The following is a 121,548-nucleotide window of genomic DNA, read 5'->3' as shown; positions in this document are numbered from 1 at the left end:
TTTTAGAAAGTATTTCCTGGTCCATGTACGGTATTAATATTTCCACCATTTGTTTTTTTAAGGTGGCAGATAATGTTGTGTTGTTAATTTTGTAACGTATTTCAGCTATTTTTTCATGTAAGAGATTCTTAAAATGTTCTCTAATTTGAGGGTCAAGTTTGTAATCTGGCTTGTGTAAATTTTGTAGTGAAGTGGTTTTTATTGACTTTTCTTGTGTTTTATTGGTAGTTTGGGGTCTACTTATGCTACTGTGAAATTTATCGAATTGTTTTGTGTTGCAATTACTAAGTAATTTGTTGTAAGTTTGGTGCGGCTGATTATTTTCAGATGTTACTTGGATTTTCATTAGAGGTGAGTATTTATTGTAATTAGGTAGGCCTGATTTGTGAGTTTGTAATGGGTCACATGGGTGTACTGAGTTTTCAGGTAATCTAGGGAAAAAATTTTCATCCAAGTTAGTTCTGGTTATTTGAGCATATGATGGATTTTTGTTGTACTTTATGGATTTATAAGTAATGGGATACAAAATACTAGCTGTATTGAAGTCTTCCTTAAATAGACTCATGCGGGTTTTTATTTTTCTCTGTCTGATATACTCAGGGCATTGTTTAGAGTTACTGCAGTGATCTGCAAAGCAGTGAATACATTTTATGGGATTTTCACATTGATCGGAATGATACATATCTCCACAGTTGCGACAAAGGCGCTGTCTCTCACACGGTGCACTTGCTACATGCCCATATGCAAAGCAGCGGTAGCATTGTTTTACTGGAATTATATATGTTTCTACTTTAAGCCTTAGATAATTCATATAAACTACCTCTGGTAGTTCATCTGTATCAAATGTTACTTTAACAAATTGACTATTGATCAGATCTTTACCTACTTTCTTTTTAATTCTTTGTACCGATAAGATGTCACGTTCAGTTACCAAATCTGTCAAAATGTCATTTTCGGTTATATCCGAGTCTATGTTTAAAACTCCTATGGAGGTTATTTTGTTTGAGGGTACAAAAACATTGTATTCAGGAAGATAAGGTGAGTTAACCAATTCATTGGCAGAAGTATAATTCTTACAGATAACTGATAAATTTTTACCTGAGCGGTTACTATATTCTATGTCATTATGATGGGTTATTAGAATTTTACCTACTTGAAATGGATTTATCTTTTTTTTATCTTTACGTTGAACTATAACTTCAAATGGTCCTTTATGTTCAGGTTTGTAAACACGTTGGATGTGTATTCGTTTAGTGTCTGGTGAGGGGGTTTTGTCATTATTAGAGGAATGTGTTTTTTCATTATTAAGTGCTAATGCTGTACGCTTTCGGTTTTGTGTTGGGGTTTGGTCTAAATGTTTAGGGTTGATTATGTCTGTTTCCATATTTGTATTTTGATTTAATTCTGCATTTAATGTTAATGATTCTGAATTGTCATCATTTGTACAATAATTATGTTCTATTATGGAGTTAATGGCTATTTCTGTTTCCCTAATGAGGGCAGTATCCTGTCCAGCCATGGCTAGACCTGTTGCTGTGCAATCAGGTCCAGCCTTATGGAAACGGTATGGGTTTGTATTAAATTGGATAAATGTTACTGTATGTCTAATAAAATGTATTTGTTTTACTTACGGGTTTTTTTTACACTATCTAACTTTACCGGGTTAGTTTTACATAATTACAAATTAGTTACAAATTACAGTGTAAGTTATAAAATTGCGTGTTGATACCGGTTAAAATACACTTTGATTATTCAACCACAGATGTCTATTCAACCGTGGGGATTCACAGCACCTAATCTAATAGCACCTAATCTCACAGCACCTAAAATTCAACCGTCTAATAGCACCGATTCTCATAGCACCTAATATTATAGTACCTAATCTCACAGCACCTAAGGAAATGCCCGAGAGTCGCACGGCACCTAAAGATCGTGCTGGAGTTTTATAGCACCTAATATCACACCACCTAAAAGGGAGTGGTGGGGAGGTGGGGATCGCCGGAGGGGTAGGCCTCCACCACTGTCCGTGGCCAGTGGGCGACCGTCCGTTGAGTCGCGTGGTTAGGGGAGAGCTCTGAGTTGGTTATTGACACGTGCTGTGCGGGTTGCATTAGCGCGCTCGCCGGAAGAATTGAAGGCGGTGGACGTTTCGTTTAGGAATTTATATTATGACATATTATGTTATTTTTACCGGATCCCGGCGACCTCTCTCACACACACTAAACATCTCACTTAAAACGTCTACCACGTTAAAATATACCCCTTTATTACATCTGAAAAAGTTTGACGGCTTAGGTAGTATTAATCTATATATTATAGCGAAAGTGAGATATTTTAGATATGTTTATTGATTGTGATAATAAAAAAAATAAAGTAAAACACAGTTTTCTTTTAAATTTAAGCTTTCTCCAATTTAACCCCTCCTAATTCAAAAATAATTACAGTTAAAAATATAATATATCATTTGTTGTATGTCTCTTAAAGAACGACATACTGATAATTCAGAGTTCTAAGTTAATAATTAAAGGCGTAACAAGTTTTTTTGGGAAACTCATTAGACTTTTATTTATTTATAAATCACGCAATGCTTATTACTAATAGTCTTTACTTATGAGTGAGGGTGCAGAACAAGCGAGGTACACAGTAACTGTGCCGGAACCTTAATACTCGTACATTATGGCTTAATGAAACACACATACCAACTTGCCCCGTGTGCCAAAATCACAAAATAAAATATCGACAGTTTTATTTTCACACAAACCACAACAGGAAAATGTTTAAATTAGGCTTGTATGATTCTGCTAAATATATTAATTTAAGGAAAGGCAATTAAATTATCCATTTACCCAAAACAAACATTTAATTAAACTTATATGTGTAAATTCACTAACAGATAATTTGAGGGAAATTAATATTTCTCAAAGCGAAGCGGCCGAATACCTTCCATAATCCTATCACCATCGTCTTTGTTATCGGTGTTATATTTTCACTGTTTACATCATGTTCACTGACACAGTCTTCCGACGAATTTCTGTCCCTCAGTCAAAATATTATTAGTCTCTCTACAGCCTCCCCCAGCAATCATTCATTGGTTCAAGCGTTATCTATAACTATTTTTGTATTCTCTACAACTTTCATCCAACAATCAGGCGTAGTCTTTTCCAAAGATTCTTTACAAATTTTGTGATAGAATTAATAGTGAACGACTTATTATTTTTGCGATATGTAAATTAATTTAAGCCCATATTAGTTCAATCGCGTGGAGCTTGACTGTCACTAGAAATTCAACTTTTTCATGTCTGAACTAAAGTGACTCCTTTCTAGTAAACCATCCTGTAATTTCTGCCTTATATCTTTTGCTCATAGGTGCTTTAAATATTTATTTTGAATTATACAGTGTATTATACATAGCAATAACTACATCTTTCATTAATATAATCCACCCATAGGGGTAGAAATGGACTTGGAATTCTTAGAAGACCTTCCCTATGTCCTATGTACATAAAATGTGGCACACACATGCCTCATAACTTTCACAGAAAATCAATAGCGTCTTTATGAAGATTAACTACCATAGCGACTGAAATATAAAATTTCAAACCCTAGAAAAAGTATATTATTATTTTTCATCTTCCCGCTATCCGAAAAAGTTTAAATTTCACACACACACACACACACACACAGAGTTCTCGTCATATAAATTGATTATACAACGTATGTTAAAGAAGATAAAGCTAGATTACTCGTTTTCATGGAAGTTGTACCCGCTATAAAAAACTACGTTTTGCTTTGTAAACTTCCCTTCCTTACTTGTAAACTTCCTTTGTAAACTCGGGGAGCCCATTGTCTTGATAATGTTTTTTAGTCTGCCTAGATCAGGTTATTTCATGCAACATCTTTATTTTTCTTTCTCGGATCGTAATGGGCTTATTTTAAATAGTCAAAAGAATACTTTGTCTGAAACATCTAAAACCTTGCTAAATCCTAAAGTACAAGTGACACATTTTATTTTAATTTTTCCAGAATCCTCTATTGATGATCTGACAAACCTTTTGTTTTTACATGATTGGAATGTCGTACTTAGTAATGGAAGAGTATTCTCTACCTAAAAACTCGTTCATGCATATTTCTCCATTTCAGTTCATAAATAAACATTTTACTCTACAGTGAAAAAACAACGTTCCACAGTTAGTGAGATTAAAGGTCGAAATCAAAATTATTGGTATAGTGGGGAACTGGACCAAATTAAAGAAATTTTTGTTTTTGGAGAAATCGACAAAACTTTCTACTAGTGACAGGCTTCGTGTTAACTATTTAAATCTCTAGAAATGTTATAAAAAGTCCGTAGAAGATGCGAACTCACAATGTCGCAAAAATATAAAATAGCAGTAACCAATATAAGGCCTGGGGAGAGGTTTTTAACGCCAATATAAGGCGTTTTCGGTGCAGATAAACGAAAATACAAACATTTAGAATCTCAATCGACATTATCAATAAATATCACTCCAGGTAACTTAAACCATTTGTTTTATCAATTCGGTTAACACCAAATAAAGGGTAATATCAAAAAGCCTCATGTTAATAGAATGAACTTAATAAGAAATTACCATATTTTTAAAGAAAAACATTTATCTTTGTAGAAGTCTCAATTGATGAGGTCATTAAAGCTGTCAAAAGAGTTAAAAACTCAGAACGCAAAGACATTTATAACAAATCTAACAATATATTTTAACGAATTTACCATACGTTTTTGAACCCATTATGTATATCTGCCCGATTCTTAAGAAAGGGTCTAGGAGTTTCCCTGAGAGCTATTGCCCAGTATAAATTTTACCTGTCCTGTAATAATAGAAACTGTTTTACATGATGAACCTTTTGCGTATCTGGAAAATAACATCAATCTAAATCTATTACAATAGAAGAGGTAAATACACCATTGATGCAATTTATTCACTAATTAAGGAGGTCCTAAACACTTTTGAGATTAAAGCCTTTGCTCAGGTAACATATTTTGACTTGAGCAGGGCCTTAAAACTTAACTATTACGGTATTAATGGGAATCCGGCTTTAAAGAGTTCTTTAAAGACTATTTATCTAACCGCAGGCGAAAAGTTTGTTTCTATTAATGGAAATCGGTCCAACAATTTGGTGATCGGGATTGTTGTACCTAAGGGTCAGTCCTGGGCCCTATTATGTTTTTATTATATATAAATTAATTTCCTACCGTTGTTAGGTTAAAATCTTATATGCTAACGACACAACTCTTTAGAATATCCATTCAAACTTTGACAAACTACAAGTTCTTGTCATTGAATCAGTTAAGAAAGCCTCAGTGTTGTTTAGATCAAATGGATCTTTACTAAATGAAGTCAAAACTCAAAACATTTTGTTTACTTTACGACAAACCCCTACTATTGACACACCAAATTATTTCTTTTCTTGTGCTAAATTTCTAGGAATATTTTGGTAGAGTAATGTTTTTACTTAGACGTATTATAAATTGTGTTACTGAAAAATATTTTAAATCTGCATACTATGCCTATTTTTAATCAATAACAAGGTATGGCCTAATATTATTGGGTAATAGCGCTAAAATTAATGAAATCATTATCCTGAAAAACAAAGCTATCAGAATAATAACAAAATCACAACCACTAGAACACTGTGATCCACTTTTTATTAAGCTTTGGTGGAAACGTTTATAAATTTATATATTTTTGACTCAGTATTTTATATTACAAAAAACATGTCATCATTAATTTTGACTAGCAACTTGCATAATTATAATAGCAGAAATAAATATAATATTGTTATTGAGCATTGCAGATTAAACAAAAAACAAAATAGTTATAATTCTCAGAAGACAAATTTGCAATATTTGCTGTATTTTTCACGGGGCACTCCTGCTGCGTGCCTCGTAACTGTGCAGTGTGCCTGATTCAAAGGTCTACACATGTGGTCTTTCCTTGTGCCTTGTGCCAGTGCACTGAGTGCTGAGACACACTGCATGGTTGCCAGGTTAATATCCAATGCCCGTTATGTAGGCAAGTGAGCCAGGCAATAATTAGAGTTTATTTCTGATAATTATAATTTTTTATATAGACTACAATAAAAAACCGAGATTGAAAGCCTATTTTTGTTCTATATTATAAAATTTTATTTCTTTCCTATGAAATACATCCTGTATAAATAGATTACAATGAAATGGATATGTTATTAATAGTATCATATGGAACATTTTAAGAGGTATTGAGATTGCGTCCTAAACAATTAATAACTTTGATCCTCAAAAATCAGGAAGATTAATTTTAACAACAATCAGTCTACAAGTAGACTGCGGCAAACTTCTTACGACGCAGTGGGAGGACTGAGAGTAGTCGATCTCACTCAGTATATACCAGCAACAAAAGTGTTAATATACGTTTTGATGTTGTTGCCTTGCACTGTATGTCATATTATATGGGTCTTCTGAAGCCTTACTGTATACTTGTTCTCAGTTTTTTCAAGTAATGTTCTAATAGTCCTCATCCTCTTTTTAAGATTCACGACTTGTTTAACATGGTCTCATACATTCATTTTTAATCTATGAATGTTCAGCTTTGACAATGTAATTTAAACATTAATTTAAATTTGTTATGCAATCATTACTAAGAGAGATATTCGCGCCAATACACAAAAATCCAGAGATAGCAGGCTGATTAATAATTTTTATAAAGACTCATAACAAGTTGTTATTTTCTTTGAACAGCCAAAACAAGACACGCTCTTATAAGTGCGTTACTGGCGCAATCTTTAATAAGATATATATCCCACTAATATTATAAATGCGAAAGTTTGAATGTTTGGATATTTGGATGTTTGGATGTTTGTATGTTTAGATGTTAAGATGTTTGTCCTCGAATCACGCTGAAACTGCTATATGGATTATGCTGAAATTTGGAACAGGTATAGTTTTTGGTCTGAGTTAACACTTAGAGTAGCTGTTAACACTTTCAGCTGAAGTTTATCAAAGAGGCAGAAACACGTGTTTACATTTTTAGATTTGAGTAAATATTGAATTATTTTAAAGTGCTTAATCAGTAGTGTAATGTAGATTGCAAATACGAAGTTATTTAATTTTAAATTTAGATTGCGCCAATGATCAATAATCCATCTAATACAATACAAATGCTATTTATACGCTGTTATAACAACTACCTTATTGTATAAAGCTGTGAATGTTTGCACATAACGTAGGGGAGACCGGGGGAATCGCGCCACACTGTGCAATGCCGCCACCCCTTGTATCTCACCAGTGGTTGTGTGTGGAGGGGGCCTGTGAGTGTTGAACTCTAGCGGGAAACACTGCAATCAGTAGTACAGACGCTTATGGCCGTGCGGTGTGTTGGTGTAACGTAATAATAACAAATACGGTTTTTAGTGAGAGTCATCTAATTTTGAGTCTTTTGAAACTAAGAGGTAAGTGACTGTTATCCTTAAGTTAGATAAATCAGTTATATCTAGTTGAAAAGAGAAACTATTTGGCCATGTTTTCACGTTGTTAGTTGGGAAGTTAGACTATCTACCTTCCCTTAAACAAGCAATCTACGCCATTTTTGTCTTACTGGGGTTATGCCGCCACATCACTCCGGGGTTGTGGCCGCCATCCTTGTGTGGGTGGCGGCATAACCCCGTAAAATCAAAAATTTCTTATATTGGCCCTACAACTTATTTGTTTTCTTTCTAGATTGCCACGTATCCGGAAAAGAATAACTGAAAAGGCTAAATGGACCGAAGAAAACGTTTAAAACAAGCTGTCCGGCTGGTTTCAGAGGGAAAATCAGTAAAAAGTGTAGCTGTACAGTTTGCCATTCCAAGGTCAACGTTACGGGACAGACTAAAATCAGAAAAAACGTGCGAGCCTTGTATGGGAAGAAAACCCTGTGTTTAACAAAGAGCAGGAAAAATGAGTTAACAGCCAGAGTAATCGATTTAGCTAACATGTTCTACGGGATAACCATAACAGACTTGCGACGGTTGGCGTTTTCTGTGGCAGAAGAGCTAAAAATTAGCCACAACTTTAATAAGGAAACCCAGATGGCTGGTGAGGATTGGGTTGCAGGATTTCGGAAAAGAAATCCTCAGATCAGTTTGCGGAAACCATCTGCTACAAGTCTTAGCCGAGTAATAGGGTTCAACAAACCGGAAGTAGACTTATTTTTTAAGAACCTCGAAAATCTAATGGACAAACACAAATTTCCAGCCAGTCGAGTCTTCAACATGGACGAAACTGGGATTTCCATCCGTTCAGAAGCCTGGCCACACATTCTAGCACCAAAGGGCCAGAAACAAGTTGGTGGAGTAACTAGTTGGGAAAGAGGACGAAACGTCACCGTAGTCCTGTGCCTTCAGTGCATCTGGCCAGTATGTACCACCTATGTTTATTTTTCCACGGAAAAGAATGACGCCTCTTCTTGAACGTGGTGGACCACCGGGTTCGATTTATGGTTGCTCTCACAACGGCTGGTCTAATGAGGATCTGTTTTTGGACTGGTTGCAACATTTTAAATCCGTTTGCAAGCCAACTGAAGACGAACCGGTTCTCTTGGTTCTGGACAACCATGGGAGCCATATTTCCTTGGACAGCTACACATTCTGCCGCAAGAATCACATTCACATTCTGTCGATACCTCCTCACACATCACACAAGATCCAGCCACTAGATGTGTCCTTTTATGCTCCCGCTGAAAAGCGCTTTCAATAAGGAGTGTGACAAGTTTATGAGGGCTAATGTTTATCAGAAAATCACACCCTACGACATTGCTCACATTTTCAACCAAGCTTATATGAATGTGGCGACCATAGAAAAAGCCATATCAGGCTTTGAAAGCACAGGTATTCATCCAGTAAATCGAGACAAGTTTAAAAGAAGAAGATTTCGTGTCTGAACGGCGTTTAAGAGCACCTGTCATTGAGGACCCAGATGGCGAGGAAAAATCTTGAAGAAGAATCTCAAACCAAGCTTAACAACAATCTATCTCAGACTCCTGTGAACAACGAATCTAATATAGACCAAAACCAAGTCTCTGAAGAGCCAACAGTTGCTATCAATAAGCAGGATGGTTACATAGGGCTGCCAGGACCATCGGAAATGTCAAAGAAAATCACTTTAGAATCAACCTCTAACTGCAGTGGAAATATTACAGCAGTTATAAATAAGTTTTTCACCACTTCCCGGCTTTTTGCAGCTGACCAGATAAAGGGAAATTCTAGGCGAAAGGCCAGTCATCAATCTTGACATCAACTCCAATGAAAGCAACTCTAGAAGAAGCTTTAGAAAAAAGGAAACAGAAAGATTTGAAAAAAATTTAATTCTGCCAAAAGGGCAGCAGCAAAACTATTGACAAGCAAGTTAGACATAGGTCTTTCGCCTAAAAAGAGACCACGTATTAAGAAAGAAGGGACAAGAAAACCTGGAAGGAAAACTAACGCAAAACGTTGGCACCTGTAGACGTCAAATAGACTTTGACTCTTCTTCAGAGGAAGATGTTCAGTTAAACAAAATTGTGTGACGATAATGAAGACGACAATACTTTTGATTTGTTTGGCGATGACGTTGAATACTGTTTAGTGTGTGGAGAGTAATGGTCCTTACTTCTGAAATGTGGTACCGATGTGTAATATGTGGGAAATGGGCACACTCAGAGTGCAGTGGTTACGATTCCCCAGAAAACTACTCATGTGATTTTTGCTCAGATTAGAACGATAGAGAATAATTTGGCGTAATAGCTATTTAATAGGCCTAAACATATTTTTTAATGAATAGTATGACATAGACTAACTAATAGTGATTTACTACATGTGTTAATTTGTTAAGAATAGCAAAACTAATGCAGAGACTAAGTAGTAGCCATTTACTACACGTGTGATGTTTTTTTTAAACTTCTTAATTAATTTTCTTCATTCAATTAAATATAATTTACTACTGTACGTTGTGCTTTATTACATCCTATTCTATTGCTCATAGATGATTTGATGTGCTTTGGTGGTGTGGTGGCATAACCCCAGTGGTGTGGCGGAATAACCCCAGGTATCGGGGTAATTCCGCCACTGTGCAAGCTTTTGGAAAAAACCATTTTATTTAGTTTCTATTAAAGATTTCCAATTTTAAAAATCACTAAAAGATAGATTATTTACTGTAGTATGCTATGGTTATTACAATTTACATTAATCCTAACAAAATTTTGCATGAAAATTCAATTTCCCTTAAGGTGGCGCGATTCCCCCGGTCTACCCTAATCTAATCTGGTTAGTTCCTTTAACATTGTGTATGGCCTTTTTACTGTAGTTATTGAAAAGCAAATGGAGATAATATTGCCCTAATACTTGAAGCATATACCCCTAATACATATTTAGCGATCGGTAAAAATATCAAAATCACTTAATCATCAAAATTTAACCTAAGTTAGATTCCGAAACCAACATATGAGACCATTGTTTTGGTTAGCGCAACAGCATAAATCAATTGTGGAACTATAAATAGATTAGACCTGGGGTGAATTTAAACGACCAGAACAGACCCATATTGACCGCAGCAATTTTTGAGTTGTACGATACACTTTCGTCATTGGGATAAAAAGGCTAACTCTTATTGTTACTGAAGCCATCGAAGAACGTCAATAAATTAACATGGAATGTGGGAGGGAAATACTAATCTTATAAAAACTGTTTCGCTTTACGACTTCAGGATCCCAAATCTCTGTTCTTTAAACTTAAATCTAAATTGGATCAGGAGATTGGAATAGCTTTGAGTGACTATCGATTATCTCTAGACTGTTTATTATGTTATAGAAAAAGAATACATAGATCTATTGTACAGTTTTTCAACAGAAAATTGCGTGCGAAGCCGCGGGTAACTGCTAGTATATATATATATATATATATATATATATATATATATATATATATATATATAAAACTGCTAGTATATATATATATATTTAAGTATATATATATATATATATATATATATATATTTAAGTATATATATATATATATTTAAGTATATATATAAAAAAAATTTGCTGTCTATGTATCTACTGATCAAGCACCGTTCTGAAATTTAATTTGTATTAAAATGTTTCTGCCTGTTTGAACTGAGTGTCAACAACTTTTAAATACTCAGTTAAAATTCGATTATGAAACAATATTAGAATAGTTTTCAAATTGTAAAATATTTCAGGCAACTATTTTTATCCACCTCTTCTTATAAAATTTCTTAACATTTCAACGGATTACTAAAATTTTGTCGAAATAAGAATATGTTGTGATTCATTTTTATGTGTAATATGTAGGTCTTATTTGTAATCGAACTATTGATATTATTTCATATAAGCCCATAAGCAAGATTGAAAGAATTTAGACATCTTCACCTTTTTAAAATGTATACTCATGCCATTGATAGACAACAATATGCACTTTTTAATAGAATATTAAAATAATATTCTTAAATCAATTTTTCAGGTTCAAGTTAAAGTTCAATCTTCTTTATTATCTAAAAATACATAATATAAATAAAATTTACCTCCCAGTGCACCTCAAGCCGCGCGTGCGGGAGTTCAGTTGAATCATAATTACAATTATCTTAGTGTTCATTGTCCAATTCATATTTCCATAACATTGTCTTCACTTAAACTAAATTCATAAACTAGCCAAAAGCAGTGTAAATCTAATAAATGGTATACCACGAGATTATTATAATATTACTTAGAATAAAGCAGCATTAACAATATGTACAAAAAAATGTAATTATAAGCATTACAAATTTATAAGCAATAATAAAAAAAAATCGTATGGGCTCCTTAAATTCACCCATTTGTTTCTTAAAAGTAATATCATATTTTTCAAATTGAGCCTTAACGGTATCCTCCATTTTGACAAAACTTCTTCTTGCAATTTGGCCAAAATGTCCTTAGTAATTGTTTATTTTTGCTATTTACTCTTACCTGAGCAGCAGTTCTTACACTTCCATGATTCACGACGTACTTGTCCCATGCGATTCCATGTGCTTTCTAAAATATCAGCACAAACGAAGTGTAGATTTGTTTTACATTGAGAACAAACAGGCACTCACATCAGGCAGAAGATCGTCGCAAACGGCACAATCACTCATCTTGATAACACGGAGAACAGCATTGTGTTAAATATTAAAAACTAATATAATCCATTTTTGTACAGTTTGATTTTTTTACTATAAAAAGCTCAGGTTAGTTTCGTTATTTTATGGAATGAATTATAGAAATTGCAGTTTGACTTATAAGTTTATATAGCAATTATGAAATAAATATATATTTTTAATGCAATGTAAAGAACCGCCTATTTATTAACGCTTTATGAAGAATCGAAAGGCTTTATTGAAATGGTTGTTGTGCGTCCGTTGAACTCTTATTATAAAGGCCCTAGTGACTTCTAACTTGGTACATATGCTCTTATTGGTCTAAATAAGAACTCTATTGATTTTAAGATAAAGAAGAATCGTCTGTGCGCTTTACACTCTGTCGAGTCTTTCAATGCTTCTAACATCGTTCGGGTTATTTTAAGTAATCTCGTATTTGGTTCACAAAAACATCATATATGCATAGTACTTGTGTTCATTATAACACTTATCTAGCAGTTTGGCATGAAATAGCTAGATTTTTGGCTGAAAGTATAAAACTCGTGAGTCAAATTTCACTGTTATAGAACATTGGGAGGTTAAAAAGCTAAACTATAGTTCTTATAATGGTTGAAATTCCCTATGGATGTTACATTTTAATCCAAATAAATTTGCTTTTTATGCAAGTCATGATACTTACTTATTTACTTTGTCTGACGTAGGGAAATTGCTGAATAAGTGATGAATGATTTAAGGCTTTGCCTATTTTTATATAGATTTGAATGCAAATTATTACCGGTTTTCAGTGCACGGAATATACGATTTGAACACATTTAATTCCAATGACGATAAAAACTTATATAAAAATTTTAAACACAATGAAATTAGATGAACAAATAATTTACATTATTGGATTATGTGCAAGATTTGCGGTTTGGCCTAAACATTCATTCAAATTCAAGGTAAATAATTTTTGGTGCCATTATTAGTTGTAATCAACAACCGCCGCACGCCATGCGCACGGACCCTTCTCTTGTGCGAGGAGACAATTGTCTATCTCGTGTCGCCTCGCCTTGTGCTGTCGACTGCTCGCCCTGCTGTAGAGGACAGTAATGGACGAGCTCCTCCCGTTTGTTTTCAATGGGGTGATCGTGACAGGCGGAGAGAAAAAGTGGGGATGGAGGGGCCCCTCCTGCCAACTAGAGATAGCCCGCGTATTAGAATAGTGGAATAAGCAGTCCGCGCGTTCTCGCTCTGTACTCCTCTGAATTTAATAGAGCCTGGTGGTGTAATATGTATATGTATGTATATGTATAAATGTAATATATATATTACATTTTCAAAGCTGGATGCTGCAGGATGCAGCGCAATTAAATTTATTTCATTGAACCGTGATTTTACAACGTAATTAATGGCAGGCAATTACTCTTGTCTACATACAAATAAACCAATACAACGGAGTATCGAAATACCAAAAAAGACGTAAGGAAGTATAATGTAACAAAGTAACTTCGTTACATTCAGTGGCGTAGCTATAAAACATTCGAGGGTGGATTAAACATCCAGGAGGATTAAAAAGAGCCCTACTTAGCATAGTAGTTAAAGAATTTATCTTCAGGGTCTCCAAACACAAAATCAACAATTATGTTGAGTTTTTTAATTGCATCTTTCGTATTAAAATGTAAACCAATAAAATTGTTTCGTAACATTATATTTGGTTCATTGCATTTTCCAACTGCCTTAATCAAATAAATATAATTTGTAGGTTACATTACTATTAGTTAGAAATTATTCGATAATTTCCATGTACTATAGATCAGATCAGCATTATAATCGCGTACGCCAGACGACACAAAATGACACTTATCAGGCTTGGTCGAAGTTGCATGCACAATTTCAAGTCTAGCTTATTTCTCACGTGCTATGTTAGGTATTTAAGTCAGGTAGTTGTCATTGATTTTGTCATATTTCTATAATTATGTTTTTGGTTAAGTAATTATTAATTTATTTACTACCAATTAAGGACTCCACATTATAATATGTTGCTTTTGTCCTATTAATTTGAATATATTCCAATATCACAAAAAGATAACTGGATATGGTTATAATTTATATTTATGGCATTTTATGTATACTGAATTAGCTTTAGACTTTGAAAATTATATAATGTGTTTTTAATTCAAATTTAAGTGTTTTATTAAAGCTTAGTTTAAATGGGTAGATTTATCGTATTTGAATTTATTTGTTAATTTCATTTGCTTGAGTGTTGTTTTCTTTTGTTTTTCTAAGAAAGTTGGAGCCTCTACACAGGCAGTTCCTTGCCTTTTGAGGTCCTATTTTGTTTTCTTGAATTTTGTTTATTGATGTACCCTAGCTGTATTAAAATAAAAAAAGACATGTTCATATTTCTTTAATAAAAAGTAACATTGTTTTATTTTTATTCTCATGTCAATTGTGTCTACAACTAAGGAGCAATGTTTGTGTTTGTGCTTAAGATATAAATGATGTTTATATAATTTTACTATTGTACATATTTTCAAGAAAATAAATAATTTTTCTATTCTATTCTAGATTATGACATTTTATTCGTTGTGCACCATCTCACATTTTGTAAAGTATCTTTAGAGTTATAAAGAAAGTTCAATATTAATATAATTAATTCGATATAATTTCTATGTTTTGCAGATATGTTCGGATATAAAACGACTCATTAATTCGGATATAAAACGACTCATTAATTCGGATATAAAACGACTCATTAATTTGTAAGATAATAGAAATCAGAACCGTTCCGAACTGAGGTCGCTATCAGCCGCATGTACAGGGTTTGTCAGGAATGTTCGGGATTTATCGGTACTGCTCGGCTCTGCCCCCACTCTTTCTCTCCGCCTGTCACGATCACCCCATTGAAAACAAACGGGAGGAGCTCGTCAGTAATGGCGGGTCGATGGGAGCGGGGTGAGGGGCAAGGTTGGATTCTCCTCCATCCCCTCTGTCCCCACCAAGGCCCCTTTGGAACAAAGCGAGAGGTGCTGTGACACTGAAACTTGAAACAGTCTCACGGCACCTAAACGAACCGTGGATCGTTGCACAGTACCTAAACTTATAGCGCCTAATATCACAGCACCTAAATGACGACTTTTTTTCTGTAGGTGGTATGAGATTAGGTGCTAAAAGATTAGGTGCTATGAAGCCGCACCTATTCAACGAGGTACACTACGCGACTGAATTCAAGGTTAAGGTTAACAGAACGACAGCAATATTTTTTTGTTATGACTGGCGAATTAATAACAGTAACGCTTTACGTTTTTCAGTGATTCGTGATGATTGTTCAAGTCAGCTGATGAACAAGTCAAAGTCGACAAAAATAAACTGCAAAATATGTTGACCACTGAAGTTTAATGCTACGTACATTTTGTTGTATAATATATTCCGTGAACAAATGTGTTAACATAAGAAGTACGGTACGTATTAGCACTGAAATCTAAGCTTTCATACAAAAAATCTTCTACTTCAGGAAGTTAAATATAATAATAATCTTAAAATCCGGATAAGTACTCAAGTAATATTTGCTATTCATCCAAGAAAATCGTGACTGCACACATCTTCATCACTACATGTACAATACAACTTAATTAGGCGAGTCTCGTACGATTTTATTATCCAAAAATTCTGTATAAAAACTAATGTTTTTGACGTGACAACGTCTTAAATTAGGTTGCGGCTCGGAGTCACTCATGAAAAAGTGTAACGCCCGGTAACGTTACGATGCCCGTCCAGTGGGTCCGCCGCACGGGATAAAGCAGATAACTGTGGGTCCGCCGCACGGGATAAAGCAGATAACTATGTTTATTCGTGAAAATGTGGAGTGCTTAGATTCGTCATTTACAACAACTACAACAATAAAGGTAAATAATTGTACACTGATATTTCATTATCGTAAACTATGATTGATTGATTAATTGTTAGATTGACACAAAAGTTGAGAAACTGAGTTTATAGGTTATGTCATACTATTGACAAATGTTGATAGTGTTAAGTAAATTATTAGTTTAAATCACTCTGCAATCAATCGTAATTCAGTCGATTGAGAAGAAACAGCGCGTATTGCTAGTCAAACATTTAAAATAACAAATTATAACCTCTAACCTGTCATAACAGTGCGACCAAACAAACGAACTAAACCGACCAATCACCACGCGCGGAGTTAGAATTTAACTGTGTTTAGCAAGAATTTCAAATTCCAATTTTAGTAAATGTTTTATTCAACTTTACCATTTACAATAACAAATTTTAATTAATTTCAAATTATGTACAATGTTTTAGTAAACAAAATATATTTCTATAGTTAAAATTTGTACAATTCTTATTTTCATTCAATTCCTTGTTCCTATTGTGCAATTTAATAATATTCATATCAATAAATATTCTACCGAGAAAAAGACGTTGTCACGTAAAATCTTCGCCCGTAAAACCGACTTTACAGGCAACCATAATGTTTTTTTTTTTAAAACCTGAGTTCAAAATGATACTGTTTAATAATGCGCATTATTTTTTCAGAAGGGGCTGATCTCCTTTTTAGCATTATTCTGCCCGTCCTTCTAGGTACTGGACTGTTAGAGGATCGTATCAAACCAAGAAATATGGTGAGCCGGTACAGTACAAAGTTGAAACTGCTTAAGAGCAACGGCCACAGACAGAATCTGAACCTGCGCTATTTCCAACTCAGGAGTAGGGTTCGAAGCTGTAGACCGTGGGACCACCGGCTATTCCATATTGATGTAGAAATTGTAATACAAGATAACAGAAGGCATGCGTGACCTAACATACACTTAAGTACATGATGAAAGACTTTTTATTACAATCACGGTACACTCGAAAACAAATAAGACAACAGATAAGAACAGAGGAGGGATGTAAATAATAGGAAAGGCACTGGTACCCATAATATTGAGCACTTGTAATCATCCAACTTACGCAAATATGATAGGATGGCCACCACTTCAAGAGTTATTTAATTAATCTAACTTTTAATAAATTAGACAGGCAAATAGACAGGACATAAAAATTAGGCTAAATCTCATAAAAATGTAATATTCATTCTGTAAGACTACAATTCAGTTTTTGCTTAAAATATTCTGTTTAATACTTAATCAAAATAAATATTCAGTGTTCTAACCCTAGTTCTTTAAGAAAATAACAGGTTATTTTGATGTAAAAATTTATGTTTTCTGGATACTCCATTATCTCCAGTTATAATAATCTGAATTATATAAAGAAGATATGGTTAATACATAAAATAGCTACGCTTTTTAATATAATTTTTATATCTTAATGCATTTACTGTTTTAAATATTTCAAACACCACATTTACAATAAAGTTACATTATTTAAAAGTGTAAAACTGTTGTAAATATAATAATAATGTGTTGTATCATTACTTATCGCTATTTTCATTGTGTCCTACTTTGATAACGGCTCGAACTCATACAGAAAATTTAACACAACAGTTGATAATATTTTACAGTAGTTTCTGTAGTAAAAGCGTACTGGCAAACGGAAGGATGTTTTTTTACTAAACAATATAGAACAACAAAATCATCGTCGCTTCCAAGTAAGCACAAGGTAGAATACGCAACGCCTCGTGCTGTAACAGGTTTCGCTGAGGTTGCATTCAACATTTCATGTTTATGGCTCATTTCTTTCTCGATATTTCCTACATCCTGTCAGGTAGACAATCATACAAAAATTAAATTCATACAAACTGACACATCATAGAACTTATTCTTGTAAATGAGGTTTCCCGCAAAATGTAAAATCTAATTATAAAATCTTGCTCGACATATTTTGCACATGGTATATTCAAATTTTTTTCAATAACAGTTCTAAGAGGTTAATTAAATTTGTTTACTGAAACAATATTAGTAAAGAGGATTTTCTTGACTAGGTGATCGAAATTTTGTCTGCACTTGTGACATCAGATCGTATGTGATTGATTGCTTTAAGCACATCTACTTAAAATTAATTTTTCGTCTGATAGAAGCAACTTTTTTTTTCATTTACTAGCTCTGATATGCAATTCTTGAGGATCTACGTCAACTGCTTCATGAACATCACGCATTGTTCAGGTGGTTTGACAAACTGCTTTAGAGGGCATGCCAAATGATAACTACAAAGTTGCGATCAGAGCGGATAATAAACGACCAGCTGGGACACACAAACGCCATTTAAAGCTCCAACAGTCCTCTTCCGTAGACTAATGGTTATAGTCCCGGCTCTCTAACCGAGAGATCATGGGTTCAAATAACGGGGAGGGCCATTCATGTACTTTAATAAAAAAAAAAATAGTGTACTTCGAAGCCGGTACAGCTGACGCTGATATTTTAATGAGATTTAAAAAATGCTCCAACAATAGATAAGATATATAAATAAAAACGTGTTAGGTATATTTATAACTCAAGAACGACTAAACCGATTTTTATGATTTTGTGTTTTTGGATATGTCTTGATCGGGAATAGGATAATACGTATTAATACCATGATATTTTTTTTTTTTTTTTTTTACTTTAATTTATTTACAATCTGTTTATATACAACAAACAATAAGTAAATTTGATGATAAATCTTAAGGACATGGTTAATCAAAGTTCATTAACCTTAATTAACATAAACATTTAAGAGATTGTTCATCTTTAAAATCGATCAGCTAAGTTTAAGAAATCATGTCTTTTTAGCCGAAATTGATGGTCACTGTTGTCCAGCAGATTAATAGCCAAGTAGTTAGGATGAGAGTTTAATTTGTTTTGATACTTGATGCAGAACTTTGGAATTTCTTCAGTAACAAAAGGGATATTCGTGTCTCTGTGAATGACTTCATTACGAACATACCATGGGGCCTGTAATATCTTTCGGAGAACTTTAGATTGGAAACGCTGTATAATTTCAATATTTGATGTAGAAGCAACTCCCCACAGTTGAATTCCGTACGTCCAGATGGGCTTTAGAACAGTCTTGTACAACAACAGTTTGCTTTCTATTGATAAATGGGATTTGTTCCCAAAAAGCCAATTTAGTTTTGAGAATTTTGAATTTAATTGGAGCCTTTTGTTCCATATGTGTGGTTTCCAAGTCAGCTTCCTATCGAGATGTACACCCAGATACTTAGCTTCATTTCTTTGAGGAATTTGAATGTTGTTTAAAAACACTGGTGGACAGGTGTCATGTTTAATAATAAAAGATTCCAAACATATGAGATAATAATGATACGTTATGACAAAACGCAAGTGACAGTTCACGTAATGACCACAATAATATTTCGTAATTATTTAAATGTTCTCAATTTAACTGCTGATATAAAAAGATACTTATATAAATGTGTTTTGGTTAGTCCTCATCTTTCTAATCAACAAATTTTAAACTTCATTCTATCATTGCTACAAAATACCATGACTATAATAATATTAATAATTATTCTAAAACTATTTACAAGCTGACTTAGAAGCTATATAACAGTACATTTTTAAATGGACAGAGTTGATTGGTGGGAAAGGGCGGTATCTTCAGGATTTGTTCCCTCTGGAAAAGTGTGTAGCTGCGGCTCAGCCCCTAATAATAATAATAATGTAGACATGGAAACCGAAATCGCTATCCATTCAATTTTAGAGCATAGATGTGCTGATTCATTTTTGTAGCGCAGATTCATCAGAGTTAAAACGTAACAAAGACAATTGGTTGCAGACGACCATGAAAAATCTCCACCGCAATCTCAAGAACCGTAATCCATATGATTAGGCGTTGTAAAGCTGGGAATAAGGGCCCTTTTGAAATTATAATTCAAAGTAAAGTAAAAACTAAAACCATCCCTTTTATGGTAGGTAAAATGTTAAACCATCACCATAATGGTATAAGCCATATTAATCGAGCAGGACAAATCTGTTACTCGTATAGAATGATTTTAAACCAAGAAAGTAATTGATTGACCTTCACATCAATCAAATTTCAGTTTGTTTGTACCATTAATTAGAGTAATTTCTGTCGGTGTTGTTTACGTTGAACGCGAAGTATCAGAAAAGGAAATCATAAAAACAATCTCTGGTAGGTACTTTCCAATCATTAGTAGACAAAGAATAAAAATATGAATAAATAGTGTTTTAACTGACACTCAATACGTTAAAATATCATTTGATTCAGACAGTTTACCCAAATAAATATTGCTAAATTATGATAGGATGAAAGTAGAGCCATACATCATTCCAGTAACGCAATGCTATCGGTGCTTTGTTTACAGCCATGTTACTAATTCGCCCTGCAATAACACTAGAATATGCTGAGAGTGGAGCTCATCAAAAATTCATTAAACATCAAAATCAAGTAAAGTATTAGTGTAGTGGAGGATTACCTCACTGCTAGTCAATTATTCCCCATTAAACCTAAGAAACATTTCTCAACTAAGAAAAGGACATACGCAAGTGTGGGAATAGTGAATAGGATTTTTTCCGAATATACCCACACCATATTTATACATCTTACAGTCTTAACAATCAGTTAATTGAAAGGCAAGACCGAGATTTGCCCTTAAAAGGCTCAGAAAAGCGAGATAGCTCTATTAACTTAAGTTACTCCAGTTTTCATTGAGTAGGTACTAAACTTAGGGTAACAAGCCCTAGAGTACAGAATCCTAGAAATTTACATAAAACACTCCCTAAAGAAAACTTTACTATCCCAGGAAAGCGCACAAGTAACCCTAGGGTACCAAAAGAGAGCATCATTAGTGAGGAGGACAAAATAGCTCAAATCAATGATATTAACTATCCTACACTAATATTTTCGAATATATTTTCTTTCGTAATAATTAAATTTTTATTTGCCAATGTAGCAAATGCTACCGTAGTTTTCTTGGATATCCTTTTCTTTAGAATGCATTCATTATATCATTAACGTATTTTCCAAGTCAGTTGTGTTACTATAAGTATTAGAACTCTATGAGCTAAACTTTTAAGTATATTCTTCTCGATATACACTTGATGACAATTTTCGTAGTTTACATATTGCCTAGTATTTGTTTTTTTGACGTTAATTTTGTTTTTTAAATATTCATTTTCAAAAATACTTCCATATACAAAAACTGTATTCATGTTGGAGACGTTTTATATACAAAATTTAGTTTGCTGAATTCGTTTTAACTGTGCTAAAAACTTGGTTGTTATTCATACTATGTATCCAAATAAAAAAAAATTTCGTCAATGAAACATTTTCAAAATATAGGCTTGTAACTTTGACTGTTAACTACGGAGCCACACGGTTATGGCTGTACCTGTATATGTGTATGACCATATTATGTACAATTTTTTATGTTTATTATTTATATTAATTTCAATTGCTTTACAAGTATAACTTTATTTTATAAATCATATTTCACATTTTGTTAAACCATATTGAATAACATGCTTCATAGTTACAATACTGGTTTCAAGATATATTATTAACGACGAAGTTACTTCTTAGAAGCCTAGTATAAGTTTTATGTGTATTGTGAGCACAAGCTCATTTTATTTACAGGCATTAATTGTACAATCAGGGCGAATTACAAAGTTTAAATAACCACCATTCGTAACATAAGAATATAAAGAATACATTTATTCAAAAGTCCATTTGACTCTGAAAGAAAGGATTAAATAACATCAACTACTGCGACTTCTTACCTCTTAAGCCGCGTTTACACCGGAGTTAATAACAAAAAGTTGGTAACTTTTAGTTATTAACAAGGTTACAGTAACTAAAGTTAATAACTAAAAGTTACAGTGTCACCAGTTTGAGTGTAACATTTGTTATTAACTTTATGAACGCCCCGCCCCGCCACAGCCTCAGTCTTGGAGATGTCGAGTGTAGAGGACGTGGTTCTTGCTGCAGCTGCATGCGTCATTCTGTCAAAACAGAGGAAACCAAAACGATATTGGATAAAGCCATCCATTAAGGGCAAGATCAGTGTACAGTGGCAGTGATATGTTGAATGACCTGCAAGAGGATGACATTGACCCCCTATCAGGTGAATTGCGGTGTGATGGAAGCATCAAGAACTTTTTGTGCATGGCCAGTAGTGACTTTGAACATTTAATAGTTATGTTAGGACATGTAATTGGCAAGCAAGACACAAATTATAGAAAAGCAATCCCAGTACAAGAAAATCTAGCAGTGACCTTACGTGTCTTGGATAAATAGCAAAGCGTCAAAAGCGTACCACTTGCTCCCGATAGCCCCGGAACCACTTTTCCCTTTTTTAGACTCTCTTTGAAACCTCCGATCTTGACAGTTTCATTGCAAGGGCTATTTCAGTCCAAGCACTGTTCTTCAAATTCTTATCTTTAAATTCTCTGCAAGTAGGGTCCCACAAAACAGTTTGTTCGCGGTACAGTTCTATAAGTTTGAAAACTCGTTCCCTCTGCCATTCGCTTCACTTAACAAGTTTTCCATTTTGAGAACAAAACAGTGCAACAGTAAAAACAAATAAAAAAACACTTAAAACGTCTGGTACACCAAAAACACTTCAACAAGTCGGTGTGCGCACAATCACTCCTGTCTCGCAACTGAGAAACTCACAACTAGTCCGGTAGTGTGCGCGCGGTCAAGTTACCAACAAAAGTTACAACGCCCGTGGCGACTGTAACATGTGTTATTAACAAAAGTTACACCCTTCCTTTGATCTTTACCGACACTCGGTGGATAACAAAAATCGTGTTATTAACATGGGTTTTGGCGTGTTATTAACAAATGTTACAGTGAATTTTTGAACTCTTTTAAAATGTTATTAACTTTTTGTTGGTAACACGTGTTATTAACTCCGGTGTAAACGCGGCTTTATATCGTTCAGTTTGGTACGATAGTACTAAAAGCTATAAAGTCACAGTTGTGATTCACAATCACTGTTGGACTATCAGCTGTCGCGATTTCTTGCCTGTTGAATTTATTTCTCATTTTAACTATTTAGTATTAAGGTTATGTCGAATAACCACAAGCAATTGGTTTATAACTTACTTACGAACACATTATTCAAAAATAAGCTTAACAATAGATCTTTTCGTAAAGTATAAACAACAAAATATTTATAATAATGATACGTATTTAAATAAATTATAATAAGATTGTTATTGTACCATTTGAACTACGTATATACTATAATACAAAATGCATTTTTTTGAAATATATAAATTAAATAATTTATATAACTATACATATTAAAGGAAGTATTAAAGACATACTACATCAATTGAATTATATATTGACTAAAGGAATGCATATTTATGTAAAATATTAAAGACTATATATAATGAACATGTTCTTTTTACATGGAGTCAAACTATGGGATTAGTGATGCGCGATTGCGAGAGGTTAATACAATCGAAATGTTCCTTCTCGAGAGGTTCTGCTTAACGATTGTTTCGATTGCTTAGCGAGAGGTCTTTACAATCGAAAGGTTTCTCTCGATTGTTGCATTCGTTAAGCCAATTTGTTATTGTAGAATCTTGGAGCATTGGAAAAACTAGTTATTGTAGTATCACTAGATAAAGGAATACGACATTTTCCAATATATAATTTTTTTATTTTGTGCAAGGCCTTTCTGAATCAAAGATTCCATCATCAGGCACTTCAAAAAATTATATATTGGAAAATGTCGTATTCCTTTATCTAGTGATACTACAACAATTTGTTATTGTTTACTTTTCACGAGCCCGTCTCAACCTATTGTTCATACTTACGTTCCATATATTGGTTTGCACCACTCTCCTCTCCATTAATTCCAGTAGTTTACTTTATAGTGTCTAGTGAAAATGTAAATTATAATTCTTCAAGCATTAAGATTGAGTATATTATCTTAAATTATAATAAATAGCTTTTCTTGGTTATTATTTTAAAATATTAAATGTTTTTATTTTGTACCATGTTATTTTTTGAATGTTTTACTGTTCATACGTCATTATTGTAACGTGAATAAGCGTTTAATGTAGTATAATGTTAAATGTAGCTGCTAATATAATAATTCATTAAAACAACTGGGAAGTCAAGTCAGTCAAAAAAAGTAACTAAATTAATTTATATTTCAGTTAAATCCTTCTGTCGATCGGCAAACATATCTACCTTAGAATTTCGATTGCCTAGTAAAAGAATAGATCGTACACGTAAACGAAACAACCTAGAAACCTCTCGGTTGGAACCTCTCGTCAAGCGTGTATGGTGTATCGCAAAAACAAAGTTATGGATCATGGAATCAAACATTTCGTTTTCAACATTTCGTCAAACACTTCGATTGCCCGGTACGAGAAGAGATGTCGTGTCGCAATGAAACAATCGCTAGGAATATCTCGGCAAAAACCTCTCGGTAAGGACCTCTCGTTAAGGGAATCACAATCGAAATGTCTCGAGAGGTCCAAACAATCGAAACGTTTCGATTGTAACATCTCGTAATCGCGCATCACTATATGGGATGTTTGCTACTAAAATTTACATTTAAAATTATTTGTAGTTTAAAATTCTCCGTAGAATAGATATAGTAACGTGCGAAAAAAGCAGCAGTTAGTTGAATCGCGATTCATCACTATTTTACTTACCAACCATAGAGTAAAAAGAAAGTCGCGATAAAACAGAAAATTGTTTGTTTGAGTTTAGAGATTGATTGTGATTCAAGAAATGTTTAAGGTTAGTTAGCTTATTTGTAAATGAATTGAATTGATTGCATTCATGAATAGAATTGTGCAGACTGGACCAAACTGTGACCGTCCATGAACTCCATGATTAATCGAAGTCTTTTTTAGTAGGTTGTTAATAATTAGTTCATAATGAAGATAATTATAAAAGTACTGCAGGGTCAGGAGCATACATTAGAAGTAAGTATTTTATGAAGTGTTTTTGTAAGGTAAATAATTCTGGTAATAATTTTCCAATGCTGTTTAACCCTTTAAGTGGCGGTCATTTGTGGTCTCAGTGGCAGGCCGTTTTCGGGTAAATTGCTGTGATCGTTAAACTTATTTTTAGAAAATATTGTCTAAGTGATAACCTAGCAACATTATATATTTTTGTTTTCCTTATGAACTATAGAATAAGAATAAATATGATATTTGGTTCCTTATTTTTATTTTCAAATGAATATTATTGTAGATTTGTAAAGATTTTCTTTTAGAAAAAATAATTTTTAAGTTTACTGTCCATCACTTTGAAACTACTGGAGCTACAAAATAATGTTATATTCACAGAATATACACAATTTTATTCTAAACAAATTACTTCCTATGCATTTTTTTCTATTTACAAGAACAAAAAAGTTAGATGGGAAAAACTAAATCTATGTACAAACTGTTTTTTTTATATTTTTTTTTACTCCGAGTCACTAGAAGGGGCTTGTCTTTTCCTCCCAGTAGTGTAGGGCCTATAATAGTGGCTTAGTTTGTCATAGCATAGTATATTTCGTAAATATAAAACAGGAATTGTCTTATCGCACCCCTCCCCATCCTCAGACAGAGGTCAAAGTCGAGCGATCTAGTGGATAACGTGACTACAGAATCTTGCCGCCCGTTCAGCTGGTGTGCCGTATTCTTGTACTTTCGTGGCGAAGTGTCGCGATACGCGATAAACAATAATATACTGACAATAACAGTACGCAAAGTCGCCAAACAAAACAGTGACGAGACGAGTAGACAGCTGTTCTCTCGTCTGCCGCCAGGTCAAACAAAAACTGTTGGATTCATTTAAGCCAGCAAACATTAGTAACATGAATACACACTATACTATATGGATACATATAGGAAATTTCATGGAGAATACGATAGTTCAAACTAGGCCTAAAAATAATGAATGGTTGCGGAGCAACAGCCTTAAATGTGAAGCAACGGCTGTGACGGCGCTTGCCACTTCGCGGCGGCGTGAATCATACATCTCAGACGGCGCTTGCCACTTATAGAGTTAAAGAAACTGCTGTTTACAGTTTAGAAAAACACTTCTCTCAATTCGTGTGCTTATTACCTAGTGCTTTTTGTTGAACTGCAGACTCATGTGAAAAATAAACTTTTTTTAGAATACGTCTCAAAATCCTCTAAAGAAGGTTTAAAAATGATTATTGTATCATTTATTATAACAGAAAATCCAATAGGTACTTATGCATTATACCTACAGTAGCCTACTTGAGTTACTTTGTATGTGCATTTGTTTTAAAAATTGGGTAGGGTACAATAAGCGGACCTGGTTTTCTTATATCGAAATTGGCAAACAATATTATTTAATCATAGCCATTGATATAATCAATCAATACTGATTAATTATTTTGAGCAATTAACTCAAATCTATATCAACAGCTGTAAACACTTTCAAATAATACACGTTAGGTAATATTTAAATTTTACACAAGTAACATTTGATTATTACAAAATGGCAGTTAATTTTAGAAAACTACCCAAAATTGCTTTGAAAGATGATAATACTTGTTTTTCGTGGCTTCAACATGTTGGAATCATACCAAAAAACCCATTATGTGAAATTTGTGGGAAAGAAACAACTGTAACTGAGAGAGTAGCAAATATGATCGTCTTCAGTTTTCCTAATTTCGGTTTCATAATAATTTGTTCGATCACTGTAAATATTAAATTCATATTTTAATTTAAAACATCGGCTATGATTTTTATTGAGGACTATTGATAGTCTAGGATTTGAGATGCAAATATTAGGTATTGATGATTATATTCTTCTATATAACAAACCGGATCCGCTTATCGTATCCTACCCTAAAAATTAAAGAAACACACATTAACCCTTTCCGCTTGGATGGGCAGCAGTGCTGACCAAATGTGGCTTCGCATAGGCTCGTATTATTTTAGCGCGTACTGTCCACTCAGATCGGATGGGCAGCGGTGCTGTGGTGCTGTCCACTATGGCGCCTGCGTGCACACAGCAGCTATGTTATTGTTGCGTCCCCACCAGCTCGGATTTATTTTCACCGCGTCATTGATACTGTGCCTTTTAAAAAGTAAAATGGATTTAAAGGTCCAAAGGTAAATAATAATGTAGTCGAAAAGTATTACAATGGAAATGTTATATTTCTATAAACTAACATGAGTTACAATAATGTGACAGTAAATAATTATAACATGATAAAAAATAATATTTAACTGCTTATTATTGTTCCAAATACAAATTTAACTGCAGGCTAGTTGTCATCTTGTTGTTGAAATATCTGAGATGAATGGTACTTTTCAAAACAAACACCGATGTGAAGACCGGGCTCATTTTCACAAGTTTTGCAATAAAACTTCACTCTTTTCCTGGTGCCGCCTTGTGCTCTGCTGCTACACACGACGCAATTCTTCATTTTTCTACCTTCAGGAGGATATGGTAGATGAAGTTTCTTATTTAGTCGGGAAATGTCTTGCAATTGGGATGGTCTTCCTTTTTTATTTTTGTTCCTTACATCGCTAAAAACTCTAATACCAGTAATTAATAATAATACCAGTAAAACCAGGTATTAATACTGATATATTTACACTTTTATTTACAGTTATATTTACACTGATATCTACAAAACTTCATTTACACTAATATTTAATAAAATTGCACAATACTAAGAATAATAAACAATCCGTTCTAATAATGCGTGTATGTTAACTCACTAGTGACAATGTGGTTAAAAGCGCGCTAAAACGAAAGCCTAGAATGCAATATTGACCAGATGATCATTTTCCAAGTTTTGTAATGAAACAGCTGATTGATCTTAATGCGTTGTATTATAAAAAAATACGTCAGAATAACAAAAAAAGTTTATAACTTTTGGTCAACGCTGCTGTCCATCCGAGCGCTAGTAGGATTATTCAACGGACAGCACAGCTGACCATCCGATCTCTGAGGACGGCGACTCTTAAAATATATGTACGCGCTAGAGGAAATGGCGGTGGCCAACACTGCTGCCCATCCGATCTCTGTGGACATTCTAACATTACTGCTCCGAGCGGAAAGGGTTAACCTTTTTAGTACCTTTACAAGACCCGGGTAAAATTAAGCTTGGGTGCCAGGAGATTCATACTTTAGAGGCTACAGTATGATAAGCATCCAACACTCGAATTATCGATAATATCGAATCATGATTAGAACAATAATAAATGCTGTTAGACATGTTACCCTGTTAAGTTATTGTAAGTATTATGCTCAATCTTTGTATGAACAAAGTTATATTATTTTCTATAATCAAAATGTGTTCTTTGACTTATAAAAATATAGCTTCACTCCTAATAAAATCTTAAAAGTCATTAACATAAATTTAGTTCAACATTATTTTTCCAAATAAATTCAAACAATCATGTATAGTATATGAGTAACTTAGTGGCTGCTAGAGACGGGAAATAACCTATTACAAAATAAGGTGTTGAGGTATTACGTTCCAGTAACCTGTTGCCGTGGTAACATGTTAGTTTACAAAAATCTAACTCACTATACAGAAATAAAACTAAACAGAATCCAGCTGCTTTGAACAGCTGCCACTATTGCATAGCGCGTCAGACATCTTTGGCACTTTGGCAGCCAGTAAAATATAAAGAAACGCTTTGTATAAAAGTGAATAAATTAAAAGTAAATGCAGTATTTGCCAATTACAATATGACTAGGCTATTAAAATTAGAATGAAGATGGGGTACTTTGGTGTTATCCAGAGGTCACTATTTTTGGAAGAGTTATTAGAAATAAAAAACTTCTTTTTACTTGCTGCTTTATTACAACAATCGGTTTTCTGCCTTCCAAAAGGAAGCGGTGTTGGCGAGAAGGAGGCAACCCTATCCCTATCTATTATTTGTTATAATTTAAAATATAAGTCGCAAATTATAGTGATAACATAACTATTTTATTCCTCATAAGTACTTTCACTAAGATGGCCGATCTACAACTTCAGTATTCCTCCATGTTAGCGTGAAATAATTGGGGTTATTTAAATTGTTTGAACTATTCAATAAAATATCATGGAATGTTGCACAGTTTCACTCTCCAACTTAAGGGCCTTAAAGCAGTACTCTATACTGGCAGCTGAAAGTGGGGTGATATTGGACCGTACAAAAATTCCTTTTGGAATTTACGTTTTCTAAATCAACCAACAAAAATGTTTGCTACTATAATGGACATATGTTAAAAAAGTTTTAGTTTGCGATGCTCGGTTTTACTTTTAACAAAAATTTGATCTTATAGTGTAGGATGGTATCTGAATGACTCGTTCACCTCTTGATTTAGTGAGTCAGGGTGTTAAAATGCCTTTTTATACTGTATACTAAATTCCTATCATCAGTAAAAAGGAACTTTGGTGGTTTCATTTAAAAGTCCAGAATCTGACTTTTTTGAACATCTTTTAATGAATAGCCTATTTTGGAGTTGGTTGAGAAAAGTTATTTATATACGTATGAAACAAGTATTTTGCAACAAAGGGTGGTCACTGGTAAGAAGAAAAAAACTAACGAGAATAATCACCTGAATTAAGTGTAAGCTGAAAGGAAATAATAACAATGAATGATTAAAACACAACAACTTATTTTAGTGTGGTTTTTTAACATCCTACAGCATAGAATAAGTTAGTAGTAGAGGTAAGAATTTTGTTCTCTAAATCTCCCAAAATCAACCCCAATCCAATGGTACTCTATTTTACTGTAAATTATTCTAATATTGAATAGGAGATAGAAATCCAGTGATCACCACTTACTTCAGGAGTGTTGTTTTATGTAATTTCAAAAGAATGTGCCTATATGGTGTTCCAATTATTTAGCAGGAAATTGCATGTAAAGCCAAGGGTAATAGCTAGTAATTTATTTTTAAACTGTTTTTAGTTTATGACAATATTAAAATTTGTATACGCCTCACTATCCCGCTTAAACTGGTTAAGGAGACCCCTGGCAAAACTTCCAGGAAGCCTTCACGACCCAGGCTCAAGAAGCCTAGGGCTGAGGCAATTTTGATCAAACCCTTAGGGGGGCGATCTTTCGCCGATGTCCTAGGACAGATTAAAACCCAGGCGAAACCGGAAGAGACGGAGACTACAATGAAGTCCATCCGACGAACCCAGAACGGGGATGTTCTCCTCGAACTGGGAAAGTCGAAGGACAAGGACGGTTTTGCTGCTTCCCTCAAAACCACTCTTCGTGACAAAGGCTCAATTCGAACCCTTCAACCGACATGTTCAGTGGAGATTCGAGACCTAGGCGCTCTATCTACAGAGGACGAGGTGATCAGAGCGTTAAAGAAGGCGCTTCCAGAACTACCGGGAGAAACGGGAGGTCTCAAGGTCTGGTTGACAAAACCAAATCGGAGCCAGCAGCGTATGGCAATTGCTGAATTGGGCGAGAAGCACGCTAATAAGCTGCTTAGCCTCCAGCACCTGAGAGTCGGATGGGTGAGTTGCAGGCTCAAACAAAGGGTAATCGTGCAAAGATGCTACCGGTGCCTAGCGTTCGGTCACTCTTCCCGTACCTGCAGAGGGCCCGACCGAAGTTTCAACTGCCTCCGGTGCGGAGACCAAGGCCACAAGAAGAAAGACTGCACCTCGAGCCTCTCCTGTTTCCTCTGCAAGGAGACAGGTTCTGCTGGGAATGCTCTTGGTCACTTACCTGGTTCTGGTCAGTGCGGTGTTTTTAGATCCGCACTCGAACAGGCAAAAGGCAGAGGCCAATAATCCGTATCCTACAGGCCAATCTTCAAAGATCCTGGGGGGCTGATATCTTCTAAATCACCTCGCCCGAGAACTCGGTGCCGACGCGCTCCTGGTCAGCGAGCAGTATCTGGACAGGGACCCAAGTATTTGGATCCCAGACAGTCTCGGTACTGCTGCTTTCTGGGCCCGGAACTCACAAGAAGTCACGGACGTGGACGAGGATTCGTCTGGATAAGGTGTAGGGATGTAACTTTCTTCAGTTGCTACCTCACCCCAAACGAGGCCATCCAAGACTTCCGCGACAAGATTGATCGTTTGGAGGAGAGCGTGCTCGGCACCACTGGGCACGTTGTCGTTGGCGGTGATTACAACGCGAGGGCCGTCGAGTGGGGAATGCACTCTACCAACTCCCGGGGGAAATACATCTTGGACTTCATCGCCAGGGCCGTGCTCGTCATCCTCAACCAGGGCGACACGCCTACTTTCAGGCGACCCGGGCAGAGTGGCACGATTCCTGACGTAACCTTCGGGTCTGAGTCTCTTCTTTCGAGGGTCTCTCTGGAGGGTGGTGGAAGATTACACGGGTAGTGACCACCAGTACATTGTTTTTGATCTGCATGATGTAAACCGTAGAGTTTCCGCATCACGGGAAGGGCCACGCCGGTGGAACACCAATAAACTGGACGTGGTCAAGTTCACCGAGGTCATCTCTCGGGGAGGCAGGCGAATCCTGGCGAGGCTGGCGCCGAGGCTTTAGTAACATCCACGATGGAACTTTTTGTCTCGGCCTGTGACCGGTCTATGCCGCGAAGGAAACTCCGCCGCGACAAGCAACCCGTCTACTGGTGGACTGAAGAGATTGCGGAACTCAGAAGAACATGCCTTAGAACAAAACGTGCCGCCACTAGAGCGAGAATTCCTGCAGATAGGGTTCGTAAGTCGGATGTCTACAAAGCTGCGAGAAAGTCTCTCCGCCGAGCCATCAACAGGAGCAAGGCGAATAGCTGGAGGAAACTTCGGGATGACGTCGATTCCGATCCTTGGGGTTTGGGTTACAAAGTTATGACCCAGAAACTGGGCGCCCGCTCTCCACCCTCCATCATGGAGGGCGCCACCATGGAGAGGATCGTCACTGCCCTGTTTCCTGTACATCCACAGCGACCACTGGTTGACTTCGAACGGGTGGAGAGCGTTCCGCTTTTTACTATTGAGGAGTTGGAAACCTCTGTTCTCACCCTGAAGAGCAACAAGGCTCCCGGCCCGGACGGGATTCCCAGCTAGGCTCTGAAGAAGATTTTCACCATCAATCCCGGGTTGTTGCTGAGAATGTACAATGCCTGCTTGGTTGAAGGAGTGTTTCCATCTCCCTGGAAAACCGCCAGGCTGGTGCTTATTAGCAAGGGAAAAGGTGATCCTGAGCTACCGTCGTACTACAGACCTCTCTGCATGCTGGACATGGCTGGAAAACTTTTTGAAAAGTTGATCCGTTCCCGCCTGATTTCTGCCGTGGTAGCCGTCGGGGACATTTGCCCTCGTCAGTACGGCTTCAGAAAGGGACGATCAACAATCGACGCGATTACGGAAGTACAGAAAACAGTTGAGAGAGCCGAGGGCCACAACCATTTCTCCCGCAAAGTAGTGCTTCTTGTTACGCTTGATTTCAAGAATGCCTTCAACTCGGCGAGATGGGTCGATATGTTGGATGCATTTCGTGACACCTTCCGTATTCCAACTTATCTGTTACGGCTCATCGAGGACTACCTCCGTTCTAGGCGTCTGATATACGACACTCGAGACGGAGCGCGGACGGTGGAAGTCACCTCTGGTGCCGCGCAGGGTTCAATACTCGGCCCGGATCTCTGGAATATCGCTTATGGCAGCCTCCTGAGATCCAAGATGCCAGAGGAAACCGTCTTAGTTGGGTACGCCGATGACGTTGCGGCTCTCATCGCCGCACGCAACGTTGAGCTGGCCCAGCTAAAGTTGAACCAGGTCATGCGAGTGGTCAACGCCTGGATGTCCGATCACGGTCTTTCGCTTGCTCTGAGCAAGACGGAGATCGTGATTCTCACAAAGAAGAGAACTGACACCGTCGTCCCGCTGCGAGTGGGAAGGGAAGTGGTCCAGTCAACGCGTGCCGCCAAGTACCTCGGAGTCATGGTGGACAACAAGTTAAGCTGGAGAGACCAGATCTTCCGTTCGGCGGACAAGGCTGCTTAGGTGGTCTCTTATCTTAGTAAGCTGATGGCCAATGTCGGGGGTCCTCGGTCCAGCAAAAGACGGTTATTGATGTCCGCAGTCCAGTCCGTGCTCCTTTATGGGGCAGAGGTGTGGGCAGACGGTCTTACCAAGGAATTTTATAGGTTGCGACTCGCCCGGGTTCAGCGTCAAGCTGCGCTCCGGGTGTGTTCCGCCTATCGGACAGTATCCGAGCCTGCCGTCTTGGTGGTTGCCGGAGTCATCCCTGTCAAGCTCTTGGCAGGGGAGAGGAAGGCGATTTATCAGAGACAAGGCGAGATCGGCAAGGACGCAGCAAGATCCGAAGAGCGTGCCCGAACCTTCCAGCAGTGGCAACACAGCTGGGAGCACGAAACCCGAGGACGATGGACTGCGCGACTCATCGAGCAGGTTCAACCATGGGTCGAAAGGCGGCATGGCGAAGTGGACTACTACCTCATGCAGTTCCTGACAGGTCACGGCTATTTCAAGTCGTACCTGAACCGGATGGGCAAGACCGGTTCACCGGATTGCATCTACTGCCCGGGTGTTCCCGACGACGCGGAACACACCTTCTTCCGCTGTCCGCGTTGGGAAAGGCCCCGCCTAGAGGCCACAAGAAAACTCGGGGTTTTTTCGGTGGATACTGTCTGCAAAAAGATTATGGAGGATGAGGGGAACTGGGATTGTTTGTCACAGTTCGTCCGGGGCATCCTCCTGGAAAAGAAATCTGATCTGGACCGCGAAGTGGCTGGATAAGGATAAGGCCCCACGGGCTTAAGACAAATTTAGGCCTAGCTTGAAGTAATGTGATAAACAATCCCAGGTTAGAATCCTAAAGCGTAGAGGAGGTTTTTTAGTGGGTAAACCCGTTTTTAGGGGAGTCCCACACTACAGGCTGGCCACCTGCGTGCGTAATTGCATTTTTCCTGCCTCTCCCTCAAAAAAAAAAAAAAAAATTATACGCTTTTTTACGTTCCACCCATATCACCATGAAACAGATTAGTGGGATTCTACTGTCCTCCCTCCACTAGTGAGTGTTACTAAATTCAACAGTAGCTGGACATTGGAAGTGACTCTCTCTCTCTCCCTCCTACATATACATCTGATCAACAAACAAACAACATTTCTAATAACTTACTAAACTTCCACTATGTATAAGTTAACACACAAACTTGTATATTTTAGGTGACTGGACAGACCTCTGTGTTGGCAGTGAAAGAACAACTGAATAAGGTACTCAATATTCCAGTGAACCAGCAGAAATTATTGCTGACAGGTCGACCTCTCACAGGTAATTTAACACTTTTATCCAGAAATATTCCGTAAATTTTTTGAATATGTTATTTAATTACAAATTTTTCACGATGCATTAGGTAAAGGTAGGCACATGTGGCTGTGCTGCAGTACTGCACTCATGTGGAGCCCAGGTGTTTGCGATATTTTATGGCATAATTACGTTATCATAGTCACTGATTAAACATTTTTTTTGTCATTGTCTTGGGATTTTATTCACTATTTAAAAATTTGCTAAGAAATACATTAAAGCATTCATGACGATCGTGATTTTATTGATTTTTAATGTTGTATGAATTTTGCACTATATAATGTCAAAAAACCGTAATAATGTTTTTTGCATAAACAGTATTAACCCTTTGCGCTCGAAAGGCTAGCAGTGCTGACTACACCATGGTTCCAGACAGCTCGCATTAGTTTTGCCGTAGTTTGACTTTGCAACTTGTATGGCCAGTACAGATGGCCGCACTACTTTCATTGACAGCTTTGCGACCATATTTGTTGTTTACTTCCCCAGATCGGAATTATTTTTCAATATCCTCTGTGTTACATTCTTATAAATCAAAGAGAATATTGGAAAAAACTGCTATGTTTATTGGCCAGTGGTGCTGCCAAACGAGCTATGGACGTATTATATCTTGGCCAGTACAGCTGGACATACAAGCTGAGATAACATTTACGACATAAATTAATCCGTGCTTCCAAAAAAATAGCGGCGGCGGCCTGTAGAGCTGGCTGGCCATACGAACTCCAAGGACAAATTATAAATACTTCTTTCGAGTGCATAGAGTTAACTTAAAATTGGGATTTTTACTTCAAAATTTGAATCAAACAACTGATTTTGTGCTGTACATTCTAAAATACTATTGCAATAACACAAAATATAATTGTAACGTGCCAGTGAAAATTGTCCTCTATGTAATGAAAACCTCACTAAAGCGTTTCCTTCTGTGTAGAAATCCAGATTGGAATATTATCATTCTAATGATTATTATTATTATAATGATTTTTGTTATTATTCTAAGTCTTTTATGATCTACTAAGAAATTTATTAGGAAATTGTTTACACAAATTAATCATATTTCATTTATAATCATTTTTGTAATTTGAGCATAAGAAATCTCCCAACGAGTTGTCACCCCTAAACAAGAGAAACTCTTTAACCATTTTCCTAAAGTTTTGTTTAATGAATATTGTTTGTTACTTCAAGTGGAAAGTTATTTGACATTTAATAGTGTTTATGATGAAGATATTGAAGGGCTAAATTATAATAATTATAAGTTAACATAGTAATTGTAACAGTGTTTAGAGACTTAACAAAAATGTTATGTTCATAGATGATAAATCCCTGTGTGACTACCCGTCAATAAAGGACGGCACCAAGTTGAATCTTATAGTGAAACAGGAGACTAGTCCTGCAGCAAAGTCAGCGTTCTCCAAGTCATTCGAAAAGGTGGGAGAACATGACCTCAGTATTCTGAGGGAGGCGGCATACAAGTTCCTGAGGGACTTCTACTCGGAGAGCGAGACTCAGCGGATTGTTGATGAGTTCGGCAAGGTGAGGCTTGTCAATGATAACAGGCTTGATTACAGCACTGGGCGTTGTATTACTTCAATTTGGATACCGGGCATTTGGGAGGTGTTTTCCTTAATTTGTGCTACATGTATATCTTCTTGCAGTTTCTGATCAATGTAGACGTTATAAGCGGGTGAATCTGCCTGTGTAGTTAAAACTAAGGATCTGTCTTGAGCGATTGGATCGAGAAATATTTTAGGGAAGGAAGTAGGCTAATTTTGTTATAAATTCAATGTAAAATTGGGAATTAAATTTTTGTGTGAAAAATGCACATTATTTTATACATAATTCTATTCAGTTCAATAAGTATGATTCCTTAGGTGTAAATTTTTCAATTTCCTCCATGAAATGTCCCACTATTTCTCATAGTCCAACCAGTGTTGACTGATTCTTCCACTTCGTTGTTGTTGTTTGGGACTTGCCACCCAAATACTATTTAGTTTAGTGTACAAGTGATAGTTACTTGATACGAGATTAGGAGTGTGAGGAATGTGGCGTCCCAATTGTTCCACAAGCCGCATTGAAATGAGTATTATCATGCAGGAAGCACATTCATTCCAATCAGCTTACTTACCTCACTGTTTTTTTTTTTTAATTTTTTTTTTCTATAATGGCTTGACACAACATATACCTCTTTAATTTTCCAAGGATCTTCTCTCTTTATGTAGGGGAATGTGGAAGGTGTTTACTTTACTATTCTATCAAAATATAAACTATAGAATGAGTCTCCTTTTATTTCATTTTAAGAGGAAATAATATTTTTTGTACTTACACGTGCACTATTGTTAGAATATAATATATAAAAATAATTCACAAACTGAAGTAAATACAAGTGTTTGCTCTCAAAAAGTGTTTTGAATTTTAAAAATATACACAATCTATATATTTAAAATATATTAGTATGTATCATATGTTGGTTTTATAACATTTTTACTTTACCTGTACTGTTTATGTGAATATGCATGTTCTGTTCTTGCCTGTTTGTATATGCTATGTACTATGATTGTGTTGATATTCTTTTATTTAACACACTTGTGTCAACCATGAGCTTATGATTTTTTTTATATTACAGGTATAAAATGTAATTTGTAACACTTGTAAAATTTAAAAAAAACCAAAATGCATTTTATGTTGAAAACATATGACATTTGGTGATTTTATATTAAACTTTCAAGATTTTCAGCCTGTTTTATTCATTTTCTTGTAGGTCATTAATGGTTCATGTCAGGTTGGTTGAATATAATATTACTTATAGCCGTCGTGGGTCGCTAGTAGCCTACAGTGTTTCCCTCGCATTTTGTGCTCCACTCTGTCTAATCTGTGTTTCCTGCATATTCCTAAGTAATTCCCTTAACTCCGCATTGTGTTTCTCCTTCCAGTCGTCTTGTACACAGGACATGATAACATCTTACGATTTGTTGTAATTTTTCCTTGTAAAAAAACTAAAGAACATTAAAAGCTGTTTGACAGGACCGTGTAGTTCTTAAACATGTTTACTAAGTTCTCAACGCTAGAAAGACAATGTACAAATATGAATTGTTTGTGGACCACTGATGCTCCATGACATGGTCTGTTTATTAAAAATGTGTTCATTCAATCTTAGTTAATAAGGTAGCTCTTTACACTTCGAATTAATCCCAGCTCAAACAAAATTTTGTTCTAAATTTCACTACGTTTATTTATTTAATGTATCAAGTCTATTTAAATGCAATATGAAATTTGATTGAAGAATATAATTTTTAAAATAAGTTCAATTAATTAATTGTTTCACCGAGTTCTATTACTCTGGAGAAATAAATTTCACTAAAACGTTTCCACTCACAATTTTATTTAAAATAAAATGTAGATGCCTCAAATATATATAAAGTCTTCTGATTTTAATTTCAAAATATATTACATTTGTAATAAGTGCTATCGTAAAATCTATAACTTAAGACCCTGCATGTATCCTGATGGTACCTTCACACAGCTGAAATTCACTTAATGGCACATGTGTGTATATCTCACTATTTGTTAATTAATTATAATTAACACAGTAGAGCGGCCACACGTGTGAGAGCGAAGTCTTCTCTTCCTCATGGGACAGAGGGAAAAGAACTAACTATTTTTGTCCGATACGCCATTCCTTCCCCACCTGCTCAGCCAATGAGACGCAAGATTACCTTATATGGAGCCCATGACGGAATTTAACTAATGTTGGCCATGGACCATTCCATGCCATCTGTGAAGACGGCATTGATCATGAAATAGCCCATGTCGTGAACTTGCTAACTTAATTTTTTTTAGTTTAACACAGTATTATTAACTCAAAAATAAAGAAATATTCAACGCAAAACTCTTACATTATAAAACATTTTGTACTTTGTTGAATTTTGCAATCATAGTTCTGGTAAAATTGAGCTTAATATTAGCATTCCAATACTCCCAGTCTTTTTTCTCTACATGGCAGTAAAACTGACTCAAATTATGACTTCGCTCTTTAAAAAAATTGTTTTTTTTACATCCAGAGTATTCCTTGTTCCTTGCTGACTAACGGAGAATTTACGTAAATTAGACAAATTTTAATTGTATAGAAATTTTAGGCCGTATTTTTTGCCTTTATTTTGTTTTAGCCGGACAAATAGATAGTTGGTTAACATGCAAGCAACATTCAACAATACAGAATATATTATAATTAGTTAACAGGCCACAGACGCTATATTATACTAAACATGCAGAGAGCAGGCGGTCATGCATAACTTAACCTAATAAATATATAAAACTTAACAATAAATAAATGTAATAAATACTAGTCAACTGATAAAACATGCAATAAAAACATAATAAATAGTAGAATGTTTGTATAGATTACAGATTTAAATTGTATAGATATACTAGAAATCCCATATTTGCCCAATATTGTCAGGACTTTCTTGGAGGAGAAGTACAGTTAAACTTGTCAATGATATTTGATTCATGTGCTAAAATTTTGCTAATTTTTAATAAAGGAATTTGACCATTGACTGTCAACAGGAGTTCCTGCGATCTGTGTCCACCCTCAGTCTGGACGATTACGAACGTATCGCCACGTCTTGTCTGGAGGAGGAGAGAAATAGTTAAGTAATTGGTGTGATTAATGTACAGTGACGACCTTAGATAGTTAATCTTGTATGTATATTTTGTACTTTAAAGGCTATCTTAACGATGCAAACACACTGTGTCTAACTAACTACAAGAGGGTCAGATGTTAAAGTGTAGTAAGGAGAGAATCTAACGAAATGTGGAGAATTATTAGGTTATGTGAAGTTTTTGAAAAGATTTATATTTTTTCCTGCCTACTGGTTATATAAATCTGTTAGAACTGTATCGAAACAGTCAGAAAAAATGCTGTATTTAATTGTAAATTTTTCACAAGAAATGTTTTAGACATCAATTCAACTTACAAGTATTTCAGATTAATCAACTAAATTTACAATTATTTCAGATTGATCAATTAGGCTAGTCAATAAAAAAAATATATATGAGCTGTCATTGATTTTGAATACTAGTATTGAAAACTTTTGTTATGAACCCATACTGCCTACAACCTTTCTCAAATGAATAAGTCTGTGGACATTTGTCAATAAAAAGTATACCTTTTCTCAAATTTGTCCAATAAAACTAATGATTTTGGCACATATTAGATTTTTAATTACATGATTAAGTAAAAATCTGTGTATTTAAGTGTTATAATACTTATGAGTAAAGATTTATTTCTTAATATTAATGGAGCATCTCTTTCCTATAATTCATACTGATAAAGCTCACTAGACAAAACAAAGTATCTATAAAGAAGATGAACAGTCTTGATCCTTATGATGTTGCACAATACTACTTGTCTGCCTTACAGAATTTGCTTTCATTATTAACCCTTTAAGGAGTATGGACGTCATATGGAGTCTTCTTTTGATAGGCTAAAATGAGTAATGGATGAAATCCAAAAAATTACCAAAAGGAATAAAAAATTAAAATTTCTTAATAGATTTGTATTTACATTTGGAAGCTTAATAAAAAAGGACTACGTGTTCCACAAGTCAATATTTCAGTACTTTTTCAAAATAAAATGTCTTATTTCCTCACTACGGCAATCAGTTGTGTCTGCCATTTGGACAACAGTAACAAACTATATGATTGCTCAACAAATATGTCACTCTCACAAGATAAATATGGCCACAATATGCAGTATACAAGGAATGGCTAGAATAATGTGGCGTTATAATCTGACAGCAAAGCGATGCGCGCACGACGCAACCTTGAATCAGTGGCTTCTCCCAGGTGGCTACTGAGATCTGGTGGTAAAATCAGATTACAAGTGAATGTGAGCACAAACATGAAGTTAAGTATTTTGCCGATAGGTGGAACCACTTTATAGACAAATATACTTAAAGGCAATCAGTAATAGCAATGCATTTACGATAATACAAGAATACAGAGGCTAAACGTCATATGACGTCCATACTCCTTTGGGCCACTATAGGAATATATGTCATATGACGTCCTTACTCATTATGTAGAGTTTACACGCACTCCTTAAAGGGTTAAAGAAATCAACCCTCTCTGGCTTTTGATATCAAACGAGATGAGACATAGGATAACAGACACCAATAGATCCCTACAACAAATACTGTCCTGGATCATAAAGGACATGCTAGAACTTAAGGCCAACGTCAACGTTGAGATGTAAGCTCCTAAAGAGTACTTTGTGGAGAAAACACAAATCCACCAGATGATGATTATCTACTGTCAAGAGTCAAGTTCTTGCCTTACAACTTTCTCAAGGTTGGCATTGGCCCCAGGAAACTTGAAGGCCGTCGAAGAAAGAAACCTCCTCTGCATTTTATCAACAGCACATAGGTGTACCCCCTATCACTATTCCGGATGACAGAGACATTCAAGATGACATCTCACAAGTGACTTGTACAACATTAGACAGGTGCTTTCTTTTCTATGAAAGTGTCTCCCAATTCACTTAATAATCCTGAAATTGGGTGTACTGTAAAATCAACATTAACCGCCTTGATTTAAGCGATACACTTAAGTTCAAATCAAATCAAATCAAAATCTTTATTGTCTTTAGGCATATAGCAATCGACATGGTCATCATTTTATGTTACAAATCATAACTTGTCATAGTTAATGTTTATACTACTTAGGTAGGACTAACTAGTGTAAATTGATAATATAAAACATCATTTTTGCTATACCTAATTCTTGAATTAAAATAACATTGATAAATATCAAATAAAATCTTAAACTAAATAATAAACTAAAATAAATAGTCAATAAATAAAATAAATAAATCTTACATATATAACAAACTTACAAAACATTAATTTCAGAATTTGGCATGTTTAAAAATTCATCGATACTATAGAAGGGATGAGCAGCCAGCCATCTATGTAACTTACATTTAAAGAGACTAAAAGATAAATCTTTGGTTGAGAGTGGTAACTTATTATATAGTCTAATACACATTATAGTATGGCTAGATCTAATTTTTTCCAATCTTGTGAAGGGTACATCAAGACGATTACCATGCCTTGTAAATCTTTCATGGATTTCATTCCTTACATTATATGATAAAATATCTTTATGAATATATAACAACAAATAAAATATATAGAGATTAAAAACAGTTAAAATACCTAAATTAATAAAAAGTGGTTTACAATTAGTCAGGTAGTGAGACTTGGTAATTATTCGAACAGCCTTCTTCTGTATCAAAAGGATATCTTTAAGGTTACTGGAATTGCCCCAGAAAATCAAACCATAGCTTATTATGGACTGAAATAGACCATAGTAAACAGTAACAATATAATGTTTAGGAACACAACTCATAAGACGTCTTAATAGATAAATCACACGAGATAGCCTAGTTGATATTTGTTCAATGTGTTTTGCCCATGACAGCTTACAATCAATGTACACACCTAAAAACTTGACACAATTATCAAACTCAAAATCATCTTTAACAGGCCTAAGACTAAACAGAACTGATTTAGTTTTGTCATTATTTAAAAGTAAATTATTAGCTGAAAACCAATTTGAAGCTAGTTCTAAGGTATTATTGACTTGTAATTGTAAATCAATGAAGTTTTTATCAATAGAAAGAAAATTGGTGTCATCAGCATACATACAAGTTTTAGACTGTTGAATATTAATAGGTAAATCATTTATTGCTATTAAGAACAAAAGAGGGCCCAATATAGACCCCTGTGGAACACCACATCTAAGCTCCCTAGCTGAAGACCACCGGCCATCAAGATAAACAGCTTGACTCCTCCTAGACAGATAAGATCTAAAAAATTGTTTTGCAGATCCACTGATGCCATACTGTTCCATCTTTTCAAGCAACAAGCTATGATCAACACAGTCAAAAGCACGGCTTAGGTCAATAAAAGTGGCCCAGGCATACTCTTTGGACTCAAAAGCGTTGAGAATCTCCCTTACTACAGTATCAATGGCAGATATTGTTGATCTACCTTGCCTAAAGCCAAACTGTTGATCAGACAAAAATCCATTCGATTCCAAGTACAGGCTTACCTGCTTATAGACAATGTGCTCAATTACTTTACCAAAGACTGGAATAAGCGAGATGGGACGGAAACTTGCTGGACTTGTTGTAGGCCCTTTTTTAAATACCTGTATTACTTTAGAAATTTTCAGACTATCAGGAAATACACCCTGCTCAAGGCATAAATTAATACTAATGGTAAGTGGTTGGTAACAATAGTCTGACGTGCCACATGCTGCTCGTCATTAGCAGTAGGAAAGACTGTCTCTGGACTGTCGATTTGGGTATGTTTAACTGAAGACTTCGTCGGACAATCAATTTTCGATTTATGATGCAAGATTGTCGGATTTCTTCGATTTTGTCATCACTTGTTTTTGGCTAGCCAGTTGCATGACATTTCAACACACTTCCTGTGTCACTGAAACTGTTTAAACCAGTGGCAGATTGCATCATCATCTAGCGAATTTTGACCTCAATACGTAACTCGAAACCGGCTCTGCACACTAACAATTAATTTCAATTCTATGTACAACAGAACACACTGTGCCTACTGTTGCGCTGTAACCATTGTACTCACGATAGGCAACAAGTGTGTCAATCACAAAAATGCATTACCACCAAGCAGCTGTTCTGCACATGCCAAGGTCAACACTACACAGAAAACTTAACTCAGTTATTTCCGGTTCAATTTGATGTTCAAATCATTAGTTATCTTGAATAGTTTTTAAGTAACGACCATTAAAAACCTAACATTCTTTTTTGGAGACCTGTAATTATCAAAACAAAATTGTATTACTGTAATACCAAAAATATTACTTTAAAACAACTTGATAATCTGATCAATTGCCAATTCTTTGGTTATGACTATCTACAGTTCTACCGTCTTCTTTATATCAGTAGGTTGGAAAGCCAGATGGATATTGAGGAGTTCTCTTGTAAGGAACAAAGAAATTAAGTTTCCTTGACAAGAGATGTTATAATCAGAAGACAACATATGGCAATCCACAGTCTAAGTGTTTGTATAGTGTTTCCTAGTTGATCAAAAGAGAGATTTGGTCAATGTGGTAGTTGATACATTTGTGTAAATCTTTATTGAATTATTTGTTAATGTAACAAAACCATAAATAAATGTTCATCCTAATTGTTACATTATTTGTAAAATTTCTTTCAGTAAAGATACCCTGATTATTTTCAGCATTACAGAATAATCTATATATTATATTGGTAAGTGAATTCTGTGCATTTTGAGCAGCAATTGTAGGTATCTAGAAGAATTGAATCTAGAATTGTAGGTAAAAATTTGATATACCTCTAAATGTGCCTTTTGTGGATTTGAAATTCTTTGGACAATAGAACCTTCCCCTAAGGGTTTCCAAAGTTAAAATGTAAACCTTACGAGAGTATTTTTTTATTACTTTAAAACACCTTGATATCTGATCGATTGCCAATTCTTTATTTATGAATACCTACAGCTCTACCGTCTTCTTTGTATCAATAGATTGGAAGTCCAGATGGATATTGAAGAGTTCTCTTGTAAGGAACAAAGAAATTAAGCTATATTGACAAGAGATGTTATAATCAGAAGGCATTTGGCAATTCAGAGTCTAAGTGGTTGTGTTTCCTAGTTGATCAAAAGAGATTTGGTCAATGTAATACATTTGTGAAGACCGATGATTTAAAATTTCCACTTTAAAATTGTGTTAGTGCTTAACCACAGACGGCGAGATTAAAGCAGCAATTAAATATTAATTATCACCACAGTTAACTGACTACTCAGATTTCTGTACCGTATACAATTAATTGCTTGTAGAATGTTATGACAAACATTTAAACAAAAATGGAAACAGATTTTGGTAATATGTTTTAAGGCTATATGAAGTTTAGTGTAGTCTACAATAATATTGCGGAAATAATGGTGACCACTATAATTTCAAGCCAATTTGAACTAAACTCAGTAGTGAATACTAATCAAACAAAATTTGGAATAGTTCACTATCCAGTCTCAACCACAAAAACAAACTTTTTAGAATAGCGGGTGTTCATACTTTTGCAAAATTGTTATCTTGGTCGTATTATAAAAAAATTTACAACTTATTTTAGAAACACTAAGTAATTTAAAATAGTTTTGATTCTTATTTATTTTTTATTATCTCTTAGGGTTTTAAGATGTACAAAGTTTGGAATAGCAATGGTTATATCTCAGTTATTATGTATCTCAAAGGTCCAAGAAAAACAGATGTAAGTTATAGAATGTTGTGGTCATTTACAACAGTGCTTGTATCTTCATGTATCGTTAGGTTTAAAAATAACAGTCATACAAAACCTTTTGAAGTATTCAGTAAAATCAAATCGTTGTAGTCAATGTTTATAGAAACAAATTTATACATGTACAATGATTCAAGTTGATGGATTTGCTAAACTTTAAAAGTGTTTCAATATATTAACATGCCAATTGATGAGAGCCGTTTTAACATCAGTGTTGTACAAATTAACCTAAACAATATTGCTCTGCTAGTGTATATTTTCATATGACAGCCATATATGAATATGCCGAATCTTTCTTCCAACTAAGCCGGAAGGGATATTAAAAAGTGATGGTTTATAACAATAAAACATGACAGCTATTTCAACAAATAATGTAATAAAATGGTTATATTATTCAGGTTGAGCTGTTTTGTTGAGTGTTATCTGGTTGTTGTCCAATGAAGCTTTTCTGGAACATAAATATATTATTAGTTACATTGAAATAATACATTCAGTGTAACTTATTTCAGTTATGAACAGTGTATTAAAATTTAAAGTCAGTAGTGTAATTTCAAGCAATTGTTTGTTGAAACGAACTCAAATTGCTTCTTTTCATTCTAAAAGTTTCAGGAATTATAATTCTGTACTTTACTCTGAAATTACTGTCAATTTAAACACTGCTAATTATGAGTCAGCCTACTAATTGTACTTGTACAGGATGTTTTAAAACTCATTACTTTCAGAATTGTTCCTCTGATCACAAGAAACATAAATCATCATATAACCAAAGGGCTATTTCAATTCATTATCCATCTTGTCTATATGTGTGATATTTACAATAAGAATAATTATTTTAAAACAGCTTTACCAAATTAAACCAAATGACATGTCCTTTTTAAGGTCCATTTGTCTTAAACTCAATTTCCATTTCAAAATGGTGCCTATTGAAAGATTTTAACATTAGATATCCATAAAACCATAAATAAAACATTACACAGTACCTTTTGTATTAATCTTATGATTGCTTTACTTTTTGAAGTTGTACGAAAATAATTTGGCCCTTACCTTTTTTCTGCACCTTCTATTGTCTATTGTCTAAAAGATAATTATGTAAATTTCAGGATTAAATTTAATTCTCGTATTTGTTGTATTTTTCAGTGTTGTCTGTTAAACATTTGTTGTCTTTTTAAATGGTAATTTTTTTATTATAACTAATTGGTTATCTTACCAATTGTTTTTTTAATAAAAATTTGTAGGCAGCTATGACCATAGTAGTGTCCATATATCAAATTCTGGATGCCTGTATAATAACCTTTAAAGATAGAATGGCTAAACTTTTGGACTTAATTGAACCCTAGAAGTATTAATTTTTATATCATAAACTTTGTAAATAAGCTTATGACTGCTTCTGCTTAAACTTTCAGCTCATCCGGATGCGATTATGTTTGGACAATTTCTTTCCTAATTTACTGCCTTCAACTTTTATTTATTGAAGTCATTCAATCTTTCGGATCATTGTGGACTTCATCTCAGGATTAGTTCTCATTACTTAACCTCGAACCTTGAGAAGCGTACTGCAGTGATATTATAAGCACACACCTAGAACTATTAAATATAGACTTAAATTACTCTTGCATCATTAGGCTTAATGATGTGTTAAATAAGACTGGCATAACATTTTATTTTGGAACTAGCATTTTATGATGAGGAAGCTTTTAGAATATTCATGCAAATATTCTCCAATAATTTTAATGAGTGTTGTCACCTAAAAATGAAAGTTGTAAAAAATTGTAATGTAGAATTTTCTGTGTGCGTTGTTAAAAACTGGTACACACCTTACATAAGTAAAATTAGTATGCTCTTAGACTTGAATTATAAAAAGCTAAATCAAAACCTAATCTTGTATAAACTCATAAGCTAAAAAGGTTTTAGAAAGGCAAATTTACTTGGCAAAATAAAAATGAAGATGATGTAGAGCCACATGGACGGTTATAAACTCTGTAACATGTTGTATAGCGGATAAAAGTGCAAATGTCAGTGTGCCTAGTACAAGAAATTAATTTAACGAGTTCTTTGTAAATATTAATAATACCTTTAAAAAGATATTTTATGTAAAAATGCAACTAGTTCCTTAGAAATCTTAAATTTGTCGTGTATAAAAATTACCTCATCCTTTAAATGGAGGTATTATATTATAAGACACACACACACACACACATATTTCCAGCAGGAGAAATTTCAATAGGTTTATATCTTTTAGATTTGTACAATGAAATTTCTTTTAGGTAAAATGTGTTTTACCTAAAAGAAAATGTATTTTAAATGTATACAATGTATTTTAAATGCATTTTTGAGTTATAAATTTTAAACTATGTATACAGGGTGTTCAGAAAAGTGTGTCACCAAGACCACTTTAAAGGTGTGCTTGCACAATCCGGGAGTAATACATATTTTGTCAGTTGAAAGGCATTACCTGTTTTGACATGTTTGTTGCTCCTTGCTTGTCCAAGCACACCTTTAAAATGGTCTTTCTCGCTTGTCCGCTAACGGATTTCATGGAAAAAGTACTGTTGGAATTGTTATACAAATTGCAAAATAGTTGGTATCTTGTAAATCTTTAACGACAATACTGGTTTTTTGTTGTTATTACACTTTAACAATTTTCAAGACATAAAAGATACCTTGTAAAAAATTGTATACCTTACTTGTTGAGAATGGATGATAAATAATGGATAAATACATCATTACTACTCTCGTGCAATCTGTATCTGTATACATCTTATTGGCTAAAGTAGATTGCATGATAGCAGTTAACATTCATTGATTCCATTATGTGTTGATAAAAATGTCAAAGAGTGATTGGTCACAGAACCTTTTAGTAAACTGGATATAAACAAACATGGGTAGTTTTTGAGTATTTTTCCAACACAAATAAAAAATTGGGATTGGCGAAGGGAGAGCCTGAGTGACAAAATGTTCATGACTAACAACACATGTTATGTTACATGTAATACTAATTAATTTTAAAATTTCTATGAAGTATAGTTAAATAACAATATTTAAAATTACCTGATACCAAAGATAATTCTCTCGATGCCACGGAATGGTGCTTCTACTAGGAGACACAGAAAAACTGAGATAGTGAAAGTGAAGAAAATATCTCCGACGAACATCCACACCTGAATAACAAGGTATTTTCAAAATTAGATCTTCGACTTCCACACAAAAATGATCTGGTAAGAATAAATAATTACAAACTGACATTTTTTAAAGGCACAGTTCTTTGTTTTAGGGCCATTTTTACTTACAAGGATCAAATACACTTATATTTATGCACTTAGAGTGGAGCTAATATCCATAAAGACAATTGATTTAAAATCCACATGTGATTAAAATTTCATTCTTTTGTTTTTATTATTTTTTTTATGGTAATTGTATTTTGAAAAAAGAAGAAACTATTAACAGTAATGTAAAGCTACACTGCCTGTAATGAAATGAATATTGTGGTGAAGAATTTCTAAAAGGGTAATAATAAAGTGAAAAATCACTTTTCTACTTAACATCAGTTAACCTAGCCAGTAACCCTGTGGTGCTAAGACAAGGAGAAGAAAGTTGTGCATGATCCGAAGTAGAAATAAATGAACAGGTACCTCAAAATATCATGCCTACTATGTCTACTTCTGGCAAATGTAAAGCCAATAATGATCAAGTATTTTGGAAGTAAACAATTCTATCATAGACTGTTTTGTTAAAAATTGTTTCAATCAAAATAAATATGGTGACTTTGGTGACCAATTCAAAAAAACATCCAGAAAAAATCGTTATTTTGTCGGAAACTTTTTAATGGAGACATGGCGTATAGGTACTGCTTAATATATTCACATAGCTGTGGATTTTCATTCTGTGGTCTGTATAAATTGTTCTGCAAAAGTTCAATTCATAGAAGACAGATTTTATTATTGGAAACATGGTTCCCAGCGGGTTAGCGAACATGAGAACTTATCTGTACACCTTGACAGAGTAACTGCTGAAATGGGGACACTAGAGAAACAATTTAAAATTCAAGCTGGAGAAGAGGTAAAATATTGGAGGTATGTACTTCAAAGAGTGGTTGCCGTTATCAAGAAACTAATATTGCAGGGTCTTGCCTTTAGAAGATATGTTGAAGAGTTTAGTTTCGATTACAATAGAAATTGTATGATGTGCCTAGAACTTTTAGCGGAATTTGACCCATTTTTAAAATTTCACATTTATAAGTTCGAAACTCCTGGGTTAGGTAAGTCAACTTACCTTTCATCAACCACTTGTGAAGAGTTAATTGAACTGATGGGTAAAAGTTTTCTACCAACAATTGTAAAAGAATCCAAATACTTTTCAATCATTGTGCTTACGATGTGTTAACAAAATGGATATCTTGAAGCTGGAGTGACAAAGGACATTACCTACGCAAATTCGTATACTGAACAAAGCTTCCCAGAAATTCTTAGGACTAGAACATTAAGGGTTCAAGTTTGCACCATGACAATGCCTCCTCTCACATTGCTGCAAAAACTTTGGGGTTTTTGGCCAAAAAATGGCATTAAAAACAATGGAGTACCTCCCTTATTCAATTGATCTCACTACGTGCCATGTCTGGTTATTCGTCAATCTGAAGAAACATTCGCACAGTTGTCGCTTTTCTTCAAAAGCCAAAATTTATTGTAAAAATTTTGACTCCATTCCGAAAACTGAATGGATGGCTGCTTTCAAGGAGTATAAATTCTGATTTCCAAAGTATATTGACACCGGAGAGTATTACTGTGAACACTCCTAATGTTCGGTAGTCTAGTATTAAACCCCCAGAGTGACCCTTGTACATGTGCCCATGTAGTATGTTAGATTAATTGGATTTGTAGACTCACACCAGTGTAGTAGGAGAGGGCTCGAGGCGTCCGCAGCGTGCTGGCCTCGTACAGCTGCGGCACTGTGTGGACCAGGTAGGCACAATACGTGAGTCGGCTGACAGGTACAATAGGGGGCCATGTCAACAGTTTATGGAGCCATTCTGTAATGTTTTCACTCAAGCTTAATTCTGTTGTACCATATTAAACATTTTCAGTTTATTATTGACAAATAATAGTGTTATATTTTGGGGGGAAATATAACCAGCAGTTATGTTGTATTTAGAATACTATAATATTAACTATCCAGTGTATTGCGTGTTTGATTTTTTTTACATAAATTAGGGTTTCTCTGATCACTCAATATAAGATCAGTTTTTCACTGCAATCAGTGTTGCTTCACAGCAAGCAGGAGAGTCAAGCAAACATTTTCAGTTTATTATTGACAAATAGTGATATATTTTGGGGGGAAATATAACCAACATTTATGTTATATTTAGAATACTATAATATTAATTATCCTGTTTATTGCGTGTTTGAGTTTTGGCACAATTTCTTTTTATGTAAATTAGGGTTTCTCTGATCACTCAATATAACATCAGTTTTTCACTGCAATCAATGTTGCTTCACAGCAACCCAGAGAGTCAAGTGGCTTGCTGAGTGTATTCCTGATTGATTGATATATAAATCATTGGTAAACAGCACAAATAAGAACTGAGCCTTGGGGCACTACTGGTTGAGGGTGAAATCTAAAAGTGCATGCTGTATTATTTATGGTTCTATGGATTTCCACAATCTGGCTGCAAACTTCAGGATAGCTTTTTAACTAATCCTTTGATTTGGCCAGAAAAACTCAGCACTGATATTTTCTTCAATAACAGATCATCGCCTAAGCAATGAAATGCTTTGCTGTAGACTAAAAGGATGGTGAGACAAATTTGTTATCTTCCATTTGGTCAGTAACATATTCTACTATGCTTGTTATGGCAGTGATGGTGGATCTCCATTTCAGGAATCCATGTTGGTTTTTTGTTAGCAGTTTGCTCTTGCAAGTGTTGTACCATTTTAAGGGAAATTCAATAATTTTTGAAAAAGGAAAGATCAAGAGATTGGTTGATAATTTTCCAGTTTGGATTTAGATCCATATATAAATATATGTATATAATCATGAATCGAACAAATTAAATAATGAAAAGAACAGATTAACACAAAGAAGAAAATAGATATCTTACCAATTCTGCCACGGACCAGCAAGAAGATATTGAGTGCTATGGCAGTTCCCCAGATAGCTCTATGGAGGGCCCCATACAGTGCTGCTCCCAGTACATAGTATGGAGCTCCTGGTACATAGAACACATATCCAGCATACTGTATCGCCAGACACATGAACACACAGAGTACATGGCCTACATACACCCAACCCTAAGAGGAAAACAGTATGTATAAGATAAATTAAAAGAAACTTCTTAAAAAGTAAAGAAAATTAGTCATTTAGGTAAACAGGTGATATATAGCTGAGAGTGAAACTGTTTTACTATATTACCACAAGGCTGGGGAGAAAGAGACTTCTAAATAAAAATACTTGTACTTCTAGTAGTACAAATATTTTTAGATACATTTGATTTTTTAGTATAGAGGTACTGAGTTAAAATTTAACTCCATATTTTAAACCTGTATCAAATAAAATAATGTAAAAATACATGTTATAATTTTAACGACTCAAGTTTCTTAGATAACAATCTTCTTAATCATTATTATTGGTTTTAATTGTCTGGTTTATCACCTAATTAAAAAAAGAAGGATTGAAAAAGTTGAACTATTGATGGTGTTTTTTTCAATAAATTGCTATTTTTCTATAAATGATGTACCTGAGTATATAAGTACATAGATAATTAATATGATCATTACTTAGTATTTTCTAAATAAAATTGTTTATTTTAAGTTTATGTGTATTATATTTTTACAGAGATCTTACCACGATAAAGTTAAAATTATTTATTTATGTCAATAAATTTTATTATGATTGCTAATTAATAAAAAAAAATCCTGGAGTGTGATTTCAAATTTTAAGGTGACAGTTAATTTTGTGTTTAATATTTTTACATTAAAACAATCTTTTCATGTGTTTTTGTATCCTTTTTGTATATAAAAAAGTAATATTTCTTTAGAAAAGAGAGCCTGAACCCCTTTTAAGAGCCTTATTCAGGCCATCTTCAAGGGCCACCAGCCTGTGCAAAAATTTTATCAAACAGAATAAGGGAGAAGGTCAATACAGCACAAGGTCAGTGAAATTGATAAATAGTGCTACGGTCACAGAACAGGATTATCTCTAAATCAGATCCAAAATGCCATATCCTAAATCGCTTGGCTATTGGCACTCCTAATTATTACTATTATTATTTAAATAATGCAAGCATTCATTGCAAGGATACTGTTATTTATTTGAAAAACTCATAAAATCATAGATCAGTCAAATTAATTCATAAAATATTATCTAAATCCATATTATTTCACTTTCACAAGCTTAAAAGTGAATGTAAACTTAAAGAAGACATTATTCAACAATCCGAAAACGAAAAATGCGGCCTCACAACACAAATAAACAATGTACTCTCAACCAACTCAGACCTTCGGAACAAAATAAAAAAACTTGAAGCTGAAATGAATGACAAATCTTTGTTAATCAATTCCCTTACTGAGACAAACTATCAACTGGAAAGAAACAAGCACACTATAGAAGTGGAACTAGAAGAAAATAAGTCCCTTCTCAAAGAAGTCACTTCAAATTATAAAGAAACCTTAACCAAGATATTTGAGCAAGAATCAACTGCAAGAAGACATCTCAAACATCTTGAAAATATACTTGAGGTAGCAAACCTCCAACCCCCTTCAAAATTCTCTCATGAAACCAACCACCAAATGATTACTCAAAAAAACAAGCACATTTATAGCACCTCACTTCAAGTTGAAAAGAATAAAATACTACAGCTACAACGTCCTACACTTGAAAAAGAGTTAGCTCAAGAAAACCTACTCAGTAAAAGCAATGCGCCTCTAAACAAACGATGTTGCGCGGCTCCTGAAGTTGAACATGTTAAGGAGGGAAACGGTCAAACTCTAACTACAAATATTGTTTTTACAACAACAGAGGGAACCAACCAGTCACCAGTGAACAGCCTCTCCGAGCAAAAAAACCTTCCCCTATATGGGTATCCATGTGCCATTAAAGCCCAGGAAAAACTTCCACCAGCCTCTGCAAAGATACGGGGCCCTAAAGAAACTCTTGAGGACTTCTACACCAAGAATATTCCTATGTATCAAACACTAGCTAAAAGCGATCAAATGGTGCTAACAAAAACAGTCCTACCCCTGCAGACAACGTCTCCTCCCCTTGAAGTGGCAAATGCAGCACAAGACAAGTCTTTTTTAGCCTCACCTCTCCTGAAATGGACCAAACACAAAAGAAAGTACAAATCAAAACAGTACAAAAACTCAAGCCTCCGCCGTCAACCCAACTCACTGTGTTCCACCAAAACATCAGAAAGCTAGCCAATAAGAGGGACAGACTAAACCACCTTTTGCATGAAATTTCCCCTGATATACTTGTACTTACAGAACATGGCCTAACAAGTGAAAACCTTATAAACACAACTCTGCCCGGATATAATCTCACAGCTGATTTCTGCAGAAAAAAACCATGATTATGGGGGTGTTGCTATATTTTTGAAGGAAGGCTTCACTGTAGATAGTGATCCTCAATTTTTCCATGACAAAAGTGAAGAGCTCATCTGTGAAATAGCAGTAGGAACCTTTAAGATTAACAAGTGCCAACTACACATAGTTGGAATATATCGACCACCTCAGGGAAATCTAAAAGAAGGCCTACAAATTATCTCTTATATTCTGGAAGATATCAAGCATCATAAAAATAGAATCCTTCTTATTGGAGATATAAATATTGACAATCTTGCCAAAAACAACGCTAATGATAGACTAGAAGAAACTCTAGCTCTTCATGACATTAAACGATTGTCTATACCTTCCTCCAGAGTCACTCAACACACTGCTAGTTCTATTGACTGTGTATGTACAAATTTTCCTTCCGACAACATTAAAGTAGACACTCTCAATACTGGACTATCCGACCACAAGGGACAACTGTGTGCTTTACAACTAACAACTAATAATAAGCAGACTCCAAGCCAGTTTAAAAGGTGTATAAATCCCCAGACCATGGCATCGCTCAAATTAAGACTGTCAGAGTGTAACTGGAGTGATGTATACAGTGCACAGTTACCCGAAGATGCATACAACGCATTGATGGGAGTAGTAGCAATGGAGATGAATGCCACATGTCCCATAAAGAAAACCAGGAATAAACTCAAAAAAAACCTTGCTGACTATAGTGATGAGAGAGCAAATGAGCTTAAAGAAAACTACCTCAAATCACTACGTACATACGAGATGACCGGGCAGCAAGAAGACAAAGATATAATGACACACAATAAGAAGCGCTATGACCTTAGACTAAGAGAGGTAAGACAAGAAGCTACTAACAAACATATTCGTCAGGCAAACAACAAATCCAATGCTATATGGGAGGTCATAAACAGCGAGAAAACATCCAAGAGGGGTCAGAAAGCAAAACAGCAATTTCAGCTGACTACAGCAGAAGGAGAGATTAACGACCCACTGGAAGTTGCTGAAAAATTCAACAACTACTTCTGCAGCATCGCTGAAGAAACTCTGAGGACAGCTGGTTACACGACACCACAGACCTTACCAACGCCAAGCCTGGAGCCAGTACAACAGACTCTGACACTTACCCCCACTACTCCTCTAGAAGTCAAAGAAATAATCGGGAGCTTAAAGAACAGGGGCTCATGTGGGCTGGATGACATATCATCAACACTGACCAAGTACTGTGGTGATATCTTTGCCCCTCTATTAGCAGAAGTGATAAACAAATCTTTTGCATTTGGTATCTTCCCCGCTGCAATGAAAATTGCTAAGGTATACCCAAAACTAAAAAAAGGATCCTCAACCGAAATGAGTAATTACCGTCCCATTTCTAACCTCCCAACTTTTTCAAAAATTGTTGAGAAAATCGTTTTAAGGAGACTCCTGGACCATTTAAATAAATTCAACCTTCTCCCTGAAAATCAGCATGGCTTTCTGAAGGGGATATCAACCACCACCGCCCTAATTGCTCTTTCTGGATATATCATAGACCAAATTGATAACAACAAGTACACCACAGCTATACTTCTTGACTACAGTAAGGCCTTTGATTGCCTGGGACATCAAATTATTCTGAACAAACTCAAGAACCTAGGAATAGAGGGTATCACGCTTTGCTGGTTCAAGAGCTATCTTGAAGGACGATCCCAACTGGTTGAGGTAAAGCACACATCAAGACACGTAACCCAGACTGTCAGGTCAAAATGTCTCCCTACTACAAGGGGAGTCCCACAAGGCTCAGTGTTAGGTCCGGTACTGTTCATCCTTTTAACATACGACTTCACTAACTACATCAATGACTACAGTACTGCAGTCATGTACGCCGACGATACTACCTTACTTTGCAAAGGTAACACAGCTGAAGAACTTAGTGTAAATGCGTACATATCCTTAAATATGACATATGACTACTGTGCATCAAATGACCTAGCAGCAAACCCACAAAAGACAAAGCAGATAAATTTTGTGAGGAGGAGAGGGCAAATCCCAGTTCTACCTGATGTCTCCCTCGAAGAAGAAAGCAAACTATTGGGCCTCACACTAGATGCAAACCTGACCTGGGGACCACACATAAATGAGCTGTGCAAAAAACTGAACTCTGCTGTCTATGTGGTGAGAAGACTAAAACAGATAAGCTCCACAGATGTAGCTAAGGTAGCATACCACTCACTTCTGGAGACTCACCTTAGGTATGGGATTGCAATATGGGGGGCCACCTCTGTTGCAAATCTAAACAGAGTGCTCATTATTCAGAAAACAGCAATAAGATCGCTAGCTGAACTAGATTGGCAAGCAAGCTGCAGAGAAGCTTTCAAGCAGCTAAAAATTAAAACCGTCATTGCTATCTACATCCAAGAAGTGATACTTCTGGTTGATAAAAATGGTCTTCCCAGAGAAACTAAAACCCATAGCCATAACACTAGAAGCACATCAAGAATCCCTATTCCACGACACAGAACAATGTTTTTTGAAAAGAAACCAACCTACATCGGGACAAAACTGTACAATCTTCTGCCGGATGACATCAGAGCACTAACGGGAGCTGCCCTGGGACACAGACTGGACACCTGGCTAACGGATCAACCCTTGTACTCTATTCAAGAATTCTACACTCTTGTCGGAGCATAGCCTGACACCATTGTATTGCATTGTATTATAACATTCTATGTAATTGACGCTATTACTTTTCTTGACGAAAATGTAAATAAAGATTTATTGATTGATTGATTGATTGATTGATTACAAGATATGAATATAAATTAACTAATATAGGTGAACTTAGAAGATTATGCTAGAAATCTGTTGGTTTTATTGTACTTAGCTGAACCTGTCAAGGCTACCTTTGGTATGGTGAAGTCGATGTCTTTGATCTTGTAGAGGAAGTATCCCATAGCCACGCCCACTACGTAGGGGCCAGCACGCATGTGAGACGCAACATACATTTCTCGGAAATACTGACTAGATGGCAGATCCTTTATGACACTATGGTAACAGAATCAATTTAGTTAGACACAGTGATCACTGAGAAATGTGAAATCTCAGTACTGATATCAAATAAGTTGAGTTGGATCACAACATACTGATAAATGTTGAATACTTACATTTTTGTTATTAGATATGAGTGTGTGTACATGCGTCGTGCGCCATTATAGCTGAACTGAATGCACTGTACTTACAATAAATAAGTAAAAGAGTCTGACAAAAACATGAACTGATCATGACAAGAATTAAAAATTGACAGGCCAAATTTATGAAATCCAATAATAAAAAATTATTTATTTAAAAAAGCAAATTTAATAATGTCTCCTTTCTATTCTAACGCTTGGTCTACATGCAATGTCTTATCATCACAACTTGTCTGCAACAAGTCAGAGTGATAAAGTGGAGTGTTAATCAATAAATCTTGATTATACATACCCATTGAGAACAGTACATTAAAATCAAAACTAGCAGAGAACATCATGTGGAGTCCCAAAAATTGTTCGAATAAATTATCAAACAAACTTGATGGGATCAAGAGTGATTCCATTGTTTGTAAGTTACAACTTAGTTAAGCTACCACTATTTATAATTTATTTACTATCTTATACTCACTGTGGGTAAAGTAGCATGAATGGATCCATTCTTGTGGAGAGTATGACAGCAAAAGGAATGAGGATCGCTAAGAATGCAAACACTGCCATCATTACGTTGCCAGTGAGAGGCCACCGCCACATGCAGTAGACAACCACCACAGCCACCATGAACAGGTGGGTGTCCACTGACAGGTACCACGATTGAAACATACACTGGACATCAAGATAAGTACAGTTGTCAGTTCATCGTGTTAGATATTATTTGTGGCAGAAAAGGAAACATTTTAATGGTTAGTTTGTATATATAGTGACAAGCAATACAAATTTACCCATTATTGTACCACTGAAAATGCACAATCAAAGCTAAACCATGTTAAAACTACAACTGCAAGGGCTTCAAAACAAATTAAGGTATTGCAACTGGTTTTAAAGAATTGGATAGCACAAAACAATAGCTTTGCATCCATCAATTTGGTTCCTCTACAATTATTAAAAACGTCAAAGTTGTTTTGGAGCTTGTAAAAACTGTCTTAACTCATAAAGAACTGTTCATTGGAATTAAAAGGAAACAAGGATGTTTATTTTATTTTTCAGATGCAAAACTAAGAACATTATGATGTACATTTACTGCTTGACATGATTTGATGCCAATGATTTAATCATTAATTTTAAAAATTACACTTAACTTTACAAAATAGGTAATTACTCAGGCACTGAGATACAGAGAAATATAGGGTCAATAAGACAGGAAGGTTCCATAGCTCTAGATGTACAGACCTGACTCAAGAGACTGACTGGAAGTTTAAGAGATCAGGATTCCAGATTATCAAAGCTGTATAACTAGGATATTTCTAAGGTGATGTAGTATACATCCATAGACACTTAGAAAGCAGGTAAAACAATGCATGTATGTTTTTAAACTGTTACATTGTACAGACTAAAACAAAAATATACCTGGATCTTGTGGCCAGTAAACCAAAAAATCTTGTTAAAAGAGCAAAACGTTTGCTTAGTATTTTGTTTGAGTAATTAAACTGAGTAAGTGCATGACATGGTCTAACACAGGAAAATTAAACACTAGAAAGCAAATTTATCTCTCGTATAACATTTGTTGTATTTTGAAAATTTTCCACGAATTACTTAGAAATTAATAATGTTTCTTGAAAAGATGTGATTGATATTAAACCTCAGAAAGTTCGTATTTGTTTTATATACCACCTCAAATACAGCAAGAACTACTGGTGCTCACCATCTTGTCACTGTTGAAGTAGTTGCTGAGGTAGAGCAGGTTAAGCCACCAGTTGTCAGCACATCGCTTCTGCTCTAGCTGTATAGTATCTGGCCACAGAGGCCCGGAGCCCAGCTTGTCCAAGAGAGTAGCATGGAACAGTAGCACTGCTAGATACAGTGGAGTCAACCTACACACAATGGAATCTTGTCACTATTGAAGTAGTTGCTGAGGTAGAGCAGGTTAAGCCACCACTTGTCAGCACATCGCTTCTGCTCTAGCTGTATAGTATCTGGCCAAAGAGGCCCTGAGCCCAGCTTGTCCAAGAGAGTAGCATGGAACAGTAGCACTGCTAGATACAGAGAGTCAACCTTCACACAATGAACTCTTGGAGGCATTGGACTGCAGTCTTCATGGGATAAACAATAGAGGGAATAATATAATTGGGAGGAGAACTTGATAATAAAGAAGAATTTGTAGGGGTTAAATGTGGAATGGGAATCGATTTGCAGCATGATCATGAGTGTTTTAAAGGACTTTAAGTATGGAGAACTCAACCGGATTCTTGAAAACTTACTCAGAATTGTAATTACTGTTCAATTGTATTTTTATGACCCAATACTTATCTTGCCGATAATGGTAATAAAGATATCTTTGTCTCTAAATTAAGAAATTACTCTAATTGCATGTCAGTCTTTCTCTTTTGATTACTAACACTATTGGAAATTTAGGATGGTTTTGGACATAATTTTGTTTTGAAGCAGCTTTGAAGTAATATTCAGCACGGAGTAGCATTATGGCATTATGGGGACTCTCACCCACTAAAAACCTACCGGTCCAGGCATTGGAAACCCTCTCGGGAACGCATCTCTGCAACTACTTCAAGAGGGTGCCATCGTTCGCCCAATGGGCATTACTTCATTCTAAAATCCACCGGCATGAGCTATTCTGGTGCTTTATAGCTGCTCTCTTCTTTTTTGCCTTAGCACCCTCTTGCAGAACGCAGCGACAGCGCTCCACGATTCGGGACTGGACAACATCTCTTCTATAAGAGTCTCCGGCAAAACACGCCCGATAGCTGCCTCCAGCTCACTTCTCTCCGTTTCCCACCTTCTACATTTGAAGAAGGTGTGCAGGGCATCGTCCGCATCCGAATCCCCGTACTGGCATTCCGGACTCAGGATCTTCCCCATTCTGTTAAGGTAGAAGCCGAAACAACCGTGCCCAGTGAGAAGCTGGGTAAGGCAGAAGTCTACCTCTCCATGCTCTCTTTCGGTCCATCCCCTCAGATCACCTATGAGCCTAAAAGACCAACGTCCTCGACTCTCCGTCTCCCATCGAGTTTGCCTCTCATCCATTGTGTGTGAACGGGCAGCAGCACGGCTGACAGTGCCATTCCCATAGTAGACACGCTTCCGCTCAAGAGCAAGATGATCGATGGGAATTACCCCCGAAATCACAAGGACGTCCGGCTCATAAACGGTACGATAGGCAAATGAAATCCGGAGAGCTCCTCTCCTCTGCACCGCTACGACCTACGACCTGTAGCGCTTCTGCCGCAGGCATCCGCCCATATCTTGCAACCGTAGAGGATAACCGAGTTCGTCACGGACATGAGGACCCGGCGCTTAGCCTCTGCGGGTCCACCGACGTTGGTCATGAGCCTACTCAGATTGGCCACAATCCTTTCAGCTTTCTCGGCCGCACAGGCGATCTGGTCCCAGAATGTCATACGGGAATCCATTCTCACTCCTAGATACTTGACGCAGCGTATGGTATCGGTGAGCTATTATGAATAGAACTTGTAAAAGCAGGAAATAAGAGATATTTAAATTTCAAATCCCTACTTATTATATTAGTTGTGACTAATAAACCACAAGAACATTTTGAATGGGTATACATAGAAGAGTAATTACAGAAAAGCCAAATAACTTAGCATTTTTAGCATTCTTTTTGTAAACAACCTGATAAAAGTTTTCCTGAATGTTCCTTAGGCTTAGAAGTAAAAAATGCCTTGTATAATCAATCAGAAATTTTTGTTATCAAATGGGTAAATTTATTGGTAAGAAAATAATTCATTGTGCTACCTACCTCGTGAAGTTGGTAAAACTGTTGGTGACTAACTGTTATTGTTTGGAAGTTTTCATTTAAATTCAGATATTAGTTATTAAAATACTAATTGTAAAATTTTAACTAAGGCTGATAACTAACCTGATAAACCTGTAAAGCCAGACGAGGAAAGGATTAAGATGCTTCTTGTCGTCAAGCTCTATTGGGAGGTAGTATGCTGTGAGCAGACCACTGTACACAAAGAATGTGTCCACAACAATCATGCCATTCAAGATGTACATGTTCCACCATTGGCGATAACCCTAGAACAGAAAGTTTATTAGAATATTGTGAACAAGAAATATTTGTTTCATGTGTATGAAACAGTGAAGAAGATTGAGTGCTTTTGCCAGTTTTATTCCACTTAATTATTAAATTTCACTTTTCGTAATTTTAAATGATTTCATAATTTTCTTCACTTTAATAATGAATTGTATTAAAAAGAAAATAAATGTTGTATATGTTATTATTATACAAAGTAATCATAAACACTTTGCCTACCAAGTTTTTAACAGTTGCGTACAGAAAAATTAAACTTTTTACTTACAAGATGGTTTTAGGTCATCAATTGGTTGCTATTTCTTGACAGTTGTTACCTCAAAACTTTCAAATCATAACCTTCCTTGGGTAACACATCTTTAGAAACAAGAATTTTGGTGCGAGCCATATGTCTTTATCTTTTTGTTTTTTTTTTTTTTAGATATTCAAATGAATGTTAAATAACGGATCCACTGTAGGTGTCATAAGATCCTGCCTGTTTCAATCACCCTCATCGTGGAATTTCCAGAAGATTTTAGGAATTTTTCCAGATCATGACCCCAGAATCCAAAACTATCAATTCGAATATCATACATACATACATATACACATGTATGCATGAGCTTATGCAATGTAACATGAGCTTGTGAACATAACAACTGATGGTGTCTTAACCATTCACTTCCGATGCCCTGGTTACCTGATCAGATACTGAAGTGTCAGCTATCGGTCCGCTGAAGACAAGGAGGAACCGATGTCCTGAGATGGCAAGCAACATAAACAGCAATCGCAGTCCGTGGATACAATCCAGTCCTGTGTGTGAGAGATTCAGCTGAGTCAGGTAGACAAGGTTACGCCGTGCCGAGAAACACAACAGCAGCTGCATCGATAACGGTATGGCTGTGGAGTAATATACATAAATTGTTATAAGTGTAACTTTAGTGTTTTAATGAATGTACTGGTCATAATTAATTGTTATGATATGAGTAAAGAAACTAATGAATTTGTGTGCCGATGGATATGGTAATAATATTTTATTAGATTAAGCTTTTAGCAGTTGGTTCAGTCTGTGTAAGCTGATCAAAGCTTTTCTTTCTGTTAGTGATTCAAGCTGAGCATTAATGGTTTACAGATAACACTGTTTGGAACTACCTGTATCAGTAAAAACAAACTTTTGATCAATAAATCAATCTTCTGAGAAATTTGTTGTTCACAGTTGCAAACATAGATTTCAGAGTGTCATTTTTAACTTTGTTTCCTGTTTTTCTGGGAGATTATGATCCAGTTACAGAACTCTTACAGGAAATGTGTACTTCTTCACCACCAACGGTTATCTCTTTCACATTCTTCACCCACACTCAACCACTGGTGTTGTGGGTTTTAACCCTTCACGGACAGATATGAATATGTTCACTAAAGAATGTTTTTGTAGTGGACGAGTTACATATATATCAGCAAAATCAGATTAAAACCACACTGATTTATTTTTTTATAAAAAATGTCTAAAACCATTTATATTTGAGGCAATTTATAAAAATTAAATCAAAATTCTCAAAATATAAATTGATTTATGCTTTGTGGATAGTTTGTTTTGTGTTTTAACAACACTGCAGTCTTATTTATCAACATTCTTGTTTGTTATAAAAACCATCAAAAAAGGATTTGGTACAAATGAACTATTACTCACTAAGTTTACAGCAAAACGTGTCAGAAAAATGTGTTTCTATATAAAACTTTATTTAACCCCCGCAAAGGGTTAAATAAACAGTATCATATAGATGGGCCATTCTGTTGTCACAGATGAGAAAGTTAAAGGTATTTTTGAGTGTACTCTTAAGTCAATATCTTCAATATTAAAAAATACTGTCCAGTAAATCTACCATTTTATATTCATTAGTAATTATTAAAATATTGGTGATGATTTCAGAGCTATTTATTACTTGATCAAAGAGTTGTCACACTCCTAAAGCCTGTCATGGGTGGATCAAAAGATGTTACAAGATACTATAATATTGTATCCAAGGATGTAGCCAGTGAAGAGGTCCAAGGGATCCGGACCCCTTCCCAAATTTTTAATTTTTTCAGTTACTTTTTAGTAAACGGTTATTATTATTATTTAAATGATCCAGTATTATGCTGAAAGATCGTTCTCAACAGAAAAACAGGCCAAGAACTTTTTAAGGAACAAAATGGAGCCTTATTCTCTATCAACTAAGGAAAAATATCAGTTTTCTGGATCCCCTAAATTTTTTTCCTGGCAACGTTCTTGATTGTATCTTGTTTTACAGTAGAGATTTTATGTTTTTATGTTAATACTATATGTATTTATTTTATTAGAATTTAAAATGCATCTTGAAACTTTGTGTTTAAGTTTTTTAATATTTAATACTAATGAATGTCTGCAAAAATTCATTTCTTTTAATAAGCTCAAACTTTTTAAAAAGTTACATCAAAACATAATAGTAAATAGTATAGAAAAAATGTTAAATTTTTGAAGGGATCAAATTGTCTTTTTATTTAAAATTGAGCAAGAGACCCTATGCAAGAGCACAGTAACATAGTTGTAAAACCAATATAGGAATTAACACATAAAAATGAAACTTACAATTTTTTGTAGTTGACGTTGGTGTATCCTTCATATGGTGTATTTCATCATAGACAGAGCCAGTGATTACTAGCAGCATTAAAATAATGCTTAAAATCCTGGAAAACACACTCTATTTATAAGTTAAGTAATTAAATCACAACAAAATTACTAAGGTTCTTAGCCTAACTCAATTATACTGGTGACTCGGTAAATTAAGCCCAAACAATGAGTTAAGTATTTTGTAACATTGAAGTTAGTAGTTTTAAAATTGTACTACACAAAGCGTAACATTAGTTTTAATAAAGCACTACATGACAGATTAAAAAAAGAGATAGTTTGAAATTATGAGCTCATAATATTAAAACAAAACGTGGAATGCTTACACCACAAAAATATCAGCCGAATTGAACTGTAACCTGGAGAGGACAGAGATTTGAGTCTGACACATCTCCGAGCGTACATGAATGTTCACATGGAGACTAGTGGTAGTCTGGAGACGTGCCACAGTCTGGAGAAGTGCATGCTGGGTATCAGCCGGAGAGCAGGACGCAGGGACACACACCGCCCAGTGTATCATATCCCTCCTCACCTGACTTGGATCTCCGGTGTCCTGGAAGATTAAAGCAGAACCGATCAGTTAGGAGCATCTAAATGAGCTTTAACATGAAAATTTAATCACTTAGTTACTAGTGATTGGGCATAATAATTCCCAGCTAATCATCAAAGTACACATCAATATGAACCATATCCTGTTAATTGTTCATCACACAACTTAACTGTCACTCATCCTGCAACTACAGTAACTTAATGGTTGGAGGAAGACCTGCTTGATTAATACTGAAGGGTGTTTGGTCAGTAAATAGATTTTTTGTATTGGAATCTCTTTATCTTGTCCTCTTGATACTGAACATAAAATTTAAAAGGTTTACAAATAATGTTCTGTGGAAATTTGCAGGAAATATTTATTAAAGTACAATGATTTAAACCTTTATCCATGTGGTACAGTAACAGATTTACACCACAAAAGATGTGTTTCATACTATAGATGAGACACTTTGAAAGCAACCTCGTGAACAGTTGATGGGGGGGGGGGGTGAGAGAGAAAAATGTGGAGAGGGAGAAGAAGTGTGGACTCACTTCCCCCTCCACATTCCTTACCAACTCAATCGCCACTTTACTACTCGTAGGGTATGTGTTACATAACAGCTATTTTACAAACCCAGTAATAATAACAGCTGTTACCAATAAACATTTGTTAAAATACTTCTTAATTATGCTAACATTATTAAATAGATGGACTATTCGTAATATAAATAATAATATTTAATAATAATTGTTATTCCATAACAATAAGAATAACAAAACATAGTGTGATGCTCCAAAACACCAACGCAGGGAAGCATAGCACTCGGTTCCCACTTGTGTGTTATAAAGGAAATACAGTAGATCGAGCAGTGAAAGAGGGGGTGGTTGTAGGCGTGGTTGAGCTCCTGCTCCTCCCTCACCCTATGCACAAGAAATCTTTGCGGATGTCGCTTTCAAAGCGGCTCGTTCATAAAAGATCTTTCACAATAAATGAATCATTATATTTAAACACTAAGTAAATTATTTTATTTAAATACTCTGATTAAAAACATGAAAATTTGAATATGCATGCAATTGTGTATATCATTTGATTGTTTGCAGTTTTTGGGGTGAGCCTCTCCTTGTCATGCACTGAATTCCCAAATATAAATGTTTTAACAGCGTGGGCTCTATTAGTTGGTAGGTACCATAACCAGCCAGAAGTTAGCATTCTTTAGGGAACTGCTTATCGTCGTTGAGAAAGAAAACTCAGAAAGAAAACTTCATTAACTGTACAGAAACAGTAAATGAAAATAAATAGATAGAAACAAAATTTTTTAAAGAGAAAGAATTTCTCCATACTCTACAAACTCAGCCCAACAACAACCCAGATGTTTCAATGACAAGGTAAAATTTCTCTGTCACCAAATGCTGGACTTTGAGACTAGAATCGAGTTGGCTGTTTTCCAGATATTTGTGAAACAGGATGATTAGTTTTGGAGCGAGGCTTAACAACTATTTAACAAAACTTTTCTATAAAATCCAATCTTCCCAAGAATAAACTAAGGGCTGTATGGATTTTTGAGAAAAGTGATACAGTCAGAATCTTCTCATTAGTCAGAGGAAACACTGCTATTTTACTAGAGACAGTAATATGTAAAAAGAAAATCATGAAACATTTTAATATTGGCGAATATAGATTGTTGTGTTATAGTATATGATTAATTAGGGGTACAATGGTACCGGAAAGCTGTTCCGGTACTGCTTTAGTGGAAGAAGAATGAATTTATGATTAAAATGTATTCTAGAGACTAAGGGGCTGCTAGTAGGTTTTGTTTACATTTAACTTCATAATTTACTCCATTGCAATTCCGTTTTTTCAAGTTTTAGCATGTTTTATGCCTGAACAATCCAAGAAATGATTGAACATGTTTAATGCCAGTACAACCTTTACTCCTAGTGATGAAAACATACTATCAAACTCTGGTTGTTGTGGTAGATCTCTAAAAAAGCTGAAACTGAAGATTCGTCAATATGTCTTGTTGACTCTCAAACTCAAAATGAATCAAGCTCATCATCTCAAAATTTGATGACTAGTGGTAAGTATATTTATATTTTTCCTTTCATTTGGCCCTAAGAATCTGGAAATTCAAAAAAGTATGTTTTCTTGGTTGGATTGTTGCAATGAAAAGCTTGGTTGTAAGATTTGAAAGGCAGTTGTCCAACTCTGAGCTTTTAAACTGGAGCGTACGGGCATATAAAAAGAGTAGAGTAGTTACTTGATACCTTTGAACAAATCAAGAAAAACGGATCAGTTGACTTATTTAAGAAAAAATATCTCGGAACACAACAATTCCGCTAACCTCAAAACTGCTGAAAGAATTGCTTCTGAAGCTAAAAATAGAAATAATTGAGAATGTGTTTTATGAAATAAAAGTCTGACACCAATACTTTACAAGTAAAAAAACAAGCTATCAATGAAGTCAAATTTGGTATTGTTCCGCTCTCAAAAAATAAAATAACTCCCAATAGTCAACAGTAGGTGACAGCTTCACAAACAACTTTCAAAAAATAATGTTTACATTCAAACAACCACCTGAATGTTTGTTTTTAAGCCACGAATTCTGTCTCTAAAGAGTATTGTTTCATAAAATGACATATAAGCCACTGTTACAGGAACTAAAAGTTCTCAAACCTCATCATGACAAACTTAAAGATTAATAGTAATACTTAAACTTTAACTTAAAGTAATAGATACTGAAAATCTGTGTTAAAGTTTCAAATTAAGTATTAGGTATTATTTCATTTATGTTTTTGGTATTTGTAATGATATTAAGATGATTTTATTTTATTCGTACAAGCCAGCAACAGAGTTATTTACTTCTATTAACAGTTTTATTACAGCATTATGACAACTTATTAAAACTTACTTTTAACATAATACAGTATGTAATGGTTTTAATTATACCTCTGAATGCCTGAAATCATGTTTTAAGAGGTTATTTTTAAAGATATTTTACAGGAGGAGTCCAGATTCTTGCAGTAAAATTCTATGTCCCTATGTTCTATGATATTGGAAAGTTTACGAGTGCACTCCTGGATTAGTTGTATCTAAGATACTGTTTTAACTAATACATAGAAAATACACACTCACTCTTAGTTTATTCCATGCAGAAGTCATGGGATCATAGTCAAGAGAGAAATGGGGAGGTAGAGTCAGTGTGAAGTTGTGCCTGAAGTAAACATCTACCAGGCAGTACTGTCCTTGCAGCTTCTCTCCTGTGTCCAGCTTGGCAGAAACTGCTAGGCAAGAGTCAAAAGATCCAAGCGAGTAGCCGTTGCTAGCCAGAATACCCACAGGATACTTGGCGCTGGCATCAAACACTATCATGAAAGAAATAAGAAATCATATATACTACAAGAAAGCGGCTTTAACACATTTTCAAAATAGATTTGGACTTATTATACTCTCAAAGTTTGTTAATTACTGTTAACAGAATGTACAGGGTGTTTATGAACTTTCCAGTTATCTTTGGGGAATTTATTATTTAGGTGAAGGCAAACTAATAATGAAATATAAACATGAGTCAGAAATGCTTAGTTTACCATCTGTCCATACAGATGTGTTTTAAGATTTTATTTTGTGCCTAAAAAAAATAATAGATATAAAACATATTTGACACAATTTTATTCATTCATATCAAAAAAATATTAACACCTTTACTGCATCTCTATATTGGGTGAGACCTCTAGTGTCAATCCGAATGTGAGTCATAACGCGTCTGCCGCAGTCAACGTGTAAATACTAAATTATCAAATCATGTTTCTAGATGGCAGACTGTTAAAGTTTATGAAGGGAAAATGTTTACATTGGTTTTATGGGTAACCATGATGGCAATAAGAAAATAACAAAATAAATAAATTTGTAAACAAACTGAGTACAATCATATGACATTTGTGACACATGTAGCGAAAAAAAATACAGTGGAGTATCAAAGGACAGAATATAATAATAAAAGTCTTTATTGAATTGACTATAACTTTCTCCCGGTACAACCAAAGTCAATGGTTCTTCCTTAAGTGCTAAGTTTCAAGTCTCTAGGACTTTTCTACCAAGATATGACAAGATTTTAACTTTAATAATGTAAACTAGTGATTAAAAAAAGCTACTAACATTTACAACCTTGAAGGTAACATGATTATTTTTAAAAGTTTCTGTTTTTAAGTTTGATTTTAATTGTTACCAAATCTGTATCTTTCTGAACCATTCATTAGAGTGGTAACTTCTATATCTTGGCAATATTTATTTACTTTTTGCAAACGCAATTAAATGCTCAAATTAAAATTATTGTAGTTCTTGTGTATTTAAAAACTTGCTTTTAACACCACATGATATTAATGACTTTTCAAAAGTCAATCACATACTAATTTTAATCTATATATAAAAATGTTACAAAAATTGTTACTTGATTGTAAACTATGAGTAATATAAAATGTAACAGATTAATATTGTTCAGTCCAGCAAAGCACATTCAGTAAGTGTCCTTAAAATTATTATTTTCTGGAATGTACTTGAATCTGAGTACTCAGTGTTTTATTATAATAGAAGAATACATATATTTATTGAAGTAGTTTTATTAAGACATACGAGAAATAGAAGTATATGTTGTTTGTCAAGTATGGTGTTATTTATTGAAACATGTGATTCATTAAGAATTGTTTCACATCCACTACTCATGAAATAAATTATCTCTACCTTAATGTTTAAAAAACTTACTCTGAACAGCCCACATGGTGAATGAATTCAAAGCTTTACTGAAAGCAATTCCATGCTTGCGACAAACAGAATTTTCCACACCACTAAAGTCGGGCAGTAAATCAAGAGGGGTTGGGAATTTTGTAGAACATGAACTTATGTTAACTGTCAAAACAACCGCAAACAATACCAACAGTAACATGCTGAGGAGTGTGAACACATAGACTGAGTCAACATTGAATGACATAGGCCTAGATTCACCAAGTATGGGACTGACTTGCTCTGAATGCCAGCTTAACCTTCACCATCTCCTTTTGTCATGGCCTTATCAAAGATATACAGATTGTCAATTTTACTTCCATTTGCAAAAATTGTGAAGGCTTAGGGTCTATTCAAAATAATTGTTTTTCTCTACATGTTACTTTATTAAAATTTCACCTGATAACTACTTCCTTCTTTATTCATAAATATAGAAGTCTACCTCCTGATTGGAGTAGAAAACACGAATAATATACATATTAAACAAAATAAACATATCCAATATTATGTTACATCAATGATTAAAAAGTTTCACCCATCTAGAAATAATAAGACTTAATTAAATAATACTTATAATACATAATTAAAATAATAATAATACAATAAACACACTATTATTAACTTTCATTATTATCATACACAAATCAGCTTTTTTCTATATATATGTTTATTTGTGGCAGAATATAACTTTCAATTACAAACATTAATAAATACGTGTTGATGTATTTTTAATTAATTATTTTCTTTTCTTTGAAAGGGACATATGAAGATTATAATTTAGACATTGCACATTCAAATGCTGCGCCTGTTTCATGTTTTGTCTCACAGGAAGTGGAAGATCCAAAATGGTGCATCAATTTGTGGAAGTATTTGGCCGTGACTGGTCGGGATTGAAAGTCAGCTGATGGCATTCACTTCCGGTTTCAAGGTTGCTTAGCACAGTGTTCTAAAGACGGAAGGAAGGTTGTCTACCTACTTTTGCATTCCGTTCATGAACTCTTTTTGCTGAAGCTATTATTGACAGCTCAATGGCGGAAACGGTTGTTAAATTAATCTAGGAACATTTATTTTATTGATGTTGAAGTTATCTAGTCATTTTACGTTTTTAGACTGGACATTTAACTTGCTTGCTAGTATATTACTGAATTGTGTCGCCAGCTAATTGAGTGATGTTTAGTGTATTATGCTCTGATTATATTCAATATTATTCTTATTTATGTTATTTAAAACAGATTTTTAATAATTTTGTTTAAATAGTGCTTATTTTCGTTGTGAACATTACTTATATTATCTGAAATAATGTTTTTTTCTTCATTCAATGAATGTTTATATTGAAGGTTAGTTACACTAATATCCAATTCAAGTGATTGCGTAAACATTACGCCAGTTGATGAAAAAATCCAACTTCCAAAATACAATAAAGTTATCAACAATAGAAAAGTGAATAAGGAGTATAGAAAACTGTATGCACGACGAAATACATAAATACACCATCGTTCCAAGTATGCATAATCTGCAAACTGTCTTCAGTTTAAATTGGTTTCAATCTTTAGCTAAGTAAGGAAGGTTTGTCCTAAGGGTAATGATGTGGTTGCCAAACGTTTCTTGAAGGAAAGCAGTGTTATCTAAAGCAGTATTGCTGGTTGAGCATTTCAGGGCACGACTAAATATCCTGAGGTATCAGATAAAACAATCAAGAATGCCATTTACCGATCCTAGTTTGCAGTAAGCGCATTCCATATTGTCTTCAACAAAGTATGGACCAATTCTGCCTCTTCCTGACAGTGCACCAAATGGTTACACGATTATTATGTTGTGGTCTCTCTCAGGATGTTCAAACCCAATAAAACAAGTCTGTTTGTTTATGAAGCCATTATAGAGGACATAGAATTCATCTGAAAACCATACATTACTCCCAAACTAGCACACTGCTAACATTGAAGTGCATTACTAACACTGAATGTTTTGTTTATACAGTTCTAATGTTCCTCAGTGTTTATCTTGTAGGGAAAATCCACCAACGTTTTTGTACATGATTCTCAAAGACTTGTTGCTTATATACAGTTTCAAAGATGTTTGGAGAAGGATTCTTTTCGATGACTCGAACACAGAAGTTGGGCGACCTGAACAGCCCTTTCACTTTTACAAAACACTACCCGTTCTTCGAAATTGGTATAATCACATTTTTGAAAAACACCAATAATCGCAGCATTACTAGGTAGGTTTTATGAAATTGGCCCTAAAAACGTAATGCAGTGTGTAACAAAGCATCCTGCATGTATAATTTTGTAGGAGTGAAAATAATACCAAAAGTAATTTATCCCTATTTGTTAAAAAAAAACTCCATGATGATTTAGCTCGTTTGTATGGTGTGCCTTATGACATTGTTTAGTCTGGTAAATTTAACATTGATTTTTTTAAAATAAATAATTCATTTGCAGTGTTAAATTTAAACGAAATTTGAGTTTGATTCATGTGTATATTGGAATTACACGCTCTAAATTACACAATGCAAATTTTTGTTCTTGTATTGATAGTATAGTTTTATCTCTTCACTCCGACAAATGGACAGCAACAAAATTCAGACCGATATATATATATATATATATATATATATATATATATATATATATATATATATATGACCATAATAATGCCATTCGTTTTATAGCGGGCGTGGATAACTATTTTGTTGTTGTTATACTTGTATATTTATTACTGTTATTATTATAAAATTTGTATTAGTATTACTATTGTCATATTATTTTATTGTTTGCAATATGTTGAATTATTTTCATAGTGTCTAATATAGTGAATTAATTTTACGATCTTGTTTCATTCTTATTCTGTTATAAATACCTTTATTTATGTAGATGTTCGTTAGTCAATAAATAAGTAGTTTTTTATTTTAGCTCTAAGATTATTCATACCCTAGTCTTTGGAAAGTAGAACTCCTACAATCTTAGTTTAAGAGGTCATTAATGTGGGTCGTCTCACCCTTTCTATTTCTAGGGGAGTATGTGGAAGGTGAATAAAGGTTTCACTTAGTAAAAATAGTAAAGTTGTACATAATAAATAGTCTCTAATAAACTAAGAATAATACGTTTAATGTTTGATGAACGCAGACCATCAAGTGAAGCAGATTTATGGCAAAGTGCATACAAATTTCAGTTTATAATACGGTAATAAAAATTATAAACTCTACTCTCACGCTTCTATAGCAAAATATTATATTGTGACTTCGAGCGCTATCTGATAACATACTTTTACCAGCAGGCAACGAACTTCCCAAGTCAGTTATTTAAGTATGTGATAATATTATTTATTTGAGAAAAAGAGAACTTTGCGTGGTTTTAATTATTTGCCAGAGTCTTAAATTAAGAAGTCATTATCGTGGCTCGTCCAACCCGTTCACCTTATAGGAGAGGATTTCCTAGTAACTGCGTATGCTTCGTTTATTTGTGCAACAAATGATCTGTTTTTATTGAGTCAACTATTAAAATATAGAATGATATAATTTGTTTAAAAAGTGAAATTTTTGCGTGCAAAATTATTTGTTAGATTACTTTTATTTGATATTTTAATCTTTTCAACAGTATTATACTATGCCATAGTAGTGAAGGTTTAATTGTTCATAGTCCTATGTAGGGAATTTTTACTGCTGCGATAAATCCTTGTATGACCAGACTGTCATATCAGCGAGTCATCCAACCCATCCCATATTCCGATCCTTCTCAATTTTATCCTGTGATTAATCGAATATGGCGGAAGGTCAAGAAAGCTCTAATAAAATTAATGTTACAGTGAAAACACCGAAAGAAAAGGTAGTCATTGAAGTTGAAGAGAATGCGTCGATTAAAGATGTAAGTAAAACCTTCTGTAAATTGGTATTCTGCGTACAGTTTTGACGTTAGATAAGCTTTACACTTCCCGTAGGCTAGGATCATCGTCCAAAAATTTATTTTCAGTTTACAATTGCATCAGACTTTTTCTGTTTCATGCATATTTGTTATTTGTAGCTTAAAAACTATCTTAGGAGAATTTGAATCAATTTGAATTGGACTCTACTAATTATTGGCAGGCATGTATTATCATCTTACATGTACCTGGCTTACTGACTAATTACACAAGATGGATAGAACAGTTCAAGACTTCTGTTATAATTTTACTTTACTAGAGTACTTGTTTACCATGATAGCTTTAATAGTAAATCACTGAGTTTTCATTTTTTTTAATGCACATTTGTGTCATATACTCATTCTATATTTTTCTCAAGTTTTATCATTGCAATCTTTAATAGGTAACTTCGATAATGGGTGCCTCTAAATAATACCTGGATGATATTTAGCCTATTTAGATGAGGGACACCCAATTATTTATGCTAAAATTGTTTAGAACATCCTATAATGTGTAGGCTGCTAATAATGTAGAACAAAAGGAAAAGTTAGGGTGGTTCTCTGGGGTAGACCAGTCGGCCTTCAGGTAGGCAGTAAGCTCTGGGTTGGGCGGGTGACTCCTGGTTAGGTACAACAGTCAGGTTAGGTTAGGTGGGTTTTATTAGTTTACATTATAAAACTTGTTATCTCTAGTCAGAACCCTCGGATTTTTTCTCAGTTTCCTTTTTTGTTCATCAATGTTAAGTGGGTATAACATATTTGTCTTGGCCTAATTATTATTGATTTTTCTATAGTCTATACTACTTGACTGCAGTATAGCCTAGTAAGCATCAAACACTTGAGTGATCGATCTTATCAAATCATCCAATACTCATGACTACAGAATCTTCGCTACTGCTACTTAAACCAAATTATCTTGTATTTTCATTCTGTTTTATTTCAAATACAGTATTAAAAGTATTAATGTTATGAGTGAATAAAAAACAAACTAGGTTACATGTTTGAAGTTTATTTTTGACAATGGAAGGATTGTGAAGGAAATAGGAATTTTCCGGACATTTGCCATTGTTCAGTGAAACAAAAAATCAGTAATACTACGTTTCAAGATCTGAAATTTGATCTCTTCTTCAGGTAAATAACTAACCTAACACATAATAATTACAAACTAGGTTAAAATAAACAAATCATACCAGAGCGTTGTGACACGCCTAAGTCAGGAATCACAACAGCATGTTATGTGTCAACTTCACTAACTCTAAAACATGCGCTTAGTAAAGAACTAAACACAACACTGATTATTAAAACAGAACTACAGAATACAGGTCATAATAAGCCTGCATACGTCGACCAACCAGCTACAACTGAAATTTATCATCCAACCAAACAAAAACCTTTCTACAAAATGATAGCCAATCTGAAATTGTATTTCTACATTCTCTGACAACGTTAAAACTACATTAGTTATCCAAAAGTCATAATTGGTCTGATTACAACTTAAATAGTACATAAATTATTATCAATATGTGCATTAAACCAAATTTCGAGTGTTGGAAAAAAGTGTTCTGAAGTGCTTTTTGTGTTACCTTGTTTGATTTGATTTTTCTTGCAATGAAACAATACTTGATTTCACTTCTAATTTTTATCACAAACAAGAGAATTCGGGTTGAAAGGAATAAGTTTATTATCTAGCAGTCATTTGAAACATTGTTCAATGTTTAAAAAAGCATTATTACACAAAAACCTCATGTTCATCGCCATTGTTTCTGCCGATGTCACTACTAATATGTAAATAATTTTACTATACAAAATTAAATTAATTTTCAACTTTATTGTTAATTAGCTATGATGAATTATGAATATTTATAAGTAGTTACCGAGATTTGATCAGGTGGTTACATGTTACCAGACTACAAGAACGTAATAACTCAACATGTTATTTTGTAATAGGTGTTGAGGGTAGGGTACGATAAGCGGACCTGGTTTTTTTATATCGAAATTGGCAAACGATATTAACCCTTTGAGTGCCACGGGTATTTTCCAAAGGCATATGCATAAAGTGCCACGCTGTTTTTCGCATATTTGTAAGCTTTTGGGAAAAAGGCTGTTGTAAAATAACTACCAAACAGATTTCCATACTTTTGTTGTTGTTTTTTTTTCTTATTAAATGCAGAATATGATAAATATCGTTAAAAATAAAATTTGATTTATAAAAATATAAAAATTGTAGTATTTATAAAAAAGTTTTTTTACTTTTGTATAAAAAATTAAGTTTCGACCTAATTTGTGTGTATACGGTATTTTTAAGATTTTTTTTCTTTATACCATGATAAAGGCCATGTGATTCTAAATAAAACCCATGTGTAATATCTTATTCTAGAATTTTAAAAACATGGCATTATATGTATTAACAAAATGCTGCCCGGTACCGACATTTTATAAACTGTACTTCATTTGTCAGAGTTTAGAAATTACTTAGTAATGATGTAGTTTTTCCAATAAATCTAATAAAACATTAAAACAACACAAATAAATATGATTAGTACATTTAAAAACAAATACTTGCTAACATATTTACATAAAAGTTTACATTTACTAAATAATAACCCTAATAATATTTACACTGAAAATTCACGTTTTTCGCTTGAACACAACTCAAATCATACATTACTTTTGTAAATAAATACAGTAAAATACTGTATAAGTTACTATTTTATTTCGTATTTACTCAAATGCTTGGTTATCGGCACATAAACAACAAGAAAGGCCGTTACGCAACACGGTACTCGTCCGCTACGTCGCGTGACTGGAAGACAGAATCATCTTACAGGTACTTATCACAGCCCACTATTTTTGGACAAGTTTTCCTTATCAGATATCAAAATAAACTTCATTATACGTTCCTTCTTCCATAATGAATCGAAAAATACTCGATGAGTCATACTTCTTATCTCCAAATCGTCTCCAAATAGACACACGAATGACCTGACATTTTCGAATAATGAAACGTTGTTCTTATAGTTTTTTATTTAATTGATTGTCGTAATAACTTGTAAATTCCAAAATAGGTTAAATAAATTCGGTTGTTTTTAATACTGTAATTTATTTTGTCCCCGATAAGAAAAACTCGTCCAAAAATAGTGACTTCTTGATAAGTACCCAAACAACATAAGTTTCACAGATAAAATAGTAGATAAACATCATAAAACTCGTATTTATTGATAGTTTGGAACCTATTACATAGAGCCGTCTGATTATTTGGCCAAAATAATCTTGTACTACGGTATATAAAATATTATCGAAATACGAAACGTCAAAATTAGCGACGCTGTGGCACTCAAAGGGTTAATTAATCATAACCATCGATATAATAAATCGATACTAATTAATTATTTTCAAAAATTAACTTAAATAATCTATATCAACAGCTGTAAACACTTTTAAATAATACACGTAAGGTAATATTTCAATTTTACATAAGTAACTTTATTATTAACCGTATAAGTGGCAAGCGCCGTCTGAGACGTATGATTCACGCCGCCGCGAAGTGGCAAGTGCCGTCACAGCCGTCGCTTCACATTTAAGTCTGTTGCTCCACAACCATCCATTATTTTTAGGCCTAGTTTGAACTATCGTATTCTCTATGAAATTTCCTATATATATATCATATATTATAGTGTGTATTGATGTTACTAATGTTTGCTGGCCTAAATGAATCCAACAGTTTTCGTTTGACCTGGCGGCAGACGAGAGAACAGCTGTCTACTCGTCTCGTCACTGTTTTGTTTGGCGACTTTGCGTACTGTTATTGTCAGTATATTATTGTTTATCGCGTTGTTTGTGTTACCGGTAAATGGTTAGGTTATTCGTTCGTTATGGAAAATGTTGGGGTACTTTGGGATTATACCGACCACACCAGTATGAGGAGCACAAACATATAAATTTATAGAAAAAAACATTATAGAACGAAAAAGCAACTCTTCAATTAAAAAATTACAAACTTACAACGATTATTAATTGTTAATGGGTTTCCTGTGACGCCCAGAATGCAGCAATATCAAGGATGAGTGAGTGTAGTGGATTTCCGCCTTCAGCCACAACTGCCGACCGCCACTAATATTTTAGATTTAGGCAACTAGTCATGATCTTGTAAAAAACGAATGGTCCCCTCTTCGCCCCTGGGTAAATCCCAAATTCTCATAGTGTCACCCATCACTAATCTATTACACACACAGTAAAACACGAAAGTACAAGAATGCGGCGCACCAGCTGAACGGGCAGCGAGATTCTGTAATCCCGTTATCTACTAGACCGCTCGACTTTGACCTCTGTCTGAGGATGGGGAGGGGTTTGCGATAAGACAATTCCTGTTTGATATTTACGAAATATACTGTGCTATGACAAACTAAGCCACTATTATAGGCCCTACACTACTGGGAGGAAAAGACAAGCCCTAGTGACTAGTGACTCGGACTAAAAAAAAAAAAAAAAAAAAAAAAAAAAAAAAAAAATTGTACATTGATTTAGTTTTTCCCTTCTTACTTTTTTGTTCTTGTAAATAGAAAAAAAATTCATAGGTAGTAATTTGTTTAGAATAAAATTGTGTATATTCTGTGAATATGACATTATTTTGTAGCTCCAGTAGTTTCAAAGTGATGGACAGTAGAACTTAAAAATTATTTTTTCTAAAAGAAAATCTTTACACACCTACAATGATATTCATCTGAAAATAAAAATAAGGAACCAAATATCATATTTATTCTTATTCTATAGTTCATAAGGAATACAAAAATATATAATGTTGCTAGGTTATCACTTATACAATATTTTCTGAAAATAAGTTTAACGATCACGGCAGTTTATCCGAAAACGGCCTGCCACTGAGACCACAAATGACCGCCACTTAAAGGGTTAAAATTGGCAGTAAATTTTAGAAAACTACACAAAATTGCTTTGAAAGATGATAAGACGTGTTTTCTTGGCTTCAACATGTTGGACTCGTACCGAAAAACCCATTATGTGAAATTTGTGGGAAAGAAACAACTGTAACTGTGAGAGGAGCAAATATGGTCGTTTTCAGTTTTCTTAATTTTGGTTATAATAATTTGATCACTGTAAATATTAAATTCATATTTTAATTTAAAACATATGATTGTTATTGAAGACTATAGATACTTTTATATCGATTGATAGTCTAGGATATGATATGCGAATACTAGGTATCGATGATTACATTCTTTGATATAAAAGACCGGGTCCGCTTATCATACCCTACCTGGTGTTGACAAACAACAGTATTTCCTTTCTCTAGCAGCCACTACTTAAATACCACATACATGGTTTAACTAATATATATATTAGATTATAGAAAGTAATACAATTTTGATTGTAAGCAGTGTAGTACTAACAAATCCTTCACAAGGTAAACGTGTGACAGCATTTAAATCGTTCTAATAGATGATTCAATATTTTCGATCGCTTGAGTGTTGGATGCGTATTATACTGTAGCCATCTATTTTAATACTTTCCACGCTAAAATTAGACATTAAATATATCTAATTTTTAGGATAAGTGTCCACCACCACAATTGAATCATTGATATTTATAACGAAACTAAAATATCTAACTGAAATATGTTACAAGTACAGGTATATCAGATTATAGTTAGTCTTTGTTCAGCTGTTTCTATCGCTAAGTAAAATAAGTGGCCATCGTGGCAATAAAATCATCGATGTTCATGGTTATCTCTTAACTACCAAAAGTAAAATGTGAAACTGAATTTCATAATTGTATTAATTATGATTATATTTTAAGTTACAGTATTTTTCAATTGTTTTGAATCTAAAATTAGCAATTCTCTTAATGATAAATTATAAACTATCTAGGCTAGATGTATTTATTAAATATAACTTAACCCTTTAAGCGTCATGAAAAATTAGACCTGATCTTTGATAAAGTTACAATTTTTTTTAATTTCCAATGTGTAAAGTTAAATTTTTTTCGTTTCTGTATGTCAATATAGAGTTATTTAAAGATGAATAAAATTTGTATAGCCCTTTTTGGATTTCCTAGGCTAATTTTTAACTTTTGAGAATATCGTACAATAGCAGTGTAATTGTCACCAATATCTTTTTATTTATTCAGCAAGTATAGGAATGAAACACAGTTTTATAGATAAACATATACTATATTACAAACCAATAAAATTAGAAAAATACAAAAGTAGACAGAGTGTTTATTTGGTGGCGGGCTGTCACGACTGACATTCCGCGCGTCTCCCGCAAGCCACTGTTATCGCGTGGACTTTGAACCTTCTTATTGCTCGGCAACCTGTAGGACAGCCTTGCTGGGATTGAATTATGTTTCTTGCTTTCTGATAACATCCTTATGACCGTAGTAAAATATGAAAAAGTTTGGGGTTGACCAAGTAATTGCTCAAAATTACCGAATCTTCAAGTTTCGAATCGTTTGGATTCGCCATTCACACGAATAATGGTAAAAAAACACTAAATAAATACTGGAAACTGCTGTATATAATATGAATAATTTACTTTAAAAAGAATAGGACACAACAGAAAATTAGCGATAACCAAAATACATATGCGTGTACCGGACGCTTCCCACTAACTAACTGGCTAGATGCCTTGACGGGAGCTCCCGTCAATGACTTTGTGAAAAGCGCGGGGCCACGCCCGCTAGACAGTGTTTGGCCAATTAGAAGCAACTGCCACTCCCATTGTAACAGAATTCGAGGCGGGACAACCCGTCTGTATGTCGCATGACTACTAGAACCATCTAGTAGCAAAATATTCAACTAACATAGCAGTAAGAAAATAAAGAATGCAAAATCGCGGATCCACGGCAATGACGTTTTGAGCTTGTAGTGGCCCTCCGCGGATCCGCGTCAATAACGCTGGAAAGGTTAAGGTGTTTGTGATTAGAAGTGATTGTTTTTATTAACATTTATGGCATTTAGAAAAACAACATTTATGGCATTTAGAGGTATTGGAAAGATGGCAGAAAATAAATAAAATAAATTATTAATAAAAACATTGAATGAAATTGACATACTACTGGTAAATCTCTTGTCAATTTTTAGGTATGGTTGGAAACACTTAAAAATTGTTCTATTCATTAAAAAAAAAAAAAAAAAAAAAAAAAAAAAAAAAAAAAAAAAAAAAAAAAAGATGATTCTGAATCCTCAACCGGTTTAAGGATTGAATTTTCTACAATTATCAACTGTCCCACATATACCAATATGGCATACATAACTATCCATATAGCAGTGTATAATGAATTATTTACAAATTTGTATAAATAACCTTAAAAAATGGCCAAAATAGTTATTTGAAATTAATCATTAAAGATTGTTTTAAATATATTGAATAACAATATGGTTAAAAATTAATTCAAATGAAGTGCAATCATTTGTATTGTATTTGAGTAATGGTCAGAAGTACAATGGTGATGAACATGCGTTATTTCTGTCACGAGCTGGCAGGCATATTTATCCTTCAGAATAGCAAAAAACAACTAATGTTACATGGTTTGTTTGTTTTTTTTTCTTTTAATTAAATAAACACCATTTTTAATTTTGTAAATAGTAACATTTTCATATACGAATAACAAACAATTAAAAAGTCATCAACTCTTAAAGAAAAGTGTTAACTTTTTGGAAAAAATTAGTTGTTTTAATTTATTTTTTCAAATGGATTTGAGTAACGTAGTACCAGTGGAGGGAAGCGGTCAGTGACTGCTGAGCGACGCCATTTTATTGGTTTGAGCGTCCAGTTTTAGTAGCAATGGAGCAGTGGAACATGCAGCATTGCGTGTTCTCTGTTGAACACTATTTAAAATCAAATGAGTCTGTCATCACTGTTCAACGAAAATTTTGTTTACAGTTTAATGTCGCGCGTAATGGTTTGGTACCTGATCGCAACTCGATACTTCGTTGGGTTAACTTGTTTCGTACAACAGGATCAGTGTTGAAGAGTAAATTGACTGGTCGCCCTCGTACGGCGCGAACTCCATAAAAAGTTGAACCTGTCAGAGCCTCAGTTATTGAAAGTCTTCACCCCTCGACTAGACGGCATGCTCTGACCTTGGGGATATCACGTCGATCCCTACAGCACATCCTGACATGTACGTTACAATTCCACCCTTACAAGATAATGATTGTTCAGAAGCTCCATGAACGTGACTTTCACGAACAAAGAGTTTTTTACGAGAGAATGCTTGATGTCGTTGGATATGACAATAATGTTGTAATGCTGAGTGATGAAGCTCATTTCCACTTGAATGGCTAAGTAAACAAGCAGAATTGCCGCTACTGGGCAGCTCACAACCCACAGGAAATGCATCAAAAACCACTGTATTGTCCTAAAGTAACAGTATGGTGTGGGGTCTCTAAAATTGGCATCGTTGGACCTTATTTTTTTTGAAGAGCATGGCCAAACTGTCACTGTTAATTCTGAACGTTATGTGACAATGCTACGCACATTTTTGCAGCCAAATCTTGAAGCTTTGGAGGTCGATATGGAACAAACATGGTTTCAACATGATGGAGCCACAGCCCACACGAGTAATCAATCTATGGCTTTCGTTCGAGGAGTGTTTCCTGGTCACATGATTTCACGTTTCGGCGATCTCCATTGGTCTGCACGTTCGCCAGATTTGACGCCATGCGACTTCTTTTTATGGGGACACCTAAAATTCAAAGTTTACCGTCATAAACCTCGGTCACTCGAAGAATTGAAGGCTGCAATAAGTGAAGAAATTGCCGCTGTATCACAGGACACTTTGAACAAAGTTATAAAAGAGATTTCTAATGTGTATTCATGCAGGAGGACGCCATCTTTCCGATGTTATTTTTAAAAATTAGTTAAGTGTTTTATAATTGTTAACACCCGACTCTCTAATTGGGTTGATTGATGATTGTTTTGGTGTAATTAAAATTCACCAACTTATAGCCTTTTAAAATCCATGTGTTCTTTTTGTGCCACCCTGTATATATATGTATATATATATATTTTTTTTTTCAGGAAGTGTAGTTGATACTGTAATATAGCTTGTCTTAGGGTTAGAACTATAATTATTAAGCAAATCGGAATGTTTTTTTAAAAATGTTAAATTGTGCCATATAACTTATTGTGACTAAATAGTAATTTCATGCATGTATAGTTCAAGGAATTGGTGGCCAAGAAATTCAACGCCCAGCCTGAACAGCTCTGCTTGATATTCGCGGGGAAGATTATGAAGGATCCAGAGACACTGGCTACTCATAAGGTGAAGGATGGACTCACTGTGCACCTGGTGATAAAGACAAATACTAGAACTGCGGAACAGCCGCCTGCTGCTGCAAACACCACTACAGCGAACAGGCCTGGTGAGATATAATAAACACTTCATGTCTAGGTTTTTAAACTTATTAATTTTGAACTCTTGTTTAAAGCCTCCTCTCTCCAAAGTCTTTTTGCAGACAGATTTGAAATTGAAGTTTTGGAGATTTAATCGCTATGCACATTTCATTCAATATCTAATGTTATGCAACAAAAATTTTAACCCTTAACACGTTCACTGCTAAATATTGGAAAAAAATTTTAGAATATGCTAAAATAAAATATAATTTTTTTACTTACTATATGGTGAGGCCAGTTTTGTAGATAGGAAAGAAGCTGCCAGAAGTTAACCTTGCACCCGGAAGTGACGTCATAAAGTTGTGGGACGCCGGTCACCCATCAGCACTGGTATCCCATGCGCACTGACTAAACTTTTAGGGCTGTTCGTGCTTTTCCTTCACTACATCGTATTGTTTATGACAAAAAAGTCATCAAAATAAAATTAAAAACTAAATAAAACCTATTTACATGTATTTACATCCCTCCCACCACCCTTTCTTCTAAACAGTCCTAAGCATGGTGTTTTTCAAAGCATGCCACAGGACAGAGTGAAGGTTCTCCTGGGCACTGTGCACAAAAGTATGCAGTACGTTTTTCTCTTCCTTCACTGTGGCAGACTCTGCAACGTTTTCTCTTCTGCCGATTCCTGTTGTCCTTCCCTTCAATCAAGGAGACAACGTGCAGTGCCTTCTCATTGCTTCGGCGAGGACGTTCTGGGGCTTGTAGCTCTTTCTCAGGGACAAGGGATTCGATGACAGCTAGCCTGAAGTCATAAAGATTCATTGTTTCTTGGGGATTGGAAAGGTTGTACAGCTTCAAGGCGTTCACCAGTGCCATCTGCATTATGTGTACAAAGATCTTTTTGTACCACCTCAGCGTTTTTCTTTCGCATGGATAGTACGCTAGCATTTGATCTGCCCTATCCACTCCCTTCATAAATGTGTTATATTTCACAATGGGCAGGGGTTTTACTCTAGCTACTCCATGGCGATTCCGTGATTCAACCATGTTGTTTTCAAACTCTGTAGTGATGTATGTCACTACACGCTTGTCCTTCCACTTGGCAACAGTGACTTGTTCTGCACTCCGAGCAATTGTCTCACCTTTTTTTACTTTGGCTGATTTTACCTCATCTGGCAGGTACTTTCTGTCTGCTCTAAGTGTGCCAGTACAATACGTCTTCTTCCTAAGCAGTTGGTAGGCCAAAGGAAAGCTATTGTAAAAATTATCCATGTACAACGAGTGACCATGGTTGAGCTTCCCTCTCATAAGATGTAGTACTACCTTTGTGGCATGACCTTTCCCACCTAAGTCACTGAGAGATCCTGAGTAGACAAGAAAACGAAGTATGAGACCACCAGGTTCACAAAGAGTGTACAGTTTGATGCCATACTTGTGGCGCTTTCCTTTGATGTACTGTCGGAAAATCAACCGACCGCGCCACAAAACCATAGCCTCATCCAAAGAAAGTTCTTTGCCTGGATAGTAAACATCATCCATCTTTTTGTTGAAGTGGTCAACTAGCATCCTTACTTTTGACAAACGGTCTTCCTGTACACCTTGAGCTACATTTTGATGATGTGAGAAATGAATGCATCGTAATATAATCAAAAACCGATCACGGCTCATATGGTCACGGAAGCAATTCAAGTTGAACATTCGATGGGTTTTCCAGTAGTCATTGAGGCGGTTCAGTTTGAACGTACCAGTGTGAAGCAATAGGCCTATGAACTTTTTTAGTTCGTCTAAAGTTAAGTCCTTCCATCTGTGAATACGTGATCGTGGCTCAGTGGAAGGCCCAAAAAACAAGTCAAAAGCGTACCTGTTTGTATCTGCTACGATACTTTCCAGCAGCTGATCGTCAACCAAAAGCAAAAACCAATCTACCGGCTTATTTTCTCTTGGCGTAGGGACTAATAGTTCATTTTGTTTTGTGAAAGGAATAACTGTAGGGGGTTGTAGCTGTGCAGACCATGCAGGGTTTAGTGGAAAAGTTCCGTCATCATCCAAGTCACTTTCGGAATCGGTATCACTTTCCTGCACGGAACTGTCTGATTCATTGTCAAGGTCATTGTCTATAACCTCCCGTTCAATCTGTGAGTCACTGAGTCCGGCAGCCATTGTTATAGTCACAAGTATTTGTAGGAAGTATAAAAAAACTACATAGCAAATAACAAATATAACAACAAACACACGACACACTTCACGACACTAGCAACGAACAAAGAAAGGCGCCAGCGGGACACGAACAGTGCAGTGTAAACAAAGATGGCGGTTTCAACACGCGCACAAATAATCGCCTTCCTTGTACGGAGCCTGAGCAGGCACTAAACGACCAACGTAGTGATGGTGTGATGGGACGCCGGGCACCCATGCGCATGCGCAAATGGATTGGTATGGGACGCCGGCGTCCCACGCGCAGTGAACGTGTTAAAGAGCCAGTCCATTATGACCAGACACAAAAATTGTAAAAAAAACCTTTTTTTTAAATTTATAAATACTTTTTGTTGTTGTTTGTTTTTCAATAATCCATTTTATTCAATTGACGAGTTTTTAAATATGGATGTCAATATTCAGTTTTAATCATTGGAGTTTTATTTTAAAATATATGTTTATTTTACAACTGTAAGGTAAATGTTTTTGAGTCTCTTAAATCTGTTTCGTGGTTTTCAATGATAGTTTGTTGCTATATTAGTATGTTTTATACTAAAAGTGTATTGACAATGCCTATTTCATTGTATATATGATCAATGGCAATAAACATCTTATGTTATATTTTGAATCTTTAGGTATATTACTATAAAAGATATTACATTTTTTACTCTTGTGGTAAAGTTAATAACTACTTAATAGGTATTTAAATTTATTTAATGTAGACATCAATATCCATAAAGACACTGGATGCTATCTTGTTTAATTAGAAAAATAATTATAAAAATTGGTTATATTAGTTTACCATCAAAATATTGTATCTGTGTTATATCACTGAATATTTTACATTAAAAATCTACTTTGGAATAACAAACTTCAACATAATTATCTGGGTGGAGGCTGGATTTTATCTGGTTTGGTTTGGTTAAATTTGTAATTATTTGTAACACACAAAATAAAACACTAATAATCATGAACTATAGAATAAAACTTGCTTGGTAAACACAGAAAGTAAACAATCAATAAATAACCATACTGGTGTTTATAGACAAATTCCACATCAGGGGACAATTGAAAATGAACAGCTGTTGCTATATCTTTCTATGGATCGGTAATCATTGGAAACAGCAGTGAAATCTGCTTTGTTTTGCCCAGATTGTAGAAATGGAGGTCTAACTACTCTCTGTACATTTTTTACATCTAATACTTTTTTTTTTTCGAGAGAGAGAGTGTTCGGCATCTATAACTGCTATCATGTTTTAGCAATCAACTTGGTCATCTACATAGACACTAGCTATGCTTGAAGAATTAGTAATTTACAGTAAAGACCAATTTACAATTGTACAATATAGGGAATTTTATTTTGTCAAAAATATTAACCCTTTGAGTGCCGTAGCGTTTTGCTATATGGTATACATAAAATGCCGAGCGAAAATGCCTGATTCTGCAAGGGTCTGGTTAAAAATTCATAACAAATTTATTTATTGGTATAATGTCATGGGTTTTTGTTTTTTTTTTTTAGATAAATATATTTTCTTTATAAATATAATACATTGATCACTTTTTTAACGGTTTTATACAAATAAAAAAATCATTTACAAAAACTTTATGAGCAAGAACATTTAGTTTTTTATTTTGACACAACTTAATGTTATTGAAATATTTTATTTTTTCACTTTTAGTTATTCTATCTTATACTCCATTTAATTCTTTACAAAAAGACATAAAAACATTTTTTTATACTTATAAATAAAGTTTGGAAAATAAATATGAAAATATGAACCACTGCAAAACTAGAAATTTTCTAACCTAACCTAACACTTTGTATATTGTCTACACTGATAATGCTTAAATCTAATGCCTGCAATACTAAGTCTTTATTGTCAGCAATGTTTTTATGACTCATTGTTTATAAATATCACTGAACAAACATAAAAACTATACAAAAGTATTTAGTAAAATACTAGATGCTTACGATCGCCGTAACTCGCGGCCGTCATTGTTCTACTTACACACAGACTAGAACAACATACACAAACGAAATAATTCGAAGATACTAACACTACAAACCCATTTACACTTAAAAGCTTTCAATATCATTTGTGAAATAAACAGTAGCGCAAACAAAATACGTGACGGCTCGTCTGCAAAGCGGCAGATTCTAAACGCGACTGACTTTACACTTTATAACCGCCGTAAAAATCTGAATCTAACTAAAATGCAACAAAACCTACATCAAAAGTTACGTTGAAGCCTTTGGAACGCGTATGTATAGTCATTGAGCCAATTTAGATAAATACTATATAAAATATAAGCGTTATTGCAGAAGTCGCTAACAGCGATTCTGGCATTTCTTGCAAAAATGCGGGATTGCTGACAGCGATGCTCCGGCACTCAAAGGGTTAATATCTTCACCTGCTTTGAATGAGAATAAACATTTATTTTAAATATTATTAATTACTTTTAATTATTTAGTAAAAATATTGTGGCAAACATTTACCAAAAAGTGTTATAATTGATTGGCAATACATTCAGCAACTTTATAAAATATAATGAGTAATTTTCAGTTTGTTGGCAATATATATCAGTATATATTTTTATTTGATCAACTTCTGATGTTCAAGAAGTGATTCAGTAGTTTATCTTGTGCATGTATATTGTATTAGTAGATAATATATTTGAATACAAATGATATAATTGTTCTTCTAATTATTTTATTTTATAAAATTCTGACAAATTGCATAGTGGAGTAAAATTTAAGAAAGTATTGAATGTAATATTTAGAAAGATTAGTTCTTTACAATTCCTTATGTATGTAATACGTTATGGCTTAGTTACACATATTAAATAATTATTTTCAGAAATCCAATCATATCAACCAATACTGATAATAATACGTAAATCACTGTGACGATTAGATCGACCCATGTTTCAGAGTTGAATTAATCAGATTGTAGTGGTTAAACCCTTGTAGTGCCAACATCCGTATATATGGACATCATGAAAACTATTGAAGAATGCTGACCTCATCGTATACAGACATTCACAGAGAGAATTCTAAAGTGATCATTTTTAACGTATAATACATTTTTGGTATATAAAAAATCAGAATTAACCAATTTACAAGAAAAAAATATGTTTTGTAAGATTAATTATCTGTTTATTTTTAAATTTAGTGTAAACAAGACAAAACAGTAGAGATTTGGCTTTCTAAAAAACAATGTAATTTGCATTTGTATAATTTTTAAAATAATAATCAAAAGTTTCTATGCTTGTATTCGCTTAATTTTCTCTTGTAAGTGATTTTGAGTTTTATAGTGAAATATTTTTGTCAAAATGCTTTTTTTCATGTGAAACTGTAAGAAGTATGTACTGTCAGTTAACCCTGGAACTGGCAAACGCCCGATATCGGGCGTTTTAATACGTCTTTTATTTCTCAATATTACGTACTTAAAACACGATCAAAGAGTATCGGTATTGATACCAATCGAAAGAGGAAGGTTCAATTTATGTAAATAATACACTAATAAATCATTTATCGTTTCGTTACACGTCCATACCTCTTATAATCTCTGACTGTTTGTTTACATTCTCCAGCGTACCACGCTAGTTGCGCGCGCAGCGATGAGTCAACTGGTTCATTCGGCTATTGTTATTTCGTCAGCTGCATGGTGTCCTGTCTCTTTTATTGTTTGTTTGAGTTCTTTGTAATGATGGTTGTGTTTATTACTCAATAATAGTAAGTTTTTTGTGCGTGTTTACGTAATGGATCGTAATTTCCGCGATCGTCCAAGTGACATTCGAGAACTAGTTGTACATTGATACCAATCGAAAGAGGAAGGTTCAATTTATGTAAATAATACACTAATAAATAATTTTATCGTTTCGTTACACGTCCATACGTTTTGTAATCTCTAAACTGTTTGTTTACATTCTCCCGCATACCGCGCTAGTTGCGTGCGCAGCGATGAGTCAACTGGTTCATTCGGCTATTGTTATTTCGTCACCTGCATGGTGTTTTTTCTGGCTTATTGTTTGTTTGAGGTCGTTGTAATGATGATTGTGTATATTACACAACAATAGTAAGTTTTTTGTGCGTGTTTACATAATGGATCGTAATTTCCGCGATCGTTCAAGTGACATTCGAGAACTAGTTGTACATGAAATAAGCAACGATGAGGATTCCGATTTAGACATTCAATCAGAACATAGTTTAAAAAATATATAATAAAAAATTAAAAAATAGAAAATTAATATAAACTAATAGTTACAAGATTGTACAAATCCAAGTGAGCTTTGAAGTTCTTACTTTTGTTGGTAAGTAGCACTTTCGAATGTCAGTGTATGATTTTTGTATCGTTTACCACATGTAAAAATAAATACCTTATAAACTATGTGTTGTTTTATTTTTACTCAGAATTAAATGCTCTTCCTTTTGTATATTTTGGATTTTGCGTATCACTAACAACAACAATTTTACAAATCAAAAACTTTGAACTAACTTTTCTTTTTTTTTAAAAAACATTTGTTTCCCGAAGAGGTAGATTATAAGGGTATTTTTTTGTTTTAATTATATTATGTGAAAAATGTTCCTTGAACAATGCTGAATAAAGAAATATATAATAAGTTATAGGTACTTTATAGTAAACATGTAATAATAAAATAATTATAAGGCAATGTATGAAGTACTAAAACACTCTGCCACTGAGAGAAATATGACCGCCAGTTCCAGGGTTAATATTTTTTATTTTTAAAAGTACATTATAACTAAAAATAAGATTTGTTTTATAGTTGTTATGAAGGAAATTTTATTTTTCTGGTTATAGACAAAAAAATAGGAAAATATCTCATTATTTGTAATTTTAACAAATTTGTTAAGTAAAACTCTGTAAAATGGCAGAAATATATTGGCATTCTTCAGTAGTACTGGATGGAAAATCCCCAGCATTCTTGGAAATAACTTTTAATTTTTGGCTTGGCACCTAAAGGGTTAAACTGTTTAATTTATAATAAACATATTTTGATTCTCCACTAGGAATACTTTATGTAAAATTTCTTTACAAATTATGATTACAGTTTATTTAAAAGTATACAAAAAGAGTTTCCACACCTATAACTGTTAAATAAATTAGAATGGATGCTCAGAGGCTTTAATGTTTTAATTATGTAAAAATGTAAAATATTTTCCTGTTGTTTGTAGATGTATCAGCAACTCCATTTGGGCTGGGAGTGTTGGGAGGTCTGGGCGGGATGGAAGCTCTGGGAATGGGCTCTGGCAACTTCATGGAGATACAGCAGTCAATGCAGAGAGAGCTTCTGCGAAACCCTGATTTTCTGAGGCAGATGATGGACAATCCACTGGTACAGCAGATCATGGGCGATCCTCAGAACATGCGTCAGCTCATTCTAGCCAACCCTCAGATGCAGGAGTTAATGGAGGTATGTAATGGTACCAAGATTGAAGAGGATTTTGTAACCATTACTCTTAATGGGTTTTAATGTTACTAAATGTAAAAGCAGAAACTAAGTTGATATATTTTTCTTTGAAAATGGTGCTTCTTTAGTTAAGATGAGAACAATTTGTTCATCAGACTTTTTATGCTACTTAGTTAAGAAGAATTATCAGAGGTTCCATTACTTTAAATATGAGTGTAAAATCAATTATTAGGCTGAAATGATGCATGGAAATACTGTTCTTACAGTTAAAATTTTTGGTCATTGTTTAATCAAGTTCTGTATTTGTACTGCTTCTGTGACACGTACATTATTAAATTTATGCAATACTAGACAAGTATTCTATTTGTGGGCAACCAACTATGGTCTTTTTTATGGATAATTTAGAATCATGTATATGGGTCTGAGATTTGTCAAAGCCACTACTGGGTAAACAGGAAAATGTTTTACTCGTTAGAGATAGTAGCTCTGCGATTGTTTTTGGAAAAAGTTTAAAAACAAAACAAATAAACACATAGTGATTGATTTTACAGCGTAATCCCGAGATCAACCACTTGCTCAACAATCCGGATCTGCTGCGTCAGACGATGGAGATGGCCCGCAACCCTTCCATGCTGCAGGAGCTCATGAGATCCCAGGACCGGGCTATGTCCAACCTGGAGTCCATTCCGGGTGAGTTGTTCAGTTTTAGGTGGGTAAACTACTTAAGTGACTTAATGGTACCATTATTTATATTGTTCAAAACGTACAAAGTAACTAGTATCAATGAGACTCTGACGTAAGGATGCAAGTGATCATCCATCGTACCGGGTTCCGTAGAGATGAATGTATATTAACAAAAGTGATAATGATGCAAGGTAAAATAAAATTTTGTTCTTAAATTCTATTGGTAAATGGAAACAGATGGTGGAAATATGGATGGGACAGAAGATAAACATAGATATTAAGGGCACTGATACATGTAATATTGACCTCTTTAAATATTATTGAACACTACGTAATTTTCAAGAACATCTGGAATTAATTATTAAAGCTACACGTCTTAACTGTTACAGTCACTAAATACATTTTTATTAACATCTTTTTTATCATCCTGATACTAAAAATAAACTTTAAAAACGTAAAGTATGTCATTCTAGACATACTAAGTATTGAATTTGTGGAAGTTTAGTAACTTTTGAAAAAGATGTCTACTTTGTATTGAAACATTTATCACGGTTTAACTTACTATTTTATTGAAAAAACAAATTACAAGCTCAATTTGTAATATTCTATGTAACGTTTTATTTTTAAAGTTACGAGTATTTATGTCTAAAAGTTGACTACCAATATTATCAAACTTTAAATAAATATTGAATTACTAAACAAATGCTCCATTTCTGAGGTCCTCCACAACTTTGTTCATTGAGTCTTTATCTCTAAAACATGCACTTAAAACGAACTATTTTCATTGGTTATGCTATGCAGACCTAATGTAACCTGTGTTATTTAACCCTTTTACTGCCATGATACATGTAACTTGGCGGTCAATGACCACCAATCGCTAAGTTAGCTGACTGTCTGAATGTCCCCGAACTGACAAGTTGTACTACAACTGTCTTACAATGTCGACAATGTCTTACAAAATGACCAAAGACTTTAATAATATAGTAAGTAAAAACATGTATTTAAAGGGTTGATGTATTTTAAAAATGTATTTGTATTTAATAATTATACGTTAGTGTGGATTGTTGTTATCCTTTAACTGTTGACGTTGTTATACACTTTGTGTTCTGACAATAAATGATTGATTGATTGATTGACTGAAAAGCACCACGAAAAATTCACTAATTTGATTACATTTTTGAAGTGACCATAAATGCTTTCATTCAAATAGCTAGAGCTCAAATTTTTTAAATTTTGTTTGTCTTTAATTGTTCTACATTTATATGTATGATTTGAAAAGCTAGTATTTCCTTTTTAATGTTAACAACTTCATTGCTTAACTGCTGATTAGTACTGTGTTCTTGTCTCCCTTCTGGAGGCTACTTCGCACTACTGCGTCTGCCGCAGTTAACGTGTTAACGTTAAAAAAATTAAATGTTGTAACATACTCTTTACACTTTTTGTTTTAAAGTTAAATAAGTGTATATGTAATTTTGTATTACTATTTAAGTATATATTTTCGTAAACATAATTACTCTATGAGGGTACACTAACAATTTTAAGATAAAACATTCATAAATATGGAAATATAAATAAAAAAATCTTTGTGAAATCTAGCTAATTTCTTGCTGGTGGGTAACAATAACACCATTATAATTTCTTACATTGTATACGATTGTGTTCAAAATTGAATTAACTATTAAAGCATAATTTATACCAATGACTTATAACTGTAACCCTGAGAAAGTAACATTTATTAACAATAGCGTATTTCTATTATTGCTATCCCAGTAATCCATCATGTACATAAAAACTAGTTTAAAGGTTACAAAAGTTTTAAATTATATTTTTACATATTTACAAACAATGTACATCAACTGACTGGCATATATAGCTGGTTTGTCTTAGCCTACTTGATATCTCCTGTTGCTCTGCCACTGTTATATTAATTTTGTAGTTTTACACACAAAACAGTTATTTAGAATGGTCCCTTACCTATATCTTAGTGCGTTTTACGTTTATCTGTAAAACATAACCATGTTGTACAAAAAAATGCAGGGTCTATCTAAGCGGCCCATGGCGTTTCTCGACTGAAAGCCTTAACCGAGCACATCAGCTTGTGGCAGACTTTGAATCAAAATTTACACCCAATTTGATCGACTTAGGGACGTGATCAGAATGTTCTATTATATCTATTAAGAATATACTATAGGAGCTGTAAGGGAATGTACTGCAATGTAGGACAGGGGAGTGCTAAGGATTAGGTATTTTAATAATAACTAATAATAACATTTGTATTAACATAATAACTTTTTAATAACAGATATTATTTCTCCTTATTATTACTGCTCAGTTTGTTGAAAACTAGAAGTTTTTAAGTAATGATTGTACACATTTTGTTTGAAAGATCTTACATACATGAAACTTTTGTGTGTTTCTGGTTGTCCTCTTCTCTCTAGTGTAATATCTTCAGTTTATATGTAATATCTTTCTTTTTATCTCACTGTATGTGGAAAAATGTCTTCAGTTAAGGTAGATCTAGACTACTGAACAGTGAAACTATTGTTACCATTTTGGCTGTCGGTGTTGAGACTTTATTGTAATTACAATGTGTTATTTGTTTCCAGGAGGATACAACGCTCTGCAGAGAATGTATAGAGATATACAGGAGCCCATGTTGAACGCTGCCAGTGAGCAGTTCAGCCGTAACCCTTACGCTGTTCCTACCAGCAATACAGGTCAGTGCATAAAGTATATGTAACTTTCAAGTCTCAAAACATCATATATTTTAAATTGAAAAAAAAGAAATCTAGAAGTTCAAGTTTTGCAGACTTTAGACAAGGAATGCATAATCAAGCATACTAATAGAGTTTGTTTGTTCTTTTATTTTGGAATTAAATTTAAAGTGGTTTGTACCTTTTGAACAATGTTTTTATGATATAAACCTATTGTATTACAATTACGGTAGTAATACTTAACCCTCTCCCGCTCGCAACGCATGAATCGGCACGGCCACAATATAGCCACTGCAGCCTAAACGGCACAGATCGGCACGCACTGCTTTATCTACTAGAGCCGATAAGTGCTGCTCTCGAGTAGTAATAGTTTGTACTACTACGGGTTGTTTGCTATCAGGAGACCATTTACTTTACTTTTACAGTAGATTTATTCCATTATTTTGCTATTTATATTAGTTATGCGGAAACAATGGCGGGTTGTAGTCGTACACTTCGTGACAGTGAAATCGATCTCGTTATTAGTAGTGATTGCGACGATTCAAGTGAGTGTAGTGATGTACCAGAGCTTTGTGAAGTGGTTAGTGGCATTGAGGATGTAGTTCGGAGTGATCACAGTGGCAGGGGCAGTGACGGCGAGCCAGACAATGACCTTCACCAAGTAGCTGCACAACAAACAACCCGGCGCCCAGCTGTCCGTGTGCCCCCTCCCTGGTCTCGTACAATCAACTTCATTGAACCAATATATAGTAAAATAATTAATATATATATAATTATAGTTAATTACAATGACAGAACGTATGTAAGTTGAGACGCCGCGTATTTTGACCGAGCCCGACCGGCAGAGCAAATTAATTGAGGTTAGAAGCACCGTGAGCGCCTGGAAACAATGGGAGTGGGAGAGGGTTAAGCAATTATCTGAGTAAAATAATGGATATAGATAGAGCCATTTTAAAAACAACGTACAATGAAATTTCAATATAACATTTTCCCGCCAGTACGACTTGTTCCGTCATTGTAATCTAAAACTTCATTCGCAAACTCAGATAATTTTTGTCTCTCAAATAATTGTTTTAAGACTATAGTCCCTGGAAGATGCTGGAGGGTAAAGATGCAGTGAAGTCAAACCTCAAATCCGCAGAATTAAAAAAAGTGTAGATATGAGAATTGATCAGTGGGATTTGAATCTACTGAGATTTGCTGCACCATTAATTATTGGACAGGAGACATTTTCATATTCTATCACATTTGGTCCGGCATCATAGTGGCAGGTGAAATCTTCCTTATGCCAAACTAGTAAATCATTTTGGTGTTGGCTGAGAGGGAAAAGGAAGTGCCTGAACCGAGGTGAGTTCTTTCCTGTATTAGCGGTGTCATTGTTTGGCTTGTAGTGGTCAATGGAAATATTGGAAGGTTGTCAACCAAAGAAAAATGTTCATGACTTTATAAACAACGTTTGACTTGAAATTCCTATATTCTATGTTTATTTTCAAGCATTGCTCCAACATCTATTCAGGGACGACAGCATATTGGCAATATGCAAACTACCGATCAATAAAATTTTTTTTATGCATGAAACGTAATTTACACATGAAAACCTATAGATAGACAATCTAAAAATAAATCATGGTAGTTTTGTAAATTAATCATTTGCTTGCAGTCAATATTTTCTATATTTATATTCATTTCTGCTGCTTCTATTCGTGTACAACTGATCAGCACTAAGCAAAATACCAATTGCTAAAACATATTTTGAAGTATTTTGGGTGAAATATAACTTCAATATATATATATATATATATATAGAGCTTGATAACCAAATTAACAATTTATCATTGTATTGTAAACCATACTTTGATTCCAGATTATTTTATATATGTGTTTGATACATCTATTTGTGGGTGACAGCTTAATGGTAATATGCAAATTACTGATTAATGTGATATTTTGCTATTAATTCATGTACAGTATCTTATGTTCATGTTCGTTTTGCTATTAATTCATACATCTTATGTTCATGTTCATTTATTGCTATGTGTCTTCTGCTCGGTGGTAAACAAACAGATGTTTGGTAATTTTAGTTGGCCTTGTAATTTGTGTAATCATATCAATATGTCTAATATTGATGTGATTACACAAAATACTTGTTTTTTTAATTGTTTGTATTGATATGATGTAATGGAGTTTAAAAAGATTTATAGAAAGAAAAGCATGTACACATTTGTTTTCACATTTCTGTCTATCATATAACTTAAGTTTAAAATATTGCATTTAATTTAATTTTAATGTGTGTAGTTTTGTAAAACAGTTATTTAAAAACTCTTAAATCTGGAATTCATCCAAGCAATGTACTGGACTAAATATAAATAAATCATGTGTCCAGTTATTATGAAATAAAAACTATTGATTCACTGATTGGAGAAGAGTGCTACTGGCATTGGATGGTAACACGAATTTCCCCAGTGTAATTGTTTGAATAGGATTAACATTGAACTGAAAATATGATAATTGTTTAACTGTAACAACAACAACTTGATGATTTTATAGATGCAACAAACCCACAGCAAGGCCAGGAGAACAGAGACCCGCTGCCGAACCCGTGGGATGGTGGGACGCCCTCGGATGCTACCAGGCCTCGTCCTACCCCTCCCACCACTGGGACGCCCCCCTCCATGCAGTCTCTCATGGCCCAAATGATGGAGAACCCTCAGCTCCTTCAGAACATGATGAATGCTCCCTACACTCAGTCGATCATGCAGGCGATGGCGGCTGACCCCAATATGGCCAACAGTGTCCTGGCCAACAATCCCCTGCTGGCCAGTAATCCAGCACTTCAGGTAATAATATTGTACCCTACCATCAAACTCATTTGGTTTGTGAAACTTAAATATTTGTTTAATGATGGTATATTTTCTATTTCATGAATGCAACTTGGTTTTTTATTATAAAGTGTAATTCCTACAAAGGATGGTTTATTTCTAAACAATTAGGTAGAATAGTTCTGTAAGGTGCCTATTTCTTATATAGTAATTATGATGTTTTTCTAATTTAGAAATATTATCACCTGGCAGCCTAATTTACATTACTGTTTCTAGGACATATAATCCATAAACATAAATGTTAATGCCCAGCTTGTTATTTGACAGCCATTACAGCTTAAAATTACAAATATTTGTAGTTTTTATCATTTAACGCCATGCTGTATGTGCAAGTGTATGTAAGGAAAATATGTAAAGTTTTAATTCAGCAAAATATTTGACATGTTTCTCAAAACACAACCATGAAGATATTTTATTTTTTTAATTGATTAATATGTAAATTCCACGATAGATATGTAGCAATAAGCAAGGCTAAATATATTGTACTATCTGATTGATAAATATTTATAATTAATGTTTAGTTAAATTTCCTTATGATTTTGTTTGGTACAAAAATCTATATTGTTGGGTTTATCTATATTTAACAAAAAGTTTTTGTTACTAAAGAATTGTCTGAATGAGATATAATTATTTTGGATGTATTTTAAACTTCATCATAATTTTTATGTTACAATGAAGTTGGCATTATATGCATACAATTGACACTCTATAACTATTTGTCTATAATGATGACTCCACATATTTCTTTCTGTTACATAAGTATGATTTAAACCGCTGTAGTGGCAAGTAAATACACAATCAGTGAAGAATTGATTTCAATTTACAATGTGATGCTCTATAAAAGGCTCTATTCAATTCCATAAATACTCCCACAGAGGGATCACATTAATTTGTTGATAACATCTACAATGTTTGAACCAAATCTATAATGGCAGTGGTAACGTAACAGACTTTCCAGCTCTAAGACCATAATGTTCCTCATCAAACAGGTTATTACCAACAAGAAAATCCATCAATCGATGGTACATCACATCTCCAAATATTTTGAGAAAGAATGGTAACTTGGATAATGGTCGATAATTAGAGGGGTCTGCTTCACTACCTCTTTTAAACATGGTGATACGCGAAAATAAATATTTAAAACTGTGAGCAAAATGTTATTTCTTAACCCTATAAGTGGCAAGCGCCGTCTGAGACGTATGATTCATGCCGCCGCGAAGTGGCAAGCGCCGTCACTTCACATTTAAGACTGTTGCTCTCAATGCAACCATCCATTCTTTTTAGGCCTAGTTTGAATTATCATATTCTCCATGAAATTTCCTATATATATATATATATATATATATATATATATATATATCATATAGTATAGTGTGTATTCATGTTACTAATGTTTGCTGGCTTAAATGAATCCAACAGTTTTCGTTTGACCTGGCGGCAGACGAGAGAACAGCTGTCTACTCTTCTTGTCACTGTTTTGTTTGGCGACTTTGCGTACTGTTATTGTCAGTATATTATTGTTTATCGCGTTGTTTGTGTTACTGGTACACCAGTATGAGGCACACAAACATATAAATTTATAGAAAAAAACATTATAGAACGAAAAAGTTCAATTACAAACTTACAACGATTATTAATTGTTAATGGGTTTCCTGTGACGCCCAGAATGCAGCAATATCAAGGATGAGTGAGTGTAGTGGATTTCCGCCTTCAGCCGCAACTGCCGACCCCCACGAATATTTTAGATTTAGGCAACTAGTCATGATCTTGTAAAAAACGAATGGTCCCCTCTTCCCTCCTGGGTAAATCCCAAATTCTCATAGTGTCACCCATCACTAATCTATTACACACACACACATAGTAAAACACGGAAGTACAACAAAGCGACGCACTCGACAGACACTTCGGCACGAAAGTACAAGAATGCGGCGCACCAGCTGAACAGGCGGCGAGATTCTGTAGTCACGTTATCTACTAGACCGCTCGACTTTGACCTCTGTCTGAAGATGGGGAGGGGTTTGCGATAAGACAATTCCTGTTTTATATTTACGAAATATACTGTGCTATGACAAACTAAGCCACTATTATAGGCCTTTGTACATAGATTTAGTTTTTCCCGTCTAACTTTTTTGTTCTTGTAAATAGAAAAAATGCATAGGAAGTAATTTGTTTAGAATAAAATTGTGTTTATTCTGTGAACATGACATTATTTTGTAGCTCCAGTAGTTTCAAAGTGACGGACAGTAGAACTTAAAAATTATTTTTTCTGAAAGAAAATCTTTACACATCTACAATTATATTCATCTTAAAATAAAAATAAGGAACCAAATATCATATTTATTCTTATTCTATAGTTCATAAGGAAAACAAAAATATATAATGTTGCTAGGTTATCACTTAGACAATATTTTCTAAAAATAAGTTTAACGATCACAGCAATTTACCCGAAAACGGCCTGCCACTGAGACCACAAATGACCGCCACTTAAAGGGTTAAAATACAATAATTTTATCCACTTAGGTTTTTTTTGTACATAAAGTACAACAATAATACTTTTTGGTGATCTGTAATTTTTGTACTGATGATGAACTGTTGTCAATGAATAAACCTACTTAAAGATTCAAGATTAATCTGTGACACATTTACTAGTCATGATCTTGTGAAATGCAATCCTATTAAGTATTTCAGTTGATTTTATTCGTTATAAAAGTATGTAAAATACTTTGAAAATATCGGAATCTGAGTCAAGTGGAAAAAGTTTGTGTTGAGAATCATCTATATTTCGATACCGCTAAGAATGCGAAGTATTGAGTATTTGGATCAATCAATCACTGATGGAAACACTTTCACTCTCAACTACGCTAACTCTCTGTAGTATAGAGAGTGTTTTTATTAATTGATGTGGATTATCAATGGATGGTTAGAAAATAATCAGCATATTCATCTTAAATAATCTGATTAGGGACTTATGTATCTCTAATTCTTTGTGGTTAGTCATTAGTCTGTTTAGCAGTGGGGGAGGTTTAACAAAAATGTTATTTCTTTTTTCTCTTTCCTAAATATATTTAATTTCCTGCCATAGACTAAGAAATTTTCAAAATATGTTAAACAAATTTTTGTCTTTGCCCCTATTATTGAAAGGAAATGTGGATTCAATATTTTTATTACGCTGAACAACTATTGGATTTTACCTAGTTTTAATATAAGATATATTGTAATTGATGAATATAACTGTATTATTATTATATCTTATTCTTGTACTGTATTATTAAAATGTATATTAACACAAGGCATTTCATTTACTAGAGGCTATTAACTGCATAGATAAATTAATATAAAATTCTTTAACTGAATAAAGAATTGGAATTGCGTTGCTGTCCCTTTCGATTATTGTGATGATTTATATTATTCATTGAATTTTGTTATCTGGACAGAATTTTTACCCAATTACTTTGAAGTATTAGAACTTTACTACATGATAATAGTTTTAAATGTAATAAAATAGTAAACTTACAGATTTGTTCTTGCCTAAAACTCTCAAGTTAGGTTATTTATATTATTGTTTATTTTAAGTGTATGTAGATGTTGCTTTATAAGACATAGTAACACTGTCCAACAAAATGAGTCCCAAGGGCTGAAAATTTAGCTTGATTTGTGTTGCAGACACAATTTCGGGAAATGATGCCGACATTGCTGCAGCAAATGCAGAACCCAGATATACAGGGACTGATGACCAATCCGGATGCACTGAGGGCTGTACAACAGATTCAGCAGGGCATTGAGCAGTTGTATACCTCTGTGCCAGGACTGGCCAACACGTGAGTAGCCTCTCAGTTTCCTCACTTAGAGAAGAAGTAAAATTTTGTTTTTTTAATTTAAATTCTTTTTAAATAATTTTACAAGTAGATTGTATGGATTTTCTTCTGTTTTTTAAAGTTTCTAACTCTTTGGAGGCCTCAAATGTGGCCAAAACTTTTTTCCCCTCAGTTTGGATATAGTCTTAGGTTGTCATTCTCTCAGCTGCCAGGCCACGCATGGTGCCTGTCTGTTTTCTGCATCACTACTCAGCGCTTCCGTAGACCATGTGCATCACTTTTTCTCAGATTTAAATGGTAGTATTTGACCTTCAGTTCATTAAAGGATTGAGATTTAAATGAAATTCTTAAATAATTTACAAAGTTTATTAGCTTTAAGGTTAATAATTAGGTCTCTAGTATCACCAGAATATATACTTGCTCCCATATTTTCTTTTTTTTTAAAAAAAGGCCAATCCCCTTGGTTTTGTTCTCTTTGGACAAGAAGTTTAGAAATTGCATCTAAACCCATAAGGGCCTTTGCGCTGCTTCCAGAGTAACAGCATATTCTGGGTAGGTAAGTTTGGGGGGTAGGGGCCGCCTCCTGTCAAGATCTATGACGAAGAATTTAGGGCACTAATCTCAAGTCATGTCCCCTTGGAAGAAAGGGAAATCAGCCTCTCCAATTAGGGAACTAACCCTACCAACTCCAACAGTCATCTCTCACAGTAGACTAGATCAAATAAATTACTCTTGCACCCCAGAATCTCGACATTTGTGGTTAGTGATGTGCCCCTGTTCCTGGACATCCATAAGATTGCCATAAGATTTAAGTAACACATGGGTTTTGCTGTGCTCTGTGTAGGTTCAAGTGGAAGGTATAAACCAGCCAGAAGTGACCACCCCTGCTGGGTATTATTATTTGATCTATTATTAATGATCTTCTTCGCCCACAAAATTTACAGTCATATTCTTGGTTTTTTAGGGGAACTTATGTGCCCCCACTCTGTGGACTGTAGTTTTGTCTCGAAATTCACATGTTTCACCCAGGTTTTGTCTCCTGTTACGATTCGATCCAGTAGTGCATCACCATGACTATGGCAGGTCTCCCAAAACGTCAAATCTGCTGCCCCCCATTTGTTGTTCTTTATGGTAATCTTTGAGCACTTTTGGCACCTATCTTGCACAAAATTTGTGGTAGTCTAGTTTCTGTGAAGCAATTTCAAACAATAAAGTCTATGAAACTTGTGGGAAACATAGAGAAAGCTCAGTATTGTGAACAGTGATTTTCACAAATATTTTCGTCAACTTTGGAGACCAGATCATCATATCATAATGCTCAGACGTCCACCTTTCTCTTCATCATAAACATTTGTTCTGCCATTTTTGTGTGGGTTCAACTGGTAGGTATAAACCAACCAGAAGTGAACCCTCATGGGTAAACCGATCCCCTTTTGAGCCTTATTCTGACCGTTCTCATGAGCCAAGATCATATCAAACAGAATAAGGAGGAGTTACTTATTTGACCGAGAGATTGCATCACTCTCCAGCCACAACTGGATAAGATAACTACGCAATATAGTGGGCCACACTCAGTGGCCTGACAAACTGAGGGACAGGACGTGGTCATACATCAACGACCTGATCGACCTTAAGGTAGAGAAAAGCATTGTGGCTAGGCAATATGAGAGGCAGTCATAAGAATTTAATCCCAACCCCAAAGGTTTAACTGTTCCTTACATTGAAACAAGAGGATTAATGCACATGTGTATACAACATACATTTTCAGAGTATTCATTCGAGCGTGATTAAACCAGTGTTACAAATTCCAAATATTTTGCATATGTAACTTGAGTATGTTATTTGATTTTTTCCCCATTTTCCATAGGAAAGGCAACCTACCGATGTCTATTTGCCAATGGATCGGTGCAGAGCACAAGATTGTCAGTCGTTGCGGTGGGTAATTGGTGTAGCACTGTGTTTGGGAGGGGGGAATACGCGCCGATACCACACGCGCCTTCAGTCAAATGTTTTGTTTTGATGTTGAGTGGCAGATGCCAACACCACATGTGCTAAATATGTTTGCCTGGATAGATACTTTAGAGTTAAAGTACCTGATATTTTTTACAATGGAACAAAAAAAGATGGATGTCAAAAATAGACAGTTTTTGCCAGAATGGACTGATTTTTATTGTTTCACACTGCCAAATTGTGTTGGAGCAGTACCGATATGCTTGATTTGTCAACAAACAGTTGCATTAGTTGAAGACTCTAGGAGCAATTGGAAAAACTTATAAATATTACTAAATGTAAAGAATACATGACATTTCCAATGTATTTATTTTTTGGGCAAGGCCTTTCGAAACCAAAGGTTTCCTCATCAGGCGACTCCACACAAAACATTTTTGTTTTGTTTCGAAAGGCCTCGCTTATAAAATATATTGGAAATATTATGTATTCTTTACATTTAGTAATATTTAGTTGCATTAGTGTTATAAAACTCGAATACAAAACAACATTATGAGACCAAACACAAATCATTTGTTGAAAAACTTTCCCTCTTGGCAGTAACTCGCGTGAATATAAAATTACGAGTTTATTGTTAACCTATGTATTGTCAAATAATGAGTCGTTCCATAACTGAGCAGGAGAAATGTGGTGAGGCTTCTTTACGTATTCCTTGGATTCTTGCCAACCATATGAAACCATTCACCGATGCTGGCATAGTTAAGGAATGGATGCTCGAGGCAGGCAATGTTTTGTTTGATAACTGAGAAGATGTTGTTGAAACTGTTCAACGGATCCCCTTATCTGCGAGTACTCACTCAAAAAACACGTTTTGGCAGAAGAAAATCATTATAATGTGAAAGGGTAGTTGAATAAATCTGACTATTATGCCTTCGTTATGGATTATTCATGTGACATTACTGATAAGGCCAATAAAACCTGTTCATTAAAGATTTTAAATCTGAATTTGAAAACAGATTCATAGATGTTAGGAAAATGTAGAATGTCGTTGACATCTTCAATAATATTTACTCTCTGGATTGTGCTGATGAATGGAGCAATGAAGCTGCAAATATTTGTGGAAGTAATAAAGCTGCTCTTCAGATGGAAATGATTGATTTCCATGAAAATACAGTTTTGAAACAACTATAACATAAAGTTTCTTGTGAAGAATTCTCACTTTGTTTGGGTCAACATTTGTGATGCAGCATTTTCAAATGTGAAAAATTACAAGTTATTGTTATTAACAATAATTCTAGAGCACACTTACCAACAAACATCTCCAAGATTTAATAACAATAGTCTGCACAATAATCAAAACTTTGGACATAAAATATAGTTCAAGGCCAAAAATTGAATTTTTCTCATTAACATTGTAAAACACTCCATGGTACTTCCCTTTGTTTATGACGTTTGTTTACTATTTAATAAAATAATGTTCCGAAACCCGTTTGTTTTATTTATTCCTTGATATGGTATCTATACAATGTGGTAACAGTACAGTGTATTATTTCAATTGCTGAAAGTATTGGTGACCCCTGATATAGTCAGTGTTGATAGAATTTTCCCATATATACAAAAGTTCCCATGTATAAATGGTGCAGTTTAAAAATAATAGAAACTAGTTCCTAGTTTTCAAAGTAATAATTTTCATCATAAGATAATAGGTTTCTGCAGGAATTGTAAAAAATGTGAACTGCTTTTTTTCCAGCTTCCAGATTATTAGGATTACTTATTGTACAGGGTGGTTATAAATTATTGTACACATTTTAAGATTGAATAAATAAATAACCAATCAACTTAAAAACATGGGAATTGTTTTATTAAATTGTAAATTTAAAACAGTTTTATATACTGACTGAAAATTAATAATTGTACACATTACAATAATTATAAAAAGTAGTTATAAAAAGAAAGTAAAAATGTCACTTAAACTGTGGGTAAAAAGAAAGTAAAAATGTCACTTAAACTGTGGGTGTAAGGTATGATTCTTCTTAATGACTTGTGTTGTGACATAGTCAGCTGGTCAACAATGGATCTTTCCACACCAGCTGTTAATTACAGTTGACTAAACTATACAATACAATACAATACAAATGATCTTTATTGACATGAACATGGAGTACAGTCATGGCGTCAAGAGTTTTTAAACTTGAGTTGCGTGGTCATCAGTGAGAAGGTCTTCCTATCTGCAGGCATTCTTCAACAGAGTAGAACTCCTTGTCCAACAGCCAGTCAAGAAGAGCTTCTTTAAAGTTCCTGTTGCTTTTTTGTTCTTTCAGCGTTGGTGGAAGGATGTTGAAGAGTCTAGCCCCGATATAGGACGGTTTTTTTTTTCATAGGCAGTCAGGTGATGTGCTGGGAGTCTGTAGTTAGCTCTGTTCCTAGTGTTATAGGGATGTGTATCCAAGAATTGGACGAGTCCTTTGTTAACTGCATAGGTACACCGATGTACAGGTTGGCAACTGTCTGCAGTTTCAGTCTCTTAAACACCCCTCTACAAGAGTCCCGAAAACCCAATTCAGCCATTATTCTTATTGCCTTTTTTTGAAGGAGCAGTACCCTGTGTAGATTTCGCAGAGATGAAAACCCCCATACAGTCAGCCCATAGCGCATTTGGGACTCAAATAGTGCAAAGTAAGCTGTTCTTGAGGTTTCTGTGTTGCTGATTTGTTTGAGTCGCTTAATTACATATAGGGCAGTGCTAAGTTTTTTGCACAGTTGGTCTACATGGGGTTTCCAATTGAGGTCACTGTCTAGGGTTATCCCAAGGTATTTAGCCTCTTTATATGTTGAGACATTGGGTAGCTCGAGGGCACTCCTTCTTTGTGGGCCAAAGAAAAGCTGCTGTGTCTTCTCTTCGTTCAGAACAAGGTCATTTTCCTGACTATACTGTTTGGCTATACGGGCAGCAATGTAGGCTTTAATTTCCAGCTCTTTAACATTCTTGTGCGACACAATGAGGGCAGTGTCGTCAGCGTAGAGGAATATTTCACAGTTGTCCTGTAGCGTGGATACGATGTCATTAGTGTATAAAATAAATAGTACAGGGCCAAGCACAGATCCCTGTGGGACTCCTCTTGTTATCTGTGCTTGTGTGGATCTAAATTTTTGACACCTATTGTTGACTACTTGAGTTATTTCAGTCATTTGTGTTCTTCCACTGACGTAGCTCTGGAACCACTGATGTGCTACTCCTCTTATTCCTAGAGCTTTCAGTTTGTCTAGGAGATGTTTGTGGCTCAGGCTGTCAAAAGCTTTACTAAAGTCAAGTAAGATACCAGTTGTTGTGGCCCCTTCTTCAGATGCATCAATGATAGTTTCCACTAAATCAATTATGGCTGTAATGGTGGACTTGCCTCTCCTAAAGCCATGTTGGCGGTTGGTTAGAAGACTGTTGTTTTCTAGATGAGTAAGCAACCTACTGAGTACTATTTTTTCAAAAATTTTTGGATAGGGTACATATGAGAGATATAGGTCTGTAGTTGCTGGCCAGAGAGGTGGGTCCTTTCTTGTACTTTGGATAAACTAAAAAGTGTTTAAGCTGAGAGGGAAAAATGCCTTGTTGGAAAGATTTGTTTATTACGTCAATTATCGGGGTTATCACTTCAGTTTTGCAGTGTTTCAGGATCGTTGACGAGACCTCATCTATCCCAGAAGATGGTTTTGATTTTAAAAATGATATTGTTTTGTCTATCTCCATTCTATTTGTTGGTCTAAAGCCCTCTTCAAGAGACACAAACTCACTCTCATGGATTGTGGGGGGTATTTTTAAAGGTGCTTGTTGGGAGTTTGATAGAACTTGTTCTGCAGCATTAGCAAAGAAGTGATTCATGTGTTCAGCTATTTTTTGGGGGTCTGTTATTGTTGAGCCTTCTATGTCAATAGATTTTATATAATTGTTTTGAGATTTATTGCTGTAGCGGTTATTGTTTATTATTTGCCAGACTGCTCTGGTTTGGTTCTCTGCATTGGCAATGTAGTGGATTGCAGTTTCCTTTTTAAGGTTCTTCAGTAGGAGATCATATTACTTTTTCCTGTCGTTGGCTTGTTTTTTATTTTCCACTGTGCTCATCAGGATTGATTTATTTAGAGCTGCAGTATATGCTCCTTTTAACCTCATCAGTTCAAGCTCTTGTTCTTGGTTTGTATTGATATTTTTTCTCTTTGATCTTCTTGAGTTTACAATGGGACAAGCTGTATCGAGTGCTTCACTTATGGTCTTGTTAAGTTCTGTATATGCCTGGTCTGCATCCTGCTTGTTTAAGACAGCTTCCCAAGTTTCACGTGCTAGAATTCTTTTTAGTTTTTGTTGGTTTCGAGCATTGATGTACCTTCGAGATGTTCTTGGTACTAACCTCAGTATCAAAATGGCTAGTGTGCAAGAAAAAGCAAGGTGTGTTCTTTGGTTTCATGAAAGCAGATCTGTAATAACTGTTCAAAGAAGGTTTCGTTTAGAGTATGGCCGCAATCCTCAGAGTAACAATTCTATAAAACGCTGGTATAGGCAGTTTGAACAGACGGGAAGTGTCCAACATAGAAAAGGTGCTGGTAGACCTCCAGTTTCTGAAGCTATTGTTGATCAAGTAAGAGAATTGTTTACGAGGAGCCCTGGTAAGTCTACTCGGCGTGCAAGTTTGGAATTAGGATTACCTCGATCAACGGTCTTAAAAATTTTGCACAAACACCTTAAGCTCCATCCATACAAAATTCAGTTATTACATGAACTAAAACCTAATGATAAACCTCGACGCTACGATTTTGCTGTTAGATTACTTGACCTCGAAGAACAAACAATAAACATTGGAGAAAGCAATTTCTTAAAAAAAGTAATTTTTTCTGATGAAGCAACCTTTCATGTTTCTGGTAAGGTAAATAGACACAATTGTAGGATTTGGGGTACTGAAAATCCTCATAATGTTCGAGAACAAGAAAGAGACAGCCCTAAAATAAACATTTGGTGTGCATTGGCTATAGATGAAGTGATAGGACCCTTTTTCTTCGCAGAACCGACAGTCACTAAAGAGGTATACCTCGACATGCTTGAACTTTTTGCAATACCGCAAATTGAGCATAGACAACCAAATGTTTACTGGCAGCAAGATGGTGCCCCTCCACACTGGGGTAAGATAGTACGTGACTACCTAAATGACACGTTTCCTGGTCGTTGGATTGGACGAGATGGTCCAATTCCTTGGCCTCCACGTTCCCCAGACATTACACCCTTAGACTTTTTTTTTGTGTGGGGCTATGTCAAGGACAGAGTCTTCGCCAAAAAAGTTCAAGATATTGAGGAACTCAAGAATAGAGTTCGAGAGGTTATTGGAAGCATAACTCCAGCAATGCTCAAACACATGGTGTGAGGTTGAATTTAGACTACAAACTTTGCGTGCAAACCTCGGAGAGCACGTGGAATTAGTTTAGTTTCCTTGTAAAAGTATGAGTAACAGTAATCTTTTTGTCCTTCATTGGTAATAAAACTGTTTTAAATTTGCTATTTAATAAAACAATTTCCATGTTTTTAAGTTGATTGGTTATTTATTTATTCAATCTTAAAATGTGTACAATAATTTATAACCACCCTGTATATTACTTTTAATTAAAATCTGATGCCTTTATCTGTGTTGCATTGCGTCCTGTTATTCATTAACACTAAGGTGATTTCCTTCTTAACAATTTTTCTTGAAAATTTACTATGGTAAGGAGTTGAGGAGTCTATTTGTTTTAATAATAAATCAATTTGGAGAATACAAAAAATATACATTAATTTTAATTAGTAACAAAATTATTTATAGTAACAATAAACAAAAATAAAATCCCTATTCTAAGTGTTCTTTTTCAATTATTGAGGAACAAATTCTGCCCATTACTAATCTTTTGGACTGTACTATTTCTAATCTTACCCTTATCTTTTGCAGAATGGGTACTTTAGGACAGACATTTCCTCCCACTGTGCCTCCAGCGGCTGCCCCTCCCACCACAACTGCGTCTAGCCCCGCACCCACGACCCCGGCAGCCCCCACAAACACCACAGCCCCACAACAGGATGTATTCTCCCAGTTCATGGCCAGAATGGTGAGAGATCAGTTTTGTCATTTTATTACACAGGAAATTTCAACCTTGTTAAGCGTTGTTGTTGAAAGACAATTTGAACTTTTGGTTTAGGCTGTCATAAGATTACTGTAAGGAATCCATTAGGAGGTCTGCTTCTTGTTATAAATATGAAACATAATTTGTATATTTGAACTATAGTCATTGCCAGGCGTTAAGCACTCCGAAATTAAGTACAATTCTTGAGCGTTAGTTATATTTATTTGGAACTCAAGCAGTCTGGTACAATTAATTGAAATTGAAATAATACACTTAGCTAAGTCAGTAAGCAATATAACATATGTAAGTCAGAGACGTGGTACGTTAGTAAAAGCGATGTCCTGACACGACAGTAAATATCTGACATTATTATCCCTTTATGGGTGAATGCGGATATATCTGCTGCTAGACAGTGTTCGTGGTTTGCATTTATATTAGAGCTAAACCATATTAATTTATTTTCTTTTGTAAAACATCAAAAAACTAAATAGTGTAAATCTACCATCTCACACTAAGTGCTGTATGTTTGGACTGATAGGTATCACAGATGTCTGCACAAGGGCCTAATGCCTCCTCACAGCCGCCAGAGGAGAGGTACCGCAGCCAACTGGAACAGCTCACTGCCATGGGCTTCGTCAATCGGGAGGCTAACCTGCAAGGTCAGTTATTCTTTCATTCAATCTTACGCATATTTTCTTTCGTCATAATATTTAAATTTTTAAGTTAACTTGATTAAATTGGACCATTTCATTCAACATATATGAATATAGTATTGAATTGAAATGTACCTAATCATTTATGTGAATGAAGGTAAAGAAAACGGAATTACGTAGAGAAATTTTAACAATATGATTAACATTCTTGTTGTTTTTCACGGAATTCTGGCTCATTTTAAAGTGATTTGCTAAAATATATTGGTTGTAAAGTCAAAATCTAAATCTTATAATCATTATTAATAATAACTAGCACAATGAGCATATTATTTTTATATGGCATTCCAAACAATTATGAGATAAGTGATAGTCACTGAAAGATATTCCAATTCGTTAATGGATTGAGTTTAAAGATGAGGTACTGAAGTCAGAAGTGAACTTTTTTTAAAGTATTTCTTGAATTTCTCCTATATTTCATGATATTTTGTTGAATAGCTCCAATGATTTTAGTAACAATTTCAGGCCTGTACGGATAAATCCTAATAAGACTAAAGGAAGACCAAAGTCAAAGTCATGTTGATCCAAATTATGACACGTTCCAACTCTGTTACAGCTCTGATAGCCACGTTTGGAGACATCAACGCTGCAGTAGAGAGGCTCCTGGCCAACAGTCAACTGACGCACAGCTAACATTCCTCTCTTCCTCCCTCCCCCCAGCTCTAGTTACCTTCAGACACGCTGATCCAAATTATACACTTGTGTTACTGTTACATCGTCTATCTTCATTTATTCCACTAGTTATAATTTTATTTATGTTTCCGATTAAGTACATGTACAATAAACTGGCTGTAAAAGGGTCACTTTATCATGTCTCTATTTAAGATTTGTTTTATTTCATAGAGAACAAATACAGAGATCAAGATGTTTTTCCTGTAATCTCTTTCAATGTTATCCCTTTTCAGAATTCATAGTAACACTTTTTGCCTATAAGTCCTCTTTCTTGAATATGCTATAGTGTTGAAGTGTGAACAGTGTTGTTGTTTTGGCATCGGTTATAATGTTTCCTGTTGATTTGATGTTTTATTGTATTTTACATGTCCCATAATTTGTCTCATATTAGTTTTGGGTTAGTATGCGATTGTTATCTATTTTATGTGGAGTTTGTCTAGTTTTACTATCTATTCCATTACTTTATTGGTTTTATTTATTTTTATTACGAGCAATGTATCAGTGTAGTTGATGAGCTTGCGGATTAGCGTTGTCACTAACTTATCCTTTATGTATCTTTGGCTGTGGTGTGGATTGTGAATTTTGAATCACATAGAATTTACAATACTGAAATATTACATACAGTTTTAAAGCTTAAATTTTAAGTTTTTGATAACGTAACAATAAATTACATTTTACTGTAATATTAAAAAATCAATTAAGTGTTAATTGACCAAAAATATGAATTTAAACTTCTGTTATTGGGTAAAAATTATCTAGAAATAGAATGGTATAATTTTACTACTGTAAGATATTTTTTATGTTTTTTTTTTAATCAATTATTAATTTTATTTTTTATCTTGGAATATTTTGAAACGTTGGTTTCTTTACTTGAAAGAATTGAGAAAGAAAGCTTTGTTCTTCATTACTTTATATTTTTGTTAAGATCTTGAAAAAGTAGTACTATTGTACAATTTCTGTAACAGGTTCATTACAACCAGAGTACTGGTTATGTAACAAAAGTTTAGCCTTAATATACCAAATATTCCTAATTGTTTTCATGAAAATAAGCTTGTAATTATAAAAATAAAAGCTATTGTATAATCAAAAGATGAAAAACACCTTTTTCCCTCTTTATTAAGTGATCCCCACCAGGTGGGTTGTATAGCGAGTTAAAATATATTGAAAATGTTTGTTGTAACCTGTAGACAGGTTATCTCTTATCACATATATAGAGAATATACTAATTCGTGTTCAGTTAGTGCCACTAATGTTTTTGAAACGTATTACTATTCCAATTATCCACGCCACAAATTTTCTCACTGTTCTTCTTCTTCGTCTCTGTGTTATTATCAACACATTGTAATAAATATTCTAATGAACAGTATGATGTTATGTGTGAATGATGGGAAATAGAGTGTATCTACATAATTAAAGGAATATTTTTCTTTTTGTGCTACAATTTTGACTTTTACCCTTTCCACCTTCAGAAACACTAGACCTTGCAGAAGTGAATCTCACCCTGTGTTTGTTGGTGATCATCGGATTAAATATAAAATTTGGAATAAAATGTTATGTCGGATGGGAAGATGTACAAACTGAGCCAAACAGATATAAATCTAATAGATGGCCGTAGATGATTTAATATTGAAGTTATAAAAATTACCATTACTATAGGAGTAATTTTTGACTAATATCTGTAAGAGGTGTGGCAAGAAAATAACCGGATTAGTATTGGCGGAGCCACTGAATGAACGCAATAAAGGTGAATATATGGTCGGTGATGTGACTTCCCCTCCCACTCCTTCTCTAGTTTTGTCTGGCTCCTGTACTTATTTTACCTGTAGCATCAGTTATAAACAGTTAATTTTCTCTGTGTTGGAAAAATGAGTATCCAGAAAGAACAGTGTGTAAACATCAAATTACATTTCTAACCTAGAAATTCTCTAAGTGAAATATTTGGAATTTTACAAGTGAACTGTGACAACTGTTTATCACAAACACTAGTGTTTGAGCGGTTTAAACTATTTAAAGATAGCCGTGAAAACACAAGTGAAGACACAGATATTAGCAGACCATCGTCATCAAAAACTGATGCTAACATACAAAAGATCGGTAACCTTGTTTGACAAGATCGTCGGTGTTAGGTTTGAAATTATGTGTTAAGTTAGTTATTTAGCTGAAGAAGAGATCAGATTGCAGTTCTCGAAATGTAGTGTTACTTATCTTTTGTATCACTGGATGATAGCAAATGCCTGAAGAAATCTTGTTTCCTTCACAAATTAGTATGAACTGAATACATACATGTGTATTGTTCATTAAATATGTTAGTTAAAGTTGTTGAATCATCCTAATTTATATCTTTCTTTCATATTGTCAATCACCACATTTCAATTCACTATTATTATAAATGTTCTGAAACTATTAATATATTATTATTATTGTTAAGTAAAGTTTTTATTTATTTAATTATAGTTCAATGAAGTGACCAGCAAGAAAGAAGAAATGTGATTCACCAGTGCTATTTCCTGTTTTCATTGTTGAACTAGTTAATTATTTTACCCTTTCCTAGCTACCACAAAGGAAGGTAGAAGACAATGTTAGCTAATTTTGATTACCATCCGCAATAAATTAGTCCCTGGTGTTAATTTTTAATTCAATCTCATCTTAACTTAACCTACAGCACCATAGTTGTGTTTGTATTCCCCTTTCTGAAACATCAAGCCTCCCTTGTGGTACAGAAAACACCAGTGGTGAGGCACTTTGTATTTACCAACATTTTTCATTGTGAACTTATAAATTGTGTGATTATTTTGCTGTCATTTTTCTATTTATGACATACCTCGCCACGAGTTTGCTGTGTATATTTACAGACGACAACTGATTAGCAAAAATGTGTTACTTAACAAAATATCATACTTTTGTCTATCATATTTTACTTTATTTGTCAATCAAAATTACTTTTATTTTTTTGTAAGTATTACATGTATTAACGTGCTTACTACTCAAATCTCATAGAAAGCTCATCAAATAAATCAAAAACAACTTTGTCTCTTGTGAAGGACTTGACTCAAATTAGTACTAAAGCCAGATTTACTCTTAGTGATCCTTGCCTAACATCTGAAGGTTTTAACAACTTTTTTGTCTATAGTGTGAATTACGTCATCAATGCTATACCATATAACGGAAAATGTTTTTCATCCTTTCTTAGTACCAATATACCAAGCCATTTCAGCTTTACTCAAGTGACAGTAGAAGATGTATATGGTGTAATAATAAGTCTTAAAAATAGTAGTTCTCTGGATGTAAATGGACTGAACTCTCTAATAATCAAACAAGCTGCCTACTACATTTGCGAACCATTGACTTGTCTCTTTAATAGGTGCATTAAAGTGGGTACATTTCCAGACTGTTTAAAATTCTCTAAGATTGTGCCTGTACATAAAAAAGGCAGCAAGTCAGAGTACAGTAATTTTAGGCCTGTAAGCATTATTACTGTCCTATCAAAAATATTTGAGGTTTTATTAAATTGACAAATTTTACATTATTTTGAATCACACTCTCTATTCACCAAGTGTCAGTATGGTTTTAGAGCAAAGCGCAGTACAGTGGACGCGGTTTTATTATATACTCTTAAATGCTCTGAAGGCTTAGAAAACAAGTTTAGTGTAGGTGGAAGGATGTATGATTTTACAAAGCCTTTGACATTGTTTCTCACAAAATTCTTCTGCAGAAATTAAAGCACTACGGATTTCAAGTATTGTACTCGTGAAATCTTACCTCGATGAACGTTATCAGGCTGTTTGTTTGGAAGGCAATGTATCTACTTTTCAGTTGATGGAGCATGGAGTCCCACAGGGCTCAGTGTTGGGACCACTGTTATTCATAATTTATACAAATGACCTCCCCAATGCTATTTAGAGTGAATCGGTGGAAGCTTACCAGTTTGCTGATGACTTAGCACTTGCCGTATGTGAGAGGGGTAGCAAGGCATTGAATTTGAGATTGGATGAATTATCGAACATCATACAAAATTGGTCTGAAGCAAATAGTCTCTGCCTCAATGACGCTAAAACGGTGGACATCAAATCACACTAGAAATATGCATTATGAAGCTGTCAAGTTCCTTGGTCTGCACCTTGAATCTAATTTGGGATGGGAGACACACATTAGCTCGCTCGTCAAGAAAATCTGTAGCGGAATATTTACTCTCAGAGTCCTTTATCACGCCTTCTCAATTCAGGCCTTGCTTACCGTATAAACCGCTTTTGACTGGTATTCGAAAAATTAAAATAAATAAATAATTGTTTTTAAAGTGGTTAATAGGTTGATACTATACCCATATACATAGCCACTTGGCATATGGAACCATTCTCTGGGGAAACCATTCTACTGCTATTCGTCTACTGGTTCTTCAAAAGAGAGCATTAAGGGTAATGACAGGAGCCCAATCTAGAGCACATTGTAGGCCAATCTTCAAAGAACTTGGAATTTTGACCTTGCCAGAAATGTTTGTGCTTGACTGTTTAAGTTATGTCAGATGCAATATTGGAAACTTTGAAGATATACATGTGCATAATACCAGACATAGACAGGATCTCTTCATTGTATTTCATAAATACACAAGAACTCGAAAAAGTTTTGAGGTGGTATCAGTAAAGCTTTTCAATCTTATACCTGTTGACACAAGACTGTTGTCTGTAAAGCACTTCAGACTAAAGCCCAAAACATTTCTTACCAACAACCCAATTTACAGTTATTTGGAGTTTTTTGATATTATACATCTTTTTGAATAATGTATAAAAATTGTTATTTCTTTGTATGTAATTTACTGTTTACTCTAAAACTAATTTTTGACACTATTCCATGTAACATGATTATCATGAATAAAGATTGTTTGACTCTTGACTCTATTAAAAGTTCCTGGGCTGTTGAACACTAGACAAACGGTAACGTAAGAGGTGCGCCTGAATTAGCACCCCCTGGACATAGCACCCCCTCGCTACTGACGTCATTTTGACGGCACGAAAGGGGGTGCTAAATCAGCACAGTGGCCGTGTCCAGGCCCTGAATAAGCACCCCCTTCGAATACGGGGGTCCTAATTCAGCGCCTCGACCGTGTTCATGTGCTGATTTAGCACCCCCTTCGAATAGGGGGGTCCTAATTCAGCGCCTTGACCGTGCTCATGTGCTGATTTAGCACCCCCTTGAATCTGGGGGCTGCTAAATCAGCGCCGTATTGATGAGATGAATAATTACTCCAACGGAATATAGTAATAAACGTTTAACCATATTGCGATTTATTTTTCAATAAAATAAAATAATATATATATATATAATTATTTATATTTTATATATATATATAAATTTAATATATATCAATGAGTATATTTACTGCATTGCTGTGGTTTACTTAAAATTTCAAAAACAAACAGCTCATTACCAATTATAAAAATACTATGCATCAAATATACTTAAGTAAAAAACTAGGTTCTAGGCATTCAAATACAGGTTTATGTTAAAGTAAAATTAATTTGAAATCATGGTATGAACAACGCAGAGGAACTGATATTGCGTAAATCCGGCATGTGTAATAAATATACATGGTCAGAGATTATATCAACCTATTAACCACTTTAAAAACAATTATTTATTTATTTTAATTTTTCGAATACCAGTCAAAAGCGGGAAAATTTAGAACCGTGAAATTGTAATTTTGCGACGGCTAAGAGCCAATTATTTTTAAGGACGCATCATAAACTGAATTATACTATTTAAACTGAATAGTATAATTCAAACACACTTGACAAACAATTTAAATATTATTTTATATCTACAAGAATAAATATCATTCAGTTATATCCATATCAGTTAGTTCAACTATAATTTTTAAAAAAGTTGAAAACAATGTTAAAACACGTAGCAATAAATATACTACCGTATTTTAAAAGCGTTATTGCTGTCAAAACATACATTTATATACTGAGTATTATGGATCTACATTGCTTAATTTCCCCTCTGTCGGTTAGTGTGCGTTTTTTTGTTGTTAAAAATGGAATATCTTGGAAAATCTCAACGAGTAGGTCACAATACAAAAATCGAGTAAACGGCAGCTCCAGAATATCTTATGCCAATCGTGCTCACATCTTAGTCCCTTCATTTAAAGGACAGGAAAAACATTAATATCTGTTGCCAAGCAACTTTTTTTCTAATAAATTAAAAACTACTAGAGATATTGCAAATGTATCAACAATGAACGCCTTTATGAACAATGAAGGACAAAAACAAATGTCTTAATTAACAATAATAAACTGTTGTATTTATCATAAAGCTTCAATTTATTCACAATATATGTGAAAAAAACTAAATAAAGTGACTAGGTTATCTGCTAAATATTAAGAATAATAAAGAACAAGAAAATTCGTACAGTAATATTCAAACAATAATGCTTTTATAGATGACAAAATCAAAGATAGGCGGTTTTATTGGAAATACATCTGATTGTCGCTTGACTAAATTTTCGTAAATAAATATGTCCTAAAACAACAGGTATTCAAATAAATTCATTAAACATGAAATATATGATTCTATTCTATCCTTAGATAGGCCTGAAACATGTATTTCAAATGTTTTGCATAATAAATCACAAAAATAAAAGAAATAGGGATAAGATACTCTAAAGCTGATGTTAATTTATTTTCACGAACCATATTTTTTTACAGTAAAAATGCTCTTAATGAGTTATTTATTATTAGTTTGAAATAGTATTTGAGTAATTAGATTTGTGATACAATCCACGATCAGATTTATTCTTGTATACCTGCTGGATTTTAAGACATTCAAAGTTAATCAGATTTAATGGCCGCCATTTCGAAAGTATTAATGAATATTGTTTATAACTGGCCTTATTACCACAAATATTTGATCCAAATTAGGTAGGATTTGTTTATTCGTTTTAAGATATTAAAGCGAATTTGTATATAAAAAACACATACAGACTGACGGATAGGAAACTAAGCACCAAAGATCTATTTCCATATTCTGAAATGCGTTTGCCATGACCTGAGCAGTTGCGGTATATAGACTTGTCCTAAGAATTACAGGACACTCTGTACATAAATTATTATAGAGAGTGTTCCACAATCTCTACCAATATTTTCAGACATTATTCATGGACCAAAGGCAAAAACAATCATATTCACCTTTCTAAAACTCAATAATTACTCTAATAGCCACAATTTTGTTTTGTTTTTGTCTTTTTTACTTTACTATTTATATTTGATGGATTGTTTAGGTTAAAATTTTGTATATACCTTTATAACCTTAAGGAAAATCAAAAATTTAAATTTATTACAAGCTTTATTTTCAAAATAGTGATTTCTAAAAGATCTTTAAGCGTAAATATCTTAAAAGCGATATATGGTAAAAAAAGATCTAAATTATTACACAATTTAATAAAAAATCTAACGATACCACGTTTTAAAAATTGGTTGTGAAATAAGGGAGATAGTTTGTTTTTTAAAAACCAATTACTGTTTTTTAAAACCAATTACCAAACAATATCCGCCTTTATTATATGACTGAATGTGGGCTGCAACAATCAGCTGTTTTGATTTTAGCTGCTCTAATCAAGTGATTTTAACATTACATTGCTGAACTGTGGTCATAATATTCTTAATTATTTCTAAACAAAGTTTCTTTTGATTGAGACGTCAGAAAAAAACACTCTAATACATGTTGATTACCTAGACCAAAAATTAAAAATGTCTTTGTAGTTATTATATGTCTATTTAATATTTTGTTTTTAAATGGAAGACCTCAGACCTACTTTTGGCTTGTAAATTTATACGGAGTTTGTAGATATGCTATTGATTACGGTGTTAAACGTAGATGCTTAAATGTACCAGTAAAGATTGCTATTTGTTGCAGTTGTTAAGTTTGTTCTAACCGAGGTTTGAAGATTTTGTTCTACCCGGAAAATAAAACATTAAAAAACATAAAAGTTTACTGTATACAAAATGAAATATTATGTATATTTGTATAGTATTTTTTTTATTATTAATGAAGTAATATTTATGCTTCTATACATCTGTTTACTACCTAGTTTACAAATCAGTTATAAAAATTACAACGAATTGAAAATTAGAGTGTAACAAAATTCTCTACACTTTCCGATATAAATAGCCTTAATATAAAAGTACAGCTAAGCTGAAGTGTAATTTTAAATTTTACCTTTTTATAGACGCTTTATTAAAGACTTCACTGAGATTTCACTCTTCTTTTTACAATATTGTAAGAATGTTCATCCTTAAGTTTGACACTTCCAGATACATGGGGTTAGAAGTGCACGTCTGACTAATGTAACACACAATAGTTAAATATTCTTTAACTGCATACAAAAAGGCGATGATTTTCAGTTTTTGTCCATACATCATTACCGTGTTTTACTTTATCTTTTCTCTTTACTCGTGTAAAATTATCCGTTACCTAGAGAGTATAATATGCCACACCTTGGGCCTGTACACTCAAACATTGTTTGATTTCTTCTTATATTTTTTAGGAAATTTCATCAAACAAATTCACTATACATAATAAGTTATGTATTGATATAGGAATAACAACTGAGAATAACATCGATATTATTACTCAACCACTCGATACGGCCACATCAGTTTGAAAAGTAGGGTCGGTAGTGCACGGACGGGTTTCGTCAGCTTCGTCAAAATTATGTGTGGACCTACAGTCCTACAATCGATATTTGCAGGTTGATTTCACTCTGTATATTTCATAATTTGGTAGACGGCCAATATATAACGAGCAACGATGTTAAGGCAAAAATAACGAGTTTCAAGTTTTTAAATGTTTACTAGCTGATACCCGCCCCTTCGTACGGAATTTTTTTAGAATAACTGGTACGTCATAGACATCTCCTTCATGTCTTTAAAAAAATGGCATAATACTGATGAAATAAATTATGGTCATTGGAAAATATTCCAATTTTAATTTCAATGCGACATTCCATGATTTTTGAAACTGATGTTCTAAAGTAATTAAAAATCACGATCCCTCCTTTCCTAAAGTACTGTAGGTAATAAAAGATTTATGATCCACATTTGAAAATAGGGTTACTCATAAAAGGAGCAACAAATCATATATGTGGGAATATTTTACATGTAATAGTTGATATCACTTAATATGAAATTGCCAATATGAATTCTATTATTCATTCTCGTAATATTACACTAATTATCATCGATACCGTTAGAAAAAGTAATATAATCGAGGGTATAATCCTTTACCAGAGGGATATATCTGCTAGAAGTAAGATGGACAGAAGTCGACCAAACATTTTTTTACATTAACTAGTTAGGAAGAAACCTTTGCGGATTAATATACTTCATCCTTAGCTACCAATGCCTCATCCATAAGTTTTTTATCACAGTGTTAAGTTCATAAACTAATAATGTATCTTCAAGTTGTAGCCTCATGTGAAATGTATTTGATGTTTCTATATATTCCTTTAATCATGAAAAATAGTTAGGCATGATTCTATAGAGGATATTTTACACGTAAGCAATAGTAATACTTATGGGCGTAACCTTGAGATATTTTTGTGAGTACCATTCTACGGATTTTTGTTTAGTGTTAAGTCTATGTAGCTGTTCCATTGTGCAGATGATTCACTGTACGCCTAATAGTGCATAAGATAAAAAATTATAATCTAGTTTCTTACTGCAGATGGTTACAAGTAATTATTTAAGGGCAGGTACTGAAAAATTATTTCTGTAATAAATGACAAGTCAAAAACTGTAATTTTCATACTTCATCTGTTTCATTCTATAAAACCTAATTTTGAAATGTAATTAAAATTAAATATGAAACAAAAATGCCGCAGAGAAAAATTCTATACTGTGTGACAGTGAACTATTTTGCCTTTAATACGAGCCTAAATTGTTTACAAAATTATTTGTTGTAATTGTTTTTTAAATTTGAGTTAATTAAACTAAAAAAAGAAGATTCCATTTCCGTGAAGCTATTAAATGAAATAAATACTTTAATTATGGATTCATATACAAATAACATAGTTTTAATTATATGTAGAAACATGTTTCATTGAGTTTTCACGATTGGGTTAAGCTTGAACTGTTAATGCTCAGTGAATACCCTTAACTAGACTATGCGTAGACTAGATCTTTCATTGGTATGGACGCCCAGTACTCAATACCTGTACAATAAAAATGACACAGCAAAGATACTAGACTAATTGTGTATAAAAACCATAATTACATTTTACCTTCCGTAATATTCCAAAAATCGACTCAGAATCGACGAGAATTTTATGTTTTTTTAAAGATATATTTAGCAGTGCGTTAATTAAATTTACAAACATATTAACTGAAAGAATAAACTGAAATAGAATAAATGAAGGATATGATTTAATTTATTATTTTAATAGGTGATATATAGAACAAATTAAGAAAGCAAAGTCATGAGTGAAAATTATTACACAAATATGACAATGCGTATGAGAGGGAGGAGTGCTAAGGTCTATTAGCCTTGTTAGTCGGAGCATTATTATGTAATATTAAGTCTATGGTAATTTTTAAGAGAAAGTAGCCATATTTGATTATTATATTATTTAACCGTTCATCGGAAATTGCAAAACAATCGTAGATAGTAGCTTATAAGTGGCAGCGTCACAAAAATCCAGATAACAACTATTATATTTATGATTGAATTGAATATGTAAAAGATAAATATCCTTTTTGCTGGTTGAATGCTAGGGGGTGCTAATTCAGTGACTGAGCCATGTCCATGCGCTGAATAAGCACCCCCTTGGAACAGGGGGGTGTTAATTCAGGGCCTCGACCATGTTCATGCGCTGATTTAGCACCCCCTTGTAGTCGGGGGGTGCTAATTCCGTGCCTGGTCCGTGTCCGTGTGCTGAATTAGCACCCCCCTGCCGTGACATCAGAGCCCGAGGGGGTGCTAAAGCAGCGTCCCCACGTAAGATAGTGAGATTATAGTTATCTCACAAAATGTTTCTTTAATCCATGCATATGTTTCCCAGCTTATTTAGCAAAATACGAGGTTTGTCCAATAAATTTATGAACTTGTGCAAGCTAGTGGCCATGACGCGGACTATGCATAGCGCAATGCTAGCTAGTTGCTATATAATATAAAAGTTATAATATAAATAAAATAAGTAAGTAAAAAATATAAAACACTCATTATTTATATAGAAACATAATAAAAGGGGTTTTTTTATTATTGTAATAACATTATTTTTGACTTCAAGAAAAAAAACAATGGTTGGATTAGAAAATAAATTTACACACAAATAGATAGTTTAAATAATACTGGTATGTTTCAAACACAGTGTACAATATTTTACATCTTGTTATATTTTCTAAGGAACCGTACAAGAACAAAACACTTATGAAAAAAATGATAAATTAACACTGTATTTACATAAAGTAACAATGACTAATTAAAACATATATAACACAAATATCATGAACAGAATGGTTTAAAATAAATGTTAAACAATTTTCATTTGCGTTTAAATACTATTTTAACACCCAAACAAATTCAATTGAACTATTGCGAACAAAATTGTTACAAGTGGTATAAAATAAATGTTTATAGAGAATTAGTCAAGATATATTACTACTTCACGTATAGACTACGTCTTCACAATCAATTAACTTCTATCAAAATTAATCTGTAGAAAATTTAGTCTTAAGACTAATTTAAAATAACCAATTTCGACTAATTCAATTATATTCTTCATAATCAGTTAACTTATAGAAAATCTAGAAGTTACCCGCGGCTTCCGCACGCAATTTTCTGTTGAAAAACAGGACATTATATACACATATTCTTTTTCTACGACATTCTAAACACTCCTGAGATAACTGGAAGTCACTTAAAGCTATTCCAATCTCCTGATTCATTTTAGATTTAAGTTGAAAGAACAGTGTTTTGGGACCCTGAAGTCATAGAGTTAAAACTATTTTTATAAGATTTGAATTTGTCTCCAACATTCCATGATAGTTATTGAATGATCGAACAATTGAATTATTTTAGGCAAGTGTGAATGAATCCTTAAGTCAAAGACAATAGCAATTAATAAATTATGGTAGGATTCTGTGCAATTTCAGTTAAAAGTGTATTTCACGAAAACTTCCAATTTTATATCTGGATAACCTCTGTGCTCCAAAGTGATAACAGAAATTATTGAAGTAAGAAGTGATGTTATTTTTATATGTTTATGCTTACTCTATGCTTGCAAGGCTATAAATATCAATACATTTAAAATATTACTTAAATTAATTAAACATATGATTGTGTTATAATGTTGGTGATTACAACTTCGTTTTTGAAATCTGCATTCACTGCTGATCATGAACTTTACAACAAATTTAATATTTTCTAAAATTTAAATGTAAACAGATGTTTATCTCTTTGATGAACTTCAGCTGAAAGTGTTAACAGCTGTTAAGTATCAGTTCACTTTATATTATGTGTCATATTGCAGTCTGCCGGATCCAATGTAAAACATTCAAAAATCAACAACAGTTTATAAATAAAAAATTAATTAAATAAACAGTTTAAATTGGACCGAATTTGACTATAAACTATTCCCAAATCCCCTTCAACACATACACAAAATTTCATCAAAATCGGTCCAGTCGTTTAGGAGGAGCTTAGTGACACACAAGATATATAAAGATTAATCTTTAAGACT

At 34.2% G+C, this 121,548-nt stretch overlaps 3 protein-coding genes across 4 annotated transcripts; 2 read left to right on the top strand and 1 right to left on the bottom strand.

The window, feature by feature from the left end:
* The first annotated feature begins 24,643 nt into the window (after positions 1–24,643).
* On the top strand, positions 24,644–39,618 carry LOC124365843 (ubiquitin-like protein 4A). Of its 2 annotated transcripts, none has more exons than XM_046821899.1 (4): positions 24,644–24,823; positions 34,194–34,299; positions 35,639–35,859; positions 38,890–39,618. In XM_046821899.1, exons 1-4 carry the CDS (start codon positions 24,815–24,817, stop codon positions 38,974–38,976), a joined length of 423 nt encoding a protein of 140 aa, XP_046677855.1. In that variant the 5' UTR covers positions 24,644–24,814; the 3' UTR covers positions 38,977–39,618. The 2 variants fall into 2 exon arrangements, with proteins under 2 accessions (XP_046677855.1, XP_046677853.1); XM_046821897.1 differs by having other exon boundaries at positions 24,652–25,011.
* Positions 39,619–45,028: 5,410 nt separating this feature from the next.
* Positions 45,029–68,320, bottom strand: LOC124365842 (nose resistant to fluoxetine protein 6-like). The gene is made up of 12 exons (XM_046821896.1): positions 66,750–68,320; positions 63,415–63,641; positions 63,050–63,147; positions 61,145–61,344; positions 60,289–60,449; positions 58,099–58,267; positions 56,869–57,062; positions 56,115–56,256; positions 50,766–50,955; positions 49,555–49,697; positions 47,723–47,832; positions 45,029–45,122 (listed from the first exon to the last, which is right to left on the bottom strand). Exons 1-12 carry the CDS (start codon positions 66,984–66,986, stop codon positions 45,065–45,067), a joined length of 1,929 nt encoding a protein of 642 aa, XP_046677852.1. The 5' UTR covers positions 66,987–68,320; the 3' UTR covers positions 45,029–45,064.
* Positions 68,321–72,083: 3,763 nt separating this feature from the next.
* On the top strand, positions 72,084–110,259 carry LOC124365841 (ubiquilin-1). The gene is made up of 10 exons (XM_046821895.1): positions 72,084–72,253; positions 81,464–81,668; positions 89,033–89,271; positions 89,820–89,958; positions 92,559–92,669; positions 95,214–95,503; positions 99,209–99,363; positions 107,265–107,421; positions 107,975–108,095; positions 108,703–110,259. Exons 1-10 carry the CDS (start codon positions 72,152–72,154, stop codon positions 108,777–108,779), a joined length of 1,596 nt encoding a protein of 531 aa, XP_046677851.1. The 5' UTR covers positions 72,084–72,151; the 3' UTR covers positions 108,780–110,259.
* The last annotated feature ends 11,289 nt before the right edge of the window (positions 110,260–121,548 follow it).

The sequence above is a fragment of the Homalodisca vitripennis genome, chromosome 7, assembly GCF_021130785.1.
Source record: "Homalodisca vitripennis isolate AUS2020 chromosome 7, UT_GWSS_2.1, whole genome shotgun sequence".
NCBI lineage: Eukaryota > Metazoa > Arthropoda > Insecta > Hemiptera > Cicadellidae > Homalodisca > Homalodisca vitripennis.
Note: the sequence above shows the minus strand (reverse complement) of the source record. Positions and strands in the feature narration are given on the sequence as shown.

Coding starts and splice junctions, on each gene's coding strand:
- LOC124365843 (XM_046821897.1), top strand. CDS start 24,964: ATGAAGATAATTATAAAAGTACTGCAGGGTCAGGAGCATACATTAGAA. Junction 34,300..35,638: donor GACAGGTCGACCTCTCACAG/GTAATTTAACAC, acceptor TTATGTTCATAG/ATGATAAATCCCTGTGTGAC. Junction 35,860..38,889: donor TTGTTGATGAGTTCGGCAAG/GTGAGGCTTGTC, acceptor GACTGTCAACAG/GAGTTCCTGCGATCTGTGTC.
- LOC124365842 (XM_046821896.1), bottom strand. CDS start 66,986: ATGATAGTGTTTGATGCCAGCGCCAAGTATCCTGTGGGTATTCTGGCT. Junction 61,345..63,049: donor AACGTCAACTACAAAAAATT/GTAAGTTTCATT, acceptor ATTACTCCACAG/CCATACCGTTATCGATGCAG. Junction 47,833..49,554: donor CCCTCTCCTACTACACTGGT/GTGAGTCTACAA, acceptor CTTGTTATTCAG/GTGTGGATGTTCGTCGGAGA.
- LOC124365841 (XM_046821895.1), top strand. CDS start 72,152: ATGGCGGAAGGTCAAGAAAGCTCTAATAAAATTAATGTTACAGTGAAA. Junction 72,254..81,463: donor AGAATGCGTCGATTAAAGAT/GTAAGTAAAACC, acceptor ATGCATGTATAG/TTCAAGGAATTGGTGGCCAA. Junction 107,422..107,974: donor CCCAGTTCATGGCCAGAATG/GTGAGAGATCAG, acceptor TTGGACTGATAG/GTATCACAGATGTCTGCACA.